Source organism: Electrophorus electricus, chromosome 1, assembly GCF_013358815.1.
Source record: "Electrophorus electricus isolate fEleEle1 chromosome 1, fEleEle1.pri, whole genome shotgun sequence".
In the NCBI taxonomy this organism is placed as follows: domain Eukaryota; kingdom Metazoa; phylum Chordata; class Actinopteri; order Gymnotiformes; family Gymnotidae; genus Electrophorus; species Electrophorus electricus.
The window spans coordinates 36128800-36241299 of NC_049535.1; the positions used below are offsets into that span (position 1 = coordinate 36128800).

Genomic DNA, 112500 nt, shown 5'->3' on the forward strand with positions numbered 1-112500 from the left:
GATTAGGATTGTGTCACAGTAATCTGATGCAAGAAAATTAGTGAGTGTAGTGGTCACCAGTCAAACTGTAACCAGACGAATGACTCGCTGGACAACTGACTATTCATATTATTCTGATTTCCCTGCAATTCTAGGATAATAGTGTGAACGGATATGACTGGATAATACTGAACAGATATAACTGGATAATAGTGAACGGATTTGACTGGATAATAGTGTGAACGGATATGACTGGATAATTGTGAACGGATATGACTGGATAAGAGTGAACAGATATGACTGGAAAATAGTGAACAGATATGACTGGATAATAGTGATTTCTGTAGAATGTTTTGAACAGATAACAACTGACATATTTGGTCAGTGAAATGCAATCTTAAGACTGCAGGCTGTGGGACGAAGCATGGTGGAGGGACTGAGTGGTGTGTGTGTGTGTGTGTGTGTGTGTGTGTGTGTGTATCTGTGTGTAGGCTTGGACTTCCACGAGGACCTGCACCGCATTGGCGCCAAGGAGGGTCTCAAGGGCAGGAAGCTGCAGAAGGCCATGGAGAGTTATGCCTGGAACATTACGGTTCTCAAGGTGAGCATGCCCCCAAGTGTGTGTGTGTGTGTATGTGTGTGTGTCATGGTTCTCAAGGTGACTGTGCCTGAGTGTGTATGTATGTGTGTTTGTGTGTGTGTGTCACAGTTCTCAAGTTGACCATTCCCGAGTGTGTGTGTCAGGGTTCTCAAGGTGACCGTGCCCCTGAGTGTGTGTGTGTGTGTATGGATGTGTGTGTGTGTTGAATGTATGGTCCAGCATTACTATATCCACTCAAACATGATTCCAGCTGTCTGGTCCAAGTTTCCAGACTGTGGTGTGTATCCACAGTTTGTTAGCATGTTATAGTGCAGTTCTGGACGGTTTCTGTACAGAAGTTAATCAGACTCAAAGTTCCAAGCACACAAGACCCGCTGGATCAGACACTAAGCCTCAAGCCAATGCAGCTCTCTATTCTCATACTAACATTGCACTCATAAATTGGTGCTGATTACCAACTTCATCATTAGACATCTTTATTTGTGTCATTTAACCCTAACCCTTAACCCTTAACCCTTAACCCTAACCCCTAACCATGCAGCAGTTCTACTCCTTTGCTTCAACTGCACCACATCCCATCGAGGACTCAGATCCCAGCAATTTTGGATGTTAATCGCAGCTTCGTGGTTACAAGTGTGACTGCACAGGCGGTTGGTCTCAATTTAGAGCAGGCTAGGACATGCACAGTAGAGTCCCCACCAGGTCTTATTCTCTTATTGTTTTCTGTGAATGAGGGATGGGAGTGTTTGGTGTGCAGGGTGTGCATGCAGGGTGTGCGTGGAGGTGGGTGTGGTTTATTTGGTGATTTTCTTTTTTTTAATTGGTGTCCTAGTAACTGAATCAGAGACATTGAGACATTAATGACTAAGGAGAACTAAAAGACACTACAGTATATCTCTAGCATGTCTCTCTGTGCCTTTCTTTCTATTCATATCCTTCATGCACACACACACACTGTGGTCTACTTTTACCTATCCTCTGTGCTCTGCAGAGGACCTAATTTCATATGCATATTAAACTGACAGCTCAGCTGAGTTCACACTGAACCACAGGTTTCCTGGATCATGTCCCGGGGGGGGGGGGGGGAAGACAAATGGACAGGATGGAGAAAAAGAGCATGAGTGTGTGTCACAGCTGGCCTCCTGTACTCTATCCAGTCTCACAAAGCACATCTACACACACACACACACACACACACACACACACCTTGTTTGTACTTTGTTGCATTCAGCAGTGATATTCCCTTCAGTTATTGCTGAAGTGTTACAAAAAAACACTAAGAAAAACACTGACAGGAACACTGCCAAACAGAAACACTGACAAGAGCACTTACAGAAAGACTCACAGGAACACTGACAGAAACTCACATGGACACAGAGAAACACTCACATGCACTCTCACATGCACTCTCACAGAAACACTCACAGAAACACTCAAGAACACTCACAGGAACACTCACAAGAACACTCACAGGAACACTCACAGGAACACTTCCCTTGTTTGATGAAGCTGCTTCAGTTACCCCTCTGGTGACTAACATCTCGGATGTGTTCTGTAAGACTGAGGCACTAAGAGTTCCTGTGGAATCCCAGTATGTCTGGTTTTCTGGTGACGTGTCCTCTACCCACAGTCTAAAAGGCTGTGCACATCGTGCCCACATACATAATTCATCTGTTTTAAAATATATCATTTATTTATTTCAGAAGATATTGCCTATCTAGGTCACGGATTCTGCAGCGTGTGTATACCACATACACTCTGCAGCCTACACAGTTTAGGCTGGCAGTTTAGAAGCACAGTGTACTGAATGTATATCACCACTAATTCAGCTACACTGGCTGGTACCAGTTACAAGAGTCCCCTCTCCGCTCCTCGCCTCCTCTCACCTCCCCTGGTCTGTCTGAGTCACACTAACAGTCTCTTGACTAAAGTTAGCTGTGTCCTAGGCCTACTTTTACGATGCTTTACAGAAACAAAGTGGAGAGAGTTCTAGTGTCCTTGATGAGAGAGATGTGTGTGTGTGTGTGTGTGTGTGTGTGTACTTGTGTACAGGAATGCGTGTGTGTGAGTGGTCAGGATTTAAGGTGTCTCCATTCATTAATCCCAACCCAAATGCCAGATTCAAGAACATGTTGATTTACTCATGATTCGCACACGCACACACACACACACACACACACACACACACACACACACACACACACACACACACACACACAGATCCCTAAGTGGTCCCTTTTGCACTGTCCTTGGTATCTGTCATCTCTCGAATGTTCCTGACTGCACAACACAGCTGCTCTCCGCAGTGCTGCAGTCTAAACAGGCTGACTGTTCTCCTGCAGCACAGTGACCCCTGCAGGAGGAAGGCAGCCGCTGCATGCACACTGTAAATATTACTGGTTAATGTAAAAGTAATTGTGACAGCTTACCTTAGTCCTAAGGCTTGTCCTTAAGCAAGTGTCATGTGAAACTGAATCTTGTTTTATAATGTTATGATATGAATGGAGAAACTGTTCAAGTCCACTGAACAGAAACCACTGAACTAATGACACCAAGACAAAAAAGAATGTCAAAATGACTAATATTTAGTATTTATATATTTTTTGTACCTCTCTCTCTCTCTCTCTCTCTCTCTCTCTCTCTCTCTCTCTCTCTCTCTCAGGGTCAAGCAGACCTGCTGAAGCATGCTAAGGGAGAGGCTGTGGACACTGTGAGGCAGATCCACTGTGCTGCTCACTCCAGTGGCCTGGCCAAGAACGGTGCCGCCACGCTGCACACCCCAAACGCCCCGCCCACCTGGCCCACACAAAACGACCCGCCCACCCTGCACACCCCAAACGCCCCGCCCACCTGGCCCACACAAAACGACCCGCCCACCCTGCACACCCCAAACGCCCCGCCCAACTGGCCCACACAAAACGACCCGCCCACCCTGCACACCCCAAACGCCCCGCCCAATTGGTCCACACAAAACGACCCGCCCACCCTGCACACCCCAAACGCCCCGCCCACATGGCACACACAAAACACCCAAAACGCCCCACCCACCTGGCACACACAAAACACCCCACCCATCCTGCACAATCATAACGCCCCACCCACCCCACACATCCAAAACACCCTGAACAGCCATAATGCCCCGCCCACCCAGCACTCCCCAAACACCGCACCCATGCAGTCTGCCCCACCCCTGCTTCCCCCTCACCCACGCCAACTTTGCCCCTTGCACACCATCCCTGAGATAGAGCCCCATGAGGCAGACACCAGCGCCCCTTGCTGACATACATGCAGAAGCACACAGAGACAGCGAGAGAGAGAGAGAGAGAAGAACAGACAGGGGAATCTTCAGGCTCACAGGACAGAAAGCTTTCCAAGAGGGGAGTTGGAGGAGAGGGAATTTAAAGAACAGACTGGAATTGGTCAGTGTCTATTTCTGTCTGGCTGGCAGTGATTTCTCATGAGGCACTAGCCATTACCCACAATTCCCTGCTGAGGGCTGAAGAGTGTATACACTGCAGACGACTCCACCGGCATGTACCGCTAGGACCTGACAGGCAGTGCTAGTGAAACCATAACAGCTTAGATTAGACCAAACAGAGCTCTGAACCCACACAAGCATGTGACATCACGGCATCTCCACACTCGTCCTCACTGATCTGTGCATATCGTAGGCTAATGCTTCAGGCCCAGTTTAACCCACCACTGTACCCCAGGCCCTATCCCTAACCCTAATCTATGGAATCCAAGGCCCTAACCCTAAACCTAATCTGGTGGATCCTGCTTTCTGGCCATCTGTATTGCACCACTGTGGCCTGACAGACTGCAGGACCATTTCAGCTGTGTGGACCAGAAAAATTCCCCCAGGCTCTGAGCTGAACACAACTGCTGTGTGGATGAGGAGAGAGCTACACGTGCAGACGAGAGTACGTGAAGAAACAAGAGACTTCAGTACAGACGTACCTCCTTAAACACACACTCATATATACACACAAACACACTGACACACACAACCACACACACACACACACACACACACACACACACACTCACTCTCTGTGTGTGTTGTGCCTTCTCCTGCTCATCTGAGTGATATCTGTCACTTTTATACACGTAAACCTTTCACACTGGACGTTTAACCAGGGACGCAGCGTTTGAAAGTGTCTGCGTGCGTGCGTGAGATCCGTCTGTGTTTTACGTTGGCATACTTTAAACTGGAACTTGGACTTTGAAAATGAGACTTGGAAAATCAGATTACTGCAGAGAACTGAGAAGACTTTGCTTTGAATAAAACTTAAAACAGCACTGAGATTCACACAAGCAAATAAACAATAAATGAAATAAATAATTTTAGGACTAACTTTCCAGTCTAGGTTAGCACACTTCACAACACAGAAACACTGTTTGTGAATGAAGTAAATACTGTATTCACTACTGTTATTATTGTGAGTAGATATAATTGATATTGCAGTTATTTTATAATAATGTACATACACAATGATGTCATATTGTAACCTGTGGTTCGTTTAGCTGAGAATGGAAAAGGTGAAAGGTTATAGGGAACATGTAATGTGACCTCTGCAGTAATACACCTCATCAGTTTTCCCTCATTTATAAAGCACATGATGTGTTATAAAAAATGACTGGCACTAGAAATAATTGTTTCTTGTCATTTATTTCCATTTGCAGTTTTTGTTTGTTTGTACAATACTGTATAACCCGTTCAGATGATCCATGCAGTTCCTACAGGTGTAAATAAATTTTGTGAGCTCCTTATATCCCAGATATGAGTTTAGTGTAGCTGAATTATATTCCAGGAGGAAACGCAGGGATGATCTGGACAAAAATCTCATCAGCACTGGGGCTCCAAGGCCATAATTCAGATGGGTGCTGGACTTCCTCACACTCTTGCTCTAAACATCAGTCCCTAAATTTCATATGCTTAGTTTTAGAAAAATGTTTACATTTTACATTTTCTACCCAGTAAATCAAAATGAAAAAAATACCCATGGCTACACAGTCACAGAGGAGGCTGAGAGCTAACCAGTGACATTCTCCGATGGTAGGAAAACTGACCAATCAGAATCATGATGCAAATTCTGAAACACCATTCACATCTCATAGAAGGTCCAGAGGAGAATCTACTCCTGGTCTGAGTCGTCTCTTAGGGTTAGCCCTAACTGTATTGGATGCAAGATTTTCTGGTAACAACAACTGCCATGGATGGTTAGGGGCAGTAGTAAAACTACCCTACTGGTAATCAGAAGGTTGTCAGTTCAAGTCCCACCACTGCCAGGTTGCCACTGTTGGGCCCCTGAGCAAGACCCTTAACCCTCAGTTACTCTGTGTTTAGTCAGAATTGTAAGTCACTTTTGATGAAAAGCATCAACTAATTGCTGGAAATGTAACATAAAAGATTTAAAATAAAATTTGTCTCCTTCCATGTTGAGAACAAATGATGTCAGCTACTTAACTGGATCTTGTGACTCGGTCATTTTTTTGAGAATAGCATAGCAGAGAAATTGAACAAACATGTTACTGTGTTTAGGTAACAATACTCTTCATTAGCCACTGCTAATCCAGACACACATTTTTATTTTTTAAATCTGCATGTATGTGTTTTTATAAAACTAAACATTCCCCTGCACAGCCATCTCGCATCTAATTGCAGAGTCCCTAGGTGTGTTTGGACTCACTCCCTATCACAGAAATAGTGTGTAGTGTACACACTACACTGAAATCTCAGTAGTAGATGTAGTGTACACAAGATGTCCATTAGACTTTCCAATGTATACCATACTACAATGGGGTGGTGTCTTAGTACTGACGGAGACACTATATCACACAGCACAGAGTGGCAGGACATGGCTGAAGAGGTCTCTGTTATAAACAAATGTAAGATGTCATTTTAATTTAAATCAACGATCTCATCAGAAAACTCACCTACGTCCAACAGCTGTTTAACAGGTTCATATTCTACTAAGCCCATGAGAAACCCCATACAATATCTCTACAAGATGAACACTGAGTTAAATCTAAAGATGAAAACTGAGTTAAATCTCTAAAGAGGAAAACAGTTAGATCTCTAAAGATGAATAAACAAATCTCTAAAGATGAAAATGACTTAAATTTCTAAAGAACACAGTTAAATCTCTCAAGATGAACACTGAGTTAAATGTCTAAAGATGAACACTGAGTTAAATCTCTATAGATGAACACAGTTAAATGTCTAAAGATGAACAAACATATCTCTAAAGAGAAGCACAGTTAAATCTCTCAAGATGAACACTGAGTGAAATCAAAAGATGAACACAGATAAATCTCTAAAGAGGAACACCGAGTTAAATATTTAAAGATAAACACTGGGTGAAATCCCTAAAGATGATCACTGAGATAAATCTCTATATATGATCACTGAGTTAAATTTCTACAAAATGAACACTGAGGGAAATCTATAAAGATGAAAAATGAGTTAAATCTAAATATGAACACTGAGTGAAATCCCGAAAGATGATCACTGAATGAAATCCCTAAATATGATTACTGAGTTAAATCTCTAAAGATGTACATTGAGTTCAATCTCTATAGATGAACACAGTAAAATCTCTAAAGGCAATCACAATTAAATCTCTCAAAATAAAAACTGAGTGAAATCTCTAGAGATGAACAAAGTTAAATAGCTAAAGATGAACACAGTTAAATCTCTAAAGATGAACTCTGAGTTAAATATCTAAAGATGAACACTGATTGAACTCCCTAAAGATGATCACTGAGTGAAATCTCTAAAGATGTACATTGAGGTTAATCTCTATAGATGAACACAGTTACATCTCTAAAAATGAGCACTGTGTTAAATATCTAAAGATGATTACTGAGTTAATCCTCTATAGTTGATTACACTTAAATCTCTAAAGTTGATCATAGTTAAATCTCTAAAGATGAATAAACTTAAATGTCCAAAGATGAAAACAGATAAATCTCTAAAGATCAACACTGAGTGCAAGCTCTAAAGATGATTTGTAAGGGTTGGTGCCAGGCCGATGCCCCCTCCGGCCACCAGAGGTTGGCCTCTAGTCAGGCACAACACTAATCAGACTTAACACCCAACAGCGCTGTGCTGTGTCTTTGCTGAAGTTCTGAGTCAAACTCCTAGCTGGTAGTTTTTTTGTAGTGAGACCTTGTGCTATGCCTCTTTTCTGTGCTGTGAGGGTGTTTGTGTTTTTTACACATTCCCTCCCTTCTTCAGTTGTCTCTCTCCTGAGTTTTTCTTTAGCTGTTCAAGTTTCTTCCCATTTTCTGGACTTGTTTGGGAAGATTTAGTTTGGTTTTCCCCAGTGCATCGGGGGTTGCCATTTCTTTCTGTGACGTCCTTTGTTCTCCCTTTTTCTATGCTCGGTGTGGGGTTTAGTTTTTTCCTTTTGTTTTACTTGATCCAGGCTCTAACTGTTCTGCACATAGGCTCACCTGTGTTGGTGTGGTTGCTCATCCAGTAGGCTATTGGTGTCATCACCTGGGTTCAAGCCCACCTTATGTGAACACTGAGTGAAATCTCTAAAGATGAACCCTGGGTGCTTTACTTCAGTAAGTTGGGAACTGGTATGTTATTATGAAAGTTAAGTGTCTGACATCAGTGATAAAATGGCTCACTAGCTATGCAATTTTAAACTACAGGCACCAGAGAAATAAATGCAGCAGCAACTAAACTCATGGTATTCAGGTCTGAGTATATAGGTAAGATAGGTGTATCTAATAAAGCAGACTTTGTGTCATTGCTCTTACTTAATCCATTGATTAGTCAGCAAACATTTAGCTACCCAACTTTTACCATTGTGTGAGCAGACATGATTAGAATTTGAAGTCAGTGTTTCTGCTGACCAGAGAGGCAGCTGTCATTAACTCTGCCCTTCTACCAACAAAAGCACGGTGTCCTCGTTACCCATTACTTCTATCAGCCCTTTGTATGTCTTTTAGCTGTCTTGTCTGTGTCTACACTGGCCACTAATTATGTCTTTGCCTGGTTATTTAATAATTATGGCATGTGCTAACAAACGACACTGTTTACGTTGACTGGTTATGAACTCCTCACATACAGACATAGAGCAAGTGATGAGTTAATGACCCCTAATCTGACATGGTGTCACACTCCAGGTCTTAAATAAGCAACGTGAGCTAAACAGGACATGGAATAAAACAGTCATGTTAGGTGATTATCTTGTTGGGGTGGTTGTGTACGACCTTATCAATGAGTGCTCCAGTATATAAAACAGTTCTCATATACGCGTGAGGCTAAGTGAATCTCGAGTGATGGGTGGCCACGTCATGTCCACCCGAGAAGTGAGTCATGCAGACAAGCTAAGACCTGTTAATATATACTGCTAGTAGTTCTGTCACTACCACTGCTACTACTTTTATTAACTCTACCACTAATCTTTTCTCTCTCAGATATTTTCTTGCCTTAATGCCTATGGTTGGATTTAGCCTAACTAGTTTGTGTTCAAATGTATTTTAATACAGACCATTGTTTACTTTTTGCTACTCTTAGGCTATAAATTCACAGAATTTAGCAGATGTTCTTGTTCAGAGAGACCTACGTGATTGAGTATGACAGTGTTCACGCTCCCCATGACTGGTGTTGCTACCACCTTGTGCTATAGCATGGAATTAATTAATGATTAATTAATGAATTAATTAATGATGCAATTAATGATGGCTTCATTTATTTCCACTCCATTTTCCATATTTTTGCAGCCTTTTAGTCTTTTCTTAAACTGTTGTCATTTCCAAAAATGGAGAAGTTCAGCATAAACTTAAAAGGAAAAACAAAATTATTTAGTTGTAGTGGGGGAGGGGGTGAGTCAAAGGTGCCAATATCACTTCCAATAGAGCTGTGTCAAATACCGATGTACAGCGCATTTGAGGAAGTGGTGGCAAATCTGGAATTTGGATTCTAGTTCAGAAGTTTTCCTGTGCTGTGTTTGTGCTGACATGTCACACTCTAGTCTGGCACTGCTGAACTCAAAATCAAATATGTGCTCTCTCTTTTCCCGCCACTTTGGTAGAGGATGCAGGTGCTGCTCTTCCTTGTGCTGCTAGCGCACATGGTACGTGATGCCGAGGGCATGGCTGTCTGCTGCACGCGGAAACCCCGATCTTGCAGGTTCTACCTTCTGCTGTGCCGTGCAGTTTACAGGAAGGACGTGGTGGGGAAGATGGACGACACTGCCGCAGGAATCCTTATACTCGGTGAACAAAAGCTAACCGAAAGGCGTTACCAGGACCGGTTGCAAAATCTTTTACAGAGTTCTCGGAATCAAGCTGCAGGGCTTCTCACGATAGGCAAAAGGAACAAGGACCCAGAGGCCCAGCCTTCCTCCCACGGCCCTACACTCGGGACTGTCCCGACGCCCGTCACGCTCCGCCTGCTGCAGCTGTAGAGACGGGCGCTCATGACCGTATACAATATACAAAGATGGTGGTTCTTGGTGTGAATTATTGATGGAGACAATATTACGTACATGTGAGCCTGTATTATTGCATCAGTATACTGAAAAATACAATTTAAGCAGGTTTTTGATGTCTGGTTTTGACTGCAGTAGTTAGATTCATGTAATATTCTCTATGGCCAGCAGATGGCAGGGATGTATCATATTGTACACAGGCCCTGCAATAATTCCAACTCTGATGTTGGACTGCATTCTGTGGAGTGTCTGGACATAGAGGGGAGAAAGAGAAGTTTCCTTAGTGGTATTCATTTATATTCATGTCTCACAGGATTTGATTTATTTATTTATTTATTTTGTTAACTAAACCTATTTTCTGCTTTTGGCCCAAGTTTTCACTGTTTCCCTGAACAAGGCCCTTTTAACCCTCAATTATTCTGTGTTCAGTCAGAATTTTAAGTGGCTTTGTATAAAAGCATTAAATAAATGCTGTAAAAGTAGATGCTTTTATTCCATGATAATGGATGGCCACATCGTGCACGAACACCTCACATTAGACAATAACAACCTAGTTTAGTAGTGTCATGAACAGAACGTGTGTGAGAGAAAGGGTGTGGTTTGATATCCTTGTTCATTATAAAAGTCCTATTCTGTGATGAAGACTGTGTCATAGAGAGCATTAGGGCTTTGCAGAGACATTTATAGCACTTTTAGAAATGCGATACCATGCTTTGTTAATGAGATCTAATCCCAAATCAAGAAACGTTCATGCCAAGGGAGCTTTATGAGGGTGAAGCGCGTGATGAAGAACGCACAAAAGGAGTATCAGAGAGACAGACTAAGAGAATATGTTAGCATCTGTGCATGTGAGAGAGAGCGCGAGTGTGCGAAAGAGGGAGAGAGAGAGAGTGAGCGATCACTGTGAGAGGTATCAGTGGAGAATGAGCTGAATGGAGAGGCATGTTGTCCACCTACTACATGAACAGGCCAGGACAGGTGTGATCCAGGACCGGAGACCTCCAGCAGGCGCCGCTGCCTAGCCAAGCAGAGGAACTAAGTAAGTCCAAGCAGCAGGCAAAAGCGCGGACATGCATGTGGCTGGCGAATGAAGGCCCAGGACGGATTCCCTGGGGCTGTTGTAGGACGGGACAGTCTCCACTCCGCTGTGAGCTAATGACAAACACAAAACTTGGACTGAATATGTGCTCTCAACAAACACATTAAGCAAAAGGAGGCGGACGGACACAGAGCAAGGGCCCACGGCTCACGTCATCAGCGCTCACTCAGCGCAGCACATGAACGTCCTCCAGGAGTAATTAGGAAGGAGAGATGCGCCTGTCAGGCAGTGGCTGCCCTCCCGGCTGTGCTGCTCTGCTCTGTAGCTGCGGGCAAGCCCCATGCTGCCTGCTGCAGAGGACCGATGGGTTTCTGCTCTTTCGTCATTAGTCTTCTCCCTCCCTTTATCCCTCTCTACTCCCTTCATCCCTCTTTCTCTCTGGCTGGAATGGAGTGATATTGGCACACAGCAGTCATGCCTGTGATGAAGGGGCTGCTGGCCCCCCAGAACACCTTTTTGGACACCATCGCTAAGCACTTTGACGGCACGCGTGAGTACTGCCCTTTATCTACCAGACCTTTGACCTCGATTCAGACTGAACCCTGATGGGCAGGAATACATTCAGAGTCTATGGTTAATCTCTAGGATTGGGGTTGGTCTCTATGTTTGGGTTTAGGGTTGGGATTAATCTCTAGAATTAGGGTTTGTCTCTGGGGTTGGGGTTAGTCTCAAGTGCCATGACACTGCATCTGTGACATATTTAAAGATTCAGAACCAGTCCAGGAGTACCTTGATCATGTCCTCAGACAATAAAATAGTCCATTAACAACTAATTTGTAACCTAGTTAAGGCTGTTTTCTCTGAGGTACTGATGTCAGTACCTTTTCTTGCAAAGCAGTTAAGAGTGTTTGGGACTCTATAATAATTAGTATTATTCTTAGATATATAGTACATGTCATCAACATGTAATTGTTTTGAATGCTGGTGTGGCTGTATTGACATTTAAAAAAAAAAAAAAAAAAAAAAAATAAAAAATATATATATATAAATATATATATATATATATATAAATATATATTGTATATATTTAAACACACACACACACACACACACACACACACACACACACACACACACACACATTTATGTCCAAATTTTCACATTGATAGTCAACACCTATACCAGTTGGATCTTGGTACCATTACAGACAAAGAATCATTACCTACCCAGAATCATTTGCAAAAACTTGCAGAGGCCTCAACAAAGTGTACAGCTCGGTACAAAGTTAATTTTATACGGATACAGAATCTCTGTGATCCTTTGTTTTTTGTTATTAATATTTCTAATTCGATGTTTAAACGCCTTTGTCCTGTAAACACTCTTTTTATTACCTCATGTGTTACCTCAAACGTGGCTCTGATCTTAAACCAGTGGAAACGTGGGTATAATCTTAAACCAGGGAAACGCCGGTCTGATCTTAAAAGGTTCACAGGAACCAGCACCAGACCTGTTGGTGGAAAATTGGTACCAGAGATCCAGAACTGGCTCATGCAGGGACAGAAGCTAATTCTGAAAGTGTCTTATTCTCTTTTTCTCTTTATTGGCCTAATTTCTGCTGCTACTCTTTTTAGACTGAGCAAGGCAAGGGTTTGGGTCGCAGAGCTGAACTGCTTAGCTCAAGCCAGACCAGAACATAACAACGGTCACTACTTCAGGACTCTGTGTTTCTGTAGGACACCATACTCTGTGTCTGTGTCATCCTTTAAAATGGTAGTTTCAATAAGCAATGGGGTTAGGGTTAGAAATAGGGGTTAGAGTTGGGGGTTAGGCTCAGGGTTAGGGTTAGGGTTAAGAGGGGTTAGGGTTAGGGTCAGGGTTAGAGTTAAAGTTCGTAAGACTGTGTTTTAAGGCAGTGTTTTACGGCTTTGTTTTTATGGCTGTGTTTTAAGGCTGTGTTTTTAAGACTGTGATTTCAAAATAATGAAAAACGTGTTTTCAGAGGTCAATGCTAAGAAATGAAATTCACACTTATTTTTAAACAACACAATCCTGTTTTAACTTTGGTTAGAGATCAGTGGGATAACCCCAGTTTCCAGTCACAGTGTTCCTGCATCTCTTTAACATGGCTTGTTAAGTCAGACTGGGTTGAGAACAGAATCATTAATCTCATCACTGCATCTTATGTATGGCTTTATATTGCACCTGGGAATCCCTCTATCCCTCCCTCTATCTCTCTATCCCTCTATAGCCCCTCAAATGTCTTTCCCTGAGTTCTCTTTTATTCCCTGAGCTGCTCTGTACACCCTGTGTTCCTGAGCTGCTTTGTAAACCATGCAGTAACATAGCTGTCATTTTCCCAGAAAGGCCACATGGTGTTACGTGACCATGACCAAGACCAAGTTTTGTGCAACAGGTGTTAAATGACTCAGGCCAGTAAGTGCACCCTCATTGGCTTTGTGGCGCTATAGCACAACCTTGTACATTTTTGTATTTGTATTTTCTCCCACAGTAAGGCATAGAGCTCAAACCAAACACAAAAGGTCCACTGGAATATTAATCCACAATCTCAATATCTCAACATATTCACAACAGTCTAAACCTCAATCAAAAACATTTTGCACTTTTACACCAATATGGCTCACATTTTACATAAAACAGTTAAAATTAATAAATGCTGGATTCAGTTTTGACAAAACTTCACAGCGCTTTTAAACATATGAGCCAAGATAGTCGGTTGAGTTTGGCTGAATATACCTCAGTATGGAATGTATGGAGTGCTATACATGCCAGAAAACTATCTCAGCATCCCAACATCAGATCAAATTAAACTTTGCATGTGCCATCAATGAGATGTACTATACTTTATTTATACTATCATAGTTTGTCTGATTCTTACCAAAATGGACAATTGTATTAAATCTAACATTCCGAGCAAAACCTCAAAGTTTGAGACAAATTAATCACTAGGAGACTCTACAGGGCACATTTACCTGTTTTGTATGTAATCGCATGTTGTGTTTAAATTCTTTATTGGACTAAACTCAGGAAAAGTAGTTCCCGTGAACACGGAGCTCTACAGCTGTGTGACAGAATGATGTTGACTGCTGAGTTGGAGTCTGACCTCCCATCAGCAGGCTCTTCAGATACAGTGAACTACTTTCACACAGTCCCAGGCCCTGTGTTTAAGGTGTGGTGGTGTGGGTAGGATTTGACTGAAATGTTCCCCTTTAGCGTTAGGTTCTTGTGGTTGTTTTGTTCTGTTCAATACAGCAGCATGCCTATTTAGTCACACTGACCTTTTTTTTTATTTTAGTTTGTTGTTTTTGAATGGTGACCATGGGTGGAGTGGTTGGTGCAGTCTCATCTGAGCTACTGAGCTAAGGGATTTTTCCTGGTGCTTATGGGCTTTAGTGCATAAATACCCACCACCAGTAACTGTATGTAGATCAGGGTCTATGTGGTTCATTGTTTTATGTGAGAAGAGGTTCCTCTAATCTTGTTTGGCTTTTTAAAAATATTTTAGTTCTGTGTGCAGTTGGCTTGGTGAGTTCATTTTAGTACTGGCTTTGGAGGTTGTAGGGTTTGGAGGTCAGGTCTTTGGAGGTTGGAGGGGTTGGAGGTTAGGGTGTTTGGAGGGTTTAGAGGTTAGGTCTTTGGAGGTTGGCACTTTGGAGGTTGGAGGGATTGCAGTGTTTGGAGGTTGGAGGGGTTGGAGGTTGGAGGGATTGCAGTGTTTGGAGGTTGGGACTTTGGAGGTTGGAGGGGTTGGAGGTTGGGGTGTTTGAAGGGTTTAGAGTTTTGGAGGTTGGAGGTTTCTGTTAGGCTCCCTCTGCAGTCTTGCTTGATTCCTTTTGCAAGGAGCAGTTTTTGGAGGGTTAGTGCCGGGGTTGTTGGAGGTAGAGGATAATTTTTTAATTTGGTGAAGTGCCATAGATAAATGGCTGAAAGAAAGTATGAAGGCGATTATTAAGTTGTTGATAGTAGTAAAATCTTGCCATCACACATTCTGCTACTGGGTCAAATCCTGTAGTCTTGTATGGAGGGGGAAGATATTCTTTTGAACAACAATAGGAGCTCCTTCTTTAGAAATTGGAAAAACAAAAGTTGGAGTGGGAATCTGAAAAGGCACAACAGCATTTGGCGTTCCAATGGCTTGATCTTCAATTTAAGTATATTTTTACTTTGTTCAAATGAGTGATTTACCAGTGGCCAGACATTGAGCACACCCTTATACATCAGTGTGTTACTAGTGGTCCGACATCATGCATGCTGTCACAGCCTGAAACATATGACAATCTGTTTCTGTTAGTGTTACTTGAGCAGTTCAACATTTCTCTTCCTGATCAGGGAACATAATGTGAGCACTGCATCCGGGTGGCTACAGCAGCAGATGATGTTTTGATTCATAAAATGCAAAATGTTCCGCATGTGAGTAACGAATGCAGCCAGGAGGAATGCAACCATGCAAGGTCATAGGATTAGAGGGCGCCAGTAAAACCCTGCATGACACTAGGGCTTCTAAACCATCTATTCTGGAATCTGTTTTGCCGAGGTGGTTCAGATCTGTGTATACTCTCTTGGTGTCCCTGCAGAAGGTGTTCAAGGAGATGTGTTGTTGGGGCTCTGCTCTGCATGTCCTGTGGATGGCGTGTCAGTAATGTGTTTTGAGCGATGTTCCTCCACATTTATTGGTACTGCCCACTCCTTCCCTTGAGAACGTCTGATCAATGTGTGCTGCAGTTTCCAGCGGTGTTCACTGCTTGCACTGTGATGTGCATGGTGAGCCCACCTGCTGAGGTCAAGGTTGTGTCCTGTGTTACGGGAGAAGTAGCTCCGTGAGCGGATTTGCCCTTAAATCGTTCTCTTACTGATCCGATTAGGGAACAGAAAGTGGACTCATCCTTGAAGTTATTTGCTAATGTTTGTGAAGTGGTTGAAATTCTGGGTCAAGGTTATTTTATACAGGGTGGGATTTTTTGTAGAAATTGTTGCCTCAGTATGGTACCATTTTGGGTGAGTCTGGTTGAAGTTGTGGTCCCTTCAGCAGTACATGAGCTGGTAATAAAACATTTACATGACAAAGCAGGTCAGACATTTCTGCTTCTATCAGAACCTGCCATACCTGTCAGCTAATGGGAAAACAGAACCAGGTGTCAAAGCACCTCCTCATCACCCCATTCCAGCTTTGGAGAAACCCCTGTTTATTGTGTAGAGCTGGACAGAGACTGGGAGGAGGGGTTGCCTGGTTACTCCGGAGGTGACACAGGAGAGCAGTGTTCATTGTTAATGATGGTGTTTTTGTCTGTACTGTGTGTGGTCCTTTAGCAGTTATACATGATAACTGAGCTAAAATAGACTCTTCACCAAATTCGTCAGATTACATAAATGGTTTTATGTGGCTGGGAAATTGCAGAAGGTTGAATTGTAACATTCCCATGGAATAAATAAGTGAAAAAATGTTTAATTGTTGTACATTCCCCATTTCAATCCCATTTCAAGAGAAAGTGATGGGTAAACCCAGCAACACGGGGTGTAGAACAATAGCAAGGTCTCGAAAGGTCTTGCACCAACGCATGACTACAGAATGACAACAGGACATTTATACACAAAGTAAACAGTAATGTAATGTGGAACACGTGAAACCAGGAAGGTGGCTAACAAAGGAGGCATAGCAGCGTTGTACATGTGGACATCACATGGATGGGTGCATAGCGGAGGGGAGCGTTAGGATATATAGATGCTATAGATCACTGACTTTGATAACTCTTGTTTCTGCCATTTAAAAAGATTTGTGAGTTCTGCAAGTTGAAACAACTATGTGCATTGTGGTGGAAATTCAGCAAACAAGGAGTCAGATGTGGATAAGAAGATTTTATTGAGTTATTAGTTTCAAAAAATGAGCGTGCCTATTTGCTTCGCTCCCCTTTGGGTGATTTCCCTCCCCTTATATAATAGCCGTAGCGTTCGAGAGAACGAGGGAGGGTTTGCTTCTGCTGAGACCAGATAACTCCTTGGAAGGAGTGTATTTCTTCAAGGACGTTCTCTAGGGAACGTCCTGTTCTTCTAATCTTATGCTAAGCTTTCTCACGCTTTACAATGATAGAGAAAGAAACACAACAATATTTCCTTCACACTTCCCCCCTTTGATTCTTTGTCAATCATCAACATCATCTAGACTTTAATTTTCAATGAATAGTGCCTGGAGGTCATTAAATTCCTCAGAATCCTCATCCACCCCCTTTGGCAGTTCTTGCAACAGTTGATACTGTACACGAGTAAGATTAGTCACCCAGGTGACACAACAATTCATAATACATGGCAGGAAACACAACCATCAATACGACAATGAGCACAGGAAAAAGCACCGTCATTGCCCAGTGTCCCCACGGGCCCAGGGCCGAGGTGAACCATGAGAACCATGAATTGTCTGCTGGGGACGGCTCCTGGATGTCCTGTTTCATATGTGTAATCAGGTCTGTTATATTATCATAATAATCTGGGATGTGAAAACAACATGATACATTTATCTTCTTACACACCCCACCTTCCTCGGCTAGGAGCAAATCTAAGGCCATTCTATTCTGCAGGACTACTTGGCGAATCTGGTGCAATTCTTGGTTTAGGAGTGTAAAAATCATCTCAGTCCTATTGGCCAGAGTTAGGACTTGCCACGCTAAACCGTTAATCTTATTCAAGGCTGCAGTGGTTGCCGTCACCAATGCCATTGCACAAGCGATATTGCCTTTGCATCTTTCCTCTGGCAGGAGTTGTCGTCCCGCGATCGGGGCGAGAGTAGTGAGTAGGATAGTGACAAACAGAGAATTCATCATGAGTCCTCAGGTCGTTCTGGCGCCTTCTTGCAATGAGTGTGGTGTATCCACGTTGCTCGTCCGTCGGTTTTGACGGCGGTGTTAGTCGTCAGCAGCACTTGGAATGGTCCTCTCCACCTGGGCTGGTTCCACCGCTTCCTTCTGAAGTCCTTTATCAGCACCCAATCACCTGGTTGGTGGGTGTGGAGTGGAGTATCCGTCACCTCGGGAAGAACTGCCTTCACCTGCTTAGACACATGGGAGAGAGATTTGTGCAGAGACACACAGTACTGCAAAAGTGATTCATTGATCAGGTTAGTATCCCAGTCCGGCGGACCCACCCCCGTGTTGGGAGGCCGTCCAAACACTATTTCAAAAGCTGATAACCCTGTTCGTGCCTGTGGTCTGGTTCGACATTGCCACAGGACGAGGGGAAGGCATTTTACCCAATTCATGCCTGTTTCCTGCGTTACTTTAGCTAGACCTCCTTTAATGGTGCCGTTTGTCCGTTCTACTGCCCCTGCACTAGCAGGGTGGTAACTGCAGTGTTTTCTCATATCTACCCCTAGGTATTTAGTCAAAGCTTTTAGTCCTTCGTGTACGAAGGGTGTCCCATTGTCACTGGACACTCGTTGTGGTAACCCCCACCGGGGAATAATTTCTCTCAATAGCGCTTTTGCTACTGCCTCACTATCTTGTTTTCCCGTTGGGAAGGCCTCCACCCACTTACTAAACATGCACACACACACATGTACCTCTTCCTTTTGGCTGGTGTTAGTTCTACAAAATCTATTTGCCAATGTTGAAATGGCTCACTAGGCGGCGGGTGTCCGGCGGGTGCGTGTTTGGTATGATTGTCTCCGTGTGGTGTGTTTTGTGCACATACCAAGCATCGGGAACAAAATTTACTGGTGTGTGTGTTTATTCCTGGTGCATACCAATATTTTGTTATGCTCTCCACTATCCCCCCTTTGCTCATGTGACTTCTCCCATGAGCAATCTCAATTGGTCCTTTCATATAAGAAGTGGGGAGACATGGTTTGTTCAAATGATTTATTGGGATCTGGAATGCCTAAAGCAGGTATGACCTGTAATAACTGCTTCAGTGCTGTAAAGGCCGCTTCAGCTTCTGGCGCCCATTCTAACTGAGAGGAATTCGATCCCTTGGTCCGTATTATATCTCTGAGTGGCCCCTCATGCTCTGCATAAGATGGTATGAATGTCCTACAATAGGAACACATGCCTAAGAAGGACAGCAGTTGTTTTTTCGTCGTGGGTCTTGGTATAGTCAAGATGGCATTCACTCGGTCTTTAGTCAGCATGCGCGTTTGTTCAGTGGTCATGTCCTAAAAAATGCACTTGCTGCTTACAAAACTGTAATTTGGATTTGGATGCCTTGTGGCCTTCCTCTGCTAAATGATGTAGCAGTGCCACCGTGGCTTGTTTACACGCTTCTCGTGTTCTCCCACAAATTAAAAGATCATCAACGTATTGCAGCAAGGCTGTTCCTTCGAGGAGCTCTAAAGCTTCTAGGCTTCAGTGTAAGGCGGCATTGTAAATGGTTGGTGATTCACAATACCCCTGACACAGTCTTGTAAATATGTATGGCTTTCCTTCAAAAGTGAAAGCAAACCAAAATTGACTATCCTTGTGCACAGGTACACTAAAGAAAGCATTGGCCAAATCAACTACACTGAACCACTTACTGTCTGGTGGGATCTGAGAGAGAATGGTGTGCGGGTTTGGAACTTCTGGGGCTCTAGGGTGTACTGCCGTGTTGACAGCCTGCAAATCCTGCACAAATCTCCATTCATCTCTCCCTGGCTTTTTAACTGGGAAAATTGGAGTACGTACTGGTGAGACTGGGCATGGTACGATAACTCCTGCTTGTTTTAATGATTGGAACACAGGCCTGATGCCCTCCACTGCCGCTGGTTTTAGAGGGTATTGGTGCTGGCGTGGTCTGTAATCAGATTTTGGGGTGATGTGGACAGGCTCACATCCTTTTATTAAGCCCACATAATTTTTTCCCTGTGCCCATAACCCTGCAGGAACTGTTTTCAATTCCTCCTCCTCTTCCTCTGAGAGGGTAACAGAGGCTGCCATAATTACTATATTAGGACTTACAAGCTCAACCCCCCTTTTACAACTTAGCCTATACGGGGTTGGCATTTTCCACACTTCTATGCTTGGGCTGTACATAATTTTACACTGGGGTTCTTTTATCCAATCAGTTGCGCTCAACACGCGTTTTGTCCACAACCCTACTCTCTGCCAGTCTGGGTCAACATGTGCGCTAGCCAGCGACACATGAGGTGTTGCATGTGAGATTGAATATAAAGATTTCTGTTTAGCTGAGAGCTGCACCACTCCCGCAGCCCACTCGCAGTCCCACGCTATAGCTGTGATAATCAGACTGTCACTGCCCCCTAAGTCAAATTTTTGTTCAAAATCAACATCAGATCCCTCATGGACCTTCATTGTACAGTGAATAGAATCACTTTGTTTAACCGTCAGCTCACCAGGTAGCGTGTTAGTAACTTCAGTCATAAAATGTGTTAGTACTTCCCCAGCAGTGCACTGCAATTCATACACGTACAAAGGGACTCCTGCCTCTAGCTGGACTCCCTGTGTAGGTGTTTCCCACATAACAAATAACCCCTCTGGGTTGCTGCTAATTGTGCACCCAAGTTTACACATTAAATCTCTAGCTAACAAATTAATTGGACAGGTTTCTGACACCAAAAAGCTGTGTTTGAATTGGCTGTTTCCTAAACTACATTGGAGAGGCTCGGACATCCTTTCATCAATGGGATGACCTCCCACTCCAATTACTGTTATCCCATATCCTGTTCTCATTCTACATTCTATTAATCCTTCTTTTAACACTGAGTGGGTGGCACCACTGTCAACCAAAAACCTAACATTTTTTCCCTCTACTTTCACAGTTACCTCAGGGAGGCCTCTTGGCCCTTTACTAATCTGCTGTAATAGTTGGTAATTTAAATTCGTCACTTCCCTTTTGCCGTCTTCACTCAGTGGTCCGCTGCTGTCCTGCCTCTCCACCGCCCGTCATGGATTGTGGGATTCTGATCTGTGCCCCCGTCATATGAGTTATCCTCCTCCGGACAGTTTCTGGCAAAATGTCTAAGCTTTCCACAGTTGTAGCATTCCTGTTCTTTCATCCAATCAATTTTCCCTCCTTTTCCTCTTCCTCTGCCTCTTCCGCATCAACAACCGTCTCAGTTCAGCCTGTGTTGGTCTGCAGGACTGCACGAATGCCATCAGTTCTTGTCCGAAGCGTCGTCCGCCGATGTCACCTGGCTTGCTCAGGCCGTCGGCCGCTTTCATGATGTCGTCTGTAGTCCAGTGACGGTGGACCATAATCACTCCCTCAGGTCCTGACACTTCCACCATCGGGAACTGTGGGGCATAGCCTCTGTCAGGCCCTGCGGATGGCTTTATAGTGGCGTGACTTCGAGTGTGATGAGCCACTGGTGAGGTTATTGTCTCCAGTTGCCGTCTTGGTTCGTCATATGGAGACGGCTTTGATGTTAGCGATGAAGTCCCTGGTTCGGGATAAGGAGGTGGGTTTCCTGATGCTTGTGGTTGTTGAATCAGCTGGGGGCTCTCGGCGGGGCGGCATCGAGGTCAGGATCAGCTAAGGAAACACACTGAGACACTTCATTATTACATTTCTTTTGCCCTTCCTGTTTCTTCTGCCTTTTCTCAGCTTCTTCTAACCACATTTTTGCCTTTTCTAGCATATCCTCACTGTTTTTGTCAAAATATTTCCGTGCTTTCTTATCAGCTTCTCTAGGTTTGACCTCGACTCTCTTAATTAATTTTAACAGGTATGCAACACTCAGCGTCCCTGAGGTATTAAACCCATAATGTTTAATCCAAAACGGGACATGTTTGTTTACATGTTCCCCATAATCTTTACTCATTTGAAAGAATAGGCTACTGGAGAGCTTGTCCTTACCGAACTCATACTCCTTACTATTGCCCGCACCCATTTTTTTTTTTTTTTTTTTTTACTTTTGGATTCAGGCAACAAACGAACAAAGGAAACTTACCTACTCTCTACAATTTTCCTATTTTTATCTTATTATCCACACCATCTACCCCCGATATGGATTAGTTCCGCTCCAGCAAATCGTGCTAGTATACTGAGTCCACTCCTTTCCCTGCGGGGTGTTCTGTCGGCCCGGGCCTATTTCTTACACTAGTACGTCTACTCAGTGTGCCTATTCTCTTAGGCTGGCGGAGTCCCAGACTCCGGAGTCCTCTAGACCCTATTTTTAAGCCCTAGTATCTCATATACTATGCTACTTTACAGACCCACCCCAGGGTAGACTCAGGCGGATCACTATGTCACTTTCTTCTAGGATTAAATTACTGAACTTCACCACTTACTTTCTGTTCGTTAGATCAGGCGGAGCACACCACCGGAGTCAAGCGGGACGTCACTCCCTGGTTAGGTACTTTCCCGTATTCTTGTGGGTTTCCCTCTTTCTCCAGCTCAGTTCTCTCTCTGAGGAGCGTCCTCGAAGTTTAGTCACTGCTGCCCCGCATGGTGCCTCTCGCTGATCCTGCCGACAACGCCAAATTCTGTGGTGGAAATTCAGCAAACAAGGAGTCAGATGTGGATAAGAAGATTTTATTGAGTTATTAGTTTCAAAAAATGAGCGTGCCTAATTGCTTCGCTCCCCTTTGGGTGATTTCCCTCCCCTTATATAATAGCCATAGCGTTCGAGAGAACGAGGGAGGGTTTGCTTCTGCTGAGACCAGATAACTCCTTGGAAGGAGTGTATTTCTTCAAGGACGTTCTCTAGGGAACGTCCTGTTCTTCTAATCTTATGCTAAGCTTTCTCACGCTTTACAATGATAGAGAAAGAAACACAACAATATTTCCTTCACAGCATGCATAGACTAGCTGTGTGAAGCTAACCCTCACCCTAACCCCTAACCCAAGCCCTTATCTTTAATCTAAGAACCCTAACCCTCACCCTAACCCCTAACCCAAGCCCTTATCTTTAATCTAAGAACCCTAACCCTCACCCTAGCCCCTAACCCAAGCCCTTATCTTTAATCTAAGAACCCTAACCCTCACCCTAACCCCTAACCCAAGCCCTTATCTTTCATCTAAGAACCCTAACCCTCACCCTAGCCCCTAACCCAAGCCCTTATCTTTAATCTAAGAACCCTAACCCCTAACCCAAGACCTTATCTTTAATCTAAGAACCCTAACCCTCACCCTATCCCCTAACCCAAGCCCTTATCTTTAATCTAAGAACCCTAACCCTCACCCTAACCCCTAACCCAAGCCCTTATCTTTAATCTAAGAACCCTAACCCTCACCCTAACCCCTAACCCAAGCCCTTATCTTTAATCTAAGAACCCTAACCCTCACCCTAACCCCTAACCCAAGCCCTTATCTTTAATCTAAGAACCCTAACCCTCACCCTAGCCCCTAACCCAAGCCCTTATCTTTAATCTAAGAACCCTAACCCTCACCCTAGCCCCTAACCCAAGCCCTTATCTTTAATCTAAGAACCCTAACCCCTAACCCAAGCCCTTATCTTTAATCTAAGAACCCTAACCCTCACCCTAGCCCCAACTCTAGCCCTAATCCAACCCTAACACTAACCCAACCCTAGTCCTAACCATTTGATTATTTTATCTTAAACATCCTTCTCAGAAAGTTGCATCATGGCATGTATGATATTCTCCAAATGAAACATATAAATAGCATCTTTCATAATTCTAATTTAAAGTCAATGATTGAAGTTATTATGAAAGTTCTCTGTTATAAGAAAAAAATGTGGGTTGATAACTTTATTTTTTGTTTTGTTTTTGTGATTCCTGTTTAGAACCGTCTTTGCTGTATCCTGGTAACCTCTCAGACAGAAGTAACAACACTCCCATATGTTTCCTTTTTTTATTACCATAGCAACTGTTCACCAGGAACATCGTCTTAATCCACTGATATCTAATGATCGTCAGGCGGTTAGACAGGCAGTGTGGGTGCCTCCAGGCATCGTTCTCATGCTCTCCCACTGAGTAAAAACAACACACACTTCACAGAGTTGTTTTAAACGTCAGAGTGTAACAGTCTAGTCCTGCACTGCTCCAATGACTCATCCTTTAAAAGGAAACATTGTGTCCTGGAGTCTACAGCAGGTGTCTTGGACAGATGGGAGGAGGACATTGTGTCCAGGAGCACATGCCTTTGCCTCTGGATCCTGGAGACTCAAGGTTTATTGTGCAGCAACAGACTAGACACACGGACACATGTATGTTATCTACATGTATTACATTCTTGTGTTAATATACATGTGTTATTGGTAGATAAATAATATATGTGATTATCTGTGTGTGTGTATGTGTGTGTGTATGTGTATATATATATATATATATATATATATATATATATATATATATATATATATATATATATATAGTACACACACACACACATCACTGTGGAGGAAACAGCATCACTGTAGAAACAGCATCACTGTAGCGACAGTGTAGATTTTCATTAGGACATTTAAGTTTAATTCTAAGTCAGTTCAGGCAAAGTCAAATTCAGGAAATTTGACTTAATTTGAAATAAATGAATAAAGTTCTCCAAAACAGAATGATTACTAAGAGAGAATCATCGAAATGATTCTTCATGTAGAGAAAAATCAGAGGGCAAAGAAGTCATCATAAAAGATGAATGAGTCAAATGTCTGAAAGTGTTTGTGTTGATGGAAGCTGGGTTTGGACGCTGGGCTGTAGGCATGGCTTGTGTGCTGGACTCTGGGCCATAGCCGTCATTTGTGTGCTGGACTCTGGGCCGCGGGCATGGCTTGTGTGCTGGACTCTGGGACGTGGGCGTGGCTTGCGTGCTGGACTCTGGGCCGTGGGCGTGGCTTGTGTGCTGGACTCTGGGACGTGGGCGTGGCTTGCGTGCTGGACTCTGGGCCGTGGGTGTGCTTTGTGTTAGTGTATTCATTTTTTCCTATTTCTCGTTGTGCATGCACAAATGTAATTTTATCTGATTATTAAACAAAGACATTTAAGGTGAATATAGTCTGAGGCTGTGGGCGTTTCCCGTTAGCTGGTACTTGAATCTCCTACATGTGACTCATGGGTGGTCTCTTCATGGAAAGTTCACCTTCTCTGTTCCCTCAGGCCTGAACAGATTTTTAAAATAAATCCCTCTCTGTCTTTATTTTGTGACTCCATACACAGACAGCAACTTCCTGCTGGGGAATGTCCATGGTTGCCGTGGTTACCCCATCGTGTACTGTTCAGATGGGTTCTGTGAGTTGACTGGCTTTGTACGGACTGAGGTCATGAAGAAGACGTGTACATGTCACTTCCTCCATGGACAGGAAACGAGTGAGAGAGTGACTCAACAAGTGGAGAAGACCCTGGAAGGACAGAGAGAGTACCGGGCTGAAGTTCGCTATTACAAGAAGAACGGTACCCCACACCAGACACTGTAGAACCAACCAATCAATCAATATCTAAATTTATTTATACAGCGCTTTTTACAACAGATGTTGTCACAAAGCAGCTTTACAAATGTCCAAGTCCAAGCCCCCAGTGAGCAAGCCAAGGGTGACAGTGATGAGAAAAAACTCCCTAGAGCACGAGGAAGAAACTTTGAGAGGAACCAAGACTCAGAAGGGGGCCAGACCTAATCTGGGTGACAGCGGTCACCACAAAAGAATGTTAATCTGATTTAGAACTGAAGTAGTTTTGATTGCAAGGATCTGGTGACGATGTTCTTTTAGCTTTAGATTTTGCTTATACAAAGGGAAACTTATAAAACTACTTCTAAAACTGGAAGCGTTGACTGGATTTGTGATGATCTGCTGACTTAGATGATGATCTGCTTGCTAAATGTGGTCCTAACCAATGAGAGTTCATGAGAGTTTTATGGACTACAAAGAACAATTATTTTTTCCTGATTTTTCTTTTGGAACGGCAGGCTCTCCCTTCTGGTGCCTGTTGGACATGGTGCCCATCAGGAATGAGACAGGAGAGGTGGTGCTCTTCCTGTTCTCCTTCAAAGACATCACAGACTCTTATGGGAAGACGCACCACTGCACACAGCTGCAGGGTGAGAGCCAGCAAACCCCACCCTGACTTATACCCCACAACAACTTTTCACCCACTATAAACTCTTCAATAAATCACAGCATATCAACTAACTAAAGGGTTTTTTAAATTGCCCACATGTTAGAAGATGGTACCCAAAACAGGAAGTCCAGCCACTCACACCTGAGTCATGCTCGTGAGCGTGGGTGGAGACTTGTACACCATCTAACCAGTCAGTTCACCAACAGGAGCAAAGGGAAGCTGCCAAATGTGAGTTACCATGGCAACGTGCTCTGCTATAAGACTGGTGTCATGTTCATAGCCGTGTGTTGTGCTATCAGACTGCAAGGTTATTATTAGACTGTTCTCACATTTAGTGATGATCAGACTGGGCAGATCTCTAGCTGCACACGAGGCTCTGTGAGATCACAGAGGTCATGTCGCACAGGTCAATTGACAGAGTGTTTGCTAAAGGGTTGAGTTGCATGCATGGATTAGCCAGACTGAATAATCAATCAATCACAAACTGATCACCTAAGAGTACTAAGCCGTCACAGTTTCAGTACCCACCTCAAACAAATATTTGATGATGAAAAAACTTTAAGAAAGTTGACTGACTGTTTATATCTGTCAGTGTTTACTGGATCCGGAGTTGTACTAAGTGCCTTGTTATGTGGTGACAGAGCACGTTTCCCAAGCCTACACTGCCAGAGTACAAAGTCGCCTCGGTGAAGAAGTCCCGATTCATCCTGCTTCACTACAGCCTGTGCAAAGCATTGTGGGACTGGTTGATCCTCCTCGCAACATTCTACGTGGCTGTGACGGTTCCATATGACGTATGCTTCTCCACCATGGATGACAGTAACCATGGCGACCCTGCGTGTGGTTCCACTTCCAGAAGCAGCATTGTCAGTGACATCGTTGTTGAGATGCTCTTCATCCTCGGTGCGTGTGGAGGGGGTGGGGTCATCCGACAAATATCTCCATGACAACATGCTATAGTAACATCCTCCCCACGTACCCAGACAGCAGCTACTGTCCACCCAAACTCTTCCTCTCTTTTACTCCCTCTCTTTTTTTCTCTAGGTCTTAACATCTCTTCTGTTCATAAGTGTCTTCCTGATCTGAACCTCCCCTCTCCTCCCATCCCCTCCTCTCCTCTCCCCTCTCCTCTTCTCTGCTCATAACATTCAACAATGAACACTGGCAATGCACTGAAGTCACATGACATCTGTTGTGTTTATATTTTAGAATGAATGTCAAAGACTAAGTGTACTGAATTGTGTGTACTGTGTGTTGAATGTTGTGTACTGAATTGTGTGTACAGTGTGTTGAATGTGTGTTGAATTGTGTGTACTGTGTTGAATGTTGTGTACTGAATTGTGTGTACAGTGTGTTGAATTTTGTGTGTTGAATGTTGTGTACTGAATTGTGTGTACTGTGTTGAATCTTGTGTACTGAAATGTGTGTACTGTGTGTTGAATGTTGTGTTGAATTGTGTGTACTGTGTATTGAATGTTGTGTACTGAATTGTGTGTACTGTGTATTGAATGTTGTGTACTGAATTGTGTGTACTGTGTTGAATGTTGTTGAATTGTGTGTACTGTGTTGTCAGTCATTGCATTTGTTTACTATATTTATTACTGTAGTCAATCTGCATAAAGTGACCATCTCTCAGAGTCAAATTAACATGTTTTCATTACTCATTATATTTCATTATATCGCTTTAAGCTGCAAGATAGTGAATTTCTGGCTCCTGTAATAACAATTAAATTTGTCAGACATGTAATAACTATGTAATATTTGATATATATGTTTTAATAACTGTACTATATCGTAGACAAGTAATAATGTGATATGTGATGCATGTAATGTCAGACATGTAGTAACTATGTAATATGTGATATTACATAGTTATTACACATATGTCATAGACATGCATTACTATGTAATCTTTTATAGACATGTAATAACTGTTATATATTTTAAAAAAACTATGTAATGTCATGTAACTATGTAATATGTAATAACTATGTAATATACTGTCTCTGCAGATATTGTATTAAATTTCCGCACCACGTACGTGGGCCCCGCTGGGCAGGTGGTGTATGACGCTCACTCAATCTGTCTCCACTACTCAGCTACCTGGTTCATCCTGGACCTCATCGCTGCTCTGCCCTTTGACCTCCTCTATGCATTCAATGTGTCAGTGGTGAGTTTGAGTGCATGTGTGTTTGTGTGTAGATCAGTGTGTCAGTGGTGAGTTTGGGTTTGTGTGTACATCTGTGTGTCAGTGGTGAGTTTGGGTTTGTGTGTACATCTGTGTGTCAGTGGTGAGTTTGAGTGCGTGTGTGCGTGTTTGAGTGTGGATCTGTGCGTCAGTGGTGAGTTTGAGTGCGTGTGTGCATGTTTGAGTGTGGATCTGTGTGTCAGTGGTGAGTTTGGATAGATCTATGCATTTTCTGCAGTTGTCACGATCTCCCCTCCCTGGTGTCATGGTTCCCATGGCAACACTGTTTTGTTTCATTCCTGGTTCTGTCCTGCCCCCTTGCTTGTATCTCTACCTGTCTCTGTGTTCCCCTGTGTCTTATTAGTCTGTATCAGTCTCTGTATTTAAGGCCTGTGTTTTGTTTCCCAGGTTGTCGGTTATTTTGGTTCGTTTCATTGTGTGTAGGTTCAGTTTTGCTCTTTCTTCTATATATATTGGCTTTGATCTTTTTTTGGTTTATATTCTTTGATTTTGTTTTTACAGACTTTTAGTTTTAAGTCCTTCTTCATTTGCATTGGTCTCCTTGTTTTGATCAGATCTGGCCTGTGTACATGACAGTAGTAACCTTTCACTCCCCTAACCCTAACCTATCACTCCTCTAACCCAGTATATCACTCCCCTAACCCTAACCTATCACTCCTCTAACCCAGCATATCACTTCCCTAACCCTAACCTATCACTCCCCTAACCCTAACCTATCGCTCCTCTAAGCCAGCATATCACTCCCCTAACCTTAACCTATCACTCCCCTAACCTTAACCTATCACTCCCCTAACCCAGCATATCACTTCCCCAACCTTACCCTATCACTCCCCTAACCCTAACCTATCACTCCTCTAACCCAGCATATCACTCCCCTAACCCTAACCTATCACTCCTCTAACCCAGCATATCACTTCCCCAACCCTAACCTATCACTCCCCTAACCTTAACCTATCACTCCTCTAACCCAGCATATCACTTCCCCAACCTTAACCTATCACTCCCCTAACCCTAACCTATCACTCCTCTAACCCAGCATATCACTCCCCTAACCTTAACCTATTGCTCCTCTAACCCAGCATATCACTCCCCTAACATTAACCTATCACTCCCCTAACCAGGCATATCACTTCCCTAACCTTAACCTATCACTCCCCTAACCCAGCATATCACTTCCCCAACCTTAACCTATCACTCCTCTAACCCAGCATATCACTTCCCCAACTCTAACCTATCACTCCCCTAACCTTAACCTATCACTCCTCTAACCCAGCATATCACTTCCACAACCTTAACCTATCACTCCCCTAACCCTAACCTATCACTCCTCTAACCCAGCATATCACTTCCCCAACCTTAACCTATCACTCCCCTAACCCTAACCTATCACTCCTCTAACCCAGCATATCACTTCCCCAACCTTAACCTATCACTCCCCTAACCTTAACAGAAGTACAGATAAAGATATCTGATGATAGTCATCAGAGTGGACAGAGGAATGGGGGTTTACATTCATTCATGAGATCTGATTCTCAGTGCAGAATCTGGCACTGTAGTACCAGTACAGTGTTGTTTACACCCTTCTGTAGCACCAGTACACAGTGTTGTTTACACCCTTCTGTAGCACCAGTACACAGTGTTGTTTACACTCTCCTGTAGCACCAGTACAGTGTTGTTTACACCCTTCTGTAGTACCAGTACACAGTGTTGTATACACCCTTCTGTAGTACCAGTACAGTGTTGTTTACACCCTTCTGTAGTACCAGTACACAGTGTTGTTTACACCCTTCTGTAGCACCAGTACACAGTGTTGTTTACACTCTCCTGTAGCACCAGTACAGTGTTGTTTACACCCTTCTGTAGTACCAGTACACAGTGTTGTTTACACTCTCCTGTAGCACCAGTACAGTGTTGTTTACACCCTTCTGTAGCACCAGTACACGGTGTTGTTTACACCCTCCTGTAGCACCAGTACACGGTGTTGTTTACACCCTCCTGTAGCACCAGTACACAGTGTTGTTTACACCCTCCTGTGGCACCAGTACACGGTGTTGTTTACACCCTCCTGTAGCACCAGTACACAGTGTTGTTTACACCCTCCTGTGGCACCAGTACACAGTGTTGTTTACACCCTCCTGTGGCACCAGTACACAGTGTTGTTTACACCCTCCTGTGGCAGCAGTACACAGTGTTGTTTACACCCTCCTGTGGCACCAGTACACGGTGTTGTTTACACTCTCCTGTAGCACCAGTACAGTGTTGTTTACACCCTTCTGTAGCACCAGTACACGGTGTTGTTTACACCCTCCTGTAGCACCAGTACACGGTGTTGTTTACACCCTCCTGTAGCACCAGTACACAGTGTTGTTTACACCCTCCTGTGGCACCAGTACACAGTGTTGTTTACACCCTCCCGTGGCACCAGTACACAGTGTTGTTTACACCCTCCCGTGGCACCAGTACACAGTGTTGTTTACACCCTCCTGTGGCAGCAGTACACAGTGTTGTTTACACCCTCCTGAAGTGTCAGTCTCACTGGTGGTGTGTGTTGTTTCCTCCCGTTTCTCTCTCCTCATTGTGCACATGCGGTTCTGGCTCACGCATCCCGTGCCATCTGGTCCCGTAGACATCTCTGGTGCACCTGCTGAAGACGGTGCGTCTGCTTCGTCTGCTGCGTCTCCTGCAGAAGTTGGATCGCTACTCTCAATACAGTGCCGTGGTTCTCACCCTGCTCATGTGCGCCTTTGCTCTGCTCGCACACTGGCTCGCCTGCATCTGGTATGTCATCGGCCGGCAGGAGCTCATCAGCCATGACCTGCGCACCTGGGACATCGGTACTGGGTGTGTGTGTGTGTGTGTGTGTGTGTGTGTGTGTGTGTGTGTGTGTATACTGGCCTACATAAAGGTGGAGGGCACCTGCATCTGTCCAAAGTGTGTTAAAAACTACAGGTATAGAGGCCATACGGCAGGATGTCACAGACTGCAGTTCTCCATGGAAACTAAACTACAGGTGTATAGAGGCCATACAGCAGGATGTCACAGACTGCAGGTCTCCATGGCAACTAAACTACAGGTGTATAGAGGCCTTTTCTCCCAGTATTATGGGTGGTTTGTCAGTGTTGGGCTGGATCGACTCAAATGTTGTGAAGTACATTTGCCATATTTGGCTGAATGTTTCACACTGACTGAGGAAGTACAGCTGTGTGTCTGTGGTGTCGTCATTACACTGCTGACATGATGTCTTCTATTGGCCGGTCTGGATCTGTTTTTTTCCGCTGCATGTTCAGGAGATTTTTACAGAATGCATCAGAGTGCATCACTTGAGCTGGTTGTTTGAGAGTAGCTCCAACACCTCATCACACACAGAACAACTGCTGCTATGATAGGATGAAATATTTGAGATGGTATTTGAATGTAAACTTGACGTGAGTTTTTTGACTGCTGGATTGAAATTTCTAGTTGAACTCATTGTTAATCCAAAGTAATTGTAGTCTGTACAGGTTTCTAGTGTTTGTGTCTCTAATGTGAAGTGTTACTATGAAGACTGTCCCCCCCCCTCTCTCTCTCTCTCTCTCTCTCAGGCTGGCTGCAGGAGCTGGCAAAGCGTTTGGAGACACCGTACATTAACGGCACGTCTGGCGGTCCATCCGTGCACAGCGCCTACATAGCCTCCCTCTACTTCACCCTCAGCAGTCTGACTAGTGTCGGCTTTGGCAACGTCTGCGCCAACACAGATGCTGAGAAGGTCTTCTCTGTTTGCACCATGCTGATTGGGGGTACGCACACACACACACACACACACACACACACACACACACGTCACACACACATCAGACACACACAACAGGCTGTGTGTAGTGACGTGTAATGTTAAAGACAGAGTGAGGCTGTGTGTAGTGTTAAGCACAGAGAGGCTGTGTGTAGTGATGTGTGTAGTGTTAAGCACAGAGTGAGGCTGTGTGTAGTGTTAAGCACAGAGTGAGGCTGTGTGTAGTGTTAAGCACAGAGTGAGGCTGTGTGTAGTGTTAAGCACAGAGTGAGGCTGTGTGTAGTGACGTGTGTAGTGTTAAGCACAGAGTGAGGCTGTGTGTAGTGTTAAGCACAGAGTGAGGCTGTGTGTAGTGACGTGTGTAGTGTTAAGCACAGAGTGAGGCTGTGTGTAGTGTTAAGCACAGAGTGAGGCTGTGTGTAGTGACGTGTGTAGTGTTAAGCACAGAGTGACGCTGTGTGTAGTGTTAAGCACAGAGTGAGGCTGTGTGTAGTGACGTGTGTAGTGTTAAGCACAGAGTGAGGCTGTGTGTAGTGTTAAGCACAGAGTGAGGCTGTGTGTAGTGTTAAGCACAGAGTGAGGCTGTGTGTAGTGTTAAGCACAGAGTGAGGCTGTGTGTAGTGTTAAGCACAGTGAGGCTGTGTGTAGTGATGTGTGTAGTGTTAAGCACAGAGTGAGGCTGTGTGTAGTGTTAAGCACAGAGTGAGGCTGTGTGTAGTGATGTGTGTAGTGTTAAGCACAGAGTGAGGCTGTGTGTAGTGTTAAGCACAGAGTGAGGCTGTGTGTAGTGTTAAGCACAGAGTGAGGCTGTGTGTAGTGTTAAGCACAGGGTGAGGCTGTGTGTAGTGTTAAGCACAGAGTGAGGCTGTGTGTAGTGACGTGTGTAGTGTTAAGCACAGAGTGAGGCTGTGTGTAGTGTTAAGCACAGAGTGAGGCTGTGTGTAGTGACGTGTGTAGTGTTAAGCACAGAGTGAGGCTGTGTGTAGTGTTAAGCACAGAGTGAGGCTGTGTGTAGTGTTAAGCACAGGGTGAGGCTGTGTGTAGTGTTAAGCACAGAGTGAGGCTGTGTGTAGTGTTAAGCACAGAGTGAGGCTGTGTGTAGTGTTAAGCACAGTGAGGCTGTGTGTAGTGTTAAGCACAGAGTGAGGCTGTGTGTAGTGTTAAGCACAGTGAGGCTGTGTGTAGTGATGTGTGTAGTGTTAAGCACAGAGTGAGGCTGTGTGTAGTGTTAAGCACAGAGTGAGGCTGTGTGTAGTGTTAAGCACAGAGTGAGGCTGTGTGTAGTGACGTGTGTAGTGTTAAGCACAGAGTGTTAAGCACAGAGTGAGGCTGTGTGTAGTGACGTGTGTAGTGTTAAGCACAGAGTGAGGCTGTGTGTAGTGTTAAGCACAGAGTGAGGCTGTGTGTAGTGTTAAGCACAGTGAGGCTGTGTGTAGTGTTAAGCACAGTGAGGCTGTGTGTAGTGTTAAGCACAGAGTGAGGCTGTGTGTAGTGTTAAGCACAGAGTGAGGCTGTGTGTAGTGTTAAGCACAGAGTGAGGCTGTGTGTAGTGATGTGTGTAGTGTTAAGCACAGAGTGAGGCTGTGTGTAGTGTTAAGCACAGAGTGAGGCTGTGTGTAGTGTTAAGCACAGTGAGGCTGTGTGTAGTGTTAAGCACAGTGAGGCTGTGTGTAGTGTTAAGCACAGAGTGAGGCTGTGTGTAGTGTTAAGCACAGAGTGAGGCTGTGTGTAGTGTTAAGCACAGAGTGAGGCTGTGTGTAGTGATGTGTGTAGTGTTAAGCACAGAGTGAGGCTGTGTGTAGTGTTAAGCACAGAGTGAGGCTGTGTGTAGTGTTAAGCACAGAGTGAGGCTGTGTGTAGTGTTAAGCACAGAGTGAGGCTGTGTGTAGTGTTAAGCACAGAGTGACGCTGTGTGTAGTGTTAAGCACAGAGTGAGGCTGTGTGTAGTGTTAAGCACAGAGTGAGGCTGTGTGTAGTGTTAAGCACAGGGTGAGGCTGTGTGTAGTGTTAAGCACAGAGTGAGGCTGTGTGTAGTGTTAAGCACAGAGTGAGGCTGTGTGTAGTGTTAAGCACAGGGTGAGGCTGTGTGTAGTGTTAAGCACAGAGTGAGGCTGTGTGTAGTGTTAAGCACAGAGTGAGGCTGTGTGTAGTGACGTGCCTGCTTGTCTGGGGTTTCTCTCTCATGTCTGGATCATGCTGTGCTCAGACTGACTCCAAACCGCTTTGTTAATCAACTTGTGCTGCTGGGCTGTCCTCTGCTGTCCACTCTGTTCTCCCCCCCAGCCCTCATGCACGCCGTGGTGTTTGGTAACGTGACGGCCATCATCCAGCGCATGTACGCGCGCCGCTCGCTCTACCACACACGCATGAAGGAGCTGAAGGAGTTCACGCGTGTGCACCGTCTCCCACGCCAGCTCAAACAGCGCATGCTCGAGTACTTCCAGACCACCTGGTCCGTCAACAATGGCATCAACGCCAACGAGGTGTGGCAGACTGTCCTGGCAGAGTGTTCGCTGCCTTTCACTCACTTCACTCAGGTCACAGAGAGCACCTCGACGTGAACTACATCAGGTTCCACAAAATAACCATCCAGCCGTGATTTTCTGCCACCTTGTTGTTTTGGCTCATTAATTATACTGGATTGCTTGGGCTAATTAGCAAAGGAGGCAGTGCTTCACCTGAGCTGTCCACCTCAGACACTCAAAAGAGGCGGAGCTTTACCTGAAACATCCACCTCAGACACTGACACAGAGGGCAACTTAGTTGGTCCCTGAACTGTTTAAGTACAATCTCACTGTTGTTAATTATGTGTACATGTTCACTGATAACATGTGTATATTTATATTTTTAATCATGTGTAAGTATGTAGGTATCTGGCAGTGGTGCACACACTCACAGAATATGTGTCTTAGTGGCATGTTCAGTATCAGAAATATCTCACACTCAGTCACACCTGGTTTCACAGAGATAATTACTAGTCGGTGTCTTTGGTGAGTGGAGCGTGGTGAGATGCTCTGAAGGGAAGAAGGCAGAACTGATTGGATGCACAGAGATGTAGAAGGTTGAAATAAAATAACAATAAAGAAGTAGATCATTTACACTTTGTCGACATACTAATTTATTCAGTGATTAAGAAAAACAGCAGAAACACTTAAAGCAGTTTCACAGGAACAACTGTTGCTAGGCTGTCACCTCAGAGCCTGCAGCCTGGTCAGAGATCAAATGATAAAGTATAATTGATCACATGATGGTGTAACTGATCACATGATAAAGTATAATTGATCACATGATAAAGTGATCACATGAAAGTATAATTGATTACATGATAGTGTAACTGATCACATGATAAAGTATAATTGATCACATGATAAAGTGATCACATGAAAGTATAACTGATCACATGATAAAGTATAACTGATCACATGATAAAGTATAATTGATCACATGATAAAGTGATCACATGATAAAGTATAATTGATCACATGATAAAGTGATCACATGAAAGTATAACTGATCACATGATAAAGTAACTGATCACAGTCACACTGGTTTCAGCCTCTACTACCTTCTCCTTTTAAAAAAGCTGCTCAGAATGGCAGTTTGTGTTTGGCCTTTCCGTTCTTTCCTTCCTTTTCTTTTTGCTTTTAAATTTGGGCTGAATGTGGCACATTTAAGATGACACTTAAATTACAAGTTGATACTGTTGGGCCCCTGAGCAAGACCCTTAACCCTCAATTGCTCAAAGCTGTACTCAGTCATAATTGTAAGTCCCTTTGGAGAAAAGCGTCAGCTAAATGCTGTAAATAAATAAAATGCCTCAGCCTGTGTGTTGCTACATCTTTTAAAGCTCCTGCACGACTTCCCAGACGAGCTGCGTGCAGACATCGCCATGCATCTCAACAAGGACATCCTGCAGTTGTCGCTCTTTTCATCTGCCAGTAGGGGGTGCCTGCGCTCCCTCTCTCTGCATATCAAGACTTCTTTCTGCGCCCCTGGCGAGTACCTCATCCGGCAGGGCGACGCCCTACACGCCAATCACTTTGTTTGCTCCGGGTCCTTGGAGGTGCTCAAAGATGGCATGGTGCTCGCTATACTGGGTATGTCACACCTGTCCATGATGTACTGGGGATGTTGGAGTTAGGGTTAGAGGGTTAGGGGTTAGGGGTTACGGTTAGGTCTATTGCAAAGAACTATGCTGCAAAGATCAAAGATCAAATCAGTTATTTAATGTGAGGCGGGTGTTTCCAGGTAAGGGAGATTTGATTGGTGCAGACCTGCCTGGAGAGGATCATGTGATCAAGGCCAGTGCTGATGTGAAGGCTCTGACCTACTGTGACCTGCAGTACGTGAGCGTCAGGGCCCTGAGGGAGGTGTTAGCGCTCTACCCTGAATACAGCGCACGCTTCTCCGAGGACATCCACCACAACCTCACCTACAATCTCAGAGAGGTCACATCCCTGCAGGAACACAGCTCACACTCTGGGTTTTCATCATCACATTCCCTAATTTTGTCTCATGTAGTGATCGGTTTCCACAGTAACTGTTACGGTACTGAGCACTAGATTACATTTCCTGTCTGTATCTCTCAGGGCCAGACTCGCACTCCAAGAGCCTCACAGGTAACATGCACAGGCCCAGACACACACGCGCACACACACATGCACAGACATGTATACGCACGCATGCACACACACACATATGCACACACACAAATGTGTACAGACACACGTGCACACATACACAAAAAAATAATGAATACACAAACACATGCACAGACACATGTGCGCACCCCTCCCCCCCGACACAGATTTAATTTATATGCAGCAAAACGTCTGTAAACAAGCAGTGTTACACAAGGTGGAAGTAATTGGACATCATTTGAGAGGACACATGTAGAATTAATACTATTGGACATCATTTCAGAGGACACATGTATAGTTAATACTGCTGGACATCATTTGAGAGGACACATGTAGAGTTAATACTGCTGGACATCATTTGAGAGGACACATGTAGAGTTAATACTGCTGGACATCATTTGAGAGGACACATGTAGAGTTAATACTGCTGGACATCATTTGAGAGGACACATGTAGAGTTAATACTGCTGGACATTTGAGAGGACACATGTAGAGTTAATACTGCTGGACATCATTTGAGAGGACACATGTAGAGTTAATACTGCTGGACATCATTTGAGAGGACACATGTAGAGTTAATACTGCTGGACATTTGAGAGGACACATGTAGAGTTAATACTGCTGGACATCATTTGAGAGGACACATGTAGAGTTAATACTGCTGGACATTTGAGAGGACACATGTAGAGTTAATACTGCTGGACATCATTTGAGAGGACACATGTAGAGTTAATACTGCTGGACATCATTTGAGAGGACACATGTAGAGTTAATACTGCTGGACATCATTTGAGAGGACACATGTAGAGTTAATACTGCTGGACATCATTTGAGAGGACACATGTAGAGTTAATACTGCTGGACATTTGAGAGGACACATGTAGAGTTAATACTGCTGGACATCATTTGAGAGGACACATGTAGAGTTAATACTGCTGGACATTTGAGAGGACACATGTAGAGTTAATACTGCTGGACATCATTTGAGAGGACACATGTAGAGTTAATACTGCTGGACATTTGAGAGGACACATGTAGAGTTAATACTGCTGGACATCATTTGAGAGGACACATGTAGAGTTAATACTGCTGGACATCATTTGAGAGGACACATGTAGAGTTAATACTGCTGGACATCATTTGAGAGGACACATGTAGAGTTAATACTGCTGGACATCATTTGAGAGGACACATGTAGAGTTAATACTGCTGGACATTTGAGAGGACACATGTAGAGTTAATACTGCTGGACATCATTTGAGAGGACACATGTAGAGTTAATACTGCTGGACATTTGAGAGGACACATGTAGAGTTAATACTGCTGGACATCATTTGAGAGGACACATGTAGAGTTAATACTGCTGGACATCATTGCGTTATGGTAATAGCACTGGAATGATTTCATTGATCCTAATCTCTCCTTCTCTTTCTCCTTATCCTCGTCATGTTCTCTCTCTCTTCATCTTTTCAGGATTGTTCTCACTCCAGCCGTCCCCTAGACCCAAACTTGCCCTTCATTTTGGAGGCTGAGGAAGAGGACAGTTCAGGACAGGCAGTGGTCAGGCAACCATTACTCTCCAGCACAGGAGGGTGTTCTCCACAGTCCACTCTCAGCGCCATGCTGGGGGAGGAGTTATGCCATTTCAGTATGCTCCGCCTCTGCCGCACTCCAACCCAAGGCTACCAGGCACAGAGCCCCTCCCCCTCCCCTCAGACGCCAGCCAATCAGGAGTCATATGGCACAGTAGTTGACACAGGTTCCGCCCACCGGCCAGCTAAACTGCTAATTCCCTCCTCCCTCAGCTGCATCAGTCCACTGGATCTGAGCCCCAGGTACCGAAGGCCAAAGCATTTTTGACTTTAGTATGTTAAATGGTACATCACTTTAGTGGATTTACCTGACTGTGGGATCAAATGCATTAATATCATTTGCTGAAATATCAGCTTGTGTTAATGAGCGCATCTCGTAAACAGGGCCCTAAAGATTCAGACAGGTGGGATTGTTTAATGTCTGGATGTCAGGATAATGCCAGCATGGTCACATCTCTAAAAGTGCTGCTTTACTGCAGGGTTGTTGATGGGATTGAGGATAATGAACCAGTGTTTCATTTCAATGTGGAATCCAGTGGGGTCGCCCTCAGTCCACAGTTCAAAGGTGAGGGCCACACCTGCTTAACACAGATTGGCCAGCATTTCAACTTCATGTTAAACATTTTAGACATGCAGAATTTAAAGATCTAAATGGCAACAAAGATGATTTTGAAAATATTACAACGATCATGAACTTATACTATTTTGCCACTTAAGACTTCAGTATTTGTACTGCAGTATTTTCAAACTCGCTGTTAAATGTAGCACTGCTGTTAAATGCTTTGTGTATTTTAGATCCCTTTCAGGTGAATGCCAACCTTCTACTTGAGACTGAAGAAGTCAGACAAAGTGTGTCTCAGCTCAATACAGAGGTGTTTAATAAACACTCTCACACACACACACACACACACACACACACACATACACACACACACACACACGCATCTCACTTAACAGATCAATTACCCTTTGCACTTTTTCATCAGTTATAATTATAATTAAATCCTCTGATTTATGTTGTCATTGTTTGTATAATTCCATCTTCAGATTAACATTGTTATTGTTTTTGTGTCCATGTTCCAGATGAACCGTTTAAATGAGGAAATGTCCAGCCTGGCCAAGGAGCTACATGAGATGATGCACTTCCTGCACACCCACATCACCGGGCCTCACTTCCCCACCCTCCTCCCTCCATGCTCGGCTTTCAGTTGCCATGGCAGCACAACCCTGCCCATGTCGTCCTCAGAGTGGTCCCCACAGCTGCCCTGCCAGCAGGTGGCGCTCTGTGCTAGAGACTCGGCAGGACTGCGAGCAGGGTGTGTTTCTGCCCATGAGCGGGGCTCTGTGCTGGGGCAGGAGGGGGTCTGGGAGCATCTCCCCCAGCCTGTGGGTCCCCACAGTGCCTGTCCCCACTCCACGTGCTGCCCAGACCAGGGAAGGGTTGCAGCTCTGGGGCTGGACAGCCAGCCGAGTGCCTACCCGGATCACCGAGCCCCCCAAGGAGGGCTCACTCTCCACAGCTTGGGTTCCGGCTTCCCGTGCCTCTCTGGTCCCAGTGGAGTGGCGACTCAGGTCAGGACCATTGGTTCCATAAACACTTCCGGCAAAGCATGTAGCATCTGTTCCCATGGCAACCTTAGTCTGTCCCGCCAGTCTCTGAACACCCATGGGACCCCTGATCTCACTCGACAGCATTCGATGACGACCACGTCTGTCCACACATCTCTTACGGCAACTGATCAGTCACAACCCCTCACTGCTGCGAGTTCAGTGCTGCATGCTGGGATTTATAGTCACAGTTCAGCACACGTCCCCACAGGACCCAGGCAGAATGACCTGGTGGGGTCAAGCCAGGTTCACCTGCAGGACCCCATCTGGATCCCCACTGGGGAGACGACGGACGCTGCGAGCTCAGCGCCAGCAGGGCTCTGACCAGACCGTCCCAATCCTAGCCCGGTCACACAACTACGACAGGGGGTCTCTCCCTCCCCGCTGATCAGGAGTAGCACCTAAATCAAAAGAGGTTCCATTTCATTCACTTTGTCCTAGGGACTTAACCCTCTCCGTACGAGGTATGTTCACCAAAGAAGAAGAGCAGTCGGGTGTGTGTGTGTATACTGGCCTACATAAAGGTGGAGGGCAGCTGCATCTGTACAAAGTGTGTTAAAAACCACAGGTGTGTAGAGGCCATACGGCAGGATGTCACAGACTGCAGTTCTCCATGGAAACTAAACTACAGGTGTATAGAGGCCATACGGCAGGATGTCACAGACTGCAGGTCTCCATGGCGACTAAACTACAGGTGTATAGAGGCCATACGGCAGGATGTCACAGACTGCAGCTCTCCATGGATACTAAAAGTACTGATTGTTCTTGGCCAAGATGAAGAATGCAGATGTGAGGAAGCCCTCTGAGAGCCCTGAGCTCAAATCAACTCCTCTTCATCAAAATTAGTCTTCTCATTAGTGTACGGCAGGGACTACACGATGTAGGTCAGAGGCCTTCCTCCATAAGGCAAACGCCCTGCAGCACGTCGTCTGTGTCGTACGTACGTACGTTAATGTCTCTTTGGCTTCAGTGCTGTAGATGGGAATGCAGACACAGCACAGAGTCGGACAGGAAGTTCAGCCTTTCTGTCAGGTCTGCACAAAACAGAATGAGGTACCAAGGCTTAAATGCAGCATTACCAATACTGATTTACTCCATACCTTCCAACGTGAATGTCTTTGGCTCTGTAGTTCCAGCTATCTTGTAATGATTGCTGTCCTGTCATGGCTGCCCTGGAAAGCTACCAACAGGTTTGTTATGCGCTCTTAATGGACTTTGACTTTGAAAAGCATATTACCCCATTATATAGAATTTGTGAACGGTCAAATAATTCCATGTGTTTGTTAGACTTTTGTGTCCTCTGCGTTTAATTTCATGGCATATTTAAACTTATTTTTGTTGGTTTGATTTATTTTTGTACAATAAAAAGCTTACTGTTTGGATACATTAATAATTAATAAAAAAGAGATAGCATGAACATTTGAAAATTGCTCCACAGAGTTAATGAACTATTTCTCATATCTTCCAGTTAATGAACTCTCATATTTGCCAGTTAATTAATTATTTCTCATATCTCCCAGAGTTAATAAACTATCACTCATATCTCCCAGAGTTAATAAACTATCACTCATATCTCCCAGAGTTAATGAATGATTTCTCATATCTCCCAGAGTTAATGAACTATCTCATATCTGCCAGTTAATGAAATGAAAATGACATGTTTCAAGCAAACCCCACCATTAAGTGCAGGGTTCTTCCCACGCACGCAGCCTGGCTGACCATAGTCTCTAACAGGCTGTGCAGATCTGGGTCTGTCTGTACTGTTGGCGTGAACCTTCTAATCATGGAGAGACATCAGAGCTTCCATTGTGCTCATGCCTGAGTAGAGGAGCCCAGTCCAGTCTCCTCTGTTCCACCCCCGACTTTCCCAGTGACTCTGGTCAGCACCATACACGGAAACAGCATACAGAAAAGAAACATGGCACACACTTGTTCACAACTCATCACTCAAACCCCAAAATCTTAGAGGCACCTGAAATATTCTACAAGATTTTGACCTCACTCTTCAATTCCATGGTATCTACCTTTAGTGCTGTGTGGAGATCACATGACTAACACATAGTTTAATCAGTGTTGGAGAAAAGTGTGAGCAACAGGATGAGAATAGATGTGACCAGATGAGAACTGTGCATTTGTGCACTCGTGTAGTTTATAATGAGGCCATGAGCCATGAAGCAAAAGAAGGCCTGCAGTAAAAATAGAGTGTGGTGCACACGGAGAGTCATTGTGGGCGCGTAGGCGGTGCAGCAGGTATCCACTAACAAAGCTGCATTCCTCATGGGCAGTGCTGTGCTTTCTGAAGACGCAGCACACAGTCACAGATCATCTTTATAAGGCTTTTGAATTCACAACAGCAGCTCAGGGACAAATTTAAAAGGGAGAGAAAAAACAAGTTATTTAACATCTTTACTGCATTGTTAAATATGTTCCTTTGCAATCTGAGATTCATTTTAAATGCAATTTTCTCAGGTTTGACTTGACATGATTAGTGCAAGTGTACTTTCCTGATTTTGATTCTGTGTAATATGTTAATTTTACTCACATTAATGCCTGACTCTGAAACGAGTGGGTAGATGAGTGTGGTGTGCACAGAAGATCTGTAAGTGGACTCTTCAGCTGAGGGACAAGCACTTATTACCCACATAAAGCAGTCATTAGACAAAAGTTGGCCAGTGCATAAGACCCAGCCTCTCTCATTTTAATGATACTCAACTCCATGGACCCACACTGACGATCAGCAATTAGCAGGGACTGTGTTATCTAGAAAGTGAAAATATCAGATTTAATTGCTTATGAATGTGTGGGTGGAGAACAACCTCTTTATTCAGCGTTAAAAAAGTGCTTGATTGTTTTTATAGCCTCACCGATGTTATGTGGAAAACTTTACAGATGAAGAATGTCTTTGTGAGAAACCTACCTCACAGAACAAATTCAGGCTTTGGTTTATTAACAAGTTACGTTTGAGAGAGGATGATATCGAGTGGAAAAAAGAGGGACGACACATATGACATTTCCATGTCTACAGCACCATCTTGTGGTAAATTGAGGTAATTGCACGACCTCATATGATGCCGGGTTGTCGGTCTTTTAAATGAATTAGATATAAGAGGGGTTTACTTGTTCAGTCATAGCGATTCCTTTAGATCATGGACTAGTACTAATAAATTGGTGTCTACTCATCTCATAGCACAGAGAGCGAGTGTGTGGTGAGTGTGTGGAACAATAGCCAGAGGTGGCTCAGTGGTTAAGGTACCTGATTTGTAATTGGAAGGTGGCTGGTTCAGGTCCCACCACTGCCAAATTGCCACTGTTGGGCTCCTGCGTAAGGCCCTTAACCCTCAAATAATTGTAAGTTGCTTTTATCCAAGGCATCAGCTAAATGCCATAAATGTAATGTAAAATGTAGCACAGTTGGTGAGAGTTTTAGCTACTGCTCAGCTGTAAGGGTGACTGATGTAAGTCACTGGTGGCTGTGTGGAGGCTGAGTTCATTAGAAAACAGGCCTTCAATGCCAGTGTTCGACATGATCAGTGGGTCCTTGACTTCTAAACAGTGGACAGATAAGTTTGACAGTAATTTCCTGGATCTTGCACTAGTCCATCAAAAGTAAAGGTCTCATAGGAGGAGAGTATTAGTGCCGGCTGGAACACCACCAGGCCAAGTGGGACCTACCTCCACAACGGTCAGACGAGCGGAGCCTCCACAACGGTCAGACGAGCGGAGCCTCCACAACGGTCAGACGAGTGAAGCCTCCACAACTCCACAACGGTCAGACGAGCGGGGCCTCCACAGCTCCACAACGGTCAGACGAGCGGGGCCTCCACAACTCCAAAACGGTCAGACGATCGGGGCCTCCACAACGGTCAGACGAGCGAAGCCTCCACAACTCCACAACGGTCAGACGAGCGAAGCCTCCACAACTCCACAACAGTCAGACGATCGGGGCCTCCACAACGGTCAGACAAGCAGGGCCTCCACAACTCCACAACGGTCAGACGAGCGGGGCCTCCACAACGGCTAGCTCTCTTACATTCAATCTTATTGGTCTATGTATACAATGTTTTGTGCTTGGAGTGTGACAGGCTGAGCAAAATTGTCACATATAATATTTAAATAATGCTGCTCTTCTTCTTAAACGTCTATTTATTGACTCAAGCGGTGAAGCGGTCAAGCGCATACTGAAGATTCATGTTTGTGGAACATTTAAATGATGATTGATTCCGCACCTGTTGGGTAACTGAAACGCTAGCACATTTAGTTTGATATTGTTTGTTATCAGAATCGTTGTCTGAGCTTGTACGCGTTTTGTACTTCTAGTCTAGATCCCTGTATTTCTACAGTATTATCAATTCATTGGTATTTTGGACTCTAACCTACTGTACTGTACCAAGGATGTATTCTATGAGGAAATGACAAAGCACTTTTGTAAGTCTGCTAAACTCCGTAAATGTAAACGTCAGTCTCGCTTTAGCGATTCACGATCAGGTCATGGCGCTTTAAATCGGAATGCTCCTATATGCGCGATATTACGGCATTTGACAGCTAAGCGCAACCTAACGCTCCCTAACCGGATAGAAACAGACCTTCGTATTCTTTGAAGAGCTTTGATGTAGAACCGCACTTTTACTACATTTATAAGCACAACAGTACACGAATAAAAACACAATTAGTAATGTAATTAAATAGCCTGATGAGCGTTCTGCAAAATGGTTCTCCTATATAGCGTTTGTCAGACGTTTATTAATAGGGTCACTGCAGCTAAAGCAGGATTCACTGGTGCAGTGACACGTGCAGGCCAGCGGGCTCCAGCGCTGAAACACTCCACTGTCAGAGGATTTGTCAAAGATTCTACTGCACCAGTTTTAATAAATCTATATTGAAGTCCTTGTATCTATAATGGTGTTTAAATGGTTAACTATTCCTGTGCATTTTTCCATAATGCTAAAACAATTCCAGTTTGGACAGATTTCACTGTACCATTTGTTCATAAATCCAAATTAAATTCATACTATCTATGAAATATTAATTTGCATAAATAGGCTGAATCTGTTTCTCAAAGATTTCCCATAATGCCAAAACAATTCCAGTGCCACACAACAGTGGTACACCTTGCTATCCCCAATGTAAGTTTGGACAGATTTTACTGTACCAGTTTTTCAAAAATCCATATTAAAATTCTTAATATTGTTAATGGGGATTCAAGGCGGTTTGGTGACCAGTTTCTCCACAGTTACACCCCCTCACTTTGGTACAGGATATCGGGGGTTTGAATCCCGACCAGGGCGTGTTCAGTGTGGAGCCTTAGGTGAGGTCCATAACACTGCCTGCCTCATTAACAATGAGAGATGAAAATAAGATTCACACTGGCTCAGATGTACCCTGGGTCAACAAGGTCCATGTCAGATGTTGGGGGACCAGGACAGTCTGATGAAATGTGGACAACTGGAACAAATATAAGATGTGAGTGGAGAACAGAGGACTGTGGGAATGCTACTAACAAGCAATCCCAGTGTGAGCAGGGATTTGCAGAGGATGTGGGAACTATGGATGCTTTAAAACAGAACAATGAATTGTTACACCTGCAGTGCTACATAACTGGGCTTCTAGAGTTGTTATTGAATGGTACCTGTTTCGGACCCACCCAGTAAGTACATAATAAGTATGTACTAAATAACAAGGTTAAAGAAATCTCATACAAAATCATTCATAAATACTATCCCTGCAACAGCACTGTTTCAAAATATTCACAACTGGAGCACATATGATTTTTGTGGTAATAATTATGAATTTGTTGAACTCATATAAATAATTGTCTGTTCTAGGAATTTTGGAATGATGTACAGAACGTTGTTGAAATACAATTTAACACCACTTTAAGAATAGGAAACATTATTTTATGACACAGATTGCGACAAAGACGTGTTTTTTTTTTGTTGTTGGTTTTTTTTTGGGGGGGGTGTAAATATTGTATTCTGACAACTATCATAAAATACATTTTGAATAAGTTGTAATTTATCTCCTCTATTCAACATGTACATTGTACGAAAGAAGCCAAAGGAATAAATATCCTGAAATAAATCATTGAAAAATCATATAAATGCGTTTAAGCAATGTGCCTTCTTATATGTGGATTCTTGTTTTTCTTTTTGTCGCTTGTGTCCTGATTATGCTGTTCCCCTGGTAATGTTTTTGTAAATTGAAAACAAGAATGTATTTTTAAAATGTTGGGATTGTAGGAGGATCGCGGAAGTCAGTTCCCTAAAGCGGAAGTGAAGGCCGGGACCGTGGACTGGAGACGGTTGGGGTGCGAGAAGGGGAGTTTTTGTTCAAGCTAAATTTTGCGAAAGCGATAAAGCTCCCGTAAGTATGGCTCTCTTGCTGTTATTGATGTGTAAACATATTATAATCGATGGCAACGACTAAGTCGCTCACTAAACTAATTAGGCTCTTGCGCGAAGTTAGTCGTGTCATCTAATGTCAGATGCCGTTAGCTAGCTAAGATAAGCTAGTTAGCCAACTTATCTTAGCAGCCAGAAATGTCCGGAACCTCAGTCATATAGGAACTTTCCTTCTCAACAGGCTGTTATTCGACTCTTTACTTGTAACTGTCATCTGTTGTGGATGGCAGAATAATTGGCCTGTTAAACATCAGTCATATTTATGGGCTTTAAAGTAGCTAGCCTTGCTAGGTTAGCTAGCTGGCAATGTTGCTTGATTTGGGTAGCTAGCCTCACTTAGTATGCGGACAAAAACAGCCAAGCACAGGGTGTAAAGAAAGCTAGGGTTGGTTAGTCACTCCTAACCCTAACCCAGCCAAGCAGAGGGTATAAAGAAAACTAGCGTTGGTTAGTCACCCCTAACCCTGGTTAGCCGGGAGGGAGGGCTCCGTCATTTGTCGTAGGTTCGTTAGCGAGTTAAACTGATGCGCGACTGTTTACTGAGGTGTCACGCTCACATGTCCTCGTCCCGTGCTGTAAACACACGGAGCGTTTAGTGTGTAAATCTCTAGCCGGTTAGCTCATTACTTACTGTAATGAGCACAGTGAAGCCAAGCTGACAGTTCTGTGTAGTGCAGACCAGCTATAGCTAGATTATAATGTTTGTTTACTAAAACGTTATTCTATTACTGGGAAACATAGGTACACTTTCCAAGAATGTTATGCTAAGATCTCAGGCTTCCTGAGTACAAACGGGAGGGGTAGCTAAATAGCTTACTAACCGGGGTGGCACACACCACGAAAAGGTCCATGTAGGAAGTGTTTACACGTCACAGCAAAATACCCCGTGGTAGTATCAGAGAGACTTAAGAGAATCGTTTTGATCTGTTATTTTGAAAATAATTATATTTGAATGTACACATTAGTGTTTTCATCCCAGTTGTGGGCTCAGAGTGCAGTGTGACGTAGGATGCACCTGTGTGTTTGAGTAGGAATGTAAAGTCACATCATGACACCTGTGTTTAACCAGACCAGCTGAGTCACTAATGACTTCACCAAGTTGTTGCAGCCATAGACCAGTGAGAGTGGTATGGTTTGCGCTGGTCTGGTTTAAGCATCGTATCCGAATTTAAACAGTTGATATGCATTCACTGTGATGGTTCGTAAAGGCGTTAGGACTGAGTCAGTGTATTAACTTCCCTCTTTGTTCCCTGTTGGTTCCTTAGGAAAGAGTTGATTTTAGACTGCTGATTCTTAACCTTTTGATACCAAGTGGATTTTAAATGTGATGTTACATATCACAAGTACCCTGTTACAGAAGGGGGGGGGGGCTTTGTCCTCTTCTACTAGCACTCAGTGAAAGATGATACAGAAACATACAGTTTTAGATTCAGAAATCCAGTCTTACTTTACCATAGTTTAACAAACAAGCAAAGTTGTGCTTTGAAAATGTCTGTTGAACCCCCCATTACACAGCTTGTGTGGCCATCTGTGGTTGGGGTTAGGGTTAACCCTGGCCTATGACTGGAGTATGATCATTTGCCTCCTTTAAACTTTTCACTTCCTCAGTAACACCTTTAAACACAAACGCTTCTTGATGGGGCTTGTAGTTTTCTTTTTTTCGGAGGTGCTATGTATAAACCGAGCTCTTCAAGTTTGTATTATAATATTGTATTTGCTAGCAGCTCTACTATCCTGTCATGTTTCTGATACTCAGTTTATTGTGCAAGTAGAATACCATTTTGTGTAGAGCAGTTCACGATATGTTGCTATTGTAAGATCACAAGTTCAAAACCATGACTAACTACTGATTAACCTTTATGAGCCACGTCTCATTGTCATGCACAGCAGAAACGGTTTAATGTGCTTGTAGAAAGTGAGCATCATTCTCTGTTCTCTTAGTCACTTTAGGACAAGCCGTGTAGTTTTAGTGGAATAAACTCCTGCTGTGACTGTATTTGAATTTAACAGGCACTAGTGTTTTCTCTTCTCATAGTATGATGTAGTAATGTTGCATGGTAGTGTTCTGTTGCAGTAACTCTTTACTATTATTGATGCTGTTGCAAAGGCACACATCAGTGACCACACCCACATCACACTCAGGGCTTCAGTGGGTAAATATGTGCTCTGATCATGTGTGGCGGCCAGAACACACATGCACTGAGTGACTGCCTCTGTCACGCACTGGAGATGTTTTTATAATAAAGTTTCAGACAGCATCCAGCTTTAAAGTGACTAAAGAATATAGAAGAACTGTGGTTTCATTTCTCCTAGCACTGTGTGTGTGAGTGAGTGAGAGAGTAATCATTAGTAATTATCTGGTCGATGCACTGTAAACGTTAGATAAGTTAACGGTCTTCTCTATCAAACTTTCTTATGAACATGCACACACACACAAAAAAAACAATGGAAGTTTTTCATGCAGGAAACCAGGTCATGTTTCAGGCAAGGATTTCCTGTATGTGATTAATGATGTACTGTTCCTGTCTATCACTGGAGGGTGGTCTCACTAGGATTATCATATATCTTCTCACTCTTGGGTTAAGTCGCAGTGAGCATGTTAATGACATTTTATAACCTGCTTGTACCACTACATGCTTCATGTTTGGACAAATTAACATTGAGTTCTGCATCTTTAAGTTTACTGTACAATTGTTAAATATTGAATAGAGTCGTGTTTTTTTCCTGCTTTTTGAATACTGTTTCCTAATTTACCGTTATGCCTATATAACGCCTGTAGAGGTTTGCTTTGTTGAAGAAAGTTGATTAACTTCCTTGCAGCAATCATGTTAACCACAACATATAACATCGTGCTGAACCCCAACTGTCTGTGTACTTCTGTCTTTAACACTTCATGGAAAATTGTGAGGAGATGTTTTTTAGAGCTGTTTTGTATTGTGAAATAATGGTTTCTATGAAATTAAAGCAAATTGTGCATTTTGTTTTCTTTGTGTCAGATATAGAATAATTTTTAAAAACTTTTCAATAGCTGGTCACCACACAGTGCATTTGTGTACATGTTCAGTACAGACTTCCTAAAGAACCACTTTATGTCCGTGCTGGCTGGGGTCACTTGTGTAGTAGTCCATACAGCAGTCTAGTTCACTGTCCTGGTCCCATTCGGTGAGGTTTAATGGTTCTGAGGATGAGGACTTGTGTTGGCTCTACATCAGGGTACTTTTCTGAATAGCAGCATTTTCTATGCTGCAAATGGAACATCTGTGCAGTTTAGTGCAGACAGGGACAGGTGGAAGGGAAAAGTAGTGTTACAGGTGTGAAGACAAGATGGGGGTCTGTTTGTGTAAGGAGACATCCTAGTGTACTTGGTGTGTGTGTTATATGGATACAGGGTTTTTAGAAGAGAGAGAGGTAAATCTTCGTGTCTTTTTCATAATTCTATGTAAAAACTTTGCAAAAGGTATATTTATTTTTAATTTTTAACCTGTGTAATGTCTAGCCCCTCTGCCCTAACCCTGTGTACTCTAGCTAATGTCTAGCCCCTCTGCCCTAACCCTGTGTACTCTAGCTAATGTCTAGCCCCTCTGTCCTAACCCTGTGTACTCTAGCTAATGTCTAGCCCCTCTGCCCTAACCGCCTGTCCTGTTTTTATAGGTCTCTTTTTAGCACCCTTCTTGTAATCCCTCAAATTTAGTGTTTTGCCTCCTTTGTCTCTCTCCTGAAATGCTCTCCACCCCTAACACACGTTTAGTTCTCCATTTGTGGACTTCTTCCTCCTTCTTAGCTGTGAGCCCAGTTAATCTGTTAACCACAAATTCATACTAGCTCCACTGTGCTGCTCATACGCACCCTACTGACCTGTAGTCAGTTCTTGGCCTTGGTGGGAACTGTGAAGGACTAACAGTTGGGGATTAGTCAACCAGTGGGTGCCTGTGGTAACCTCTGACCTCCCCCCTTGCCCTCTGTTTGTTTCTTAATGATTTTTCCTCCTTCATGTGCACATCAGGTTTGTTTTGTACACTAGCCATTGGAGCTTTGTGAAGCATGCAGTGTAGTCTGACCTTTTCCTGCTCCGCATGTCCGCTCAGTGCATACAGCCTCTGATGATTAGCCCCCATTTCTGTTTACTAGTCTTCATTTCTGTCAGATCCCATTACTGGTGCTACTGGAACTGAAACAACTCTCATCACCAGCTTGTTTCTGGCTATTATTAGTCATTAACACTGAAATAATGACTCAGCCTGCTAATCACCAGTGAGGTCATTCTGACCTACTGTCTCCATGGTCTGGAGTGTAATTTAAAAGCGTGAGATTTGATTTAAAAAGAAGAAAGGCTGAATTCATTTCTGGTTGCCTACCTCAATAATTTGTTTTGGTCTAGTTTGTTACAGCTCGGTATGGACTGTCTGGCATGAAGGATAAATTCCTTGTTCGGATGTGAACCCCTCCACTCTGTCCTCTCACCCTGCCAGGGTGCCAGTAACTGTGTGGGGGGGGGGGCGAGTAGACAGACAGACAAATGACACAAGACTCTTTGTTTAGTGTTAGATGTTGTAGCCTTTGAACTAAATATTCTTGCATTCTAAGAAAATGTTAAAGTTTTTTCTTTTTCTGTCGTTAAACAGTGCCAGTGATCCCTCCATCTTCTGCTCTACTCCTGAACCTGTCCCTGATACTCTCTGCCCATCTTGCCGTGCTGACCCAGTGCTGACCCAGTGCTGCCAGGCCCGTGACCCACCCCAGTACAGCTCACACACCAGCCAACCCTCTCCTCTCGTGGTTGTCCTGTTGGCATGGCCGGGCGAGGAGGACCGGCGCGGACAAATGGCACTGCCGCCGCCGGCAGCAAAATCTGCCAGTTCAAACTGGTGCTACTGGGCGAGTCGGCCGTGGGCAAGTCCAGTCTGGTACTGCGCTTCGTCAAGGGCCAGTTCCACGAGTACCAGGAGAGCACCATCGGAGGTGAGCGCACCTTACCTGAAGGGGTGAGGTGGGGTTAGGGGGTTGGGTGAAGTGGGGTTATGGGTCGGGTGAGGTTGGATTAGGGTGGGGTGAGGGTGGGTTAGGGTCCGGTAGGGGTAGACTTTTTTTTTTTTTAAAGGCATAAAACCTTTTGTCTGGGTGAATTTTCCTGTTTTTTTTTCATGGTCTGTTTTCCCTATTGTTTGTTTGTTTTTGTTTGTTTGAATAAATCATACATTTTGCCCTGCGTGGGAAAGGTGTGCACTGTGAGAACGCGACTGAATGCCCAGGGCTTCATGCGTATCTTGCCTTCCCTTTCTCGTGTTTGTCTTTTTGAGTAAGTGCTTGGACACCCTGCTGTTCCCTGTTGTGACGTCAGCAGAGGGTGAGCTGGAAAGGAAGACATTGCGCAGCCTCCACTGAGAGGACAGGACGCAGCCTGGCCTTGGACTTCCTGCCTGCATGCGTGTGTGTGGAAAGGGACACTATCAGATTTCTTTTTGGGAACTTCTGTGACTTATTTCAAATATCTTGCCTTTCTTTAATGTTAAATTAAATTTGTTGTAAGAGATGTTCCAGACCAGGGCAGATTAAAGAGGCTGGTTACCGGTAGGAATTTGTCTGAAGCCAGAGCTTCTTTTTCATTGGTCAGCTGACAGTGTGAGGAGTGAGGACTGCCTCAGACAGGATGTTCATGTCAAATGTTCGTCAGCTGGCGAGTATGGGAAGTGCAGCAAGGCTCAGCACTTTTTCACTTACACCGATGTTTTCCCTCTTCTTTGCATTAATTGGCCAATGGTTAGGACTGGGGCTGAGTTCAGGGCCCTGGAAAAATGGGTCATGTGACCTGCTGGGGTCATGTGAGCAGATCTGCTGTGTCAGTGAGTTCTGTTCTCCTACTCTTCTAGTCAGCTGTTCTCCTCTCTTCTCGGCTGGTGGAGTTGAGGCCGGACTATAAAACAGTAAAATAAGGCATCTATGGGCAAGAATAACATGGCACGTGTTTTAGACCTGGTGCATGCGTGCGTCTGTACGTGCGTGTACACATGTGTGCGTGCGTCTGTGCGTGCATGCGCGGGCGCGTGAGTGTGTGTGTGTGTGTGTGAGTGTGTGTGAGTGTATGTATGTGTGTGTGAGTGTATGTGTGTGTGAGTGTGTGTGTGTGTATGTGTGTGTGTGTGTATGTGTGTGTGTGTGTATGTGTGTGTGTGTGTATGTGTGTGTGAGTGTATGTGTGTGAGTGTATGTGTGTGTGAGTGTATGTGTGTGTGAGTGTATGTGTGTGTGAGTGTATGTGTGTGTGAGTGTATGTGTGTGTGAGTGTATGTGTGTGTGAGTGTATGTGTGTGTGAGTGTATGTGTGTGTGAGTGTATGTGTGTGTGAGTGTATGTGTGTGTGAGTGTATGTGTGTGTGAGTGTGTGTGTGTGTGAGTGTGTGTGTGTGTGAGTGTGTGTGTGAGTGTGTGTGTGTGTGAGTGTGTGTGTGTGTGAGTGTGTGTGTGTGTGAGTGTGTGTGTGTGTGAGTGTGTGTGTGTGTGAGTGTGTGTGTGTGTGAGTGTGTGTGTGTGTGAGTGTGTGTGTGTGTGAGTGTGTGTGTGTGTGTGAGTGTGTGTGTGTGTGTGAGTGTGTGTGTGTGTGAGTGTGTGTGTGTGTGAGTGTGTGTGTGTGTGTGTGTGTGCGTGCGTGTGTGTGTATCTAACGCATGTGTTAGACCGGGTGTGTGTGAGTGCTTTAGACCTGGTGGTTGTCAGTGTCCACCTGCTGCACAGAAACTAAATATTGAAAAAAAGCATCAGTTGTGTTGTTTACTGTGTTGCTAATGTGTTGTAATAAGATACTTTGTGTTATTGATATTTTATCCCATAATTGCAGCATATGGTATCATTTGTGCCTCTAATATTTCATAATAAAAGCATGCTTGCAGGCGACATGTTCTTTTGCATGCAGAATATTTAATAGTGAAGTGGGATCTGAATACCAGTGTAATACAGGAACAGCTCAGGTGTTGACGTCGTTCACACCAGCACTACCTCGAGTCATGCAAGATATTCAGAACAGAGTCATACCCCTGCTTACACACACACATACTCAAATGTATAATAGTTCCCTGATGAATAGACTTCAGTGCAGCATTAGGAGCTTTATTTGGCAGATTGGGCAGATGGTAGAGGTTTACACTGGTGGGATTGTGGAGCTTTAATTGGCAAATTGGGCGGATGGTATGTATTGTTATTTTTGGCTTCCTGCCTGTAACTTTTTGTCTTTGTTGTTGCCCTGTGAGGCCAAACTTGTTTCATATGGAAATTGAGCACATATTGACATCTCTCTCTCTCTCTCTCTCTCTCTCTCTCTCTCTCTCTCTCCAGCTGCTTTCCTCACACAGACAGTCTGTTTGGATGATACCACGGTAAAGTTTGAGATTTGGGACACAGCCGGTCAGGAGCGCTACCACAGTCTGGCTCCCATGTACTACAGAGGAGCCCAGGCTGCCATAGTGGTGTACGACATCACCAACACAGTAAGACCATGCCCCATGAGCACAGCCATATCACACATGCAGAGCACACACTCCGTACCGCAAAAATGCACACTGCGTGCTGACTGCACACTGTACATGAGATGGCACACAGACTGCAGCTTTGTGGAGGTGTGTGTGTGTGGACTGCAGTGACTCTGCACTTCTGAGCAGCTCCTCACCCTTGTCTGTAGCCTGTGTTAGAAGTGAAAGGTTGTGTTTTATCTCTGCTGTGTGTTGACACAGGAAAGCATGACAGTCACACTACATCGTAACTCATTCTAACTGATCGCAAGAAATCCTGGCTCCGGATCAGTGCTTTTTACGGGAAAAATGGGAACATTTGGATGTTCAATTGTGCTGTGAATGTCATTCTTCTCTCCGGAGTCACGTCTGTCATGCCTCTGCACCGTGGATGTTCTGTGTGTGTCACACTCACTCCATCAGTGCTGGGTTTGTACCGTAGATCCCAGAGTGTGTGTAGTGTGGGAAAACATTCACCATGGGCATGGAGAACTTCGTTAGAGCCACGGGATCCTGCCATCTAACCCTACACCTGTCTAACCCCAACCCTACAGCCTATGACTGCACACTTATAAATCAGTGGCCCTGTTGAGTTGAGAGCGGTCCGTCCCTTTAAATTATCCGACAGCGCCCTGTACTCAGACCCTGACCTCCGTACAGGCCTGCAGGACGACTGATGGACACGACCACAGACCAGTGGGAATGTGTATATCTAATGAAGGGCTCTGAAAATGTCATAGCAGACTCAGAAATAACAGTGCTTTGTCTGTATCTGTGTGTGTCCTCCCTGACCGATATTTTACGTTGTCTTTGTGTAGTTGGTTAATGTTTTAAGCGAATTCGGGCTGTTGTGTTCATTAGTGTTTTATTCCAGGACACTTTCACTCGAGCAAAGAACTGGGTGAAGGAGCTGCAGAGACAGGCCAGCCCCAACATCGTCATCGCCCTGGCGGGGAACAAGGCCGACCTGGCTAGCAAAAGAGCCGTCGACCTCCAGGTGCGTGCAGTGTGCAGCTTCTGAAGAGACAGGTGTATGTCTCAGGCAGTGCACATGCTCAGTCAGGCCTAAATGTGTCTTGACAGGAGGCCCAGGCATACGTGGATGACAACAGTCTCCTGTTCATGGAGACGTCTGCCAAGACGGCCATGAACGTCAATGAGATCTTCATGGCCATCGGTGAGCTGCGGCCATCACCTGCTCGGCGCTGCGGCCGACTGGATCGGCCTGGCTAGTGTGACACAATACATTACATGGCCAAAAGTAGATAGACACCTGACTGTCACCCCTGTATATGACGGTCTGACATCCCGTCCCAAAAGCACAGGTTTGTGTGCACAGGGACACGGTGGTGAAGACGGATATTCTGAAATGTCTTTGTATGCTGGTAACAAAGATGGAGCTCGTGCCCATTCCTGGCTTTGAACCCATGGTGTCCAGGTGGTAAATGTGTGCGCCTACCACCAGACAGAGCAACCAGAACACACTTTTCCTCCTGACTGAGAGTGAGGTAATCTCCGTCACACTGCCCACACTCCACACCGGTGGGCATGTGCCGATGTACGATAACACGATACGTCAAGATATTACAGATGTACTATAATGAAAGCATACTTTGTGAGAGATGGCCATTCAAGCAGCTGAAAAGCCTGGATTTTGAAAAACTAATCAAAACCCCTGTGCCACTACAAATACAGTGAGGAAGCTTGTAAAATGGTTTTTATTTACTAAAATGAGTTTTCTTCTTAGTTTTTTTTTCATAAAGTGTGAATAAAAGTCAAGGTAATTCCCTTGATGATACATTTGTGTATAGACACAAGCCTATTCACCAGCCAGAACACACACTCCTGACCAAGAGTGTGTGTGTGTGTGTGTGTGTGTGTGTCACCCTGCTGTGGCTTGTGTGCAGTGGCTCAGCCCTGGACGCCGAAGTCGTGAAGCTCCTGACACAGTTCTTGGGCTGATGATGCTTCCAGAGGTGGAGAGTGAAATAGGAAGGGTGATTTTTACACCCTGCTTTTTATGGCTGAGGTGTGGTTGCTCCTTGATGCCACACTTTTTTCATCCAGCGACAGTGGCATGTTTAAAGTCATGGAGCTCCTCAGTACGACTCCTCCTACGGTGTTTGTTGATGGAGATCATGTGGTCGTGTGCTCGAATTTTATACACCTGTTAACAAAAGTTGAGGTTTTAAGACCTGAGTTCTGTAATTAACAGGGGTGTCCACATACTTTTGGCGATATAATGTACAATGTACCACTCTCAAGCTTAATGTGACATTCATACTGGTATTCTCTGCCTTGTAACACTGAAACAAAGTTGTCTTTGTAGCCAAGAAGCTTCCCAAGAATGACACCCAGGGTGTGACAGCACCTGGTGGGCGGGCCAGGGGTGGAGTCGACCTTCAGGAGCCGGCACCTCAGGGTAGATCCGGCCAGTGCTGTGGAGGCGGGAACTAATCCTTCAACCAATCAGCTGGCAAACATGGCCGAGAATCAACAGGCACATTACCAACACAGTACCAATTCATCGTCTGACAATTATGTCTGTTCACAGCCCAACTGGAAGGTCTGATCTGTTAGACTGTGATGTATTCTGCAGCCCACCTGATTCTAGTTTTGAGCTGACCAAAGGGCCCATGGGTATTCCTAGGGTTTAGGTTTTAGGGGTTAGGATTAAGGGTTGGGGTATTCCTAGCCACTTGTAAATATTTTGACCAATTGTCCCTTTAGCTGATAGTCAAACTGCAGCTCCTCCAAAATAGCTCTTTAAGAATCACTTTCAGTTCACTCACCATAAACAAAAAACAAAAGCCAATAATTAGGGAAGAAGGGAGGATGGTGGGTGGTGTATCTCGTAAAAGGAGCTGTAAGCACCCGTTCTCTTCTAGTCTGTGTTCATAACAAGATCAACACTGCTGCTAGACACATTCCTTCCACTGTGTTTCCTCGCACTCACTCTCTCTCGCCAACCTCCGGTCTCCCTCTGCACGGAAGTCTCTGCCCATCAGGAGTGTTGACTCTTTCTTCATCTCTTTCCTGCTGTTCTGATTTCTTGCTTGTCCCTTTCTTTTTGCGTCACTGTTTGATAAGGGGAAGAAGAGAATAGAAAAAGAGAGGAAGAGACTAGAAAGATGAGGAGGGATGAGAGACTTCTATTTTCCCTTCATAAGCAGCAGTTGTCTAGACTGTGTCTTGTTCTTGGTTATTATTATTGTAATTATTATGACGACTACCACTACTCCTGAACTAATGAATAATGGTCATGATTTGATATGCTAGCCCCCCTCTCGTCTGCGCGTGAGACACAGTAACAGACATAGTAACACCTGTGTCTCTTGGCATTAATTTAATGAGGATGGCTTGTTTGTTGTTGTTTTTTTTGTTGTTGTTTGTTTGTTTTTTCTTTTGAACTATTCATATGACAAACCTTGCATTAAAAAACACATGGATAATGCAACATGAGATTTTCCTCTGACCAAAATCACAGTTTATGTATGAAAATAACTGTTGCTATGTTTGTACTCTGGGGGTCCCATTTTTCTGTGAAAGTATACCGAATCATTAACCCTTAACTAATACAGTACCTTACCAAAACATGAGTAATTCTGCTTTTGTCTGTATGATGTTTGGTTTGTAATGAAGCTTGTTGAGTGCACTGGTTTTCTCATCCTGTCGTTTTTGTTTTGTTTTTTTTTCTCCCTCTCCAAGATTGGTTCAGTTTTTCTGTTTTCCATTTTTTAAACACGTATTTTCTCTGTCTCTTGTGAATTAGTACAACAAGTCATAACGGCTTTCCATCCCCACCTTCGCAGGGTTTGGACAAACGTGCTGTGGTCTACAGTGGGTGGACACACAGAAGAAAATGGTCAAAAACTCTTGTACTTCTGATTTTACCAATAAACAAGGGAGGATACTTTTGCTGTGTGTTTAAATATTCATTTAAATATTTAAATTAATAGTTATTTAAAATCATAGACTTTTGAAATAAACAGAAATCTCAGAAGCCATACATGAAAGGATATAGTGCCTCCCCGTGGAGGATCTACATACTGCGTCTAAAACTACAGCTTGACAAGTAAACTACATGACCCATAGATGGCCGGCACTGCGCACGCGCAGTGTGTAGCGACCTGACTCGTGGAGGCAGGAACTAGCGCGGCCTGAAAATCATCAAAACAAAACAAAACAAAAACTTTATTTGTCCAAAAGCGCGTAGTTTGCGGAAGGAACGCGCGCTACTCGCGACCCCGGGACCGACGGCGCAAATATGGCGGAACAGCCGCGACTTCAGCAGGGCCCGCCGGGAGCGGCAGGGTCGGGCTCCGGGAGCAGCGACCCGGCCCGGCCCGGCCTGAGCCAGCAGCAGTGGGCGAGCCAGAAAAAGGCGCAAGTCCGTGCTTTCCCTCGCGCGAAGAAGCTGGAGAAACTCGGAGTGTTTTCGGCTTGTAAGGTATGATATCCGCGCGAGCCCTCCTCGAGCTGACTAGCCCGCGCGCTAACGTAGCGAGCCCGTTGTATTGTGGACAGTGTTGACCGCGCGCCCAGGCTGGAATAACCCGAGATAACGCTCCGTGATGAGTGTTGAGTTAACCCGATATAACGCTCCGCGATGAGTGTTGAGTTAATCCGAGATAACGCTCCGTGGTGAGTGTTGAGTTAACCCGATATAACGCTCCGCGATGAGTGTTGAGTTAATCCGAGATAACGCTCCGTGGTGAGTGTTGAGTTAACCCGATATAACGCTCCGCGATGAGTGTTGAGTTAACCCGATATAACGCTCCGCGATGAGTGTTGAGTTAATCCGAGATAACGCTCCGTGGTGAGTGTTGAGTTAACCCGATATAACGCTCCGCGATGAGTGTTGAGTTAACCCGATATAACGCTCCGCGATGAGTGTTGAGTTAACCCCGAGATAACGCTCCGTGGTGAGTTTGTCTTTTATGGACCTAGCTGCCTTTAACACCGCAGAAATACGCCGCCGTGTCCCGGGATTTAAGCATGTAGCTCGGTTACCAAACGACTAATACGACGCTAGTTAATAAAGTCATTGGTAACCCAAAAGCCTAACATTATGACTTTATAACTATAACCCAATATCCCTATAACCCTAACCCTATGTCCATATAGCCATAACACAAACCCTATATCACTATGGCTCTAGCTAGCATAGATAACTAGGCTTGGAAAACCTTAAAAGATCCATTTTTCTGTGGGAATTTGTTTCAGTGCCCGTTTGTCATGTTTCTAGTGTTAACTGATGCTTACATAATTATGTTACCAGACTGTCTGTATGCGCTGAAGTGGCGGAGGGGGCGCGACTGTCCTGAGGAGGGTGTTTGATGTTCATAACCGTATAAATGACATGTGATGTCACCATCAGTGTTCTGGCTGTGGTTTGTAGTGTGTGTGAACTGTAGCGATGCCGCCCTTCCCAGGCTAACGATGCGTGTAAGTGTAACGGATGGAAAAACCCTCACCCACCCACCGCCACGCGGATGGAGCTGCAGCAGCAGACGGCCAGTCTGAGCGAGGCGTGCCGCAGCTGTGGCCACGCGCTGGGTACGCTTGTGTCACCATCCCGTTCACGCACAGCGGCAGGACAAACTGCTCTTTACGATTTCTTTCTTACGTTTCACATATAACGTACAGCTGTGTGTAATGTCCGTTTCCTGAGATTTTGTGTAGATAATATGACAATAACAGAACAAAACAGAGCAGATAGTACACTAAGACGCAGGTTACTGCTGCTTTCTGTCCTGAGCAGGTCATGAGGTGTTTTGATGCTTGTTCATATGCTGTGGTGACACTTTAATACATGGTGTGTGTGTGTGTGTGTGTGTGTGTGTGTGTGTGTGTGTGTGTGTGTGTGTGTGTAGCTGAGCATGTGTCTCACCTAGAGAATGTGTCAGAGGATGAGATTAACAGGTTGCTGGGGATGGTGGTTGACGTGGAGAACCTGTTCATGTCTGTACATAAAGAGGAAGACACTGACACAAAGCAGGTCTACTTTTACCTGTTTAAGGTAAATAATCCAGAAATACATAATCCAGAAATAATACTACTACCTGTTTAAGGTAAATAATCCAGAAATAATACTACTACCTGTTTAAGGTAAATAATCCAGAAATAATACTACTACCTGTTTAAGGTAAATAATCCAGAAATAATACTACTACCTGTTTTAAGGTAAATAATACAGAAATAACATAATCCAGAAATGATACTACTAGCTGTTTAAGGTAAATAATTCAGAAATACATTATTTTGACACTAATGTCTGCAATAATCTGAGGTTAAGGTACAAAGCACCACACGTTACACTGAAGTTGTTAATGAAATATTCATTACAGGTTATATTGTGTGTAGGATCTTTTTCCTGGTCTTTACTGTGGAGAAAGCAAACAGATTGCAAGTTACTCAGAATAGTGACAGTACGTAAGTGTCCAGACATAAATATAGTCTACAGGTACTCTACTCATTTGCATTGGGGACAGACAACTCCTTGGTGTCCACTGTATCTAAATTTTAATGATTCATTTGGCTACGTATTGATTACTGAGTGGACTTGGAGTCTCAACAACACCACAGGTTAAATATTTGTGCAGTATGCTGAGAAAACAGGACGACTCTGATTAAAGGGGCTGAAACAAACAGCTACACATCTAAACTCCTGCATTTGTCTTTCTGTTACCAAGATGAGTCTCTGAAAACTTCCTCATAGTTTGTCTGTCAAATAGACTCCAGTACTCAAATTTAAGTAATAATGACAATAGTGTATTTGATGATGGTTTAATGACCACTTTGACCAGTGTGACGGTGCTTTCTTATTGTGTGGTAGTGTACTGACCAGTATGACCAGTATGTCTGTTTTCGTAGCTCCTGAGGAAGTGTATTCTGCAGATGGGGAGGCCTGTAGTGGAGGGGCCTCTAGGCAGCCCACCCTTTGAGAAACCCAATATAGAACAGGTGTGTGTGTGTGTGTGTGTGTGTGTGTGTGTACTTTGTGTGAAGACAGATGTTTGTCTGATGAGACTTTATTAAACGCCGTTTTTTTTTCCTGTTGCGTGACTGCTGGCTGCTGCCAGGGGGTGCTAAACTTTGTGCAGTATAAGTTCAGCCACTTGGCTCCCAAGGAGAGACAGACCATGTATGAGCTAAGCAAGATGTTCCTGCTGTGTCTGAACTACTGGAAGCTGGAGACGCCCTCCCAGTTCCGCCAGCGCGCCCAGAAAGAGGATGGCTCCGCCTACAAAGTGGACTACACCAGGTGTGTGTGTGTGTGTGCGCGTGTGTGTAAGGCTCCGCAAACAAAGCGGACTACACCAGGTGTGTATGTGTGTGTGTAAGGCTCCGCAAACAAAGTGGACTACACCAGGTGTGTGTGTGTAAGGCTCTATCTACAAAGTGGACTACACCAGCTGTGTGTGTGTGTGTGTGTGTGTGTGTCAGGTGGCTGTGTTACTGTCACGTCCCTCAGAGTAACGACAGTTTGCCGCGCTATGAGACGTGTCAGGTGTTCGGCCGCAGCCTCCTCAAGTCCATCTTCACTGTGACACGGAGACAACTGCTGGAGAAGTTCAGAGTGGAGAAGGACAAGCTCCCTCCAGAGAAACGCACACTTATTCTCACACACTTCCCCAAGTACGACACACACACACACAATCACACAGTGACAATTTCAAAATACTGATGCTTATGAACAGATCTGAAATATTTTTTTGCCTTGCCCCACTGCGTGCGTGTTAGGTTTCTTTCCATGCTGGAAGAGGAGATCTATGGAGAGAACTCCCCTATATGGGATGCAGACTTCACCATGCCAGCTTCTGAAGGAGGACAGTTAGGACCACAGTCAGGTCTGTGTGAGCGTGCACGTGTTTGTGTGCACATGTATGTGAGCGTGCACGTGTGTTTGTGCGCACATGTATGTGAGCGTGCACGTGTGTTTGTGCGCACATGTATGTGAGCGTGCTCCCTTGGGTGAGTATGTTCTCACTGACTTTGTGTGTCTGTGTGTGTGTCTCATCTCTGCAGTGCTGAGCCCCGTTACAGTGTCAGGATCTCCTCTCCGGAAGGGTCCTTCTGTGGACCCAGCCACCTCTGAGCCCATCGCAGGTACACACACACACACTTCCTTGTTATTCTCTGAAGGACATCAGCAGATATTTTTATTGAGGACACAGACACATTCTGAAGCACATTTAATGATGATCTGTCTTTCTCCTCTTTCTCCTGTTTCTTGTTTGTTTCTCGCTGTGCGTCTCAGGAGAGAAGCGGAAGCTTCCGGAGGCTCTGACGTTGGAGGATGCCAAACGCATCAGGGTGATGGGAGACATCCCCATGGAGCTGGTTAACGAGGTCATGATGACCATCACGGACCCTGCAGCCATGCTGGGCCCAGAGGTATCCACCGCCCAGAGCCCTGCTCCTCCTTCTAGAGCCCCGCCCAGAGCCCTGCCCCTCCCTCTAGAGCCCCGCCCAGAACAGTTCTTCTAGAGACCTGCCCAGAGCCCTGCCCCACCCATAGCCCTGCCCCTCCCTCTAGAGCCCCGCACAGCGCCGCCTGTCCCTCAAGTTCCATGTCCACAGTGACGTGCGCTGTAGTTTTGAACCCCTGACGTGATGCACACATCTGACACTGTGTTTGTGTGTGTGTGTGTGTGTGTGTGTGTTAGTTACACAGTCCACTCCTGACACTGTGTTATGCAGTGTGTGTTACACGGTTGACTTTCTCCTTCTGTAACCTAAGGAGGAGCTGGAGAGCAGACAGAACACATTAGTGATGATGATGGTGGTAGTGATGAAGGTGTGAAAGTGATGACGGTGGTAGTGATGGTTTTGACTTTCCTCTCCCCAGACGAGTCTCCTGTCGGCCAACGCAGCGCGGGATGAGACGGCGCGTCTGGAGGAGAGACGAGGCATCATCGAGTTCCACGTCATCGGGAACTCCCTCTCCCAGAAGTCCAACCAGAAAATCCTAATGTGGCTCGTGGGTCTTCAGAACGTCTTCTCTCACCAGCTACCCCGCATGCCCAAGGAGTACATCACACGCCTGGTGTTCGACCCGTGAGTGCCGCTGACCCTTGACCTTCGTATACTGCCCATGACACAGCTCGTGTCACATGCTGTGTAATAACATCATGTCATCAAATAGACAAATAGATGTCCTGTGTTTTTGGTGGACATGAAGACTAAATTGGTCTCCTATCCAATCCCAGTTTTAAAGAGTAATGGACATTTTTTGATCGTGCGTGCGTGTGTGTGTTTGTGCGTTTGTCTGTCCAGGAAGCACAAGACACTGGCTCTGATCAAAGACGGCCGTGTGATTGGGGGAATCTGCTTCCGTATGTTCCCAACTCAGGGCTTCACCGAGATCGTCTTCTGTGCCGTAACGTCGAACGAACAGGTCAAGGTACAGAGACCTTAAACCACTCCTAAGGACTTAAAGCACTCTTAAGGAGACTGACTGAACCCAGCCGTGAGACCAGTTGTAGGCTGAAAACTGCCATTTCCATAAATGCGGTCGGCCTGATTACTTCAGTTCTTCTTCTGACTCGTGGAAGGCCTACCAAACCCACCAGGCCTGCCAGGCTGAGCTCCTCCTCTCTAACGCCTGCGCTTGGGTTTCTTATGCCATTTTTGTGGCATAAGGCATCCTGCCTTTGAAATATTTGTCCATTAGTTAAATGTGTATGTGTGTAATATTTTTAATGACCAAACGCTGTCGGAGAAAAGATCCACCAGTACGTTTACTATCGGACAGGTTCAGGTGTTGTGAATCAATAACGTCGCCTGTGTGTGTGTGTGTGTGTGTGTCAGGGATATGGCACACATCTGATGAACCACCTGAAGGAGTATCACATCAAACACAACATTCTCTACTTCCTCACCTACGCTGATGAATATGCCATTGGCTACTTCAAGAAACAGGTGCTCCTTTTCGGTCTTTCTGTCTCCCTCGCTCTTCTCTCCTTACAGCACATGTTTGAGTTCTTCTCCTGTAGAGTTTGAGGTTCCAGACACATGGTTCACTGTCCCTCAGATAATTGATGTCTTCATAGTTGTGTAATTAGGTGGCTTGTGTTTGGGTTGGATGTACATACACACTTTAGGGGAGGGGTTGGGAGGGGCCCTGCTGTAGTTCACATTTACGACATTTTACATTTACAGCATTTATCAGATGCTTTTATCCAAAGCAACTTACAATCATGACTGTACACAACTTGAGTAATTGAGGGTTAAGGGTCTTGCTCAGGGGCGCAACAGTGGCAACCTGGCAGTGGTGGGACTTGAACTGGTGACCTTCTGATTACAAGTCAATTACCTGAACCACTGAGCACCACTGCTCACACTTGCCTTTACCCTTAACTGAGCCCCTGGGTTAGTTTGGTACCGTCCTGCTTTCCCTGATGTTCAGGGCTTCACCAAAGACATCAAAGTGCCGAAGACTCGCTATCTTGGCTACATTAAGGACTACGAAGGGGCCACACTGATGGAGTGTGAGCTCAATCCCAGAATCCCCTACACAGAGCTGTCACACATCATCAAGAGACAGAAGGAGGTAAGACACCTGTCTGCATCAAAGTAAAAGTACTAAACTAATCTGGTTATAACACTGTAGCTTTCAGTACTTGTAGCGTTTCTGTCATACGTGGTGGGTGTGTGTCTGTCAGCATGCCTTACTGCAAAGGCTAATCACATGAGTGGAGAGTCAGTGGCGTGTGTGTGTGTGTGTGTGTGTTGCAGATCATTAAGAAGCTCATTGAGCGTAAGCAGAGTCAGATCAGGAAGGTGTACCCTGGGCTAACCTGCTTCAAAGAAGGAGTCCGACAGATACCTGTGGAGAGCATTCCTGGCATTAGTAAGAGTGTGTGTGTACATGTGTGTGAGTGCTTGTATCTACGTGTGAGTGTGTCTGTTATCGTGCTCTTAGCGTGTGTGTGTCTGTTATCGTGCTCTCAGCGTGTGTGACTGCGTGTGTTACCGTGCTCTCAGCGTGTGTGACTGCGTGTGTTACCGTGCTCTAAGCGTGTGTGACTGCGTGCGTGTTATCGTGCTCTTAGCGCGTGTGTTAGTATTATCATGCTCTAAGCATGTGTGTTGTGCTCGAAGTGTCTGTGTATGTACGTGTGAGTGTTTGTGTGTGCCTGTGTTATCATGCTCTTAGCATGTGTGCATGTTATTGTGCTCTAAGTGAGTGTGTGCGTGTATGTACGTGTGCACGTGTGTTACTGTGTTCTAAGCGCGTGTTTGTTATCGTGATCATGCTCTGTGTGTGTGTGTGTGTGATCGTGCTCTGTGTGTGTGTGTGTGTGATCGTGCTCTGTGTGTGTGTGTGTGTGATCGTGCTCTGTGTGTGTGTGTGTGTGATCGTGCTCTGTGTGTGTGTGTGTGTGTGATCGTGCTCTGTGTGTGTGTGTGTGTGTGTGATCGTGCTCTGTGTGTGTGTGTGTGTGTGATCGTGCTCTGTGTGTGTGTGTGTGTGTGTGATCGTGCTCTGTGTGTGTGTGTGTGTGTGATCGTGCTCTGTGTGTGTGTGTGTGTGTGATCGTGCTCTGTGTGTGTGTGTGTGTGATCGTGCTCTGTGTGTGTGTGTGTGTGTGATCGTGCTCTGTGTGTGTGTGTGTGATCGTGCTCTGTGTGTGTGTGATCGTGCTCTGTGTGTGTGTGATCGTGCTCTGTGTGTGTGTGATCGTGCTCTGTGTGTGTGTGATCGTGCTCTGTGTGTGTGTGATCGTGCTCTGTGTGTGTGTGATCGTGCTCTGTGTGTGTGTGATCGTGCTCTGTGTGTGTGTGATCGTGCTCTGTGTGTGTGTGATCGTGCTCTGTGTGTGTGTGATAGTGCTCTGTGTGTGTGTGTGTGTGTGTTTGTGTGTGTGTGTGATCGTGCTCTCTGTGTGTGTGTGTGTGTGTGTGTGTGTGTGTGTGATCATGCTCTCTGTGTGTGTGTGTGTGTGTGTGTGATCATGCTCTCTGTGTGTGTGTGTGTGTGTGATCGTGCTCTGTGTGTGTGTGATCGTGCTCTCTGTGTGTGTGTGATCGTGCTCTCTGTGTGTGTGTGATCGTGCTCTCTGTGTGTGTGTGATCGTGCTCTCTGTGTGTGTGTGATCGTGCTCTCTGTGTGTGTGTGATCGTGCTCTCTGTGTGTGTGTGATCGTGCTCTCTGTGTGTGTGTGATCGTGCTCTCTGTGTGTGTGTGTGTGTGATCGTGCTCTCTGTGTGTGTGTGTGTGTGATCGTGCTCTCTGTGTGTGTGTGTGTGTGTGTGTGATCGTGCTCTGTGTGTGTGTGTGTGCTCTGTGTGTGTGTGTGTGTGATCGTGCTCTCTGTGTGTGTGTGTGTGTGTGTGTGATCGTGCTCTCTGTGTGTGTGTGTGATCGTGCTCTCTGTGTGTGTGTGTGATCGTGCTCTCTGTGTGTGTGTGTGTGTGTGTGTGATCGTGCTCTCTGTGTGTGTGTGTGTGTGTGTGTGATCGTGCTCTCTGTGTGTGTGTGTGTGTGTGTGTGTGTGATCGTGCTCTCTGTGTGTGTGTGTGTGTGTGATCGTGCTCTCTGTGTGTGTGTGTGTGTGTGATCGTGCTCTCTGTGTGTGTGTGTGTGTGTGTGTGTGTGTGTGTGATCGTGCTCTCTGTGTGTGTGTGTGATCGTGCTCTCTGTGTGTGTGTGTGATCGTGCTCTCTGTGTGTGTGTGTGATCGTGCTCTCTGTGTGTGTGTGTGTGTGTGTGTGTGTGATCGTGCTCTCTGTGTGTGTGTGTGTGTGTGATCGTGCTCTCTGTGTGTGTGTGTGTGATCGTGCTCTCTGTGTGTGTGTGTGATCGTGCTCTCTGTGTGTGTGTGTGATCGTGCTCTCTGTGTGTGTGTGTGATCGTGCTCTCTGTGTGTGTGTGTGATCGTGCTCTCTGTGTGTGTGTGTGTGATCGTGCTCTCTGTGTGTGTGTGTGTGTGTGTGTGTGATCGTGCTCTCTGTGTGTGTGTGTGTGATCGTGCTCTCTGTGTGTGTGTGTGTGTGATCGTGCTCTCTGTGTGTGTGTGTGTGTGTGATCGTGCTCTCTGTGTGTGTGTGTGTGTGATCGTGCTCTCTGTGTGTGTGTGTGTGTGTGTGTGTGATCGTGCTCTCTGTGTGTGTGTGTGTGTGTGTGTGTGTGTGATCGTGCTCTCTGTGTGTGTGTGTGTGTGTGTGTGATCGTGCTCTCTGTGTGTGTGTGTGTGTGTGTGTGTGTGTGTGTGTGATCGTGCTCTGTGTGTGTGTGTGTGATCGTGCTCTGTGTGTGTGTGTGTGTGTGTGTGTGTGTGTGTGTGTGTGTGATCGTGCTCTCTGTGTGTGTGTGTGATCGTGCTCTCTGTGTGTGTGTGTGTGTGTGTGTGTGATCGTGCTCTCTGTGTGTGTGTGTGTGTGTGTGTGTGTGTGTGTGTGATCGTGCTCTCTGTGTGTGTGTGTGTGTGTGATCGTGCTCTCTGTGTGTGTGTGTGTGTGTGTGTGTGTGTGATCGTGCTCTCTGTGTGTGTGTGTGTGTGTGATCGTGCTCTCTGTGTGTGTGTGTGTGTGTGTGTGTGTGTGTGATCGTGCTCTCTGTGTGTGTGTGTGTGTGTGTGAGATCGTGCTCTCTGTGTGTGTGTGTGTGTGTGTGTGATCGTGCTCTCTGTGTGTGTGTGTGTGTGTGTGATCGTGCTCTCTGTGTGTGTGTGTGTGTGTGTGATCGTGCTCTCTGTGTGTGTGTGTGTGTGTGTGATCGTGCTCTCTGTGTGTGTGTGTGTGTGTGTGATCGTGCTCTCTGTGTGTGTGTGTGTGTGTGTGTGTGTGATCGTGCTCTCTGTGTGTGTGTGTGTGTGTGATCGTGCTCTCTGTGTGTGTGTGTGTGTGTGATCGTGCTCTCTGTGTGTGTGTGTGTGATCGTGCTCTCTGTGTGTGTGTGTGTGTGTGATCGTGCTCTCTGTGTGTGTGTGTGTGTGTGATCGTGCTCTCTGTGTGTGTGTGTGTGTGTGTGTGTGTGATCGTGCTCTGTGTGTGTGTGTGTGTGTGTGTGTGTGATCGTGCTCTCTGTGTGTGTGTGTGTGTGATCGTGCTCTCTGTGTGTGTGTGTGTGATCGTGCTCTCTGTGTGTGTGTGTGTGTGATCGTGCTCTCTGTGTGTGTGTGTGTGTGATCGTGCTCTCTGTGTGTGTGTGTGTGTGTGATCGTGCTCTCTGTGTGTGTGTGTGTGTGTGATCGTGCTCTCTGTGTGTGTGTGTGTGTGTGTGATCGTGCTCTCTGTGTGTGTGTGTGATCGTGCTCTCTGTGTGTGTGTGTGATCGTGCTCTCTGTGTGTGTGTGTGATCGTGCTCTCTGTGTGTGTGTGTGTGTGTGTGATCGTGCTCTCTGTGTGTGTGTGTGTGTGTGTGATCGTGCTCTCTGTGTGTGTGTGTGTGTGTGTGATCGTGCTCTCTGTGTGTGTGTGTGTGTGTGTGTGTGATCGTGCTCTCTGTGTGTGTGTGTGATCGTGCTCTCTGTGTGTGTGTGTGATCATGCTCTCTGTGTGTGTGTGTGTGTGTGTGTGATCGTGCTCTCTGTGTGTGTGTGTGTGTGTGTGTGATCGTGCTCTCTGTGTGTGTGTGTGTGATCGTGCTCTCTGTGTGTGTGTGTGTGTGTGTGTGTGTGATCGTGCTCTGTGTGTGTGTGTGTGTGATCGTGCTCTCTGTGTGTGTGTGTGTGTGATCGTGCTCTCTGTGTGTGTGTGTGTGTGATCGTGCTCTCTGTGTGTGTGTGTGTGTGTGATCGTGCTCTCTGTGTGTGTGTGTGTGTGTGATCGTGCTCTCTGTGTGTGTGTGTGTGTGTGTGATCGTGCTCTCTGTGTGTGTGTGTGATCGTGCTCTCTGTGTGTGTGTGTGATCGTGCTCTCTGTGTGTGTGTGTGATCGTGCTCTCTGTGTGTGTGTGTGTGTGTGTGATCGTGCTCTCTGTGTGTGTGTGTGTGTGTGTGATCGTGCTCTCTGTGTGTGTGTGTGTGTGTGTGATCGTGCTCTCTGTGTGTGTGTGTGTGTGTGTGATCGTGCTCTCTGTGTGTGTGTGTGTGTGTGTGTGTGATCGTGCTCTCTGTGTGTGTGTGTGATCGTGCTCTCTGTGTGTGTGTGTGATCATGCTCTCTGTGTGTGTGTGTGTGTGTGTGTGATCGTGCTCTCTGTGTGTGTGTGTGTGTGTGTGTGATCGTGCTCTCTGTGTGTGTGTGTGTGATCGTGCTCTCTGTGTGTGTGTGTGTGTGTGTGTGTGATCGTGCTCTGTGTGTGTGTGTGTGTGATCGTGCTCTCTGTGTGTGTGTGTGTGTGTGTGTGTGTGTGTGTGTGATCGTGCTCTCTGTGTGTGTGTGTGTGTGTGTGTGTGTGTGTGTGATCGTGCTCTGTGTGTGTGTGTGTGTGTGTGATCGTGCTCTGTGTGTGTGTGTGATCGTGCTCTCTGTGTGTGTGTGTGTGTGTGTGTGTGTGTGTGATCGTGCTCTGTGTGTGTGTGTGTGTGTGATCGTGCTCTCTGTGTGTGTGTGTGTGTGTGATCGTGCTCTCTGTGTGTGTGTGATCGTGCTCTGTGTGTGTGTGTGTGTGTGTGTGTGTGTGTGTGTGTGTGTGATCGTGCTCTCTGTGTGTGTGTGTGTGTGTGTGTGTGTGTGTGTGATCGTGCTCTCTGTGTGTGTGTGTGTGATCGTGCTCTCTGTGTGTGTGATCGTGCTCTCTGTGTGTGTGTGTGTGTGATCGTGCTCTCTGTGTGTGTGTGTGTGATCGTGCTCTCTGTGTGTGTGTGATAGTGCTCTCTGTGTGTGTGTGTGATCGTGCTCTCTGTGTGTGTGTGTGTGTGTGTGTGTGTGTGATCGTGCTCTCTGTGTGTGTGTGTGTGTGATCGTGCTCTCTGTGTGTGTGATCGTGCTCTCTGTGTGTGTGATCGTGCTCTCTGTGTGTGTGTGTGTGTGATCGTGCTCTCTGTGTGTGTGTGTGTGTGTGTGTGATCGTGCTCTCTGTGTGTGTGTGTGTGTGTGTGTGATCGTGCTCTCTGTGTGTGTGTGTGATCGTGCTCTCTGTGTGTGTGTGTGTGTGTGTGTGATCGTGCTCTGTGTGTGTGTGTGTGTGTGTGTGTGATCGTGCTCTCTGTGTGTGTGTGTGTGTGTGTGTGTGTGTGATCGTGCTCTCTGTGTGTGTGTGTGTGTGTGATCGTGCTCTCTGTGTGTGTGTGTGTGTGTGATCGTGCTCTCTGTGTGTGTGTGATCGTGCTCTGTGTGTGTGTGTGTGTGTGTGTGTGTGTGTGTGTGTGTGTGTGTGATCGTGCTCTCTGTGTGTGTGTGTGTGTGTGTGTGTGTGTGTGTGATCGTGCTCTCTGTGTGTGTGTGTGTGATCGTGCTCTCTGTGTGTGTGATCGTGCTCTCTGTGTGTGTGTGTGTGTGATCGTGCTCTCTGTGTGTGTGTGTGTGATCGTGCTCTCTGTGTGTGTGTGATAGTGCTCTCTGTGTGTGTGTGTGATCGTGCTCTCTGTGTGTGTGTGTGTGTGTGTGTGTGTGATCGTGCTCTCTGTGTGTGTGTGTGTGTGATCGTGCTCTCTGTGTGTGTGTGTGTGTGTGATCGTGCTCTCTGTGTGTGTGATCGTGCTCTCTGTGTGTGTGTGTGTGTGATCGTGCTCTCTGTGTGTGTGTGTGTGTGTGTGTGATCGTGCTCTCTGTGTGTGTGTGTGTGTGTGTGTGATCGTGCTCTCTGTGTGTGTGTGTGATCGTGCTCTCTGTGTGTGTGTGTGTGTGTGTGTGATCGTGCTCTGTGTGTGTGTGTGTGTGTGTGTGTGATCGTGCTCTCTGTGTGTGTGTGTGTGTGTGTGTGTGTGATCGTGCTCTCTGTGTGTGTGTGTGTGTGTGTGATCGTGCTCTCTGTGTGTGTGTGTGTGTGATCGTGCTCTCTGTGTGTGTGTGTGTGTGTGATCGTGCTCTCTGTGTGTGTGTGTGTGTGTGTGTGATCGTGCTCTCTGTGTGTGTGTGTGTGTGTGATTGTGCTCTCTGTGTGTGTGTGTGTGTGTGTGTGTGATCGTGCTCTCTGTGTGTGTGTGTGTGTGTGATCGTGCTCTCTGTGTGTGTGTGTGTGTGTGTGTGTGATCGTGCTCTCTGTGTGTGTGTGTGTGTGTGTGTGTGTGATCGTGCTCTCTGTGTGTGTGTGTGTGTGTGTGTGTGTGATCGTGCTCTCTGTGTGTGTGTGTGTGTGTGTGTGTGATCGTGCTCTGTGTGTGTGTGTGTGTGTGTGTGTGTGTGTGATCGTGCTCTCTGTGTGTGTGTGTGTGTGTGTGTGTGATCGTGCTCTCTGTGTGTGTGTGTGTGTGTGTGTGTGATCGTGCTCTGTGTGTGTGTGTGTGTGTGTGTGTGTGATCGTGCTCTCTGTGTGTGTGTGTGTGTGTGTGTGATCGTGCTCTCTGTGTGTGTGTGTGTGTGTGTGTGATCGTGCTCTCTGTGTGTGTGTGTGTGTGTGATCGTGCTCTCTGTGTGTGTGTGTGTGTGTGTGATCGTGCTCTCTGTGTGTGTGTGTGTGTGTGTGATCGTGCTCTCTGTGTGTGTGTGTGTGTGTGATCGTGCTCTCTGTGTGTGTGTGTGTGATCGTGCTCTCTGTGTGTGATCGTGCTCTCTGTGTGTGTGTGTGATCGTGCTCTCTGTGTGTGTGTGTGTGTGTGTGTGTGTGTGTGAGATCGTGCTCTCTGTGTGTGTGTGTGTGTGTGTGATCGTGCTCTCTGTGTGTGTGTGTGTGTGTGTGTGTGATCGTGCTCTCTGTGTGTGTGTGTGATCGTGCTCTCTGTGTGTGTGTGTGTGTGTGTGATCGTGCTCTCTGTGTGTGTGTGTGATCGTGCTCTCTGTGTGTGTGTGTGATCGTGCTCTCTGTGTGTGTGTGTGTGTGTGTGTGTGATCGTGCTCTCTGTGTGTGTGTGTGTGTGTGTGTGATCGTGCTCTCTGTGTGTGTGTGTGTGATCGTGCTCTCTGTGTGTGTGTGTGTGTGTGTGTGATCGTGCTCTGTGTGTGTGTGTGTGTGATCGTGCTCTCTGTGTGTGTGTGTGTGTGTGTGTGTGTGTGATCGTGCTCTCTGTGTGTGTGTGTGTGTGTGTGTGTGTGTGTGTGATCGTGCTCTGTGTGTGTGTGTGTGTGTGTGATCGTGCTCTGTGTGTGTGTGTGATCGTGCTCTCTGTGTGTGTGTGTGTGTGTGTGTGTGTGTGATCGTGCTCTCTGTGTGTGTGTGTGTGTGTGTGTGTGTGATCGTGCTCTCTGTGTGTGTGTGTGTGATCGTGCTCTCTGTGTGTGTGTGTGTGTGTGATCGTGCTCTCTGTGTGTGTGTGTGTGTGATCGTGCTCTCTGTGTGTGTGTGATCGTGCTCTGTGTGTGTGTGTGTGTGTGTGTGTGTGTGTGTGTGTGATCGTGCTCTCTGTGTGTGTGTGTGTGTGTGTGTGTGTGTGTGATCGTGCTCTCTGTGTGTGTGTGTGTGTGTGTGTGATCGTGCTCTCTGTGTGTGTGTGTGTGTGATCGTGCTCTCTGTGTGTGTGATCGTGCTCTCTGTGTGTGTGTGTGTGATCGTGCTCTCTGTGTGTGTGTGTGTGATCGTGCTCTCTGTGTGTGTGTGTGTGTGATCGTGCTCTCTGTGTGTGTGTGTGTGTGTGATCGTGCTCTCTCTGTGTGTGTGTGTGTGTGATCGTGCTCTCTGTGTGTGTGTGTGTGTGATCGTGCTCTCTGTGTGTGTGATCGTGCTCTCTGTGTGTGTGTGTGTGTGTGATCGTGCTCTCTGTGTGTGTGTGTGTGTGTGTGTGTGTGTGTGATCGTGCTCTCTGTGTGTGTGTGTGTGATCGTGCTCTCTGTGTGTGTGTGTGTGTGTGTGTGTGTGTGATCGTGCTCTCTGTGTGTGTGTGTGTGTGTGATCGTGCTCTCTGTGTGTGTGTGATCGTGCTCTCTGTGTGTGTGTGATCGTGCTCTGTGTGTGTGTGTGTGTGTGTGTGTGTGTGTGATCGTGCTCTCTGTGTGTGTGTGTGTGTGTGTGTGTGTGTGTGTGTGTGTGATCGTGCTGTGTGTGTGTGTGATCGTGCTCTCTGTGTGTGTGATCGTGCTCTCTGTGTGTGTGATCGTGCTCTCTGTGTGTGTGTGTGTGTGATCGTGCTCTCTGTGTGTGTGTGTGTGTGTGATCGTGCTCTCTGTGTGTGTGTGTGTGATCGTGCTCTCTGTGTGTGTGTGTGTGATCGTGCTCTCTGTGTGTGTGTGATCGTGCTCTCTGTGTGTGTGTGTGATCGTGCTCTCTGTGTGTGTGTGTGTGTGTGTGTGATCGTGCTCTCTGTGTGTGTGTGTGTGTGATCGTGCTCTCTGTGTGTGTGTGTGTGTGTGTGATCGTGCTCTCTGTGTGTGTGATCGTGCTCTCTGTGTGTGTGTGTGTGATCGTGCTCTCTGTGTGTGTGTGTGTGTGATCGTGCTCTCTGTGTGTGTGTGTGTGTGATCGTGCTCTCTGTGTGTGTGTGTGTGTGTGTGTGTGATCGTGCTCTCTGTGTGTGTGTGTGATCGTGCTCTCTGTGTGTGTGTGTGATCGTGCTCTCTGTGTGTGTGTGTGTGTGTGTGTGTGATCGTGCTCTGTGTGTGTGTGTGTGTGTGTGTGTGTGATCGTGCTCTGTGTGTGTGTGTGTGTGTGTGTGTGATCGTGCTCTGTGTGTGTGTGTGTGTGTGTGTGTGATCGTGCTCTCTGTGTGTGTGTGTGTGTGTGTGTGATCGTGCTCTCTGTGTGTGTGTGTGTGTGTGTGTGTGATCGTGCTCTCTGTGTGTGTGTGTGTGTGTGTGTGTGATCGTGCTCTCTGTGTGTGTGTGTGTGTGATCGTGCTCTCTGTGTGTGTGTGTGTGTGATCGTGCTCTCTGTGTGTGTGTGTGTGATCGTGCTCTCTGTGTGTGTGTGTGTGATCGTGCTCTGTGTGTGTGTGTGTGTGATCGTGCTCTCTGTGTGTGTGTGTGTGTGTGTGTGATCGTGCTCTCTGTGTGTGTGTGTGTGTGTGTGATCGTGCTCTCTGTGTGTGTGTGTGTGTGTGTGATCGTGCTCTCTGTGTGTGTGTGTGTGTGTGTGATCGTGCTCTCTGTGTGTGTGTGTGTGTGTGTGTGATCGTGCTCTCTGTGTGTGTGTGTGTGTGTGTGTGTGATCGTGCTCTCTGTGTGTGTGTGTGTGTGTGTGTGATCGTGCTCTCTGTGTGTGTGTGTGTGTGTGTGTGTGATCGTGCTCTCTGTGTGTGTGTGTGTGTGTGTGATCGTGCTCTCTGTGTGTGTGTGTGTGTGTGTGTGATCGTGCTCTCTGTGTGTGTGTGTGATCGTGCTCTCTGTGTGTGTGTGTGATCGTGCTCTCTGTGTGTGTGTGTGTGTGTGTGTGTGATCGTGCTCTGTGTGTGTGTGTGTGTGTGTGTGTGTGATCGTGCTCTGTGTGTGTGTGTGTGTGTGTGTGTGATCGTGCTCTGTGTGTGTGTGTGTGTGTGTGTGTGATCGTGCTCTCTGTGTGTGTGTGTGTGTGTGTGATCGTGCTCTCTGTGTGTGTGTGTGTGTGTGTGTGTGTGATCGTGCTCTCTGTGTGTGTGTGTGTGTGTGTGTGTGATCGTGCTCTCTGTGTGTGTGTGTGTGATCGTGCTCTCTGTGTGTGTGTGTGTGATCGTGCTCTCTGTGTGTGTGTGTGTGATCGTGCTCTCTGTGTGTGTGTGTGTGATCGTGCTCTCTGTGTGTGTGTGTGTGTGTGTGTGATCGTGCTCTCTGTGTGTGTGTGTGTGTGTGTGTGATCGTGCTCTCTGTGTGTGTGTGTGTGTGTGATCGTGCTCTCTGTGTGTGTGTGTGTGTGTGATCGTGCTCTCTGTGTGTGTGTGTGTGTGTGTGTGATCGTGCTCTCTGTGTGTGTGTGTGTGTGTGTGTGATCGTGCTCTCTGTGTGTGTGTGTGTGTGTGTGTGTGTGTGTGTGATCGTGCTCTCTGTGTGTGTGTGTGTGTGTGATCGTGCTCTCTGTGTGTGTGTGTGTGTGTGTGTGATCGTGCTCTCTGTGTGTGTGTGTGTGTGTGTGTGTGATCGTGCTCTCTGTGTGTGTGTGTGTGTGTGATCGTGCTCTCTGTGTGTGTGTGTGTGTGTGTGATCGTGCTCTCTGTGTGTGTGTGTGTGTGTGTGTGATCGTGCTCTGTGTGTGTGTGTGTGATCGTGCTCTCTGTGTGTGATCGTGCTCTCTGTGTGTGTGTGTGATCGTGCTCTCTGTGTGTGTGTGTGTGTGTGTGTGTGTGTGTGTGATCGTGCTCTCTGTGTGTGTGTGTGTGTGTGTGTGTGTGTGATCGTGCTCTCTGTGTGTGTGTGTGTGTGTGTGATCGTGCTCTCTGTGTGTGTGTGTGTGTGATCGTGCTCTCTGTGTGTGTGTGTGTGTGTGTGATCGTGCTCACTGTGTGTGTGTGTGATCGTGCTCTCTGTGTGTGTGTGTGTGATCGTGCTCTCTGTGTGTGTGTGTGATCATGCTCTCTGTGTGTGTGTGTGTGTGTGTGTGTGTGTGTGTGATCGTGCTCTCTGTGTGTGTGTGTGTGTGTGTGTGATCGTGCTCTCTGTGTGTGTGTGTGTGATCGTGCTCTCTGTGTGTGTGTGTGTGTGTGATCGTGCTCTGTGTGTGTGTGTGTGTGATCGTGCTCTCTGTGTGTGTGTGTGTGTGTGTGTGTGTGTGTGTGATCGTGCTCTCTGTGTGTGTGTGTGTGTGTGTGTGTGATCGTGCTCTGTGTGTGTGTGTGTGTGTGTGATCGTGCTCTGTGTGTGTGTGTGATCGTGCTCTCTGTGTGTGTGTGTGTGTGTGTGTGTGTGTGATCGTGCTCTCTGTGTGTGTGTGTGTGTGTGATCGTGCTCTCTGTGTGTGTGTGTGTGTGTGATCGTGCTCTCTGTGTGTGTGTGATCGTGCTCTGTGTGTGTGTGTGTGTGTGTGTGTGTGTGTGATCGTGCTCTCTGTGTGTGTGTGTGTGTGTGTGTGTGTGTGTGTGTGATCTCTGTGTGTGTGTGTGTGTGTGTGATCGTGCTCTCTGTGTGTGTGTGTGTGTGTGTGTGATCGTGCTCTCTGTGTGTGTGTGTGTGTGTGATCGTGCTCTCTGTGTGTGTGTGTGATCGTGCTCTCTGTGTGTGTGTGTGATCGTGCTCTCTGTGTGTGTGTGTGATCATGCTCTCTGTGTGTGTGTGTGTGTGTGTGTGATCGTGCTCTCTGTGTGTGTGTGTGTGATCGTGCTCTCTGTGTGTGTGTGTGTGTGTGATCGTGCTCTGTGTGTGTGTGTGTGTGATCGTGCTCTCTGTGTGTGTGTGTGTATGTGTGTGTGTGATCGTGCTCTCTGTGTGTGTGTGTGTGTGTGTGTGTGTGTGTGTGTGTGTGTGTGTGTGTGATCGTGCTCTGTGTGTGTGTGTGTGTGTGTGATCGTGCTCTGTGTGTGTGTGTGATCGTGCTCTCTGTGTGTGTGTGTGTGTGTGTGTGATCGTGCTCTCTGTGTGTGTGTGTGTGTGTGTGTGATCGTGCTCTCTGTGTGTGTGTGATCGTGCTCTGTGTGTGTGTGTGTGTGTGTGTGTGATCGTGTGTGTGTGTGTGTGTGTGTGATCGTGCTCTCTGTGTGTGTGTGTGTGTGTGTGTGTGTGTGTGTGTGATCGTGCTCTCTGTGTGTGTGTGTGTGTGATCGTGCTCTCTGTGTGTGTGATCGTGCTCTCTGTGTGTGTGTGTGTGTGATCGTGCTCTGTGTGTGTGTGTGTGTGTGATCGTGCTCTCTGTGTGTGTGTGTGTGATCGTGCTCTCTGTGTGTGTGTGATCGTGCTCTCTGTGTGTGTGTGTGATCGTGCTCTCTGTGTGTGTGTGTGTGTGTGTGTGTGATCGTGCTCTCTGTGTGTGTGTGTGTGTGATCGTGCTCTCTGTGTGTGTGTGTGTGTGTGTGTGATCGTGCTCTCTGTGTGTGTGATCGTGCTCTCTGTGTGTGTGTGTGTGTGATCGTGCTCTCTGTGTGTGTGTGTGTGTGTGTGTGATCGTGCTCTCTGTGTGTGTGTGTGTGTGATCGTGCTCTCTGTGTGTGTGTGTGATCGTGCTCTCTGTGTGTGTGTGTGTGTGTGTGATCGTGCTCTGTGTGTGTGTGTGTGTGTGTGTGTGATCGTGCTCTCTGTGTGTGTGTGTGTGTGTGTGTGTGTGTGTGTGTGTGATCGTGCTCTCTGTGTGTGTGTGTGTGTGTGTGATCGTGCTCTCTGTGTGTGTGTGTGTGTGATCGTGCTCTCTGTGTGTGTGTGTGTGTGTGATCGTGCTCTCTGTGTGTGTGTGTGTGTGTGTGTGATCGTGCTCTCTGTGTGTGTGTGTGTGTGTGTGATCGTGCTCTCTGTGTGTGTGTGTGTGTGTGTGTGTGATCGTGCTCTCTGTGTGTGTGTGTGTGTGATCGTGCTCTCTGTGTGTGTGTGTGTGTGTGTGTGTGATCGTGCTCTCTGTGTGTGTGTGTGTGTGTGTGTGTGATCGTGCTCTGTGTGTGTGTGTGTGTGTGTGTGTGTGATCGTGCTCTCTGTGTGTGTGTGTGTGTGTGTGTGTGTGATCGTGCTCTCTGTGTGTGTGTGTGTGTGTGTGATCGTGCTCTCTGTGTGTGTGTGTGTGTGTGTGTGATCGTGCTCTCTGTGTGTGTGTGTGTGTGTGTGATCGTGCTCTCTGTGTGTGTGTGTGTGTGTGATCGTGCTCTCTGTGTGTGTGTGTGTGTGTGATCGTGCTCTCTGTGTGTGTGTGATCGTGCTCTCTGTGTGTGATCGTGCTCTCTGTGTGTGTGTGTGATCGTGCTCTCTGTGTGTGTGTGTGTGTGTGTGTGTGTGTGTGAGATCGTGCTCTCTGTGTGTGTGTGTGTGTGTGTGTGTGTGTGATCGTGCTCTCTGTGTGTGTGTGTGTGTGTGTGTGTGATCGTGCTCTCTGTGTGTGTGTGTGTGTGTGTGATCGTGCTCTCTGTGTGTGTGTGTGTGTGTGTGTGATCGTGCTCTCTGTGTGTGTGTGTGATCGTGCTCTCTGTGTGTGTGTGTGATCGTGCTCTCTGTGTGTGTGTGTGTGTGTGTGTGTGATCGTGCTCTCTGTGTGTGTGTGTGTGTGTGTGTGTGATCGTGCTCTCTGTGTGTGTGTGTGTGATCGTGCTCTCTGTGTGTGTGTGTGTGTGTGTGTGATCGTGCTCTGTGTGTGTGTGTGTGTGATCGTGCTCTCTGTGTGTGTGTGTGTGTGTGTGTGTGTGATCGTGCTCTCTGTGTGTGTGTGTGTGTGTGTGTGTGTGTGATCGTGCTCTGTGTGTGTGTGTGTGTGTGTGATCGTGCTCTGTGTGTGTGTGTGATCGTGCTCTCTGTGTGTGTGTGTGTGTGTGTGTGTGTGTGATCGTGCTCTCTGTGTGTGTGTGTGTGTGTGTGTGTGTGTGTGTGTGATCGTGCTCTCTGTGTGTGTGTGTGTGTGTGATCGTGCTCTCTGTGTGTGTGTGTGTGTGTGTGTGTGTGTGTGTGTGATCGTGCTCTCTGTGTGTGTGTGTGTGTGTGTGAGATCGTGCTCTCTGTGTGTGTGTGTGTGTGTGTGATCGTGCTCTCTGTGTGTGTGTGTGTGTGTGTGATCGTGCTCTCTGTGTGTGTGTGTGTGTGTGTGTGATCGTGCTCTCTGTGTGTGTGTGTGTGTGTGTGATCGTGCTCTCTGTGTGTGTGTGTGTGTGTGTGTGTGATCGTGCTCTCTGTGTGTGTGTGTGTGTGTGATCGTGCTCTCTGTGTGTGTGTGTGTGTGTGATCGTGCTCTCTGTGTGTGTGTGTGTGTGTGTGTGTGATCGTGCTCTCTGTGTGTGTGTGTGTGTGTGTGTGTGTGTGTGATCGTGCTCTCTGTGTGTGTGTGTGTGTGTGTGTGTGATCGTGCTCTGTGTGTGTGTGTGTGTGTGTGTGATCGTGCTCTGTGTGTGTGTGTGTGTGATCGTGCTCTCTGTGTGTGTGTGTGTGTGTGTGTGTGTGATCGTGCTCTCTGTGTGTGTGTGTGTGTGTGATCGTGCTCTCTGTGTGTGTGTGTGTGTGTGATCGTGCTCTCTGTGTGTGTGTGTGTGTGTGATCGTGCTCTCTGTGTGTGTGTGTGTGTGTGTGATCGTGCTCTCTGTGTGTGTGTGTGTGTGTGATCGTGCTCTCTGTGTGTGTGTGTGTGATCGTGCTCTCTGTGTGTGTGTGTGTGTGTGTGTGTGTGTGTGATCGTGCTCTCTGTGTGTGTGTGTGTGTGTGTGTGTGATCGTGCTCTCTGTGTGTGTGTGTGTGTGTGTGTGATCGTGCTCTCTGTGTGTGTGTGTGTGTGTGTGATCGTGCTCTCTGTGTGTGTGTGTGATCGTGCTCTCTGTGTGTGTGTGTGATCATGCTCTCTGTGTGTGTGTGTGTGTGTGTGTGATCGTGCTCTCTGTGTGTGTGTGTGTGTGTGTGTGATCGTGCTCTCTGTGTGTGTGTGTGTGATCGTGCTCTCTGTGTGTGTGTGTGTGTGATCGTGCTCTGTGTGTGTGTGTGTGTGATCGTGCTCTCTGTGTGTGTGTGTGTGTGTGTGTGTGTGTGTGTGTGTGATCGTGCTCTCTGTGTGTGTGTGTGTGTGTGTGTGTGTGTGTGTGTGTGTGTGTGTGATCGTGCTCTGTGTGTGTGTGTGTGTGTGTGATCGTGCTCTGTGTGTGTGTGTGATCGTGCTCTCTGTGTGTGTGTGTGTGTGTGTGTGTGTGATCGTGCTCTCTGTGTGTGTGTGTGTGTGTGATCGTGCTCTCTGTGTGTGTGTGTGTGTGTGATCGTGCTCTCTGTGTGTGTGTGATCGTGCTCTGTGTGTGTGTGTGTGTGTGTGTGTGTGTGTGTGTGTGTGTGTGTGTGTGTGTGATCGTGCTCTCTGTGTGTGTGTGTGTGTGTGTGTGTGTGTGTGTGTGTGATCGTGCTCTCTGTGTGTGTGTGTGTGATCGTGCTCTCTGTGTGTGTGATCGTGCTCTCTGTGTGTGTGTGTGTGTGATCGTGCTCTCTGTGTGTGTGTGTGTGATCGTGCTCTCTGTGTGTGTGTGTGTGATCGTGCTCTCTGTGTGTGTGTGATCGTGCTCTGTGTGTGTGTGTGATCGTGCTCTCTGTGTGTGTGTGTGTGTGAGATCGTGCTCTCTGTGTGTGTGTGTGTGTGTGATCGTGCTCTCTGTGTGTGTGATCGTGCTCTCTGTGTGTGTGTGTGTGTGATCGTGCTCTCTGTGTGTGTGTGTGTGTGTGTGTGATCGTGCTCTCTGTGTGTGTGTGTGTGTGTGTGTGATCGTGCTCTCTGTGTGTGTGTGTGATCGTGCTCTCTGTGTGTGTGTGTGTGTGTGTGTGATCGTGCTCTGTGTGTGTGTGTGTGTGTGTGTGTGTGATCGTGCTCTCTGTGTGTGTGTGTGTGTGTGTGTGTGTGATCGTGCTCTCTGTGTGTGTGTGTGTGTGTGATCGTGCTCTCTGTGTGTGTGTGTGTGTGTGTGTGTGTGATCGTGCTCTCTGTGTGTGTGTGTGTGTGTGATCGTGCTCTCTGTGTGTGTGTGTGTGTGTGTGATCGTGCTCTCTGTGTGTGTGTGTGTGTGTGTGTGATCGTGCTCTCTGTGTGTGTGTGTGTGTGTGATCGTGCTCTCTGTGTGTGTGTGTGTGTGTGTGTGTGATCGTGCTCTCTGTGTGTGTGTGTGTGTGTGTGTGTGATCGTGCTCTGTGTGTGTGTGTGTGTGTGTGTGTGTGATCGTGCTCTCTGTGTGTGTGTGTGTGTGTATGTGATCGTGCTCTCTGTGTGTGTGTGTGTGTGTGTGTGATCGTGCTCTCTGTGTGTGTGTGTGTGTGTGTGTGATCGTGCTCTCTGTGTGTGTGTGTGTGTGTGTGTGATCGTGCTCTCTGTGTGTGTGTGTGTGTGTGTGATCGTGCTCTCTGTGTGTGTGTGTGTGTGTGATCGTGCTCTCTGTGTGTGTGTGTGTGTGTGTGATCGTGCTCTCTGTGTGTGTGTGTGTGTGTGTGATCGTGCTCTCTGTGTGTGTGTGTGTGATCGTGCTCTCTGTGTGTGATCGTGCTCTCTGTGTGTGTGTGTGATCGTGCTCTCTGTGTGTGTGTGTGTGTGTGTGTGTGTGTGTGAGATCGTGCTCTCTGTGTGTGTGTGTGTGTGTGTGTGTGTGATCGTGCTCTCTGTGTGTGTGTGTGTGTGTGTGTGTGTGATCGTGCTCTCTGTGTGTGTGTGTGTGTGTGTGATCGTGCTCTCTGTGTGTGTGTGTGTGTGTGTGATCGTGCTCTCTGTGTGTGTGTGTGATCGTGCTCTCTGTGTGTGTGTGTGATCGTGCTCTCTGTGTGTGTGTGTGTGTGTGTGTGTGTGTGTGTGTGTGTGATCGTGCTCTCTGTGTGTGTGTGTGTGTGTGTGTGATCGTGCTCTCTGTGTGTGTGTGTGTGATCGTGCTCTCTGTGTGTGTGTGTGTGTGTGTGTGATCGTGCTCTGTGTGTGTGTGTGTGTGATCGTGCTCTCTGTGTGTGTGTGTGTGTGTGTGTGTGTGATCGTGCTCTCTGTGTGTGTGTGTGTGTGTGTGTGTGTGATCGTGCTCTGTGTGTGTGTGTGTGTGTGTGATCGTGCTCTGTGTGTGTGTGTGATCGTGCTCTCTGTGTGTGTGTGTGTGTGTGTGTGTGTGATCGTGCTCTCTGTGTGTGTGTGTGTGTGTGTGTGTGTGATCGTGCTCTCTGTGTGTGTGTGTGTGTGATCGTGCTCTCTGTGTGTGTGTGTGTGTGTGATCGTGCTCTCTGTGTGTGTGTGTGTGTGTGATCGTGCTCTCTGTGTGTGTGTGATCGTGCTCTGTGTGTGTGTGTGTGTGTGTGTGTGTGTGTGTGTGATCGTGCTCTCTGTGTGTGTGTGTGTGTGTGTGTGTGTGTGTGTGTGATCGTGCTCTCTGTGTGTGTGTGTGTGTGTGTGATCGTGCTCTCTGTGTGTGTGTGTGTGATCGTGCTCTCTGTGTGTGTGATCGTGCTCTCTGTGTGTGTGTGTGTGATCGTGCTCTCTGTGTGTGTGTGTGTGTGTGTGTGTGTGTGATCGTGCTCTCTGTGTGTGTGTGTGTGTGATCGTGCTCTCTGTGTGTGTGTGTGTGTGTGATCGTGCTCTCTGTGTGTGTGTGTGTGTGTGATCGTGCTCTCTGTGTGTGTGTGATCGTGCTCTGTGTGTGTGTGTGTGTGTGTGTGTGTGTGTGTGTGTGATCGTGCTCTCTGTGTGTGTGTGTGTGTGTGTGTGTGTGTGTGTGTGTGATCGTGCTCTCTGTGTGTGTGTGTGTGTGTGTGATCGTGCTCTCTGTGTGTGTGTGTGTGATCGTGCTCTCTGTGTGTGTGATCGTGCTCTCTGTGTGTGTGTGTGTGATCGTGCTCTCTGTGTGTGTGTGTGTGATCGTGCTCTCTGTGTGTGTGTGTGTGTGATCGTGCTCTCTGTGTGTGTGTGTGTGTGTGATCGTGCTCTCTGTGTGTGTGTGTGTGTGTGTGATCGTGCTCTCTGTGTGTGTGTGTGTGATCGTGCTCTCTGTGTGTGTGTGTGTGTGATCGTGCTCTCTGTGTGTGTGATCGTGCTCTCTGTGTGTGTGTGTGTGTGTGATCGTGCTCTCTGTGTGTGTGTGTGTGTGTGATCGTGCTCTCTGTGTGTGTGTGTGTGTGTGTGTGTGTGTGATCGTGCTCTCTGTGTGTGTGTGTGTGATCGTGCTCTCTGTGTGTGTGTGTGTGTGTGTGTGTGTGATCGTGCTCTCTGTGTGTGTGTGTGTGTGTGATCGTGCTCTCTGTGTGTGTGTGATCGTGCTCTCTGTGTGTGTGTGATCGTGCTCTGTGTGTGTGTGTGTGTGTGTGTGTGTGTGTGATCGTGCTCTCTGTGTGTGTGTGTGTGTGTGTGTGTGTGTGTGTGTGTGATCGTGCTGTGTGTGTGTGTGATCGTGCTCTCTGTGTGTGTGATCGTGCTCTCTGTGTGTGTGATCGTGCTCTCTGTGTGTGTGATCGTGCTCTCTGTGTGTGTGTGTGTGTGTGATCGTGCTCTCTGTGTGTGTGTGTGTGTGTGATCGTGCTCTCTGTGTGTGTGTGTGTGTGTGATCGTGCTCTCTGTGTGTGTGTGTGTGTGATCGTGCTCTCTGTGTGTGTGTGATCGTGCTCTCTGTGTGTGTGTGTGTGTGTGTGTGATCGTGCTCTCTGTGTGTGTGTGTGTGTGATCGTGCTCTCTGTGTGTGTGTGTGTGTGATCGTGCTCTCTGTGTGTGTGTGTGTGTGTGTGATCGTGCTCTCTGTGTGTGTGATCGTGCTCTCTGTGTGTGTGTGTGTGTGATCGTGCTCTCTGTGTGTGTGTGTGTGTGATCGTGCTCTCTGTGTGTGTGTGTGTGTGTGTGTGTGTGTGTGTGATCGTGCTCTCTGTGTGTGTGTGTGTGTGTGTGTGTGATCGTGCTCTCTGTGTGTGTGTGTGATCGTGCTCTCTGTGTGTGTGTGTGATCGTGCTCTCTGTGTGTGTGTGTGATCGTGCTCTCTGTGTGTGTGTGTGTGTGTGTGTGTGATCGTGCTCTGTGTGTGTGTGTGTGTGTGTGTGATCGTGCTCTGTGTGTGTGTGTGTGTGTGTGTGTGTGATCGTGCTCTGTGTGTGTGTGTGTGTGTGTGTGTGATCGTGCTCTCTGTGTGTGTGTGTGTGTGTGTGTGTGATCGTGCTCTCTGTGTGTGTGTGTGTGTGTGTGTGTGATCGTGCTCTCTGTGTGTGTGTGTGTGTGTGTGTGATCGTGCTCTCTGTGTGTGTGTGTGTGTGTGTGTGTGATCGTGCTCTCTGTGTGTGTGTGTGTGATCGTGCTCTCTGTGTGTGTGTGTGTGATCGTGCTCTGTGTGTGTGTGTGTGTGATCGTGCTCTCTGTGTGTGTGTGTGTGTGTGTGTGATCGTGCTCTCTGTGTGTGTGTGTGTGTGTGATCGTGCTCTCTGTGTGTGTGTGTGTGTGTGATCGTGCTCTCTGTGTGTGTGTGTGTGTGTGATCGTGCTCTCTGTGTGTGTGTGTGTGTGTGTGTGATCGTGCTCTCTGTGTGTGTGTGTGTGTGTGTGTGATCGTGCTCTCTGTGTGTGTGTGTGTGTGTGTGTGATCGTGCTCTCTGTGTGTGTGTGTGTGTGTGTGTGTGTGATCGTGCTCTCTGTGTGTGTGTGTGTGTGTGTGATCGTGCTCTCTGTGTGTGTGTGTGTGTGATCGTGCTCTCTGTGTGTGTGTGTGTGTGTGTGTGATCGTGCTCTCTGTGTGTGTGTGTGTGTGTGTGTGTGATCGTGCTCTCTGTGTGTGTGTGTGTGTGTGATCGTGCTCTCTGTGTGTGTGTGTGTGTGTGTGTGTGATCGTGCTCTCTGTGTGTGTGTGTGTGTGTGTGTGTGATCGTGCTCTCTGTGTGTGTGTGTGTGTGTGTGTGTGATCGTGCTCTGTGTGTGTGTGTGTGATCGTGCTCTCTGTGTGTGATCGTGCTCTCTGTGTGTGTGTGTGATCGTGCTCTCTGTGTGTGTGTGTGTGTGTGTGTGTGTGTGTGTGTGATCGTGCTCTCTGTGTGTGTGTGTGTGTGTGTGTGTGTGTGTGATCGTGCTCTCTGTGTGTGTGTGTGTGTGTGTGATCGTGCTCTCTGTGTGTGTGTGTGTGTGTGATCGTGCTCTCTGTGTGTGTGTGTGTGTGTGATCGTGCTCTCTGTGTGTGTGTGTGTGATCGTGCTCTCTGTGTGTGTGTGTGTGTGATCGTGCTCTCTGTGTGTGTGTGTGATCGTGCTCTCTGTGTGTGTGTGTGATCATGCTCTCTGTGTGTGTGTGTGTGTGTGTGTGTGTGTGTGTGTGTGTGATCGTGCTCTCTGTGTGTGTGTGTGTGTGTGTGTGATCGTGCTCTCTGTGTGTGTGTGTGTGATCGTGCTCTCTGTGTGTGTGTGTGTGTGTGATCGTGCTCTGTGTGTGTGTGTGTGTGATCGTGCTCTCTGTGTGTGTGTGTGTGTGTGTGTGTGTGTGTGTGTGTGTGTGTGATCGTGCTCTCTGTGTGTGTGTGTGTGTGTGTGTGTGATCGTGCTCTGTGTGTGTGTGTGTGTGTGTGTGATCGTGCTCTGTGTGTGTGTGTGATCGTGCTCTCTGTGTGTGTGTGTGTGTGATCGTGCTCTCTGTGTGTGTGTGATCGTGCTCTGTGTGTGTGTGTGTGTGTGTGTGTGTGATCGTGCTCTCTGTGTGTGTGTGTGTGTGTGTGTGTGTGTGTGATCTCTGTGTGTGTGTGTGTGTGTGTGTGATCGTGCTCTCTGTGTGTGTGTGTGTGTGTGTGTGTGATCGTGCTCTCTGTGTGTGTGATCGTGCTCTCTGTGTGTGTGTGTGTGATCGTGCTCTCTGTGTGTGTGTGTGTGATCGTGCTCTCTGTGTGTGTGTGTGTGTGATCGTGCTCTCTGTGTGTGTGTGTGTGTGATCGTGCTCTCTGTGTGTGTGATCGTGCTCTGTGTGTGTGTGTGTGTGTGATCGTGCTCTGTGTGTGTGTGTGTGTGTGATCGTGCTCTCTGTGTGTGTGTGTGTGTGTGTGTGTGATCGTGCTCTCTGTGTGTGTGTGTGTGTGTGTGTGTGTGTGTGATCGTGCTCTCTGTGTGTGTGTGATCGTGCTCTCTGTGTGTGTGTGATCGTGCTCTCTGTGTGTGTGTGATCGTGCTCTGTGTGTGTGTGTGTGTGTGTGTGTGTGATCGTGCTCTCTGTGTGTGTGTGTGTGTGTGTGTGTGTGTGTGTGATCGTGCTCTCTGTGTGTGTGTGTGTGATCGTGCTCTCTGTGTGTGTGATCGTGCTCTCTGTGTGTGTGATCGTGCTCTCTGTGTGTGTGTGTGTGTGATCGTGCTCTCTGTGTGTGTGTGTGTGATCGTGCTCTCTGTGTGTGTGTGATCGTGCTCTCTGTGTGTGTGTGTGATCGTGCTCTCTGTGTGTGTGTGTGTGTGTGATCGTGCTCTCTGTGTGTGTGTGTGTGTGTGATCGTGCTCTCTGTGTGTGTGATCGTGCTCTCTGTGTGTGTGTGTGTGTGATCGTGCTCTCTGTGTGTGTGTGTGTGTGTGTGTGTGTTCGTGCTCTCTGTGTGTGTGTGTGTGTGTGATCGTGCTCTCTGTGTGTGTGTGTGATCGTGCTCTCTGTGTGTGTGTGTGATCGTGCTCTCTGTGTGTGTGTGTGATCGTGCTCTCTGTGTGTGTGTGTGTGTGTGTGTGTGATCGTGCTCTGTGTGTGTGTGTGTGTGTGTGTGTGATCGTGCTCTCTGTGTGTGTGTGTGTGTGATCGTGCTCTCTGTGTGTGTGTGTGTGTGTGTGATCGTGCTCTCTGTGTGTGTGTGTGTGATCGTGCTCTGTGTGTGTGTGTGTGTGATCGTGCTCTGTGTGTGTGTGTGTGTGTGATCGTGCTCTGTGTGTGTGTGTGTGATCGTGCTCTGTGTGTGATCGTGCTCTGTGTGTGTGTGTGTGTGATCGTGCTCTGTGTGTGATCGTGCTCTGTGTGAGATCGTGCTCTGTGTGTGTGTGTGTGTGTGTGTGATCGTGCTCTCTGTGTGTGTGTGTGTGTGTGATCGTGCTCTCTGTGTGTGTGTGTGTGTGTGATCGTGCTCTCTGTGTGTGTGTGTGTGTGTGTGTGTGTGTGTGTGTGATCGTGCTCTCTGTGTGTGTGTGTGTGTGATCGTGCTCTCTGTGTGTGTGTGTGTGTGTGATCGTGCTCTCTGTGTGTGTGTGTGTGTGATCGTGCTCTCTGTGTGTGTGTGTGTGTGTGTGATCGTGCTCTCTGTGTGTGTGTGTGTGTGATTGTGCTCTCTGTGTGTGTGTGTGTGTGTGTGATCGTGCTCTCTGTGTGTGTGTGTGTGTGTGTGATCGTGCTCTCTGTGTGTGTGTGTGATCGTGCTGTGTGTGTGTGTGTGTGTGTGATCGTGCTCTGTGTGTGTGTGTGTGATCGTGCTCTGTGTGTGTGTGTGATCGTGCTCTGTGTGTGTGTGTGATCGTGCTCTGTGTGTGTGTGTGATCGTGCTCTGTGTGTGTGTGTGATCGTGCTGTGTGTGTGTGTGTGTGATCGTGCTGTGTGTGTGTGTGTGTGTGTGTGTGTGTGTGTGTGTGATCGTGCTGTGTGTGTGTGTGTGTGTGTGTGTGTGTGTGTGTGATCGTGCTGTGTGTGTGTGTGTGTGTGATCGTGCTGTGTGTGTGTGTGTGTGTGTGTGTGTGTGTGATCGTGCTGTGTGTGTGTGTGTGTGTGTGTGATCGTGCTGTGTGTGTGTGTGTGTGTGTGTGTGTGTGTGTGTGTGTGTGATCGTGCTCTGTGTGTGTGTGTGTGTGTGATCGTGCTCTCTGTGTGTGTGTGTGTGTGATCGTGCTCTCTGTGTGTGTGTGATCTTGCTCTCTGTGTGTGTGTGTGTGTGTGTGTGATCGTGCTCTCTGTGTGTGTGTGTGTGTGTGTGTGTGTGTGTGTGTGTGTGTGTGTGTGTGTGTGTGATCGTGCTCTCTCTGTGTGTGTGTGTGTGTGTGTGTGATCGTGCTCTCTCTGTGTGTGTGTGTGTGTGTGTGTGTGTGTGTGTGTGTGATCGTGCTCTCTCTGTGTGTGTGTGTGTGTGATCGTGCTCTCTGTGTGTGTGTGTGTGTGTGTGTGTGTGTGTGTGTGATCGTGCTCTCTGTGTGTGTGTGATCGTGCTCTCTGTGTGTGTGTGTGTGTGAGATCGTGCTCTGTGTGTGTGTGTGTGTGTGTGATCGTGCTCTCTGTGTGTGTGTGTGTGTGTGAGATCGTGCTCTCTGTGTGTGTGTGTGTGTGTGTGTGTGTGTGTGATCGTGCTCTCTGTGTGTGTGTGTGTGTGTGTGTGTGTGTGTGTGTGATCGTGCTCTCTGTGTGTGTGTGATCGTGCTCTCTGTGTGTGTGTGTGTGTGTGTGAGATCGTGCTCTGTGTGTGTGTGTGTGTGTGTGATCGTGCTCTCTGTGTGTGTGTGTGTGTGTGTGTGATCGTGCTCTCTGTGTGTGTGTGTGTGTGTGTGTGTGTGTGTGTGATCGTGCTCTCTGTGTGTGTGTGATCGTGCTCTCTGTGTGTGTGTGTGTGTGAGATCGTGCTCTGTGTGTGTGTGTGTGTGTGTGATCGTGCTCTCTGTGTGTGTGTGTGTGTGTGAGATCGTGCTCTCTGTGTGTGTGTGTGTGTGTGTGTGTGTGTGTGATCGTGCTCTCTGTGTGTGTGTGTGTGTGTGTGTGTGTGTGTGTGTGTGATCGTGCTCTCTGTGTGTGTGTGATCGTGCTCTCTGTGTGTGTGTGTGTGTGAGATCGTGCTCTGTGTGTGTGTGTGTGTGTGTGATCGTGCTCTCTGTGTGTGTGTGTGTGTGTGAGATCGTGCTCTCTGTGTGTGTGTGTGTGTGTGTGTGTGTGTGATCGTGCTCTCTGTGTGTGTGTGTGTGTGTGTGATCGTGCTCTGTGTGTGTGTGTGTGTGTGTGTGTGTGTGATCGTGCTCTGTGTGTGTGTGTGTGATCGTGCTCTGTGTGTGTGTGTGATCGTGCTCTGTGTGTGTGTGTGATCGTGCTCTGTGTGTGTGTTTGTGTGTGATCGTGCTCTCTGTGTGTGTGTGTGATCGTGCTCTGTGTGTGTGTGATCGTGCTCTGTGTGTGTGTGTGTGTGTGTGTGTGTGTGTGTGTGTGTGTGTGTTATCATGGTCTAAGCATGTCCTCTCTGCTCCTCTCTCTAGGGGAGACTGGCTGGAAACCCAGTGCCAAAGAGAAAAAGTACGTTAGATCTGTGTTACGTAGGAGTGTGTTGTGTTAAGTAGATGTACAGTTGTGTTCAAAATAATAGCTTTAAAGCTATTATTAAAATAGCTTTAAAAATGTGAGTAAAGCTCAGAACCCTTAGTTTTTATTTCCATTCATTGGGAACACTGCACATTATATGCTAAATCAAAACATGAAGAAAAATCTATCAATTTTTTTATTACTTTACAGAAAATGAAGAAAAATGAATATTGGGCTGTTAAAAAAAATAGCAGTGTCTGCATTTTTCTTCACAAACTCAAATATTTACTGTATAAACTGAAAAATCTTTAGGATTTAGCATTGTTGTGAATCCCTAAACTAATATTTAGTTGTATAACCACTGTTTCTGAGAACTGCTTCACATCTGTGTTGCATGGAGTCGACCAACTTCTGGCACCTGTGAACAGGTATTCCAGCCCAGGATGATTTGACAATTTTCCACAATTCCTCTGCATTTCTTGGTTTTGCCGCAGAAACAGCATTTTTGATGTCCCCACACAAGATTTCTATCCGATTAAGGTCCGGGGATTGGGCTAGCCACTCCATAACTTTAATTTTGTTGGTCTGGAACCAAGATGCTGATCACTTACTGGTGTGTTTGGGGTCGTTGTCTTGTTGAAACACCCATTTCAAGGGCATTTCCTCTTCAGCATAAGGCAACATGACCTCTTCAAGTATTTGGATGTATGCAAACTGATCCATGATCCCTGGTATGCGATAAATAGGCCCGACACCATAGTAAGAGAAACATCCCCATATTATGATGCCTGCACTACCATGCTTCACTGTCTTCAGTGTACTGTACTTTGAATTCATTGTTTGGGGGTCGTCTGACAAACTGCGGCCCTTGGATCCAAAAAGAACTATCTTACTTTCATCATTCTACAAAATGTTTCTCCATTTCTCTTTAGGCCAGTCCATGTGTTCTTTGGCAAATTCACGTCTTTTTTTAAACAATGGGACTTTGAGAGGGCTTCTTGCTGATACATTAGCTTCACACAGGTGGCTTCTAGTTGTCACAGTACTCACAGGTAACTTCAGACCGTCTTTGATCACCCTGGAGCTGATCATTGGCTGAGTCTTTGCCATTCTGGCTATTCTTCCATCCATTCGAATGGTAGTCTTCCATTTTCTTCCACATCTCTCTGGCTTTGCTTTCCATTTTAAAGCATTGGAGATCATTTTAGTCGAGCAGCCTATCATTTTCTGCACTACTTTATACGTTTTCTGCTCTCCAATCAACGTTTTAATCAAAGTACGCTGTTCTTCTGGACTGTCTGGAACGTTTGGTTCAGGTTTTCAGAGAGAAATGCATTTACATGTGTTGGCTTCATCCTTAAATAAGGGCCACCTGATTGACATCTATTTTTTTCACAGAATGAATGACCTCACTAATTAAACTCCAAACTGCTATTATTTTGAACACGCCTGTTTCAATTAATTATTCAATTATGCAAACTCATGAATGTTGGGTCTGATGGTTTTCTATGACTCCGCTACACCTACTGGTAAGTTATTTGCCATGTAGTAATATAGTTTCTACCAAAAACAGTGAGTGATCTGGTTAGTCATATTGGACTGCTATTATTTTGAACACAACTGTATGTTGTGTATGTTCTGTTTAAGCCCCCTCTGTTTCCCTGGTGTTGCACTGCATTGTGGGAGTGTGTCTGACCCTGTTTAATCTGAGTGAGGTTTTATTGTCTCCAGTAAAGAACTGAAGGATCCAGACCTGCTCTACAACATCCTGAAGAACCTTCTGGCCCAGATTAAAGTACGAGCCAATACTTGCCTACCCAGAATCCTTAGAGCTCAGGTGGAACAGTGTGTCTGCTGAGTTATGTCTCGGTCAGATTCAACTAGACTGCTCTGTGACCTGAAGATTCAATGATCTCATGGAGAATGAAAATGTGTGTCTGTGTATGTGTAACACACCTTCTGAACTTTGGTGTATGTGGGTGGGTGTGTGTGTGTGTGTGTGTTACAGACGCACCCTGATGCTTGGCCATTCATGGAACCAGTGAAGAAGTCTGAAGCACCAGACTATTACGAGATCATTCGCTTTCCCATCGGTGAGTGTCTAGACAGACGATTAGGCAGTGGGATGGTTAGACAGACAGTTAGATAATAATATTATTATTATTATTATTACGTTTAATTTATATAGTGCCTTTCACAGACACAAGGTCACTTTACAATAACAGATGGAGGAGGGGGGAAAACAATTAATACAAACAACACAATAATTAGCAAATATGTGAAGAGAGGTGTGTTTGAAGTTGAGATCTGAAAGAAGAGAGTGGAGCAGACAGAGATTTGAAGTAAAGTGTTCTGGAGTTTTGGGGCCATGACACTAAAGGATCTGCAGATGTTGTGGTTTAACAGTTAGATGGTTAGACATTTAGGCGGTTAGACAGATGGTCAGGCGGTGTGGATGGGTGATATGATGGGACTGTCCTTGTGCCTCTAGACCTGAAGACCATGACAGAGCGGTTGAAGAACCGCTACTACGTCACCAAGAAGCTGTTCATCGCAGACCTGCAGCGTGTGATCACCAACTGCAGGGAATACAACCCCCCCGACAGTGAGTACTGCCGCTGTGCCAGCACGCTGGAGAAGTTCTTCTACTTCAAACTCAAGGAGAGTGGCCTCATTGACAAGTGATCTGCCCAGGGGTGGAGACAAGTGACCACACCCTCAACTAGGCCCCACCCAGGGGTGGATACAAGGGACCACACCCACACACGGGGTGGAGACAAATGACCACACCCACTGTGTGGGGGAGTGTGATCCGTGTCCCTCAGGGTTCTGCCCTGTGTCACTTTGATGGGTTACTGCTCTCCGCTTTACTGGACTGGACTACACGGACTGGATTCCCCCACCGAAAATGACGACGACAACCTCTCTGCATGTGACATTCAATCTGATTCATGACCCAGCAGGTTAGGCTGACTGGTGTAGTGTGCTGTAATTAATCAAAACAGAGCCAGAGTGAGCACAGGTCTGCCCTCTGACGGATCTGTCCAGTGACGGGTGGCACTGGAAGGGGGATTAATCAGTGACGTCCCCCTGGAGGTGTTGGTCCTGGTTTATCATTTTGATTTTCTGAATTTGGTTGGTTGTTGTGAGCATTTTGTTAGCGGTCCTCGTTAGCAATCATCGTTAGCGGTACCACGTGACTGATGTTCTGTGGCAGCGGCCCACGTTTTTGCCATTCGAAGTCATATTTAACATTCCAATCTTTCTTCTGTGTTTGAGATGTCATCGTGTCATGGCAACATCAGTTACTGTACATTTATGTTTGTCCAGTTCTCATGACATACCAGCAGTGGTTTGTCCAGGATGGGCCAGTTGTTTGGTATTTATTGGTTTAATTTCTAAGCTAATGTGTTGGTTTTCCAGGTCAAGTGTACATTTTCTGTAGGCCTGGAAATGGTTATTTAAAAAAAAAATGTAAATCTTGTACCTGAAAGAGTCCAGTTTGATCAGTCATTACACAGAATAGCAAGCACATATGCGTGCACACACACACACACACGGGCCTGATTCTGTCTGAGATTTCACTTTTCAGAGCGACGTGTGACACTGCGTATTCAGAGGGGATTCCCTGGAAACTTTGTTTTTAAGAACTGTTTATTCTCCGTTGAATCCTGATGTTCTATTGGCCAGTGCGGGTGGGGTGAGGGTGTGTCTCTTACACAGGGCCTGTCTAATGATCAGAAAAACATAACTGATGCCCAAAGACACGAGGCATTTCTTGGCTTTGACGTCATTTTGATGATGCTTGTAAATAGCTGCAGTTCTTTCTACTGTATCTGTGTTCATAATAAATGTTTTTATAAAGCACCTTTTGTCTGTTGTTTTGTTTTAAATGCCTTAAAATGCTATAGAGCAGTTATTGGTTCTGTAGCCACATGAAACACATCAGAACTGAGGCCCACACTGCCTGCTTGGAAAACGAAAGGTTACAGAGACAGGAGGAAGCCTTCTGTTCCCTTTTCCCCATGGCACTATGTACTGGAATGGGACCCCTCACAGGGGGTTCCCTCTTCTGTGAATGGGTCATTTCATAGCCCCTGTTATGCCTTCACATAGTGCCTTTATCATCTACAGAGTGTGGTGGTGTCTGCATTATTGAATCTTATGAATGTGAGTTTAGTGCCTCTCCACTACATACTGAAGCACCTTTTACTCATATTAAAATGGCCCCTATTCCTAATTACATGTTGGCTAACAGTCAATGGAAGAAACAATGTTGCTGTCATAATCTGGCACTTCTGTTGCTGTGTGTCGTTGGCTCCCCTGGGCGGGGCCCTTCCGCTGCGAGGTTTTCACTTTCGTTTCTGACAAATCAGCTGGGAAGCTAAAAGTTGAAGTGACGATCTCTTTTCCTCAAAGCAAGTAAGTCAACTGATAGGTAAACTTTCCACAGCACAGGTGAGTCGCTCAGTGTTAATTCAGTATTTCTGTGGTTTAACAGGCAGGAGAGGGAGAGAGCTCAGCACCAGGTGCTGTGAGACTGTTGCTGAACTGCTGTTGGTGTTTTGTGTTGTAATTCTAATATTTCTGCTTGTTCTCTAATAAAGAGGAGCGTTAGTCTCCCTCTGACAGTTTTCTGTTGCTTAAAAGAATAGAAACTTGACCACCGTTTTTATGACCAGTCTCTGGTTCATTATGTGGAGCCTAGGCGGGGGTAGGAGATGTCCAGGCAGGGGTAGGATTGTGGACAATGCTTGAGGGGCTGTCTCCCACTGGTGCGTTGGAGAGGAGAGAGCTTGGGTAGAAATCTGTTCTATGGGGTTACAGTTGTGTGAATCTCAGATAAAAAGTTCTGTTATTGTAATCTGCACTGAATGGCATGGTTGTTTCTTTTGTCATATGTGTGTTTAGATGGAGATTTCTCTGAGGTCGTACCAGGAAGAGGTGGTTCAGACCGCCCTGAGGGGAGAGAATAGTATCATTTGGCTCCCCACGGGTGGAGGGAAGACTAGAGCTGCAGTCTACGTGGCCCAGAAGCACCTGGAGAACCAGCCCAGAGCCAAGGTGGCCGTCCTGGTCAACAAGGTATCTACAGTGTTGAGGTTGGGCGTGGTCACCATGGCAACCAAACCCCAGCCATGAGCGTTTTCTTGTTCTTTTTTCCTCTTCTACTCCCTGTCTTTATCTTCTTTTACAGTATGTTTGTGGCCCTAATGGTGTGTGTGTTCCTTAGGTTCACCTGGTGGATCAACACTATCAGAAGGAGTTCTGTCCCCACCTGGGTGGGACTGCGAAGATTGTGGCCATCAGCGGAGACAGTAAAGAGAAGGACTTCTTTGGTCTTGTGGTCAGGGACTCGGACCTGGTCATCTGCACTGCTCAGATTCTGGAGAATGCTTTAATCAACACAGAGGAGGACAAGCATGTAGAGCTCACAGGTGAAGACCTCCAAAGTGCCCTCGCATACAGACCTCTGAGGAAGATGCCGTCACCAGGAATGGACTCTGGGGCTCTGGTAGAGTAGAGAGGCTCTGGTGTAGAGGTGCTCTGGTAGAGTATTGGAGATCTGGTATAGAGGGGCTCTGGTATAGTGGTGGAGGTCTGGTATAGTGGAGATGTTAGTGTTCTTCACTGTTCTTCTCCTTTTCTTTTCAGCATTTTAAAGCTAAAATAATGAAACTTCTGAATTTAATTCATTTATACATTCTTTAAGTATGTCTCTTGTATTTTCTCATATCTTGTATAATATCCTTTTATAGGTATTAGAACTATATGCTTGCTTTATTAGTTTGGTTTTACATTTACGGCATTTAGCTGACGCTTTTATCCAAAGCAACATAGAATTATGACTGAGTACAACTTGAGAAATTGAGGGTTAAGGGTCTTGCTCAGGGGCCCAACAGTGGCAACTTGGCAGTGGTGGGGCTTGAACAAGCAACCTTCCGATTACAAGTCAAGTACATTAACCTCTGGGAGACCACTGCCCCCCACTGTTTTGTGATTGGCTGTGTTTTCCTCAGACTTCACGCTGCTGATCATAGATGAGTGTCACCACACACACAAGAGCAGCATGTATAATAAGATCATGGCACGCTATGTGGAGATGAAGCTGAAGGGGGCAGGGCCTCTACCTCAGATCCTCGGCCTGACTGCCTCACCTGGCACAGGTGGGGCCAAGACGTTAGAGGGTGCCATCACTCATGTGCTGAAGGTATGTATGTGGGTGTGGCTCGCTGTGGTTTTGCTCCTACCATGTGTATTAACATGCCAGCATGTTCTCATGAAACTGATTGATTTAACTGATTGATTGATTGATTAAATCTCAACTCACTCTCACAGATCTGTGCCAATCTGGACTCTGTAATCGTGTTCACAAAACATTATGAGCCCGTGCTCACGGAGGCTGTTCCCAGACCTGTGAAAAAGTATGACATTGTAGAAGAACAGAATTTGGTACGTTACTCACCTGTGGAAAGACTTAGACTGTCAGCATTCAGTATCAAATATGTTTCAGCATAGCTTGACACATATGTGTATTTTATCCCTTAACCCCTGACCCCTAACAGGACCCATTTGGGCTCCATCTGAAGATGATGATGGGCATGATTCATGCGTTCATGTCATCAGAGCTGAAGGTCGTTCCCCGGGAGATGGGCACCCAGGAGTACGAGGCCGATGTGGTGGAACTGGAAAAAAAAGGTCTGAGGTCATCTCTGTGATGACGCCCCCCCCAACTGTACTGTGAGCAGGTCCTGGCTTCTACGCTTCAGAGATCTGCAGGAAGATAAGAGGACACTGTCTCAGGTGTGTGTGTGTGTGTGTTCGGGGTGTATAGGTGCTCAGGAAGAGAACAGACTTTTGGCTCAGTGTGCCCAGCACCTGCGGAAGTATAACGATGCCCTGCTGATTAAGGACGCCGTGCGCATGGTGGACGCGCTGCGTCTCCTAGAGGACTTTTACAGCTCCCGCAGGGACAACACACTGGACACCACTGACCTCTTCCTCTTGGCACTCTTTGAAGGTGTGGACCTGCTGCTCCTCCTTTAAATGCCTGACAAGATTAGGGGACACAGGGACGGTGACAGCACTGATGGTGATGATGGTGGTGAAGAAGGTCTTATGGTTTAAGGTTTTGAAGGAAAAAAGAGACCAGATGAATGAGTTTTCTGGATTATAAGATTTCAGCAGCAGTGGCTCTGTTGATGTTAATGATGACGATGATATTGGTCTTCCTCACCCAGAGAACAGGGTGAAGCTGAGACAGCTGTCTGCTGACGCACGCTACGAGAACCCCAAACTGGCCCAGCTGCAGCGCACCCTGGTGGCGCAGTTCCAGGACCCAGAGTCACGGGGCATCCTGTTTGCCAAGACCCGCGAGGGCACACGCTGCCTGTATGCCTGGGTGTGTGCCAACCCAGAACTGCAGCGCGCCAACATCCGGGCCGCCATCCTCACTGGAGCGGGCACCGGTGCCAACCACATGACCCAGGTAGGATCCTGGCATTGGATTTCTGTCCAGGAAGATGTTTTATTTCTAGATACCTTTCAGTGACCATAAAATTCTCTCTCAAGTCCATCACAGGCACCATAACGCACTTGTAATGTTATTCTTTGATTCTTGATTTGTGTGTTGGATTGTAGAACAGCCAAAAAGACACAATTCAAAAGTTCCGAAAAGGAGGTCTGAACCTCCTCATCTCCACTAGTGTAGCTGAGGAGGGCCTCGACATCCCAGAATGCAACATCGTGGTGCGTTATGGACTGCTGACCAATGAGATTGCTCAGCAGCAGGCCAGTGGGCGGGCCCGGGCAAAGGACAGCATCTACTCTGTGGTGGCGCTCAGAGGTGGGCGGGAGATGTGCAGGGAGAAGACCAACGAGTATCTGGAGGACCTGACAGGCAGGGCCATCAACCAAATTCACAAGATGGAGCCCAGCAAGTTTCACAAGAAGGTCTGGTTCTGATTGGTCCATTTCTTAAAACAAACCTAATTTGAAGTCCATTCAATACTCAGCTTTACTGCTGTGGTGTAGTTTATGAAAGTCATTTGGTTTGGGTGTGTCGGGGTCCAGGTGTTGGAGCTGCAGAGAGAAGCTGTGATGCAGCGCAACTTGGCCAGTGTACAGAGAGACCAGAGGAGACGCCGCTACGACCCCGCCCAGGTGGAGTTCTCCTGCCGAGGGTGTTTCATCACAGTCGCCCGTGGAGACCACATGAGAGTTGTCAACAGTTCACAGTATGTGAACATCAACCCTGACTTCAAGTGAGTCCCAGACAGGCTGGTCCATCCATGGGAGGACTTTTTTCACTGGCTTGTGATTCTGTGCCTGTATTGTATAAGATGGACAAACTCATTTTAAGAATTAGATTTATTCTATGATTTGGTTTATTATTTAATCATTTTTATGGTTATTGACTGTAAAACTGTTTGTTTTCCTTACAGGAAACATTATAATAAAGGAAACCAGATTTATCTGGACCGAAGTTTTGAAGATTGGGAGCCTGGTCACACCATCAGCTGTGCTGCTTGTGGACAAGTGAGGGTGGGAGTATGGCGGGGGGTGGGGGTGGGGGTGGGTGTATGTGAGGGATTGAGCAGTCTTATGTGGACTAGTTACAGCATGTTAAATCTAACATGTAACGTGTTGTAAAGGAAGGTTCCGTCTGTGTGTCTGTCAGGAATGGGGAATGGAGGTCAAAATCAGGAGCGTGCTGGTGTTGCCCTGTGTGAAGATAAAGGGCTTTTTATTGAAGACTCCTAACAGCAAACGCACGCTGGAGCAGTGGAAGGATGTGGAGTTCCCTGTGGAGGAGTTTGACTTTCTACAGTTCGTGTCTGATATGAACTGAGTGCGCCCGTTTCATTCTCATTATGGCGCTAAACTAGAACACTTTGTCATACCAAGTACCTGTCTTTGCTGTTTTACTCCGTGTTGACCACCAGGTGTCGATCTTGTGTAATATTTCGTTTAAACGCTTCAGTTTCTCTGGAGGCTGGTCGCTGCGTCCCAAGGCTTCATGTGTCAGAAGTGTTGACGTTAGGAGAACCGTGTAGGGTGTGAACTTGTGACACTGTTTGCAGGGCAAATGTGGATCCTTTCACTCCCGGAACGTACTGATGATGACTTCAAATGTCTGTTTACAGTCTGTTTTAATATTTCTATGTTGTACCAGGTGAACTAATGTACTTTGAAATTAAATGCAATTAAATGTAATGAAATTAAAGCAAAGCTAACATTAAATGATCAATTTTAAAGATTTAGACAGTTGATTTATGCTACACAGCATGCACTAATAAAGGAAGTCTGTAAAAACAATCATAAAATCTTTTACAAGTGTAATTTCCAGTTTGAAGTGTCCATGTGTAATGTGTTAAACTCCATTATGAACTCTGTTTTGACTTCCTGTCAACAGTATATCACAACGCACTGGGCCAGACAGTGTATTTGATCATCATTTGTGTCTGTGTCCAGTGAACTTTCTCTATTCTGTGTTTATTAACCTTTTATTACTCCTGGGACATTCTCTGTAGCTTTTATTGTATGAGGGATCATTGTTCCATAAATAAATAAATAGGGTCAGCTAAATGCCATAAATGTAAATCTAAATCTAAATGTAATCCTTAGTCAAGTGTGTCCATGTCAAGCAGGAGGGCTGGAAGAACTGTAATAAACTAAAACATACAAATATCACTTAAATATAAACGTGATGTCATGTTAGGTAAGAGTTTTACATGCTGTGTTTTCCAAGATTATGATTATTTTGATGACGGATCCTTTTATCGACAGCTCTAATAGACCAAGACTGTTAACAGGCTTTTCATGGTGACCAGTGACTGAGCACTGGGAGTCTGGTTTGCCTTGTAAATGTTGCCTTGGGAAGTTTGCTTACTGGTCTTCAGATGGGTGATATGGCACTGGATCTCCCTGGGATTGTCTGGTTTAAAGAATCAAACAAGTAACTGGGGTGCAGGATGGTGTCACTGAGGTGTAGGGTGGTGTCGGGCGGGTGAAAGGTGCTTGTGTAGCTCACCTGGTAGAGCAGGTGAAGGTACTAATAACGAGGTCCAGTTCCCAGGGCGCGCGCACACACACACACACACACACAGTGCTACTGATAATCACGTAAGTTGTTCTTGATAAGAGCGTCTGCCAAACGCTGTCCTGTCAGTTTAAAAAACTTGAACATGTTGAAATACACACGCACATACAAACCTTCTACACAGAGATGCACACACGCTTTGTTTTCAATCCTCCTAGTAAAATTGGTTTTGTGTTACATTTTTACCCACTCCAGCCACACTAATGACATGTTTGGATTGTACTTTCAGCATCATAAAGAAAGGTAGAGAGGAAGAGAGAGAGAGAGTTAGGGGGTGGAGTGGGTGAAATCTATGTACTCTATTAATCTTCCTCATTCATTCTCCATCTTTCCTCTGTCACACTCACCTCCTGTTTGCTCTACCACGCCCCCCTCTTCCCCTACAACTCTAACCCCGTCTCTCGCTCTCTCCTCCTACTACTCTCCCAACCCCATCCCTCTCCCTCTCTCCTACTACTGTCCTAATCCCACCCATCTCCTCCTAACCCCCATCTCTCTCTCTCTCTCTCTCGAGGTTACAGAGAGATGACTAACCCTCTCTCTCTCCGTCTCTCTTTTGTCCTCTCACACTGGCCTGTATGAAAAGCACTCTGTCAATCTTGTTACGAATTCTCTCTCCATTCAGTAGGTAATAGCCTGCCATTTTCTCCTCGGGAAAGCATATTAATGATCAGTCAGACCAGAGAGAGAGAGAGAGAGAGAGTGAATGTACATGTGTGCCACTTTGTTCAGATAGCCAATAACAGCGAGTAAAAGACAGCAAAATTGGCCCAAATGCAGTAATTTTGCATCTGTGCAGTGCAATCAGTGTGCACGGCAGGTCACAGCTAACAAACAGGTGCAACAGTGTGTGTGCGTGTGATGATTGTGAACACAGGGTTTACATGTGTCAGTGTTTTAGATGTTCAGATTTGAGGAGGAACTTTTATTGTAAACATGTAAAACACGAGTGCAGTCTTGATGCGCAAATGGCAAAAAAACCCTGAAGCTTAGCTTTTTGGTTTTCCTCAAATGGACTGATGAACACACACGCACGTGTACGCGCACACCACAGAGACACAGACAGATGAAGAGGAAAATGACTCAGACACTTCTCCTATCCCTCTGATGGTTGCATGTTTTGTGCTGCTTTCTTCTTTTTGACCAGCACCCCCCTTCTCTCCATCTCTCTCTCCTCCCTCTATCTCCTCCTTTCCCTATATCTCTCCCTCCTCCTCTAATTCTGCATTAGAATATGAAAGAGCTGCAGGAAGCATGGATTCTTGCAAATGAGTATGAGTGTTCTCACACACACACACTCTTTCTCTGCCATCATTCTTTGTCATCTCTGAAAGCAGTGTGTGTCAGGCACACCTTCTACTGTGTCGTGCTGTCAGAACTGCATGTGTTTCATCTGTGTGGCAGGTAGGGGGTGAGGTTGAAGGGGTGAGGGGGTTAGGGGCTGCGCCCATTTGGCCATGTTTGTTTTTCGAAGGAAGAAACACACACACGCACACGCACGCACGCACGCACACGCACGCACGCACGCACGCACGCACACACACACACACACACACATATATATATATATATATATATGGGGGTTATGTAAAGGGGTAGTTTGTTGGGGGGGTATAAAGGGGTAGTCTGTTTAAGGTGGGGGTGGGGGGTGGTCTGTCTCAGCAGAGTGCACAAATTGCTTGTGTTGCGTCATTGCTACCATGGAGCCATACAGACAGCTCTTACAGTAACAGTGTGACAGCTAGAGCTGACAGTGATCATGACAGGAAGCATTTCCTCTGTGTGTGTTTGTGTTTGTGTGTGTGTGGCTGGGTAGGTGTGGTGGGAGTTTTTGTAGCTGAGTGGCACTGTGATGAAGAGAAAGTGGGTTTGCTCTGGTGGGAAATATCCATGTGTCTGAAAATAGAGTGAATGCTCTGCCCTGCAGGCCCAGGTAACCTTCAGCAGCTTGGGCTGCCATCACACACACAAGAGGAACTGGGGGAGAGGGCGGGAGCTTGGTAAAGGTGGGTGTGGTCTATCAGTGATAGACATGAGCAGAGGAGCTGAACACCGCCCACAAACACACACAAGCAAGTGTGTGTTTCCTGCAGAGCTCTGTAGGAACCAGGCGTTACTTGTGCCCCTCACACATAATCCCACTGGCATCTGTATTGTAGTGGGACATTTACACTGGACAGTTTCTCAGTGCTGCGAGAGAGAGGGTTAGAGTTCAGAGTTCGGGTTAACCCGACCATTGCCTTTCATCACTTCCCTTTATTTTATTAGAAACAGGAGTCCAGCGTGGTATGAAAGATTTCATTCAATCCGCCCCAAGGATCAAAGAGCCTCCTGTATTGCCATTACAATCTGTGCAGCACTGAGGGATTACGGCTGCAAATTAACTGGAGGAATGGCATGGCATGGCATGGGATAGGATGGGAGGGATTACGTTTCTTACTCGAGTTGCTCCCATGGAAAAATGATCAGTAAATACTGTTTTCTGACCTCTATGTCGCATGTTCCATGATTTTTATTGTGTGGGTGGGTGGGTGTGTGTGTGGAGTAGAACACCCAGATTTGCTACTTGTTCAGTTCTGTGCCCCATGATAGTAAGATCATTTACTCAGGAGTGGAGAATGACATTATTCTAGAACAGAGCTACTTTTATCTGCTCCTCAAATTTCAATTCAAATCTAGACTTTGTAATTACTGGTGATCATACTTGTAACTGAGTCCTTGGGTTAGTCGGTCACCCTCACCCTCGGTGTCCAGGTTCCTGCTCTTTAGGAGTCAGACGTGAAAGTCAGTCTGGTCAAACATTTACATCAACTGTTCAACAGAACTGCTCTAAAGTAGGGGTGTCTGATCTTACCCACCAAAGTCTGGCATGGCTGTGGACATTTCTTCCAACCGATCAGACGTGAAACCTGATGCCTATTCATCAATTCAGCCTCAGGCTCCTAACAGTTGATTGGTCGTATCAGGTGCACATTTGCTTGGTCAGACTGGAGACCTGCAGGAGAAGTCGGAGCCTGAGGTACTTCAGCACACAACACACCCCTAATTTCCTGTCCCAGCACACTGATGTCGTGGTGGTGATCTACCGAGCTGAATGTGGTATTTTAGTGTAGCAAGACCACTGAAATGTCTAGGAACTGCATACGAAAGTGATATTCTACAAACTGTCTGTACTAAAAACAACCACAGTAATTATTGGCCTGCTTGAAAGGTGGAGCATCAACAGATGCTGTAGTTAAGAGTTCTAAATTGGTGAATGTTTTAGACAGGTGAATCGTCCCATTTTGGTGCCTGTTGGCAGGGGACTGTAGGAGGAAGTGGTTTTCCATGCTATCTGTAACTGTTACACTTCCCTTCCGTTAGTGTCATGGTTACCTTTGCAACCCTTTCGTGTTCTTGTTTTTGCTCCATTCCTGGTCCTGTCCTGCTTTTCTCTGTTTATTCTAGTCAGCCGTTCCTTGTTCTTGTCTCATTAGTTTGTATTCTTATCTCGTGTTTTGATTCTTTCATCATTGATCACTGTACGTAGCCTCTAGCCTCTATTCAGCCTGCTCTGCGTTGTTACCTGTTACCCGTTAACTGTTTGAAGAAGCATACTGTATTTCCGTGTCTTGCTTGTGTTCTGATTTCTCCATGTTTGGTTTTCCTTTGTTTCCGAGGTTCAATATGTACTCCAGTTTGGTTTCTTTACTGTCTCACCTGGTTTCTCCACTCTGGACCATTAAATTTATTCTGTTTGTGGATCTGCCCTTAATGAATCTCACTCTTCTCAACGTTCAGCAACACTGACTTAAGTGGTTCATTTCCATCCAGTGCTCTGCCTGTGTGGCCATCTCCCACTGTTCAGCCCTATGACTGGTCAGGTCTCTCTATGACTAGCTGGCCCTATCTCTGATTGGTCAGGTCTATATGACTGTTCAAACATCTGTCTGATTGAAATGTCTATCTCTGAGTCTAGCAACGGGTGGGCGGGGGGGTGATTTGAACTATGACTATGTTCGAGCATCTACAGGAACAGTAACAGGACTGTCCTGTATGTAACCAAGTAAAAAGCTAGTTAGGTCTGTAAATCCACAGAAATAAATGCAATGAGATAAAGGAAGAGTATAAAGTTTAAGCTCTGGTATGTGACAAACATACTGTATTATAATGAGTATTACACAACAAAGAACTATTAGCAGCTGTAGTTTGTTTCCTAAGAGTGACACCACCAAGATTCAAGATTAGTCGAGAGTCAAGAAACACTACCACAATTAAAAAGTTATGAACTTAACATTGGAATTTTGGGGGGGAAGCATTAATACCAAAGTTGTCATGCATTCACTTTTGAGCAATGAGCAAGACTGTTCCTATGTAAACAACTGCATTAATTAAATATAGATGATAAACATATGACATTGTATTACCATTTCGTGAGATAGTTAGCTGCAAGGAAGTTTGATGCATCTGACCAGCATTATATTTCTGTAAAGGTGTTCAACCAAAGCATTAATTTACTCTGTGAATATTTGTGATGAATATTTATTTACTCGATTTGTTACGTAGTGTTGGGAAATAAAATGATTACAATGATAAGCTTTTGTCATTTTCAATTGATACGGACAGATCTAATAGCCTATCACACAGCAGAAATAAATACCACAGCCAGTCAGTCATTTTTTGGCTTGTTTCCTACTACAAAGCACTGTTAGAGCTACCAGCACCAGAGAAAGCTCAGAAAACTAGGAAGAAATGAGTGGAACCTGCAAGTGGTATGAAAGCAAAAATGAACTCACGATATCCTTCAAATCTGAGGAAATTGTTGCCAAACAGCTACCAGGTCAGTTATATGAAAGTGGTTTGGATATCTGAAAAACAAAGCACAGATTAACATGGTCTGCAATATATGTCAATGGTCGGTGCACACCAAGCCAGGAAATGCAACAAATCTTTTCCATCAGCGGAAAAAGTCCTGACCACACCAACAGTATGAAAATGTGTTAACACGTAATAATTAGCATAATAATAAGCATATAGGCTTATTAATAATAATATGCTAATAATAATAATGCTTACTGGTTTTAATTTCTCTTCACTGGAGTCTGGTGCGCTATAGAACCCAAATCAAGGTGCTTTTATTAGTGTTTAAAGCCAAGCATGGTCTGACTACATGGTCTTATCTCTCTAACTTCCTTCAACCCCTCGTGCATTCCAGGTCACTGAGGTCCTTAGATCAGCCACTCTTAACTGTGCCACAGTCTCAGCTTGAGTTCAGAGGTCATCGTGCCTGTCCTACAGTAGTTATGAGACTTTGGAACAGTTTACACATGGACATTAGGGCTACACCTTCTAGTGTAGCTTTTAAGTCAAGGCTAAAAACAAACCTTTTCTGCCTTACACTCCCTAGTATGTGATAAAATGTGCTATGTTTGATGTATTTATTTGGTTTTATGTGCCTGTTATATATTTCAAGTTTATGCATTTATTATGGTCTTATGTACTCTGTTTTATACTATGCCTCATGTCTGTACTTTGAATATTATATTTATTCAAAGTACAGTCATTTAAATGTACTATATAAATACTATATAAATAAGTTTCTATTACCATTCTATATATGTCATAGTTTGGGTTTTTTGTTTTTCAGTTGGGGGATGGGCCAACCTGATGCTGTTATCGCGCATGGACAGGTATCAAAACAAGTGAGCAGCACAGAACTTGCTAGCACGGCAGAACTGTTAAAGGTTTATGGCAAGTATTGCTAATAAAAATGAATAAATAAAGCATAAGACTGATCATCCTGTTAAAATATAGGAACAATATTTTTTGATAAATATTTGCACAATTTGTTTTTTTCTGGTTCGATGACCATCTCTTTTACCTCTTGAGAAAAAGACAGATTAGCCAGAGACAGCTGCTATCTTTTGGTTTCTTAGCAAAAGGCAAACGGTACAACACGACAGTGACATCTTAGCTAACGGCCGCCGTACCGGTGCGGGCCTGTTCCGTAACGTTTGAGCTGTTCAAATGCAGCTTTCAGATGTCTGCAGCTAGCTAACTAACGCAGATTAAATTGGCAATTCGCGATGTAGTTGTGATTTTCTAACTAGCTAAGAACATAAGATAACATAACTAAGTTCCTTTGAATACGAGCCTCACCGACCGTTTGAAGACTCCTCTTCCTCTTCAGAGAAACGTCTAGAAAACGCGGCGCGAAGACCTTCTTCCTTCTTCCGCGCATGCGCTATAATTTAAACACTCAAAATAATGTGTTCAATTAACACACATTATTTTGAACGGGAAAGGTTAACAGCAAAGTTCTCCTTTTTTCCTGAAAGTAACATTTTAAGGAAAAAAAAATAGATAGTTAATGATAGTTTTATATATATATATATAATCATGTGATATTTTTGTTTTGAGCCAATCTATTCATATTTTATGTTGTGCCAGCAGGTAAATATGGACTTACATAACCAAGAACAAAAGAGAAAGTAGGTGACTGGGTTCTTGGCAAGTGTGTGTGTGTGTGTGTGTGTGTGTGTGTGTGTGTGTGTGTAAGTCAGTTGGCGTGTGCCTCTTACGGGATGCCTGGTGCACCATAACAAAATGTTAATTATAATTACCATGCATCTATGCACTAAAATGTTTGGGGCAGTTATAAGCGATATGAAGTATGAATGTGTACATAAATATATATTAATTATAAATAAATAGTAATTGTAAATAGGTTAATGTGGTATTGGGCTTTAGATTTTCTAATGAAACGAGTTTTGGTAGTTTGAGAGTTAAATTTCCTCCAGTTAAATTAAGTAAAATGTACATTCCCCCCCAAAAGACTTTACCTTAATATTAAATCAGACACTTCAGTATTAAAATGAAATGTCACCCTCCAGCTATGTGCTTCCACTTAGATATTATGCATAGAGAAACATACTCATTCACTCTCTCAGAGTCTTCAGTATTAAAATGAAGTGTCTGGAGAGACACTTAAGAGAGACAGAGAGACAATACTGAAGAGAAACAGACAGACAGATATATATATATATCTGTCTGTCTGTCTGTCTGTCTCTCTTTGTGTGTGTTTTATAAAAATGTGCTTGTGTGGGTGGATTAGATAAACCACTAAAAGCCACTTGGCTGTTTCTCATGGGACGGCAGTCAAGGGCTCTCACAGCTGGTTTCCCCTGGTCCAGGTGACATGGAGAGCATCTCCAGCAGCACAGCCATTCTGGTTCACCTGGACAGGTGTATCCGCACAGCAGTGAGACAGCTGCACGTACCAGATTATACGTGTGTTACACATAACAGGACCAGTATCAAAATAAGACTAAATCAGTACATCATGCATACCTGAAAAATATTTGAAGCATGTATTCTGTGCACTGAGTTCACAGCTTTGTGAATAGAGAGAATAGAGTGGAATGGAATGTGAAGGGGGAATAGAGAGGAATGGGAATAGGAATGGGAATGTGAAGTGAGAATAAAGGGAATAGAGAGGAATGGAAATGTGAAGAGGGAATATAGAGGGAATAGAGAGGAATGGGAATGTGAAGAGGGAATACAGAGGAATGGGAGTGTGAAGAGGGAATAAAGAGGGAATAGAGAGGAATGGGAATGTGAAAAGGGAATAAAGAGGAATGGGAATGTGAAGAGGGAATAGAGAGGAATGTGAATGTGAAGAGGAAATAGAGAGGAATGGGAAGTATGAGTGGAGAGGAATGGGAACAGGAAGTGTGTTCTCAAAATGTGTTCTGAGGTACAAGGTCTTAGTCTTTATTCCACACGATGGTAATTGCCTGTATGCACACACACTGTGAAGCATAGATGTGTGTGTTCACAAGTGGAATCAAATGACAATCCTTATGATCACGCCTACAGAGTAGCACCAACTCTCACCAATCAGTGACTCACTGTTTCCTCTTACACACACACACACACACACACACACACACACACACACACACACACACACACACACAGTCACAGTTTTCTGAAGTGCCTTTAGCATTTCATGACTAACCCTATAAAACTAAAGGAATCCAGTGCAGGGGTGAATTGCTGTACTGAACAGTGAACCAGGCTCATTTCTGAGACTCCATAAATTATTATTATTATTATTATTATTATTAGTAGTAGTAGTAGTAGTGGTAGTGGTAGTGGTGGTAATGTGTTTGTGGTTAGGGTAATAAAAGCTCACGCGACAATGCTGTCAGTTGAATTATTTTAACTTTATTATTTAAAAAATAAGCTAGATGAAAGAATCACAAGTTCAAATCATTGGACGTCTTAAGACAAACCAAAAGAGAAATACAAGGAGGTTCTTTGCACTGTTTCAGTGCCTTCGTCGCATTCGCTGACAAGGTTTTGGTGCTTCACGCAGCAAAGCAGCAGTCTTTAAAAAACAATTACAATGACCAGCGCTCAGGCTTGCCCTCGCTCTCTCCTGCAGGCGACAAACAAAACAAACTCCTGCCAAGTTAAGGGATAAAACCCATTATGCTTAGACAGGTGTCACTTCTGGACAAAGACACAGCTTGTGAATTTCTAAATACAACAAGCATTTAAATTGGACGTTTGCTGTTCACAAAATCACCCATTCATTATCCCCACAGAACAATTCCTTTAATTTCTACCTTAAATTCAACAAATCTTTGGGTCCTCAGGTGATGATGTTACAATAGAAATTTGTCATTATCATCACATTATTATTATTGTTGTTGTTGTTGTTGTTGTTGTTGTTGCTGTTGTTGTTATTACTCTAATTTTTAATGGGCTTTAGGCATGCATACTTTTTATATCTATTCTGCTTCTCATCCAGTAAAAATGTGTGGTCAGTTAAATACTGACATAAGTAGGGTTTTTTTGCTGTCATTATCAACTGCACCACACCTATTGAGCACTGAGCAGATAGGCTGAAACCTGAGTAATCTGATTGATCACTGAGTTAATTAATCCATTAACTGATCGAGTTTCTGGGAGGACTACATTACTATTTACTCATTGATCCTAGAATGGTCATGTGATGAATGATCCCAATTCAATGAGCCACCTAATTGATTTTAAAGTAATTAAGGATGGATTATCTTGGACTTGCTCCTGGTTTGCTAACTGTAAAGACAGAGGGGAACTTCAGCCGGATTAATCCATTGTCTGGAATCCAGATCACATATTTCTAAGATTCATTATGACACATATTTATTTACATTTACAGCATTTAGCTGATGCTTTTATCCAAAGCGACTTACAATTCTGAGTGAACACAACTTGAGCAACTGATGATTAAGGGCCTTGCTCAGGGGCACAACAATGGCAACGATGGGGCTTGAACTGGCAACCTTCCAATTACAAGTCAAGTACCTTAACCATAAGCAAACATGCATTTGGAAGATCCAGCGAGGAAAGAAGAGGCAGGCGGACACCTCCTCACACTGTTCCAGAGTCAGTCTGTCTCACCACACCTCCTCACACCATTCCAGAGTCTGTCTATCTCACCACACCTCCTCACACTGTTCCAGAGTCTGTCTATCTCACCACACCTCCTCACACTGTTCTATAGTCAGTCTGTCTCACCACACCTCCTCACACTGTTCCAGAGTCTGTCTATCTCACCACACCTCCTCACACTGTTCTATAGTCAGTCTGTCTCACCACACCTCCTCACACTATTGCAGAGTCTGTCTGTCTCACCACACCTCCTCACACTGTTCCAGAGTCAGTCTGTTTTACCACAGCTTTCACGCTGCGGTGGTGGTTTTTAAGTGACAACTTTGTTTTACAAGAGCATCACCAGATTCATAGATGAGATACATGGTGAGAAACAACAACAAAATCTTCATCACACTGCAAACACGTATGTGTAGATTGTCACCACGGAAAAATGTGACTATAACTGTAGAAGATGAAGTTAATCTTTCATGTATTTAGCATGTTTAGTTAATCATGAATGTTAATTTCATCATAAATGTTTATTTCATCATAAAAAAATTCCTGTACACAAATCTCAGTTGTGTGTCTAGACTACAGTGTTTTAATTTGTCTTCCAGTATGACTGTTATGACTCTTTCATTACAATTATTTCATTATGATTCTTTCAATGTGATTCTTTCAGTGTGATTCTTTCTTTATGATTCTTTCATTATGATTCGGTCATGATTATTATGATTTTCATTATGATTCTTTATTATGATTTTTTCATTATGATTCTTTTATTAGGATCTTTTTATTATGATTGAGAACATTATGCATCTTATTACAGTTAGCCGCCCACCCCCCCACCCCCCCCCCCCCCCCACCCCCATTCTGTGTTCCAGAGCAGGCAAAACTCTAGGTGTTCCTCTTTATACATTAAATTTGTTGGGCATACAAGACTTAATGAACTGCATACATTTGTCTATTCTTTTTTCTTCCACTCTTTCTTTCTATCTATTCATTTTGCTTTTTTCAAAAGATTCCATTAAGCTGAATTTTAAAGTCCCCTTTGTTTGAACGCTTGTGCACTTTACAGCCCGTTACCATAGAAACCAGGTGAGTCAAATGGAAAAGTCAGGACTGATTGGATACATTTTGATTACAGGGAAGGTGCATTTATGTGTGTTAAAGAGACCCAGTGAAAGTGTGTGTGTGTGTGTGTGTGTGTGTGTGTGTGTGTGTACGCAAGTGCACATATGCCCATGCATGTGCCTATGTAGTGAGTGTCTATGTGTGTGAGTGTGAGTGAAGTATTTCATGCTTGACTGTTTCTTTCTGTGTTTATTTCATGTGTGTATGTGTGTATTTGTGTATGTGTGTGTAGTGGGATGGTATTTCTCTCTAGGTTTATTTTGTACCCAGGCCCAGGGGTGGGAGGGGTGTCAATATCATTATAGATCCAACAGAAGAGATATGAACTTTTTTCTTTTTTTTAAATTCACCATATAAGAATTGTACAGCGTGGACAGTAAAGTATAATTTCCATCTATCTTGTTGTAAGATGGGCACCCTCTGACTGTCAGCGTCTTGTCAGTAGTGTCACCCCTTTCATTACATATGGATGACGCTAAACTATAATTATACTACGTGGACAGGTCTTGTAAGTAATTTGAATTTGGACTTAGCTAACTGTTCTCGGTACAGGTACATCAGGTTTCTTCACTTAGCTAACTGTTCTCGGTACAGGTACATCAGGTTTCTTCACTTAGCTAACTGTTCTCGGTACAGGTAGATCAGGTTTCTTCACGAGGTTTCACGCTGACAACCCTCATATTTAATACCGATCTTAATTCAAGACTACCAAACTGGCACCGTAAGAAAACAATACATGAATTAGACGGATATAACTGCCATATGTGATTGCCTGGTAAATGACCTCCCCGGGGAAAGATAATGAATTAGTGGTATATGATGGACACTCGGGAATGGAAAGCAAATTATTAAAATCCTAACATTTGATTTTACATGTGTAACAAACACAATCTGGATTTACACAAATGATCAAAATCACAAGTAATTTGTACGACGTAAAAAAATTAAACCTGCACCGTTTGACCCGTAAAAGCCATAAACGTGCGTCGTGCACAGTTCAGCACGCGCCTTTGTGGAACTAGTTGTGGCGGAGAGTGCGCGATGACGCACATGTGTCTCCGCCAGCGCGAGGCTCGAGTTCAGTTCGTTAACAACGGTGTGCGAGGAACTGTAGGTTAGCATGTTGGGCTCAGAGGACCACGGGGAAAAACCGAACCCGACCGGTAAGGATTACGTACAATTAAATTAATGTGATTAGCTTCTGTTTTCCCAGTAGGATTTGGCACGTGGACACACGGACACGTTTGTAACCCAGCTGAGGCGCGAGGTTTGTGATCTCTGTGATCCGACAGTCGTGAAGTCCTACTCTACAATAAAATAACTTAACTGTTGTCCCAGAGTGGATTCCCACGGTACGGGAGAGTGGCGGTCTGTTTGGTTAATACAGTTGGAGCTGTGAACATCGGTGTTTATTTTTTGTGTCTGGACCGTCAGTCTGACTGGAATCCGCAAATATGACCATAACCTTAACTCGAAGTCTAGCTGTCATGTCTTTTAAGAAGCAAAACACTGACGCAGGTCTTGCGTTAATAACCCTGAGCCTTAGTTCTGAGTACTAAACCCCTCTACATGCTGGACTACAGTAGCTCAGTCGTGTGATGGTCTGGTTACAAACACAGCTGTAGTCATCGGGAATGGCTCGAGCGCACTTTCTGAATTGCATGATCGCGCATGTTAAAATAAAAGGAACAGAAGAACTTTCATGTTTCTTAAACTCAGAATGAGCAGTGCTTATTTAACCGGTGTTTCATCATGGTTATGGTTAACCCTAACTCTTGGCAGGCGTGTTTCTGTGGGGTTTCTGCACCTTTTCTTCATTGTGAGGGAGGCTGCCCCTCCGCTGGCCCTGTGCTGTGTTCTCGGGCAGATGAGCGTAAGATAAGTGTGGCGTGTAGGCCAACCTCAGTTACGAAACGGATCCGGTCTGCCCCCGGTAATCCCGCCTGTGTGTTTGACCAGCTGCTTTGTCTCCCCCGTCCATCTTCATAAAACAACTATACGTAGATGTGGTGTAGGAATTATAAACATAATCCGTTTTTACCAAATCCAGTCAAATTGTATCTTAATTATTGCTATTATATGTAATTCTCAGTGATTCCGTGGGGGAGGGGGAATACAGGGACACAAATTGAAGCATACTAACGCCTTTCCTGTCTGTGGTCATCATTACTCTGATCACGTGAACCTTTCCGATGTGAAGCCTAGCTAGGGATCATTTCGGAGTTTTTGTTTATTTTTTATTTGCGACCAACCATACCCGTTATTTGATCATTTCAGTTTATAAATCATGCCACGGATTTGTAATCCACCATAGACCCTTTAAACAGTTGAAGAGAATCAAGTGTCTTTAGTTGAGGCGATGAGATGAATGGAATCCAGGTGTTGTACTAGTATCTGTCTCATATAAGAGCCTCTGTCTCTGAGGATTTTGCTAGGATTTGAATCTTGTTTCTTTTTGTTTTATGGGTTTTGATGATGCATTTTTTCTTATGTAATTTCTTGTTTCTATTATCTTTATTTTGCTTCTGATTCTTTATGGGTCTTAGAAAAAGGTTCCTCTTAAATCTCAATTGGCCAACTGATTTTGGAGAGGTTGCACAACGTAGCCACGCCTAGTATGAGATATGGAAATTGGAAAAGGACATTTGAGGTGGAAAACGTCTGTTTTGAAAATACAGCTGGAGAGTATATGGTCTCCATCAATTAATCAAGTAATCAGATAAAAAATACTATTGCTTTATTAAGTAGCACTGATAAATATACAAAAGAGAATATGACAAGTTTCTTAAACTGAACAGCTAATTGGTTTCTTTTTTAGAAAAATAAATACTTAAACATTTTTATTGCTTAAACTGCATAAAAATATATATCCAAAAATAAACCCAATTTAGTGCATTTCATTTCCATATTACATTTAGTGTTTTTCTGAAATGCAAAAACATATAAGTAAATATAAAATGAATTTCCTAAGTACTTTTAAACATATTTTTACATGACTTTTAACATTTTTCACATTTATTTTAATATATGTGTGGAACATTGGTGTGTAAATGCAAGTCATTAAACGTTTTGATGAGGATGGTGTAGTGATGCAAAATGATTGCTGATCACAAAAAAATTGTAGATGATATACTGGTTACAGCCACAAAACACTACACAGAGGAAAAATATAAACCACGTAAAACTAAGTAATTTAACATTTACAACTTTTCCTAACCTTTAAAAGGTCACTCAGAGTTTTTGAAAATGATAGCTAGATTTCTCAGAACACAGATCAGGTTGTTACCGTCCCAGTGTACAGACGTCATTCCCAAACAGTATTTGTGTTCATTCATTCAATTAATTAAATTCATTCAAAATACAATTGTATGTAAAGTAATTTACTCCAGTTAATTTACTATAATGCCTTCTTCATAGATCCAGTAGGACCAGAGCGGCCTCAGGGA

General features: G+C 45.5%; 5 protein-coding genes across 11 annotated transcripts in view; all 5 read left to right on the forward strand.

Moving 5' to 3' along the window:
• si:ch211-210g13.5 (inactive phospholipase C-like protein 2) overlaps positions 1-5140 on the forward strand; it is a 31318-nt gene extending 26178 nt beyond the window's left edge. Inside the window, exons 5-7 of one of the 2 annotated variants that reach the window (XM_035530806.1) lie at positions 471-580; positions 3243-3354; positions 3760-5140. In XM_035530806.1, the coding sequence (XP_035386699.1) occupies positions 471-580; positions 3243-3354; positions 3760-3860 (323 nt within the window). In that variant the 3' untranslated portion in view covers positions 3861-5140. Of the gene's footprint in view, positions 1-470; positions 581-3242; positions 3355-3759 lie in introns of those variants that run through there. The other variant, XM_027032037.2, reaches the window with a different exon arrangement.
• A 6237-nt stretch (positions 5141-11377) lies between these two features.
• On the forward strand, positions 11378-41217 carry kcnh4a (potassium voltage-gated channel, subfamily H (eag-related), member 4a). Of its 4 annotated transcripts, none has more exons than XM_027032033.2 (16): positions 11378-11624; positions 25129-25362; positions 25874-26005; positions 26129-26253; positions 26667-26928; positions 28038-28195; positions 30861-31068; positions 31816-32010; positions 34287-34486; positions 35851-36100; positions 36252-36451; positions 36593-36622; positions 38117-38478; positions 38715-38800; positions 39031-39107; positions 39319-41217. In XM_027032033.2, the coding sequence occupies exons 1-16, from the start codon at positions 11549-11551 to the stop codon at positions 40165-40167; spliced, it is 3444 nt and encodes a 1147-aa protein (XP_026887834.2). In that variant the 5' UTR covers positions 11378-11548; the 3' UTR covers positions 40168-41217. The 4 variants fall into 4 exon arrangements, with proteins under 4 accessions (XP_026887834.2, XP_035386832.1, XP_035386833.1 ...); XM_035530939.1 differs by having other exon boundaries at positions 26132-26253; XM_035530941.1 differs by lacking the exon at positions 11378-11624 and adding an exon at positions 24165-24182.
• Positions 41218-46093: 4876 nt separating this feature from the next.
• Positions 46094-57658, forward strand: rab5c (RAB5C, member RAS oncogene family). Its single transcript, XM_027032035.2, has 6 exons — positions 46094-46203; positions 50864-51200; positions 53568-53719; positions 54615-54737; positions 54824-54917; positions 56070-57658. The coding sequence occupies exons 2-6, from the start codon at positions 51032-51034 to the stop codon at positions 56195-56197; spliced, it is 666 nt and encodes a 221-aa protein (XP_026887836.1). The 5' UTR covers positions 46094-46203; positions 50864-51031; the 3' UTR covers positions 56198-57658.
• Positions 57659-57867: 209 nt separating this feature from the next.
• Positions 57868-92280, forward strand: kat2a (K(lysine) acetyltransferase 2A). Of its 2 annotated transcripts, XM_035531601.1 has the most exons (18): positions 57868-58190; positions 59176-59299; positions 59617-59762; positions 60617-60706; positions 60826-61007; positions 61190-61381; positions 61487-61593; positions 61772-61852; positions 62004-62140; positions 62595-62803; positions 63023-63149; positions 63557-63667; positions 64155-64298; positions 64484-64598; positions 88371-88407; positions 90145-90208; positions 90422-90506; positions 90905-92280. In XM_035531601.1, the coding sequence occupies exons 1-18, from the start codon at positions 58008-58010 to the stop codon at positions 91096-91098; spliced, it is 2328 nt and encodes a 775-aa protein (XP_035387494.1). In that variant the 5' UTR covers positions 57868-58007; the 3' UTR covers positions 91099-92280. The 2 variants fall into 2 exon arrangements, with proteins under 2 accessions (XP_035387494.1, XP_035387497.1); XM_035531604.1 differs by lacking the exon at positions 60617-60706.
• Positions 92281-92765: 485 nt separating this feature from the next.
• dhx58 (DEXH (Asp-Glu-X-His) box polypeptide 58) lies at positions 92766-98006 on the forward strand. Of its 2 annotated transcripts, none has more exons than XM_027033019.2 (12): positions 92766-92835; positions 93325-93498; positions 93647-93851; positions 94434-94624; positions 94753-94866; positions 94980-95112; positions 95249-95434; positions 95655-95902; positions 96055-96366; positions 96487-96677; positions 96858-96951; positions 97094-98006. In XM_027033019.2, exons 2-12 carry the CDS (start codon positions 93325-93327, stop codon positions 97262-97264), a joined length of 2019 nt encoding a protein of 672 aa, XP_026888820.1. In that variant the 5' UTR covers positions 92766-92835; the 3' UTR covers positions 97265-98006. The 2 variants fall into 2 exon arrangements, with proteins under 2 accessions (XP_026888820.1, XP_026888819.1); XM_027033018.2 differs by having other exon boundaries at positions 92786-92871.
• Positions 98007-112500: the final 14494 nt, after the last annotated feature.

Excerpts from the sequence above, each read along its gene's own strand:
- kcnh4a (XM_027032033.2), top strand. The coding sequence starts at position 11,549 with ATGCCTGTGATGAAGGGGCTGCTGGCCCCCCAGAACACCTTTTTGGAC. Across the intron at positions 26,006-26,128 it reads CCACTGCACACAGCTGCAGG|AAGATGGTACCCAAAACAGG; the intron begins GTGAGAGCCAGC and ends CCCACATGTTAG. Across the intron at positions 31,069-31,815 it reads CCTGCGCACCTGGGACATCG|GCTGGCTGCAGGAGCTGGCA; the intron begins GTACTGGGTGTG and ends TCTCTCTCTCAG.
- rab5c (XM_027032035.2), top strand. The coding sequence starts at position 51,032 with ATGGCCGGGCGAGGAGGACCGGCGCGGACAAATGGCACTGCCGCCGCC. Across the intron at positions 51,201-53,567 it reads CCAGGAGAGCACCATCGGAG|CTGCTTTCCTCACACAGACA; the intron begins GTGAGCGCACCT and ends CTCTCTCTCCAG. Across the intron at positions 54,738-54,823 it reads AAAGAGCCGTCGACCTCCAG|GAGGCCCAGGCATACGTGGA; the intron begins GTGCGTGCAGTG and ends GTGTCTTGACAG.
- kat2a (XM_035531601.1), top strand. The coding sequence starts at position 58,008 with ATGGCGGAACAGCCGCGACTTCAGCAGGGCCCGCCGGGAGCGGCAGGG. Across the intron at positions 61,594-61,771 it reads ACAGTTAGGACCACAGTCAG|TGCTGAGCCCCGTTACAGTG; the intron begins GTCTGTGTGAGC and ends TCATCTCTGCAG. Across the intron at positions 90,507-90,904 it reads GATCATTCGCTTTCCCATCG|ACCTGAAGACCATGACAGAG; the intron begins GTGAGTGTCTAG and ends TTGTGCCTCTAG.
- dhx58 (XM_027033019.2), top strand. The coding sequence starts at position 93,325 with ATGGAGATTTCTCTGAGGTCGTACCAGGAAGAGGTGGTTCAGACCGCC. Across the intron at positions 96,678-96,857 it reads AACATCAACCCTGACTTCAA|GAAACATTATAATAAAGGAA; the intron begins GTGAGTCCCAGA and ends TTTTCCTTACAG. Across the intron at positions 96,952-97,093 it reads GCTGTGCTGCTTGTGGACAA|GAATGGGGAATGGAGGTCAA; the intron begins GTGAGGGTGGGA and ends TGTGTCTGTCAG.